Genomic DNA, 142,485 nt, shown 5'->3' on the forward strand with positions numbered 1-142,485 from the left:
AACAAACAAACAAACACGAACACAGACACACATATATCACACAAACAAAAAGAAAGGGGCAAGGGGATGTTCTTCTCAAATGGGAGTGAAGAAGAACAGCTAGATTTCTTGTGTGTGTGTGTATATATATATATATATATATGTATATATATATATATATATATACATACATATATATATATATAAAATCACAGAACGTTCTTACACCCTTACCGCCTTGGTAGCTGTGTGACTGTGAACAAGCTTGAAGGCATTTGACCTCTCTGAACTCGGGTTCTTCATCTGCAGAGTAAGAATGGTAACAGTGCTTATCACCGAGGACTTGGAGACCCACAAACCCTGGGTCTCCTGTTTTCTCTATCATCAGCACAGAAGAGACCCACAGACCCTGGGTCTCCTGTTTTCTCTATCAATCATCAGCACAGAAGAGACCCACAGACCCTGGGTCTCCTGTTTTCTCCAGCAGCACAGAAGCACACGTCAAACAACCTCTCCGTTCCGCGCAGACACCAGCTTGTCTTTTCATTTCTGCTTGGTGCTGACACCATCTACTTGGAGAGAGCTCAGTTCTAGGCCTAGGGACTCAGTCTCCACTTTACCCCCGCTTCTTGATTAGAGGTACCACAACCTCCTCCATGGATGTCTTTCATTCACTAGAGCAGCTCACGGAACTCTGGGAAACACATTTACTGACTTGTTATACAGGATATGACAAAGGACTAGAGACCCCCCCCCCCGCAGATGAATATTTGAGGTAAGGGGCCATGTTCTCCTCTAGGAACCTCTACTTTAACCAGAAACTTCTAGTCCTTCAGGCAACAAGACTCCATCCTGAAGCCACCTCAGAACTGCCAGCTGCCGGTCAACACAATGGTTTGTAAAAGGTACAGCCTTGATGAGCACAAAGATTGTAGGGATTGAGTGTCAGCAAATGCATGTTCGTAATATCATTACCAGAGTCCCTAGGTAACCAGGACAAATGTCAACAAATCAGGGTCTGACCACTGGCCCTAGAAATCAAATAGGAAAAGCAGTGGCTGAAGGTGGTAAAGGAATTGGAGCATCTGTGGGCCTGTCTTCTGGGGAAGAGTAAAAAAAAAAAAAAAAAAAAAAAAAAAAAAAGAGGTTTGAATACAAGAAGACCTGGCGCAGGGGGCAGGGGTCCTGCTGGTGGGGCACTGCTGTCGGATCGATGACGTCTCAGGCTTTGTCCTACCAGTTGGCCCCCAATGAGTCATTCTCGGCTTTGACGACTTGAGAGGACATTTGGTTCCTACTTAGGAGTAACCTCATTTCTTCTCATGAGGTGACCACTACCACTAAGGGGGGTGGGGGACAATCTCATCATGGGGTGATTGTCTGCTATTTCCAGAACCCAGCATGACTTTGGTTTAGGGCAATTAATGGAAACTTCTAGTCGCTTCTGTAGAGACTGGATACCGTCAAATCCCAATTCCTCAGTTATCCTTATCTTGATGCTTACAGCCCGGAAGGTAGATGAGAAAGGTCAGAAGAATTTAGGGCCAATCAACCCAACATGTCTCAGGTGGACTCACTGGTCGTCTGGGAAACTGTGCTACTGACTCACTGGCTGCCTCTCTTGGGCATGACTTTTCTCCAGTTTCCTCAGAGGTGGCTTCTTAAGTCCCTCCGACTTAACCATTTCCCTGCAGAGATAAATGCAGCCCTGCTCCAGATTCTGCCTCATTCTGTCTCTTCCTCTGGGGGTGACACTTTGTTTTCTTCTAGAGAGACCCACTATTTCCAAACTCTGTAGTTCCCTTTCAGCCTAGGTTTTTAAGAGAAAAAAAAAAAAAAAAAAAAAAAGGGAAGAGGGACCAGGCCAACGAGGAGGAGGAAGAGGAAAACAAGCCTGACAGTCAGTGCAGCAGACAAGAGCGTGTTCAGCTGTCCTGATCCTCACAGAACTAGCAGCTGGGACCCCTGTGCCCAACCAACCCTCCAACCTGCATCAGCCCACGCTGCCCCGAGGAGGAGACCATGGAGTTGGGGGCTCCGCTGGTCCTGCTGCTGGCCGCAGCTTGGCATGGTAAGAGCAGACACGGGGTGCTCATGGGGGGTATTACAGAGAGGGCCCACGAAAGGACTCCGAGCGTCACTGCCCCGCACTTGACGCCCCTACTTTCTGCTTCGTTTCTCTCGCGGGAGAGTGCGGATTTGTGTTTCTCTGGAGAGAAAAGGAGGGGAGAGCGGAGTGGAACTAGCCTGGCCAGCGCTGTGATGGAGCGAGCTAAGCTTAGCCTTTGGCTCACAGTGCGCTCTGCGCGTGGCTCTGGGGTTCTTGGGGCCACTATCCACACTGCTCATCGGCAGCTGGGAGAGTGGGAATGGCCGCAGCTCGAGGGCTACAGGCCTACAGGAAATCACTTGGGAATCTCCTCCAAGGCAGACAGACACTGAGAAGGCTTGGACAGGACTGAGATTTGCATATGTGAGATAACCTCGGCAGTCTGGGGCTGCTCAGGCTGCTTCTGCAGTTCTTCCTTGAGTGGTACCGCAGCCGGACAGCCAGGCAGGAGGCCATGGTTAGTTAGGCAGGACCGGGCTCAGAAAGGCCCTTTCTTGGAAGGCTTGAGGAAAGGGTCAGGGTGGACGATAAGAGTTTGGCCTTTCTGGCCCAGGGTTCGAGGGTGGGGAATTTGGAGGGGGTTTGGAAGTGAACACACATGAGCGAGAAAGTATGTGACTGAGCAGGCAAGCATGCTGGGGGGCGGGGGTAGAGAAGACCAGAGAGGGTCTCCCCAGCCATTGTCTTCCTAGACACTACTCCCCAACTTCTCGGGCACTGGCATCAATGGCCCACAGTGGCCCAACAAGCACATCCAGGCTCCACCTGACCTGGCACACAGATTTTCGACCATGCTACCTGCCTATTTAGAAGGAGGATGGAACTTGGTGGGGAAGGACCGTCTCACCCTGGTCCCTGGGGAATTGGTGGTACTGGCCCCTGATGATACGATAGTCCACTGAAGGCTCTTTCCTGGCTCAGCCAGTCTCACTGGCTTGTGTACTGGCACTTTCCTTAATAGGAAATGTAATTGATATACCTTAGAACACACACACATTCTTAAGAAGATGACTCTTTCTCTCACTCCAGAAAGTCCTGTGGATTTGAGTCACTGCTCATTCAGTCTTTATCTTGAGGATCGCTTGTGGGGCACTGTGTGTGTGTGTGTGTGTGTGTGTGTGTGTGTGTATGTGTCCGTGTCCCAGTTCAATGTCCAGCTCCAGAAGGAAGAGGAGGTGAGAGGCAGCAGTGGGAAGCCTAAGGTTTTAGCCCAACAGGTGAGTGGGCGGGGTGGGTGGGACCATGGGTGTTCCCGTGGCGGTAGGAATAGTGTTGAAGCATTTAGAGGCAGAGAGAGACTGGCCTCTTCTCTTTGACTGGTGGTCAGGAGGGCAGGAGGTTGGAGGGGGGTGACTCCTGGAGCTGATGGTGTGAGAGTCTAGTATGTAGGTACAAAAAGGAGGAGGTTTGGGTCAAGGGGAGAATTTGAGAGGGGACGTGTGAGATGAAGAATGGATAGGTATGGGGGGTATCAGTGGCCATCGAGTGCTCATCCAAGGGAAGGCAGGGATGTGTGGGCATCCCTTCCTGCCAACTGTGCCAGCAGGAAGTGAGAAAGCCGTGCGGTGAATGTGGAGCATGTCAGCCCTGTTCTGCGTAAACATCCAGGGCAACAGGCTAGGAAGAAATAAGGCAGGAGTCTCTCTCTCCCTGAGCCCATCTGGAGGTCAAGACAGGAGACCAAGATAAGCAGAGCAGAGTAGCTTCGGGGAGGGGAGGGGAGGGTGAAAGTGTCTGGGAGATAAGGCAGGAGCAGGGTCATAGAACCTAAGGTTGTATCCTGTGACTTTAAGGATTAAACTCCTTAGTTACCACTTGGCAGGTTCAAAAGGGACTTTGGTGATGTGGCATGGGAGCAGAAGGCCAGGGCAGGAGGCCTTTCATGCTCTGCTGCCCTCCAGGTGGACATTGGGATTGTTCCCACCAGACAGGAGAGATTCTGAAGCCCCGAGGGTCAACCCTCTCCCCATCTGGAAATGATTGTTGGGGTCCCTAGTCCTAGTCCGTGTGAGCCCAGGCCAGGGTAAAATAGCTTGTCCCTCTTCCTGGTAGTCACACTGCACAGGAAACCAAACCCACAACCCTACGTACTGTCTCCTCTATTTCACATCTGGCTGATCGGAAGCTCGGGCAGATGGGCGGCATGTTTCCAGTGGGTTTGAAATCAGAGCAGACATTAAACCAGGCTGAATTCATTTGGGAGAAATGACTTTCCATTTCTGGGCTTGAATTTGGGTGTGTGTATCGGAGGGGGGTATACCCACTGAGGAGTGGTTGTAGGAAACACTGGAGTACTCTGAGGGTCTGATGCCCTTGGGGTTGCCCTGGCTCCGTGTCTGTATCACCAGCTGGAGTAGGAAGGGTTGGCTTGTGGGGGTCAGCAGACAGGACCATGACACAGGCAGGCCTCTCTGCACAGAGTGTTCTGAGACCCAGCACGCTGTCCGCCTCTCCAGAAGTCCCTCACTGTGTGGAGAGGAGCGATGGCCGCCATCGGGAGGGCAGGGAAGCAGAAGTGAGAACGCCAGTCTAGAAAGGCCAGAGGCTGGGCGGAAACCAGGGCCAGCCGGGTGCCAGCAATGTGTTTCCGCCCACACAGGCCGAAGGTGCCTGCTGGCCCCTCAGAGGCTGTGAATCAGTTCTCACTTCCCTCCTTCACCCCTATTTCAGGCCTGGGAAAATTGCTGACGCTACAGACACAGCTAGCCTCCTTCCTTAAGACCTGACAAGGGTTTTAAGTTCTCCTTTTCTCCTTCAAGAAAATTTTCCTTAAAAGAGATTGGTTGCCAGGAAAGCCAGCAGGTCCGGAGAAGTGAGAGCAGAGTGGGTCCCTCAGCAGTCTCATTCGTAGACGTGACGTACTGAGACTTTACTTGGCCACAGGTGATGCTGCAAAGACTTCCCGGCATCTGGATAAGCTAACATGCCGGGAAGGGTGAACCCCGTCTGCATTTGTAGGCGAGGAGACAAAGTGAGAAGGAGGGATGGCCTCAGGTCATCCCGCAGTACGTGGACCCGACGTCCGGTGGTAGGAGTGGGCAGGAGCCACTTCGGGCCTCTCTCTCTACTGGGCTAAGAACTCGTGTCTTTTCTTCTTTGCCGAGTGAAGGAAGTCAGAACTTGGCCATCTGTTTCTCCATTTGCTTGTTTGAATGGGGCCCTGGGCTTGGTTCAAGCAGTCACAGCCTGCTTTGTATGTGGGATTGATGAGGTCCTCTCCCGGGGTGGGAAATGATGCAGAAGGCTGGGCCCCCAGTGGCTCTGTGGGAAAGCCTACACGTGAGGCTAAGGAGGCTCCCAGGCCGTCTCAGAGGAGAGTCCCCTGGGCAGATGTCAACAAATTTGGGAGGTGAGTGAAGGGCTGGGTGGTGCAGACTCATTCAAGTACCACAATTATTCCTGCCAGAGCGTGGTCCAGCTCAGTTGGGGGACAGCCGGGGTGCCCCCAGGCCTCACTTCTGTCTTCTGTCACCTCCTTCAGGTCAGGGGGCCCCTGTCATCGAGCCCGGGGGCCCAGACCTGGTTGTAGAGCCGGGTACAACGGTGACACTGAAATGTGTGGGCAATGGCAGTGTGGAATGGGACGGCCCCCTCTCCCCCCACTGGACCCTGGACCCTGAATCTCCCGGAAGCATCCTGACCATAAGAAATGCCACCTTCAAAAACACTGGGTCCTATCGTTGTACTGAGCTTGAAGATTCCCTGCGGGGCAGCGCCGCCATCTACTTGTATGTCAAAGGTGAGGACTCCGAATTCTCTGTAGTGGGCAGGAGGCCTAGCTTCCGGCATTAGCACGCATAGTAAGCCTGATCCAAGTCTGTGAGTTTGAGCGTTGGCCGTGAACAAGCACCTATACAGCGCTTACAATTTTTAGTGCAGGCCTCACAATAACCCTGTGAGGTAGCTGCTATGATTAACCCCATTTTCCAGGGGCTCGCAGGGGTTGGTTGAGTCATTTGTCTGAGGTCACACAGCAACAAGTGCCCTAGGGTACAGAAGCCAACCTGGAATGCTGTCTGAGTGGTCCTAGTACCGTATGACTTTGGGCAAATTCTCAGCCTTCTGAGCCTCCCCGTCACTAGTTACCACCTTGACTCCTCTTCTTCTCAGATCCACTCCGGCCCTGGAATTTGCTAGCAGAGAAGGTGACAGTGTTTGAGGGCCAGGAAGCTGTGCTGCCTTGCCTAATCACCGACCCCAAACTGGAGTCCGGTGTCTCACTAGTGCGTGCAGGGGGCAAGCCGGTCCAACGCGGTATGACCTACTCCTTCTCACCACAGCGAGGCTTCATTATCCACAAGGTTAAATTCATTCATAGCCATGACTACCAATGCAAAGCTGTGGTGGATGGTAGGGAATCCCTCTCCATCGGCATCCGGCTTAAAGTAGACAAAGGTATGTAGGATGGGAAAAACCTGTCCAGGCATGGAGGCAGGAAGGAGAGCTGGCAGCCATGGGTGTGGGGTGTGTGGGGGTGGGGGGGTGGGGGAGTCGGGGGGGGGGGGAGTGGAGGGGGCGGAGCAGAGCGGAGAAACAATTCTCTCTCTTCTTTCAACTACTCTTTTCTCTCCAGGACAAGTGGGGTGAGGTGAGCTGGGTGGGACTCTGACTGTGAGACTAGCTGCGATGAACTAACCAGGGTAGTTGACCCTGTGGTGCTGGGCACAGTGCCAGTGAGCCTAAGTGCTCATGGGTTGTATTTCTGGCCTCAGTCCTCCCAGGGCCCCCAAATGTGACACTGAAACCCACTGAGCTCGTGCGGATTCGTGGGGAGGCCGCCCAGATTGTGTGCTCTGCCACTAACGTGAACCCTGAATTCCATCTTTTCCTCAGACATGGAGACACCAAGGTCAGTTCCCAGGGGAAGGAGATGACATGGAGAGGTCTGTCATCTTCTCAGCACAGAGGCATCCTCACTTCAAACTAGCTTTCTGGGCTGGACACATGGCTGTGGCCCAGAGGACGGAGAAGGGGGGCCTGAGACCCCTTGCCAGCAGGAGCTGACTCTGGCGGCTAGGTCTTGGGGACAGGGGTGGGGATGGCAATCTAACCCCTTTCAGGGTTAGCCCTGTACCTTTGCTACAGTTTGTAGAGCACTCACTTCTTACAGCATGAGGATTCCTAGTCTCCCTTAGAAGCACAGGGCATGTTGGCTATTTCTTTTTTTTGTTTTGTTTTGTTTTTTTTTTTGTTTTTCGAGACAGGGTTTCTCTGTGTAGCTTTGCGCCGTTCCTGGATCTCGCTCTGTAGACCAGGCTGGCCTCGAACTCACAAAGATCCGCCTGCCTCTGCCTCCCGAGTGCTGGGATTAAAGGCATGCGCCACCACTGCCCGGCTTCATCCCATTTTATAAATGAAGCAGTTGAGACTCGGAGTTTAGTCCCTTGCCAAGCACAGGCAGATCATCATTTTAAAGGTAGCAGATTTGAATTCAGATCCTAAACAATTTTGATAGGTCATCTCTATTCCTTCTATCTACAGCTTGAAGTCCCTATATACAGCGACTTCCAAAATGACTGTTATAAAAAAGTCCGGACCCTCAACCTCCATGCCGTGGACTTCCAAGATGCTGGCAAATATTCCTGTGTGGCCAGTAATAGTTTCGGCACACACTGGGAGTCCATGAACTTCCAGGTGGTGGGTGAGCATGAGGTGGGCGTGGAGAGGCCTGTGGCTGTTGGGAGATAGGATGGCTTGGTCCTGCAGCCCCATCTTAGGAGACTTCCTAGACCTTCAACTTCCTCCAAGTCCTTGCAGAGCGTGGGTGGTGGTTTACGGTAACAAGTTCTGTTCTGTGTTGGGAAGGCCCAGTGGCTCACAACTGCAGTTCATGCTGGCTCACTCATTCCTGAGAGTGTAGGGTATTTGTGTCACGTGGTCACACAAACAGTGCTTCCCTGCTGTGATTGTGAAGAAAGCATCCATCAGTACCCCTAAATGCCAATGGTCCCTCTAACTGAGGCCTCCAAGCTGGGACAGGAGGTGTGAGGGTGGAGTTGTTGGGCCTCAGTGAGAAGGGAAGGGAACAGCACATCTAGAAGAGGGAACAGCATGTGTGAGCCCCAAGGGAAAGGAGCCCAAGCATCTTTGAGACACCAAAAGCAGCTGAACACATCAGCGATGTGGAGAGGTGTAAGTGATGATTGTGGGGGAGGGGAGACGAGGCAGGCGCCAGGTAGCAAAGGAGCCTTAACAGAGTGGGTGGAGAATTTGCATCCCACCTTTTTGAGAGGTCATGGAGTTTATAAAGGGGGGAACTGAGGTCTCCACATGGCTCAGCTTGTACAGAGGGGACTGGGAGTCAGGAGCACCCACTTCTGGGTGTCATTAAACCTGGCTCCGTCAAATATTATGTTGATCAACTTCTTTGTGCCTCAGTTCCTTTACCTGAAAGAAAATGAGGCTATCGATAGTAATTGACTGTATTTAGAAAACCTAGAAGCAGTCCTGGTAAGATCCATACTGCTAGAGCGTGTGAGCAAATACCACATTAGAAGACTCACCCTGGTAGTGGGTGGAGGGGAGCCAGGAGCAGCCACAGTAGTGGATGCAGGGCGAGCTGGAGAAGGGGGTCGGGGTGCCAACCATGGGGATGAAGAATGATGGCCGTAAGATGCCCTCCCATGGCCGGGCTGTCGAGAGGGAAGTAGTAGCACTCCACAGACTGAGAACCCCACAACAAAGCAGTTCTGCAGGGGGGGAAGGGGCTCTGAGTGTGGTCTATGAGTGTGGCCCACTAACGGGCCGGGCCGTGTGTTGAGAGTCAGAGGGGAGGAGAGGAGGGAAGCATGAATCACTGGCCTCGGAACACACACAGGGAACTTCTTAGAACTCCGCCAGGCAAAGGGAAGAGAGACAGACTCATCCCTCTGTTAGAGCTCTAGCCAATCTGCTTCCTAGTTCAGGCATTCAGTAGTCACTCAGTAAATGCACAAAATGCTTGCTCTTTTAACTTTTGGCCAGATGTGTGTTCAGGCTTGAAGTTGGCAGAGGGCAAGCTCAGACACTTTGGGCAGGAGAGCTCCAGTTTGTGGAGCAGCTGCTGTGCTGTTAAGATAGGTCTGTGTGCTGTATTCACGGAGTGAGTTTGCCCGTGGGGCTGGGGGGTCCGAGAGGTCAATTGGGCAGGTGGTGGGTCCAATGGTCCTGAGATCCCGTGTAAGGACCTAGGCCCTTTTTCTTGGAGAAGGTGAGAAACAGTCAGAGGGGTTGAGCAAAGCAACATCGTGGTCAGACTTGGGTGTGGCAGATTAGCAGGGCTTCCTGGTGCTCCATGGGGCACTGTCTAGAGGGAGAGAAAGAGGAGGAAGTAGTTAGGAGGTTATCCCAGTGGTCCAAACTCAAGTGGTCCAAGGTGATAACTCCAGACTGGAGTGGTCATGGAGGTTGTGGGAAGGGTTTGGACAGTTGAGTGGATAAATGAACAATGGTAGAATGATAGGTAACAGCTGGGGCTGGTGACTGTGAGCCTGAAACATGGATGTGCTCAGATCCTGGGTCAGGGGGTGGATGGTCCAGTGAACAGAAAGAGGCCATCTCCCCACTAACACCAGACCTCCCTGTGTTGATTTCCAGAAAGTGCCTACTTAAACTTGACCTCTGAGCAGAGCCTCTCGCCGGAGGTGAGTGTGGGTGAGAGCCTCACCCTCACAGTCAATGTAGACGCCTACCCTAGCCTACAGAGTTATAACTGGACCTACCTAGGGCCATGGTTTGAAGACCAGCACAAGCTTGACTTTAACATCCAAAGGACCACCACATACAGGTACTGCCTGTCAGCCCGAGGACAACGTGTGTGTGTGTGTGTGTGTGTGTGTGTGTGTGTGTGTGTGTGTGTGTGTGTGTGTGTTGGCGTGCGGGTCAGGGGGTGTATTCAGCCAGAAATGAAGATGCCTGGGCCCTGTCCCATCTGGGCTGTGTGTCTCTACCTTGGGTGGATCCCCTTCCTTTTCCTCATCTCACTTTCCCTGACTATGGAAGTGTTAGACCTCTGTGTCAAGCTGTCCTATCCCCCTGCTCTGTGTCTCCAGGGAGCCCAGTGCATCTTTCTACTGTTTCTGGGGGTGCATGTTCTCAAGATCCTTTGGACCCCTTAGCTTCATCTCCTGTCCTTTTTTTTAACATTTATTTATTTTATTATTTATTTTATTATTTATTATTTATTTATTTATTTATTTATTTATTTATTTATTTATTATGTATACAGTGTTCTGCCTGCATGTATACCTGAATAGGGCACCAGCTCTCATTGTTGATGGCTGTGAGCCACTATGCCGTTGCTGGGAATTGAACTCAGGACTTCTGGAAGAGCAGCCAGTGCTCCCAACCTCTGAACCATCTCTCCAGCCCATCTCCTATCCTTTTTATGTCCAATGCCAATGTAGGAAATGACTGTGACTTCCACCCCAAGATGGATTTGAGATAACAACCATGTTCATTACCTGAATAATACATTCATTAGCTGGACATGGGGGCAGATGACTATTATCTCAGCGAGTTGGGCAACAGAGGCAGAGGGATGAGGGGTTCAAGGCCAGCTCTAGAAGCTGTATCAGCAAGTTTGAGGCCATCCTGGGCTATAGCAGACCTTGTCTCAAACAACAACAACAAATACACTCGTAATGGACAAATTATCCATTAGAGACTAAGAAAATTACCTGGGATCAGCCAAAGGTGACTTTTTGCTCAGCGTTTATTTTTAGACTTTCCTTTTTTTTTTTTTTTTTTTTTGGTTTTTCGAGACAGGGTTTCTCTGTGTAGCTTTGCGCCTTTCCTGGGACTCACTTGGTAGCCCAGGCTGGCCTCGAACTCACAGAGATCCGCCTGGCTCTGCCTCCCGAGTGCTGAGATTAAAGGCGTGCGCCACCACCGCCCGGCTATTTTTAGACTTTTCTATCATAAAGAGCACCATTAAATTAAGTGCCTACAATGAGTCAGATTCTTGTCCAGCATTCTGAATGCTCATCCCTTCAACCCACAAGCCAATCCTGTGAATTAAACAAAACAAAACAAACAAACAAAAAAACCCCATCAGAATCACTCTGAGCCAAAGAAGACCACAGCAGTTGAATGTCTGTCTAAACTCACACAGCCAACAATGATAACATTGGAATTTGGCCTCTGGTTTCTGTAGCTACGCAGCTCAGAACCATTCCTGTCTCTTGTCCCTGTCGTCATCCCCCGGGACAGGATAGCACATTAGGGATTTTCAGTCAGGGTTATAGTACTTGTGAACGCTTAGTTCAGTGGTAGGAAGGAAGAAATTTGTGATGATATACCTCCCAGACCTTGCAGACATTATCTCTTATAAACCTTCGGGGAAACAAAGAATACTCTGAGAGGACAGTCAAGGACCTGGGGTAGGTGGTGTCTCCTGTCTCAACAGCACACTCCTGAGGACCTGGCTCAGACAAGGCCTCTGTGCCCTGAAACTTTAACAAAGGATGAGCCACTTTATTGAGCAAGATGCCGGCTCACCACAGTAGCATCTCTTGACTGTCTTGCAGGTACACATCGGAGCTCATCCTGAACCGTGTAAAGCCCCTGGAGGCTGGCCAGTACTCCTTCATGGCACAAAACAAGGCAGGCTGGAACAATGTGACCTTTGACCTCACCCTGCGATGTGAGTGACAGGGACAGGCTGCCCAGGGTTGGGTATACTGGGAAAGGTGAGGGTAGCAGGCTCAGGGCAGGTGGTCGGTCAAAAGACAAAGACCTCACCCCTAAGGCTGATCCTGCCCTCCTCCATCCTTCCTTTCCTCCTCAGATCTCCCAGAGGTCAGTGTTACATGGATGCCTGTGAATGGCTCTGATGTCCTGTTCTGTTATGTCTCTGGGTACCCTCAGCCCAATGTGACATGGATGCAGTGCAGGGGCCACACCAACAGGTCAGTGGGCTTGGCTTCCCTCCCTAGGCTGAGCATCTAGGCAGAGCACCCATGAGTGGGAGAGGCATGCTGATGTGGGAGACCCTGAAGCCCCGAGTCAAAATCTGTTCTTTCCAGGTGTGATGAAGCCCAGGCCTTGCAGGTTTGGAATGATGCCCACTTTGAAGTCCTGAGTCAGGAACCCTTCCACAAAGTGACCATTCAGAGCCAGCTGCCCATTGGGACCTTGAAGCACAACACAACTTACATTTGCAGGGCCCACAACGAAGTGGGGAACAGCTCCGAGGCCCACCAGGCTTTCTCTCTAGGTAATCCATGCTCCTCAGCCAGAATCGGCATCAGACAGGTGGAGACTACTCGCCCTCTCACCCCCGACCCAGGGATTCCTACTTGGAGAAGATCCCAGCCATGCTGAGTCCCACCACTGGGTCGCTCTGGCTAGTCCTAAGCTGCAGAGTTCCAGGGACAGCTACATGGAGAGGTCCAGAGTCCCTCCCTGGGCTGAAGAAGAAAGGGCAAGATCGGGAGTGAGGAAAAAGAATGAGGCAGAGACACCCAGACAGACACTGAGAGAGGACCGAGAGAGACTGAGAGACACAGAGAGAGACCAGCAAGCTGGTCCACTAGTCGGGTCCTTTGGCTCCTGCTTCCCCCTGCATCTAAACTCATGTGAGGGAGAGAGGAGTTGAATGAAGAAATGCGGCTCATCCCAAGTCCACATCTAGAGGGGATGCTTTCTCCATCCATCCTTCTCCAGCTCCCCTTGATCCCTGCCTTTGCCCGATCCCGAGACACAGTCCTTACTCGGGGCCACTGTGCAAGGGTTTGCCCAATGGTGATGTGAAGCCTGCGTCGGGTCCAGTCTCACTCAGAAGCCCACAGCCTCCCCAGGCCCTTAAACTGCTAGGATTTGGCAATTACTGTATCAGGGCCTGGGTGAAGCTCTCAATCCAGATTGAACAGGGCAGGCCCTTGGCTTCTGCTTGGCTCAAGGATCATGTCACTTAAGTCCTCCAGTCACTAACCTGGAGCAGCTGTTAGCAGACTGGTTGCCCCTGCTGTCCGAGAATGACCTGTCACTGCTGGTGGTGGCAGTTTTTTTTTTTTTTTTTTTTTTTTTAGGCCCACTGGGACAAATGCTGGCACTGTACCAGCCATCATCTCCATGACCGCTCACTCGCTAGCAGCAAAGCCTCTCCTTCCTTCATTTTGAAAGGATGATATACCTGAAATGTTTAGAGAAGTCCTAGTCTGGTGTCCCTCATCTACTCAGGGATCCAAGCTCCTAGCTGGGCATGGAAATGAATTGTGTCCTTCCTACCACATTAAGATAACTAGGATTAGAGGTCAGGAAGGGGAGACCGGGGCCCCTGAGCTGGTCTCGGACTCAGAAAGCTGCTGAGCTCTTAAGGTCACATGGAAGCTACAGGAAAGCTGAGGAGGATTTGGGTATAACCCCCACCCCCCCAGACCTTTCTGCCCACAGGTGTAAGAGGTAAAGTCCCACATCTGGGGTTTGCATACAAGCAGTGGCTGGGCACTGAGCCAGCCTGCTTCGGAGAATTTTCATGCACCGGCAAAGGGATGGGACTGAATACAGGTCCCCCCGCCTGCTCACTTCTCTGTCCCCCTCTTCCAGGATCCAGGCAGCTCCCTGATGAGTCCCTGTTCACTCCAGTGGTGGTGGCCTGTATGTCTGTCATGTCTCTACTGCTGCTACTGCTGCTGCTGCTCTTGTACAAGTACAAGCAGGTGAGCTGGGCAGTGGAGCTGGGCCAAACCCCTGAGGGAGTCAGATGTGGATGATCCCTGCTCAAGCTCGCTCATTCTGACATGCTGTCATGCAACTAGAGCTCTTCATTAGGCATCCAGTGTGTGTCAACAGGGGCTAGCACCAAGGAGCTCCTGGTGCAGTAATCCTAGGCTTTACCTTCAGGGGCAGAAGAAGGTGTAAAAGTGAGGATACGCCCAAAAGGTGCCTAGCTCTGCCTGGCTCTGCCGATGGGACCACAAGGCAGTGGGTATGCTGAAGCTCCTTTCTCTATCGGTAAAATGGGGTTCACGATGGCATGTTGTCACGAAGATTCTCCAACCTGTATGTATAGAGGAGGGGTAGGGTGTCGAAGAAAGAGAGCACTCCGTGGTGGAGCCTGTGCTTCCATGCAAGGAGGAAGTTGGCTGCAGATCCAGTTAGCTCTTGCATGTTGGGATGGGAGCGTGACTGAGGTTGGTATCTCCTTGACCACACACTGAAGTGGTTGCTGGGTGCTACTTGCCACCTAGACATGGCTTAGTCACTGTCATGGCTACCTAGTCCTTGGAGATACATAAATCCTTCCTTATTTGGAACTAAAAACTTTCTCTGGTATCCCATGAGCAGTATCGGGATCCCACAGGCCTTTCTGCCTTGGCTGACTGGCGTCACCTGATGGTGGTCTAGAGCCCCTCAGCTCTCTCTACAGTGCCATTTTTTGAATATATTACTCCAGGTACCTTCTCATTTTCCACCCAGGAAATTTAATTGCCTCTTAAGCAGTCTAAGGCCAGGAGACCCGCAGCCTCAGGCTGCCCTTTCCCCTACACCCTTTGATGTCTCTTGGCTGAGGTGCCCCCGAGGGAAAGTCTTGGAAGAGTCAGGGCAGACAGCAGTTCTCTTCTGGACAGCCTCTTCCCAGGTGACTTGGCCCCACCTGTCTCTATCACCCAGGTCTGGGTGAGAAGGGTCTGTCTCTGGAAGGGTTGTTTCTGTTCAGGGCTGAGTCATCGTCTTTTGTCCCCAAAAGAAACCGCAACAGCCAGGGAAGGCATAGGGGAAGAGGAAAGGGCAGGAGTCAGCTGGCCCTGGGGACAGGGACAAAGGAAAGGAGAATGATGGGTACAGAGGAGGGAAAGGCAGAGTCAGAAAGAGGCCACTGCAGAGATTCTGGGCCCAGGTCTAAATCGAGGCAGGAGGGTCTGTAGAGCTTCCAGTGGAAAGTGCTCAGGTCTCCACTGTCCCCAGGCTCAAGACTTATCCCACAGAGCCAGAGGCCTGATCGGGAGGGTGGCCAAGGCCTGATGTTTCCATGCTCTCTTCAATCCCTGTTAGGAACTCAAGGGAGGACCTGGACTTAGGGCTAGTGGGAGAAACCGGTGGCTTGATAGGCAGTGAGGATTTAGCCAGGCTTGGCTTCCAGGAAAGGCTCAGGAAGCCCCGGCAGCTGGCATTCCAATCACCACGCCTGATAGGAAGAAACCTTGAAGGCCACCCTACTTTGACAAGGATGGCCCCCCCACCCCAGTCACTGGGGATAGCAGGCATTCCTGAGGTTGGCAGGGGTTCTGCACTAGCATCGTGGATTCAGATATGTGTGTGTGTGCACCATGCACGCGAGCTTCCAGCCACACCTCCCTTCCCCCTCCCTTCTCCCTTCATCCCTTCCAGCATTTCCCTAGCAGAGGTGGGAGGGCTGACTCAGCCCAGCTGCAGAAAAACAGGGAAGCAGAAGTAACTCGGAGAAAAACAGTCCTAGCCACGGAGACTCCTAGAGATGCAAGATGGAAGGGACAGGAGGGGGTCATCCAGCCTGAGGCAGTCCTCCCCAAATCTCATTTCAGCCACTTTCCCCAAGCCATAGCACGAAGACGCTTTGTTGCTGTTGTTGCTGGTGATGTTTCGTGTTTGTTTGCTTGGTTTTTGTTTGTTTGTTTGTTTGGGGACTGGGTCTTTATAACTTCGAGGATGGCCTCAAACTCCTTTTGTAGCTAAGGCTGGCCTTGAACACCCCATCCTCCTGCTTCCATCTTCCAAGCGTTAGGATTACGGTGTGTGCCGTCATGACCAACTGGGTGTTCTTCCACATGTCTAACTATAGTCTTTTCTCTCAAATGTCCAGCTGCAAGTTCTTCCGTGTAGTTATGTAACATCTCTTCTGCTTGCAAGCTTTCAGTGACAGGCGACCTCCTCCCCGATTCTCACTCACGCATCCTTTAGCTCCTCTTGCTGAAGCACCCAAGGCCTAGTCCCTGTCCCCAAGGTCTGACTGGACATCGAGTTGGTCTGTTGGTCCAGTGTCCTCTACCACCCCAGCCCAGCTTCCACTTTCCCCTAAATGGGACCTCCCCTCAGCACTTCACAGGGCAGTTCCAGTTCATGGTGTCATGCAGCTGCCCCGGGGGCAAGAAAAGGTGAAGCAATCACCGTCTTCTATCCAGACACCGATATTAGGATCTTAGCTGTATCAGAGGGGCACAGAGAACCCGAGAGGGAACTGGAGCCGGTGAAAGGGTGTAACATACAGGCACCCCCTTTTGGCAGAGAGCTCTGCCTCAGCACCTCTTCCTTCTCCTTAGAGTTAGGAGATAGCCCACGTCGTACAGCCCTCCTGACCTTCCTGTGTAGAAGCTCCCCTCTCATTTCCTAAGCCGCATGGGTCACCTGCCTGAGTTTGTCAGAATCTTGCCCGGTTCAAGCTGCTCGGCACTTGTGTGCTCTATACCTGGGCAGTTCTTCTGGCTGGCCCCTCGTGGCCTCTCCTCGTTCATTTCACACCACTCTCTGTCCCGTCACCCTGCTTTGCTGGCTTCGTGATGTTTTTAAATATTTTAAAACATTTGTTAGTGTCTATTACTTATATCTATAATAATGGGTTTCAATATGACATTTTCAAGCATGTACATAATGTATCTTGATGTTATTAATCATATTCACCCTTCATTACCTTCTCTTGTTCCCCCCTCCCATAATTGCTGGTCCCCTTTTTTCTCCAAACTCTTTCATTTTAATGTGTGTGTGTGTGTGTGTGTGTGTGTGTGTGTGTGTGTATGTGTGTGTGTGTATGCGTGTGAATATGTATGTGTGTATATTTGTGAGTCTGTATGTATGTTCCAATATGCTTTGTTGAGGTTGCTTACAGGAGTGTAGGTGAGAAGTTACTTACAGAGATGGACTATATAACTGAGGAAAACGTCTCTCCCACCTGCATAATCAGTAACTGCCTAAAGTTCTTCAGGGAGGAGGCACTTGGGAGCCTCTCTGTCCTCTGCTGTTGACAGGCCCAATCTGTCCAGGTCTTACTCAGCCACTGTGAATTCAAGAATGCAATAGTCATGCCACACCTGGAAGACGGTATTCCGTAACTCTCCACCTCACCCCAGCTCTTAGGTTCTTTTCTACGGTGTCCTCTGAGCCTGGGAGGAACACAGATGTCCCGCTTATGGCTGAGCATTCAACAGTTACTCTCAGCATTTTGACTAGTCATGAGTCTCTGCAGTTACTGCTGACGGCAGCAAACAGCAGCTTCTCTGACCAAAGCTAAGAACAGCACTGGTCTTTGGGGATAAACAGAATTGTTTAGATGGCTCATTGACAGGCACGTCATCTCCGTTTAGCAAAACAGCAGCTGTCTAGTCCCCACTGGGGTTAACAACCTCCCTAACCAGGAACTTTTGACCAAGATGACAGTACCAGATGTGGATTTCTTCCTGTAGCCTCAATTCCAATCAGAAAGTGGCTGATCACCCCATAACAGACGTGACACTGTTTCCATCAATGGGCACATCTTTCACGGCATTATTTGATGGTTTCATATATATATATATATATATATATATATATATGATTTATTTATTTATGTATACAGTGTTCTGCCTGCATGTATGCCTGCAGGCCAGAAGAGGGTACCAGATCTCATTACAGATGGTTGTGAGCCACCATGTGGTTGCTGGGAATTGAACTCAGGACCTTTGGAAGAACAGCCAGTGCTCTTAACCTCTGAGCCATCTCTCCAGCCCCCCCATCTATATATTTAGGTTGAATGCCTCTCTTAGACACTCAAATGCTAGGCCCGTGGGGTCAAGAGTTTGTCTTGTTCAATAATGAATTGTTCATGCATGATAGAAATGAATGCTCTATAAAATGTATTATTTTACTGCATGGCTGTATTATTCAGCCTGGAAAAGAGTGAATTCTGACCTCAGCATAGATGAGATGATGATGTGATGCTCAGTGAAAGAAGGCAGTCACAAAAAATCCTGTATGAAATACCCAGAGCAGTAATATTATTAGGGAAAAGTAGAGTCACGTCTTCCAGTGGCTAGAAGCGGGGGAGGGGGAGGGAATTGCTATTCCCTGGGTACAGAGCTTGTTTTACAAGATCAAAGGAGTTCTGGAAACTGGTTTCTTACCAGGGTGAATGCACTTACTACTACTGAGGTGTACACTTGGAAATGTTTGGGATGATACCTTTTCTGTTCTGTATATTTGACTACAGTTAAAAATAAAAGTGGGTCTGGAGGATAGCTTAGTTGTACAGTATGTACATATGCACATATAAGGCCCTGGTCCAATCCCTAGCACGCAGAACAAAACCATCAACATAAATTATTTGGATGAGAGAATGGACAGGTTCGTGAATGAATGGATAGTTCTCGGCGTGTACCCTGTGCCTTGGCCCAGGAATTATCAAATTCAGAGGCATCAAGGCCTCCAGAAATGATCTTATCCTTTGAATGAACAGCTAAGGAAACTGAGGTTTGGAGAAGGGAAGGCCACATAGTAAGGCAGAATCGAGCACTGACTAGCTTTTGACGCTGTGCCCACAAGATGCCACGATCCCTCTCGGCTCACAGCAGGCTGAGAGCTTCTGCGTTGTCCTCTCATACTCTTGGGAGGTGAGATGCAAGTCTGTCTGCCAGCCCATCAGCCCCATGCCTCCCTCTCTTTCTGCAGAAACCTAAGTACCAGGTGCGCTGGAAGATCATTGAGAGCTATGAGGGCAACAACTACACCTTCATCGACCCCACCCAGTTGCCCTACAATGAGAAGTGGGAGTTCCCCCGGAACAACCTACAGTTTGGTGAGAGAGGGCCTCCCTCTCTGTGATCTCCCGTCATAGGGCTGATGGGGGCTGCAGGGACCTAGTGGGCCTCAGGGACCTAAGGAGCTCATGTGTGTGCGATAGGTAAGACTCTCGGCGCTGGTGCCTTTGGGAAGGTGGTGGAGGCCACAGCCTTTGGTCTGGGCAAAGAAGATGCCGTGCTGAAGGTGGCTGTGAAGATGCTGAAGTGTGAGTTGGAGGAGGTGCAGCGTGGGGGTGGGGACTGGGGAGTGGTGTCTGCTGCCAGCAGGCTGGCTCTGCTGTCACAAGAGGCGCTCTCCACACTTTAAACCTGTTGGGACCTGGGGGGGTTTAAGTTGGGAACTTGACTTCCCAAGTGAGCTCCAGGCTCCCTGTGACTCCTGGTTCTGAGGGTCTTTATCAACCTTTGAGGAGGCATGGGCCTTCTGACTGAGCCCAAGGGGAGTTAGGGTGAACAGAGCCCACCTCGGGGAACAACCCTGTCACAGCTCGGCTTCCTCCACCCCAGATGAGCTCAATAACAGGAGCATCTTTCCTCTCCTTCCCCTCTCTCCTCCTGTCTTTCTCCCTCCCTCCCACCTGCGTGTCTCCATTTCTCCTCCCTCTTTTGGATTCCCTCTGGGTCTCTGGGTACTCCATCTCCCAGCCACGGCTCACGCCGATGAGAAGGAGGCCCTAATGTCAGAACTGAAGATCATGAGTCACCTGGGACAGCACGAGAATATAGTCAACCTCTTGGGAGCCTGCACTCATGGAGGTGAGGACTGGGCGGGAGTGGGGACGCATGGTCCTGGGTAGCCAAGGGTCCCTGGACATCTGGCTCCAAGTTCTCCTCCTCGGCTGCTGTAAGGTCTGTAGGATCCCTGCCTCCAAATCTCTGATTTTTCTAGCCTGGACTCATAGACAAAGCAAGAGCTGTTTATGGGTGGGTGATGCAGAGAGCTATGTGCAGCTCCCTGAGCCCACTTACAGGGAATTTAACATGAGCCCCAAATCTACCTTTCTCCCCACCCCTCAAGATTTACCTTTTTTTTTTTTTTTTTTCTTGAGACACAGTTTTTCTGTGTAGCCCTGGCTGTCCTGGAACTTTGTAGAGCAGGCTGGCCTTGAACTCACAGAGATCCACCTGCCTCTGCCTCCAAGGTGCTAGAATTAAAGGTATGCACCATGCCTGGCTTAGATCTACCTTTTAAGAAGCTCCTACCCCAGATGTACATGCCCCAAGACTCCAAGTCACCTCTCTCCTTTTCATTATAGCAGCTTTGTCCTATACTGAACTGACATTCTCCTCTGTAGAATGAATTTTTGAGCTAATTTTTTTTTTTTCTTTTTTGAGGCAGTCTCATTGTAATCCAGTCTGGTTTAGAATTTCCTATGTAGCCCAGGTTAGCCTTAAACTCACAGTCTTACCTTAGCCTTCTGAGGGCTAGCATTATAAGCAAGCATCATCACACTAGGCTGGGCGAGACTCTTTTTTGAGAGTTTGGTTAAGTTTCCATTGGCTTTGCACAGATAGGGTTATTAAAGCGCCGAGAAGCCTGCTCCCAGAGGCAGGATTAGAACTCAGAGACCCCTGTTCACATGGGGAGTGGAGCCCTGGGGTGTGTCTCTCTCACTCCCACTTCTGGCTGCCTCAGGGCCGGTCCTGGTCATCACTGAATACTGCTGCTATGGGGACCTACTCAACTTCCTGCGAAGGAAAGCTGAAGCCATGCTGGGACCCAGCCTGAGTCCTGGTCAGGATCCCGAGGGGGACTCCAGCTACAAGAACATCCACCTGGAGAAGAAATACGTGCGCAGGTAGCTCCCTGGCAAACGACGGAACAGAAAGGAGGCCAGGATGGGGAGGAGGTCGCATACATCCTGCCTGTGTCGTGAGGAATACCTACCCCAGGCTTTAAAGCAACTCTGCTTTCTTACAACACATTCCCTCCATTCGACAAATACCTGAACACTTAGCATGTTCCAGAAATGTAGAAGGCGATGGGTCCATGAACCCATCACCTTCATGTGTGGAAAGATTCTCCCAGGCCCATACGTGGGGGCCTGACCAGAGATGGGAGGACTCGGGGGAAATGCATGTTCTTGTTTGTCACAGCTTGCCTGTGGGGGGCTACAGGACACAAAGTCCACTCAGGAGTGGCCAGCCTGCCTCCACATTCCCATGAGGAAGTGAGAACAGAGTTTATTAATTGTTGGATGGAGGTATCAAAATAGCTTGGCTTGTGGCATGGTTCCTGGTCCACTCAGGCCTTGGTTTCCCCGGGTGAGCCAATGGAGTGTTGAACCTCTCAGGGTCTCTTCTGCTGTTCTGTGATTCCTGGAAGCCACCAGAGGCTATGGACAGAGCCACATGGGGGAAGCAGAGAGAGGAAGAAACAAGTTTCATGTTGCCCATGAATGGGAAGAGGGGGGGAGCCTGGGCTAAGTCTGTTGTGTTTTAAGCTGGAGTCTCAGTTTTGGGTCATGGTGGGTTGGGCCTTAGAGCTAGACTACTGTGATCAGGCCATTCTCAGAAGCAGGGGAGTGTACTCCGTGCTTACAGTGAAGGCACTGGCCACTGCTGAGTCTGGGAGAGCCAGAGGAGAAGGAGGTCCCCTAGCTTCCTTCTTCAAGTGTACAGACAATCAAAACATCCCCAGTGTGGGACATTTCAGGAGCAGATGGCATCAGTCCTACCCGTGGGCCTAAGTTATGCTATTACAGAAGTGTGGTTTCCAGAACCAGGAGATGGTGGCTGTGCCATGCATGGATGGATCTTAACGGAGACTCTAGTTTCTCTTTCTGGGAGCCTGAGGGTATGGGCAAAATTGAGGTGCCGAGCGGCTTGCTGGCAAACCAGATCTGGCTGGCTGCTGAGCATCGGCAGTGGCGTTCAGGTAGGGCTGTGCTTCTACAGGTGGTTTATCACCCACAGCAAGAGTCTGGGTCTCCCTGGGTGATGCCTGTCCACCCAAACCTACAGAGACGCAATCTTCACTGAAAGAGACTTCCTGGGGTTCAACTGCCCTGAGCCAGTTTAAGCTCTGCTCTAGGCCTGGGCAAATTTAGTGCTATGCGTGGCTGCTTGGGGCATGAGGAATGTTACCACCTCTCCAAGCGATTGGTTTTAAAGTGTATGTATGAGTGTGTGTCTGTGTGTGTGTGAATACTATAGGTGTTTCTGGGGCCCACAGAGGCCAAGATGGTGTCAGATACCCTGGAACTGGGGTTACAGGGAGTTGTGAGCCACTGTGGCTCACAAACCAAATCCAGACCCTCCGAATGAGCAGCAAGGGCTCTTAACCACTGAGCTGTCTCTCCAGGCCCCTTCCTGTGTGGCTTTTAAAATTTTATTTTTACATTTATTTACTTGTAATGTGTATGTACAAGCTGGGTCTCTCTCCATCATATGGGTCCCAGGGATTGGGCTCAGAGAGTAAGTGCCTTTATCCCGAGCCATAGTGCCACCCTCCTGGAGTGTTTTTTAATGAGAAGCCAGCTGGTGAGAGGCTGCATGGAGAGATCAGGGAAGGGGCCCAGAATGTACTCACATTCCAGCAAGGCTGCCCGAGAGACAACGTCTTCCTGTCTTTGAGGATAGAGAAGGGAACCCCAGGGGCACATGGGTATTAGGGGCAACAAAGACCTTCAATAGGCAGAGCTGTCCAATGACAGAATGGGGCGTCTCCGGCATTGGGGATGGCTAAGCAGGGCACGATTGCTTAAGTAGAATGTGGCATGGGGCCTTCCTTATCAGAGGGACACTCAAGCTGACCTCTAGGTTCCTTCCCGTCCGCTGAGTGACTAAGGGAGTCCACGGGGCAGCTGGAGGACAGTGCCTGGGCCAGGCTACGCAGTGATGGGCATTGATCACTTCCCAATTCTCCTTCTTATGCAGGGACAGTGGCTTCTCCAGTCAGGGTGTAGACACCTATGTGGAGATGAGGCCTGTCTCTACTTCCTCAAATGAGTCCTTCTTTGAGCAAGGTGAGGGGGTACCAGGATGAGGGGAGAGAAGGGTGGATGGGCCCAGAGGGTCTGGGAACTGGGGCTGAGGAGGAGCAGGGTGTGACAGGGCTGCCTTGACGCCTTTTCCTAGATCTGGACAAAGAGGCCAGCCGGCCACTGGAGCTCTGGGACCTGCTCCACTTCTCCAGCCAAGTGGCTCAGGGCATGGCTTTCCTTGCTTCTAAAAATGTGAGTCTGGGTGAGAGGGGGGCTGAGTTCCTGCTGGCTGTGGGAATGGAGAAGGGGAGGGGCGGGGGCCCAGTGAGAAGCAACGGAGGAGTGGGAGTGGGAGAGGGTAAGTGGGCCATGTACAGAGGGCCTCAAGAGGCAGTGGGAGGGAACAGTGTTGAGGCAGGCTCCTCCCGGAGGCCTGGCCCCAGCCTTCGCATGCCTGTTTCCCTCTGTGGCCATGAACAACAGGCTTAACAACTACTGTCTTACTCAGGAGAGTGAGCAAGGCAACAGTTCTCTCTCCTCTCGGAGCACATAGTCTGACTGGCGGAGCTGTAAGGAAGCCAGAACGCCAGGGCCCAGACCACCGCCCCGAGAACAGACTTGAGGGGCGGAGGTTTGACTACCGGTTCTGCCCTTTGCCATGACAATTCAGATTCTGTAAGCCTCAAGACCTGTGCCTGCCAAAAAGGGTATTCTCACGAATTGTTTAGGGGTTATTATGTGTGCAAATGCTTGGAGAAGCACCTGGGATTGTGTGCTCGGAGGTGGCAGCTGCTGGTGTTAGGAGTGACATGGGCCAGAATGCTCCCAGCACAGGGACTCGCTGCTTCTGAGGTAGCAACAGCTCAGCTGTTACCGCTGCTCAGAGGGCGAGAGGACTGTGGGAGACAGGGCTGCGGGGCTTTATAGATGTTAAACTGGCCACATTAAATTCTCTCAGACCTCAGGCCTGCACAGGTTTGGACAGGTTTCGAGAGTAGACTACCAGAATCTGCATCTACTCCCTCATCAGGGACCCCAGACCTCATGCTCCCTGTCGTGGGCTTCGGAGAGATAAACAGTCTAATTTTGTATTTTCCTTAGTGCATCCACCGGGATGTAGCAGCTCGAAATGTGCTGTTGACCAGCGGACACGTGGCCAAGATTGGGGACTTTGGGCTGGCTAGGGACATCATGAATGACTCCAACTATGTTGTCAAGGGCAATGTGAGTGCTGAGAGGGAGCGTGGCTGGTTGGGCAGGCTGTGGAGAGCCACAGCACCAAGTGATATGGGGTTGTCTTGTCAGGCCCGCCTGCCTGTAAAGTGGATGGCCCCAGAGAGCATCTTCGAATGCGTCTACACAGTTCAGAGTGATGTGTGGTCCTACGGAATCCTCCTCTGGGAGATTTTCTCACTTGGTGAGCTGTTAAGCCTGCTTCCAGCACAGCCAGGGGCCAACCTGTCTTTGGCTACTCCACTGGTGTCTTGAACCTCATGGATGAAATCTACTCAAAAGATGCCTAGTGTCCAAGACAGAGCAAGGGCTGGCAAGCGCCCAGGGATGGAGAGGGCTCTTGAACCAGCACAGCAGCACCTGTGTGTGATTCAGACCCTCCAGACAATGCACATTTCCTGAGTCCTTCCTTTGCCTGCCTCTGCTCAGCAGTCGCTGTTACGTAGAATGTTACCTGTCAAGTGCCAGTGAAAATGTCACTAGTCACCTTCTAGCTCCCTTTTACTGGGGAGTAGGTACAGGGCCCTTGTGCTGAGTCCTTAACGGGACAACCAGGTTGATGATGAGGGGCTGAAGGTTGCTACTTACTGCCTAATGCCTTACCTAGGGAGTCCTGGTATGTGGGTAGTTTCTGCTCTAGGGTTACAGCTGGGATGGGACCTTAACACTCTGCCTGAGATGCACATGGGTGGGAAGGGGAAATCAAGTGTGGTTTCTTATGACCCCGGTCCTTGCAGGTCTGAATCCCTACCCAGGCATCCTGGTAAACAGCAAGTTCTACAAACTGGTGAAGGATGGATACCAAATGGCCCAGCCGGTATTTGCACCAAAGAACATGTACGCAAAGGCACCCAGGGAGGCACAAGGATCTCGAGGGTTCGGGTGGTGGTTAGATGAGCGTGTGGCCCTGGTCTTTGTCTAGAAGGCTCCAGGCTTCCATCTGCAGCGTGTTAAGGTTCTATACTAAACTTTGAACCAACGAGTCTCAAGCATGTTAACAGGTGCTGTACCACTGGGCCATACCTCTAGCTCCTGCCTTACTTTTGACTAGTTTTGGGGGCCCTTCACTAGGTAGATCTCCGTAAGTGATGTGCCCCGAGGAGCTTGACATGGGCAAACTTTGTTCTGTCTTCAGATACAGCATCATGCAGTCTTGCTGGGACCTGGAGCCTACCAAAAGACCTACCTTCCAGCAGATCTGCTTCCTCCTTCAGGAGCAGGCCCAACAGGACAGGAAAGAGCAGGTGAGAAGGATGGAATAGCTGCTTGGCTGGCTAGAGCAGGCTGGGCCAGGCCTGAAAGATCTCTGCTGACTGTGTGGCTTCTTCCCCACTCAGGACTACGCTAACCTGCCAAGCAGCAGCGGCAGTGACAGTGACGGTGGCAGCGGCGGTGGGGGCGGCGGCAGCAGCGAGCCAGAGGAGGAGAGCTCCAGTGAGCACCTGGCCTGCTGTGAGCCAGGGGATATCGCCCAGCCCCTGCTGCAGCCCAACAATTATCAGTTCTGCTAAAGCGGGACAGCGGAGGCTGTTGCTCCCCACTTCCCAGCTCCGCCTCCTCCATGGACGGCTGACACGGGGAAAAACATGTGAACTGTATCCTCAGCTTGGCCCAGCTCGGAAACTTCAGAACATGAGGGGTCTGGGGAGGTCAGAGGCCCCATTCCCAGAGCCTGGGCCATCACTGCCAATGGGGTTTGCACAGTGCTAGCCTGTATTTACTATGCCAATCTGTGCACCCTAGTTCACTTTCTTTACCCTGTTCCCACGTGAAGGAACCTCTGTTCCCAACTCTTGTGTTTCAATGGAAAGACTGACTTTGTGTCTCAGAAAGACAGGGCTCCCAAAGCTGGAAGGAAGCAGAGGGCTTGCCTCCCTGCCATGCTCACAGACTACAGGCTTCTTGGGGCAGGCTCCTTCCTGAGAAGCTCACAGGACTGGTCTCCACTCTTCACCTTCACCCCACAGTCCCATCTCATCCTGGATCTCGGACTGCTAGAATGAGCCAAATGGCAGCTAAAAGTGGGGGGTGTTCTACCTAGTGCCCTGTCATTCTAGGCTGGAAGGCATGGGACCTTGGTGCAAGGCCAGCCACACCAAGCAATACTGCATGCTCCTCACCAAGCAATTTGTCCTCATTAACAGTCAACATTAAACTAACAGCATTAACACAGCCAGCAGTGTCTGGTTCTTTGCACCACACGAGTGCCTACACGTTCCCTAGGACCCCCTTCCACCTCCCTCGAGGGCCTGCACGCCCCCTAGGACCCTCTTCCACCTCCCTCGAGGGCCTGCACGCCCCCTAGGACCCTCTTCCACCTCCCTCGAGGGCCTGCACGCCCCCTAGGACCCCCTCCACCTCCCTCGAGGGCCTGCACGCCCCCTAGGACCCCCTCCACCTCCCTTGAGGGCTTGCACGCCCCCTAGGACCCCCTCCACCTCCCTCGAGGGCCTGCACGCCCCCTAGGACCCCCTTCCACCTCCCTCCATGAGAAGTGATCAGCAAGCACCCACTTCCAGAGCCAAAGGACACAATGAGCAGTGAACTGGCTCTTGCTTCATTAAAACCAGATAATTTAATAAACTTTATTCTTGTCGGGGAAGAACGAGAGGGGAAGCCACCTATCCCACCCTCTCAATAAATTAACTAGCACTCGGCCAATCCCCGGGCCCCGAGCAAACCACGGCACGTGAGCCGGTGCGGCCGTCTGCTCCCGGCCGTCTGCTTCCCCTTCACAGAAGGGAGTTTTCCTACTGCTTGCCAGCTAGGTCACAACTGTGGGCCACATCCCCTCTGCGGTGAGGGTCCGAGGGCCCGGAGGATGTAGGGTACAGTAGCGGTGGCCAGAGAAAGGAGGAAGGATTCTCTTCCCCAAAACCCACGGCAGAGGACAGTCCTGGAGGGAGCTATGACTACGGTTCCTCCCTCCTCAGCTGCCCCAAGTTGTGGGAACAGGGAGAGCTGGAGACAGAAGAATGCACCCCTCCTTTAGGATGAGGAGCCCAAAGGGACCCCAAGAGTGAAGGAGCCGTTAAGGCCCCTTGTCAAAGGCAGCAGGCTAGGAAGCCCGAACAACTGGAGCCAGAGCTCGTCCCCCGGGACTGCTTAGCTTGGTGGTCTCCGCACCTGGTGCAGGGACCACAGTGGAGGTGGGCCTGGGCAACCAGCTCGCAGCCTTCCCCTTAGCCTCTGCTCCTTAAAACTAGCATGCCCCCCACACGCTCTCAGGTCCAGTAGAGGTTTCCCAGCACCTCTCCTGAGCCCCAGAGGTGGAGGGCCCCACTGTGCTCATGAAATGGAAGCTCTTTGGTCAGTTCCAGCAGTCAGAGGCCCTCCCTACAGGGGACTGGGGGTCCCCTCAATAGGTCTGCCTTGGGCAAGGACCACAGTATGGCTTGAGAGAGATGGTGCAGGCCCTGTACTAACAACCTGGCTTAGCCCACCACTGAGGCTACCTCCTCTTCCTCCCCATCCTCCTGGGTCTTGATCTGAGCAACCCCAAGGCGATAGAGGTTATCACGGATGACCACTTCACCAGGCTGGCAGCTCTGTACAACATCATGGATCTGCCGGTTGACAATTTCTCGGCTGGTGAGGAAGTCCATGAGGCGGTTGTAGAGGTAATAGTGGGTGGCATTGTCAAAGGCAATGGGCCGCTGGCGGACACTGTTGAGTTTGCAGTCCACGATGGAGGCATAGGGTGCCAACTCAGGACACAGTGACAAGGAACGGTGGCCAGCACTAGGGTCACTGGGATCGGGTTTCGGGTTCGCATTGACAATACGCCGCGTGGCAGTCTTGGTGACTGGATGCTGGACAGAGTTTTCAGCCTCTGGCACATCCACAAAATAATGCTGGTCCAAGAGTTCAGGGCAGGACACACTCTGGAAGAGAGAAGAGAAGGCCCTTTGTAAGAGGGAATGACTGAGAGAGAACCTTGTGGGAGAGAGCAGGAGCCGTGGAGTCAGACACCCTTATCTAAACGCTAGCGCCCTGGCACACTGTCTCTCTCCCGTGCCTCATCTCTTCTTGTAGGAAGGAGAATGGAACTGGTCATCCCGGCAGAGATGCCGCATTGCTTCAGGGGTGTAAGCAGTGCGCCTGGACCATTCAGGCACCAGAGCGATGGGAGGGAGCGGCTCTGAGGGACACTTCAGACAACTTTTGGGGTCTCGGAGAATGAGGAGAATAATGTCTGCTCCAAAGCGAGCCAGAAGCCTTCACCTCCCATAATGCAGCTCGGCAGAGGCACTCATTTCCTGTGACTCTTCTCTTCTTACCTAGTATCAGCTCTACTGCCTCTGCTAGCCTAGGCCAAAGGCAGGCCTTGCAGTGCATGAGTCTCAAAGGAACTATCTCCTGGTACCATGCACCAAGGTACAAACACAAGGACTCGGCCACGGATCTGCTGTATGACCCTGATCAAGTCCAACTCCCTCTCTGGGTCTTAGTTTCCTTTTCTAATCAAAGGACAGGGTTAGAGAAGATGGGTGCTGAGTGCTGAACCCAAGACCCCACCTCTCTTTTAAAAAAATAAAATAAAAAATACATTTAACTTATAGTTCTGGATGTAAAGTGAGTGTTTTCTGAGACCACTGTATCTGTATCTCAACAGGCGTGCCCTAGAGCACACTCATGGTCAAATCTAAGACTCAGGAATTAAATAGTGCCCTTCAGGGTGGTCAGTGTGTACAGTGACCACCCCTTCCACAAAGTGGCAATTTTTTTTAGCTTCTCTGGAAAGCAAATTCTTTTCACACAAGATGCCTGTGTTTGGAATACCCTAAGCACACCAAATAACACACTCTGGCCTCATGCTGCGGTCAGTCAGTAAAGGTCTGTTATAACTACTGGTTCGTCAGGATAAATATTGATGGAGAACAGGAATGCCAGAAAGAGTTTCCAGGCAGGCCCTCCTCATAACTGGGGTGGGGGAGTGGCCCTCCGCCATCCAGTCCCCAGGAAGGAACTCACCACAACTGGCTCTGCAGGGCTAGAGAAACAGCCCTGGTTCTTCCCCCACATCTGACTAGTCAGCTCTGGGTAGCAGAGGTCAGCACATAAGGCCACTGGTGTGGCCATGTCTACCACATAGACGGGTGGCCAGTGGCGGGAGGAGGCTAGCAGATCCACATGGTCACGGGCACTTTCACCTCGAACAAGATACTTGGAACCGCAGACCACCTGTGAGAGACGAAGGGTATCGTTCAGTGTTAAGGGACCAGCATGCAGGCGCTGGAGTAGGCCCTCACTCACTTCTTTTGAGGAAGAGCACCGTCATGACTGAAGCCAGGGACCCTGACATTAGGTCCCTCTCCAGCTCCTCTCTAAAAAAGGATTATTATTGTGTACACAGGCTTGTGCATGCCACAGCACACAGGGAGTCAGTGAATAACTCTTCAGGAGTTGGTTCTCTCCATCCACAGTGGATTCAGGGGTGAACCTAGGTGGTTGGATTTGCCTGGCAAGCACCTTTAGCTACCGAGTCACTGTGCTGGTCCTCCCCTCCCACTTCTATCCCTAAAGGAAGTCACCAGCACATCCTTGTCCTGAGAACAACTAGGACTTAGGACATCTCTAAACCCTACTCCATCCCTATCACCCTACCAACTGTCCTGGCAATGCAAACAGAAGGCTTAGGGCCTCTGGACTGAACCCAGGTTCCCATCAGACCTCTACAGGCTGCCCAGGCAACAGCTGCTGCTGTACTAGGAAGCACTTTACCAACACTCTCCAGTTCCTCCACTGCTGGACAGATCTGCGTATATGGAGAACTCTGCCTTCACACCCACCCAGCTGTCCCTTCTACATGAAATGCTCCCTAGTAGAGTCCCAAGACAGCACCTGAGTCCCTGTACTGTCCACCGCTTTTCAGAAGATGACGATGGGCACATCTGGACACACTCTCTGAGTAGGTGCTGATCTGCCCGAGAGTAAGCGTCAAAGGCCCCACCCCCAGCTTTGTTCCAGTGACTGGCTGCGTCACCCTCCTTTTATGGCCAGCTCAGCCTGACTCTCACATCACTGTGAACTGAATCTGTTGACAATGCCCACGCAGGACTGGGTTTTCCATTCTGGCATCTTCCTAGGCCAATTCTGCCTTACACGACCTAGCCTGGAGCTTTGTCTGTCTACCCTATCCATCCCTTCTACAGAACATCGGGGGTGATTTCACCACCCATTTCCCTTTGACCCCATCCTAAAGATCTCTGATCATCTTCAGAATGATGTCTCGGGAGCCACTTCTCTGGCTCTCCTCTGGGCTCTTCCTGTACCCCAGGTCTTGGCCTTCTCTGGCTGCCTGGAGATTGCAGGTCCAGCCCACTTTCTACCTCAGTTCTTTGGTTCCTCCAGAGCTAGCATCGCAAACTGCGGTAACTTCTTTTCTCCATGGCAATAGGAGGTCAACTAAAGAAGAACATTATCTCTGTCTTTACTACTGTACAACTGGGCAACACAGGCCAGTATGCAGTAGGGTGTTTAATACATATTACCGAATGACCCAAGTTCCCTCTACAGCCCCCCAAATGGCAAGGATTCCCGGCTGCACAGTGACACAAGTCCTAGTCCCAAAGGGACCAATCGGATTCTCTGTGGGCAGTTCAACATTAGCAAGCTCACCCCATGCTCCACCCACGCCACTTTCTTACCTGATGGGGGCACACTTTGTAGATTTTTCCCCCTGTGAAATGAGTTGGGGACGGTCTAGCTCTGGCTCCATTCTGTACAGACTCATAGAGGGCCAATAAGGAGAAGCAGAGCTGATCCTGGAGAGGAGAAGAAGATGAAATTCAGGTACAAATGCTAAGGTACTCAATATCACAGGTCTCTCCAAACCCAGAGAGGATCCTGCTGGCCTGGGGCCTCAGCAGCCCCTCCTCTAGTACAGGTAAACTTCAGGAAGCTCCACAGGAAGCTGCCAGCCTGGTGCCTTGTCAGAAAAACGTTCAAAAAGAGTGCCCATTTGAATCTGAATTTGAAGGAAGCCTGTTTTCAACAGCACAGAAAGCAAGTAAGGTATGGCTAAAATCCATGCACAGCATTGAGTCTATGCAGTCTTTTTTATGAGCCTAAAATCAGTCTCTGGGTGAAGTGTTCTTTACAAGAAAGAGCCTTGTGAAGTTTCAGTTGTTTTGATTTTGTAAATGAGGTTAATCCAATTTAAATTACCATACAGAGTAAGAAGAGTCAGGATGGAAAACCTGAGTCTAGGTCAGGGATCACATACACGCCACCATCTGGCTGCTGCTATTTCTTTGGTTTCCTGACAGGGTTTCGAGACAGGGTTTCTCTGTGTAGCTTTGTGCCTTTCCTGAAACTCGCTTTGGAGACCAGGCTGGCCTTGAACTCACAGAGATCTGTCCACCTCTGCCTCCCGAGTGCTGGGATTAAAGGCATGCGCCATCACCGCCTGGCAGTTTCCTTATTTCTAGAACCCTCTGTCAACACAAGTGCCCAATCATAGGGGGTTTATAACCTGCACAGGAAAGAGTGTAGCCTTCCTGCTCCCAAAGCCCCAGTCTTCACAGCTGTTCCCAACACTCACCCTGGAGTCTTCTGGGCCAAAGGGGATGTCGCACTGCTCCAGTAGGTACTGTAGCTCCTCCCCACCATAGGAGCTGAGTTCCTCAAGCCTGCAGGTGCCCTCCTGCAGCAGCCTCACCAAAGCACTGCCATTGCCTGCAACACAGAGTACAGCTGATGGGAGGTGCTGCTGACAGCCACCTCACCCCTAGCTCCTCATGCTTGAGAAGGAGAACCAGGGGGTGGGCATGCAGAGTAGCAGGCAAGCAGTGGAAGTCAACTCTACACACAGCACTCCCCAGGGTGCTGAGAGAGGTGGTGTAGGAGGCAGGCCTAGAGCTTTGCTGATGTCTCAAGTCTCTCAGAACTGGACCATGCCCTTGAAACACCTACATCTGATACAGAAACAGAGTCATTGCCAAGAACCCTAAAACAGGTCACTTTTTAACCCACAGATTCTGTTTTCAGAACCAAGAGCACAGATGCTTCAGACGCAACAAAAGGAACAGGGGCTATCATTTTCACTTTATCTGTGAGTGCATGCATGGACGTATGTGCGCCATGTACATGCCTGGTGCCTATGGAGGTCAGAAAAGGGCATCAGATCCCTTGGAACTGGAGTTACCAATGATTATGAGCCACCATGTGGGTGCTGGGAACTGAACCTGGTTTCCTCTCCAAGAGCAACAAGTGTTCTTAACCACTGAGCCCCAGGCAACAGCATCATTTAAAAAATGCTCTTTACACACTGTGCTCCTGACCTGGCTTAAAGGGGGCAGAGCTCAGAGACGAAGTGAGGGAGAGCCGCCTCACTATCTAACGCTAAGAAACAACGTTGGCAGCCAGCGTATCACACGGAGCACTGGCAGAATTAATACCTCATTTCCAGGCTTTTCAAAGTTAAAACCAAAATAAGGTGCTTATACTTGGTCCAGGAAAATGACTGTTCCGTGCACGTTTCTAACTCCAGAGTGTGGGTATTAAAGGTTTCACTACTATGCCCAGCCACCACTTTGTCTTTTTAGACGTAGTCCTTCAGCTGGGCCTGGCACTCTCTACCACGGCTCTGTCTTGACTTCTAACTGAGCCACTCTCTTAACACCAAACAGAAACCAAATGGTCTTACCAGGTACTGGCTGCACATCCAGGTTTTTGTCTTTCTCAGTGTTGACGACCACAGTTCCTCTCATGAGTGGCGGGAAGAAGGGAGCAATCACAGAGGCATCGAATTTGGTGATGGGGATGCTGGCAGGGAATGCAACCTGCTCAATCACTTCGGTCTCCATGGTAGTCCAAAAGTCCTCCACGTTCACCTCACTGGAGCCCAAGAACTCCGGCCAGGTAAACTACAATGTGGTCAAGATAGAGAAGGCAAAGAAAAAACAAAACAAAGATAAAAACAGGCCAAAGTGTATGGGCCACGGATTAGAAACAACACAGTGTGCACCCTTTATAATGCACCAGGAAAGCAGGGCTTTGGGGAGACCAAGAATCTGACAGCCAAGCACTGCCAGGATCCTCCTGCACTTGACAGGTCACTACGAAGCCACCCTTCCTTCCTCTCCCACTGTAGTACTCTCCCAGACCAGACAGAAATAAGCCTCCTTGCTTCTACAGCTCTGTTCATGTCATGTTCTGTGGTTAAAAGCACTTGTTGCTCTTCCAGAGGACACGAGTTTGGTTCCCAGCACCAACCTCAGGTGGCTCAGAACCACCTGCAACTCCAGTTCCGGGACTCCCATGCCTCAGGCCTCTATAGGCATGCGCACTCACTACACATATCTCCACAAATACACCTCCGCATAATTAGAGAAGAAAGAAAAGAGTGTTGACTTAGGTTTAGTTCTCAAACTGAAGCCTCAATTTCTTTATCTAGCTGGCAAGAATAACCCGAACTCTGCTTAGAATTCTATCCACTTTCCGAGGCCCTGTGAATCCTTTCTTCAGTCTCTCCAGGACCTCACAGGACTGTTATTGCCTCTCCCTCAGAGAGTAGACTTAAGTATTACAGGCATCCAGCATTTATGTTAACCAGCTTCCTTTTCTCTTTTTTCCAGTGGTGGAGATCAATTTCAAGGCCTCACACGGCAGGCAAGCATTCTACCAATGAGTTTCATTCCTGCACTACTTTTCTTACAAGCAGCTTATTACTTTTTTTGCTTACAAAATATGGAATGCTTCACAAATTGGCATGTCACTCTTGTGCAGGGTGCCACACTAATCTCTGTATCGTTCCAGTTTTAAAGTATGTGCTGCTGGATGAAGCAAGCACCTTACATGGTCCTTGAAGTGTGACTCTGACCTTACTACTCTGATTAGAGCCAGTGACTTACTCACTGGAGGCAGGGGAGGGGTGCTGCCTGGTAGTAAAGTACTTGCTCAGAACATACAAAGTCCTGGATTGGATCTCTAGCACTGACATGTACACACTAGGCCAGGTTCCCACCTGTATGAAACGTGCTCTCAAACCCTTCCTTCCTTAAGGTGCTGTTGTCACACATGGTTGAGGCAATGCGACAAGTAGTCCACACGCCACCCCTTGAACAGGATGAGCACGAGGTAAGAGTATGTGCAAGGTATGTATCCCCCCCCCCCTCAAGAAGGCTAAGATAGGACTATGAACAAACAGAACCAAACCAAACCCAAAGCTAATGTGCTTACTGTCCATTCCCAAACACACTACAGCTCTTCCCTAGAGCTGCTCCATCACTTCAAGAGCCAGTCTTCCAGTTACTACGGCAGCACCCTGAGGCAACTGCTCACACTACACCTGCAGTAAGGAAGCAGATGACCGCTGGGGCTCAGCTTCCCTTCCCCTTTCCAGTCAGTCCAAGACCTCAATCTAAGAACAGTGCACGGCCCAGCGAGGGTGGGTGTTTCTACCCCAATAAACCTACTCGGAAACCCCTTACAGATGTGCCCTAAGCTTTGTTTCCATGTGCTTCTAAACCCTATCAAGCAACCAGCACAAGTAGCATATCTGCTTGCCGTAATCAAGGGAAATGCCATCCCAGGGCCATTATTTTGGTTTTCTGAGACAGGGTCTCATGGAGCCAAAGTGAGACTTTAATTCTGGATCCTATCTCTACCTTCCAAGATAATGCGATTATAGGCATGTTCCAACCATTACCCAGCTGGGAAGATTCCTAAATATTTTCAGCTTGCAAAAGTTTTATCTCTAAGTATGTATTAAATCATAGTGAAAGCCTTTTATTTTCATAGCAAATAAAATATAATCCAATGATGCTTTAATGAATTAAAATTTTTATTTCATTTATTTAGTGTACACACACACACACACACACACACACACACACACACACACACACACACACGCGCGCGCGCGCGCATGTGGCCGTCAGAGGATCACTTATGGCCGCAGCTCTCTCCTCCCACCACGCCGGTACCATCCCAGGGATGAAGCTCAGGTCGTCCAGCTTGGCAGCGAGTGCTGTGTCCACTGAACCACCTCAGCAGCACCAACCAGTTCACTGATGGATTTTCATGTTTAAATGACCCTGCTTTCTGATAGCAAATTTGGCCATGGTATATATTACTTCATTTGTTGCTAGACATGATGCACTGTTATTTTATTCAAGACGTAGGCATCTATATTTACACGTATAATCAGCTCCAGTTTCTTGTGTTAAAATGTCTAATTTTAAAGAAAGAAGTATTCATTTTTGTGTGTGCACTTGTACGTGTGCAAGTGCCTCAGAGACCAGAAGGTACTGGAGCCTTGGAACTGGAGTCACAGTGGTTGTGAGCTGCCTGATGTGGGTGCTTGAAAATGAACCCAGCTCCTCTTAACTGTGGCGTCACTTCTCCAGCCCTGATTTCTTTTTGAAAGCAGGAGACAGCTATCTGCTTTTGCTGTTCTTCTCTTAAGACAGGGATCATACATATCTTGGACTTTTATCACAACCTACAAAACCATCTTAATTTAGTGGAATTTTGGTGAAAATTACAGTTCAGAACCAAAGTCATCTCATATTACTTATCTAGTGCCTTCAGTGGTTCTCCATTTCATTCTGTATACACCCTGAAAATGGTCATATGGCCTATGGAGGTGCAGCTCCACCCCCCGGCCACCTCCCAATCTCATACATTTTACCACCCCCTTCCTGGCTCCACATCCACCATGCCCAGCACGACTGTCTCAGGGCTTGTTCTCGGTGCTTCTTCTGCCTGGAATCTCTTCCCTAAAGCTACATGGTCTTCAGATCTCTACTCGAATGTCATTTCTCAGAGACCTTCCCTGACTACCCTCTATAAAGAAGAACCCTACCAAACACCAATCTCTTCCCTACCCATCTTTCCCAAAGCAGCAAATAAGTGCTCCATGAGGACAGAAGTTTGGGGGTTCATTTTTAAACTATTTTCTTAGAAGCCTAAAAAGTGCATGTAAAGGGCTAAGATTGTAGCTCAGCTACAGAGCACATGCTTATGTACATAGTTCTTGGTTCAATTCTTAGTAAAGGAAATAAACAAGAACTGGGGTATAATTTTCCTGGTAGCATGTTTTCCTAACATACACAGGCTCTGGATCCAATCTCCAACATCATCATTAAAAGAAGGGCGGGGGATAGAAAAGGAAAACAAACAATCCTGTTTCTTTCGGACCTTTCTCAAATGAAATACTGGCTGGAGGAGGAAAGAGCCACTGGCCTCGCCTACACAGGCTGGAGCCCTGTGTCCTTGGGAACAGCGTGCAGGAGGAGCTGCCCAAGACAGGACAGTCTTGAAAGTGGCTATGGTGGCTGAGAGGGACTTACCTCCACACTCTTCAGGGCCAGCACATTCTCTTCATTCCTCTGAGCCATTTCCACTTTGGGGGCCACACCGCAGATCCCACAGATCATGTCATTGTAGTCACGAACAGTGAGACACTCAAAAGCCCAATAGCCATTGCACAACAGCTCCTGTAGCTGGCTCAGCTCCTCTGAGGTCAGTGTCTTCTCTGGAAGGACAGCAAGAGGTCACAGAAAAAGACCCTAAAAGTACCAGGATGAGCCAGAAGACAGCAAGACAGCAATCCGCAAGTGTTCTGGTGCAACCCAGTGAGCAACTTCAATGAGAGGACAGCTGCCTTGAACTAACACCTCCTTGGCACTAGATGCTAGTCTGAGGGCTTTGAAGATACTACCTAGACTAATTCTTACACGACTGATGATTCTTTATGAACTAGAAGCTATTATTGTCTTCTTTTATAAATAGATCATCAGAACAAGTTGCTCAAAATCACACTGCAACTAGGTGGCAGAGCCAAGCCTCAAATACGAGCCTTCGTATTTGTGGAATATGGCTGTCCCACTGCAGCAGATAAGGCACAGAACTGGAGCTTGTAGAAATGGGTCAGGTGAAGAACTAGGTAGGAAAGACCCAGGTTCCTACACCTAGGTCTCCACATGAGCCTTGGAACGGTAGAAATCTAGGAGCTCTGTACTTAGAATGAGCCTAACTAATATACTACAAAGCCAAATCTATGTATGACCGAAGGATATTATTCTACAAGTCAGTTGTGAGTTCTTGCTAAAGGCCCCTGTATGCATGAAAACCTTTTCCAAAGTCTGTTTGGCATTTATAAAGTTCTGAAGGAAGATTATATTATTAGGAAGTCAGGATACCTCCTTCCCGAAATACCAGACTCTCACTCCCATGACTCAGCTAAAGCCTGTCTCTGGAAGTCAGCTCAGTACTCAGGACTAACTTGGAACAGAGGGAGGGCCTTACCTGTCTGTTCCTGCACAGACTTCAGCACAACACTAACACACATTCTGGGGTCCTCTCCCAGCTTAATCTGGTTCCGGATTGCAAAAAGTAAATCCAGGCTTACCAGCAACTTATTCCCCACATTAAAAAGACCTGCAGGTTAAAAAGAGGCAAAGGATCACTACAGCATTAACAGTGCAACAAACTGAACGTCTGCTCCAGGGGAGTAAGTTACAGTACAGTCCTAAGACAGAACGGCACATTTAAAAGAGGGAAGTAGCCCTAACTGTCTGAAGCTGTCCACAAGCCACCATTGAAAGAAATACTATTTATAGCAGGTTTTTGTTTTATCCTAACGAAAAAAGTAACATTGCTCTGTCTCTGGCTCAGTGTTCAGGTCTCACACAACTGCACCATGGATGTCAGGGGACTCCTTAGCACAAGGATGGGGTGGGCCTAACACAGGCTGGGGATAAAAAACCTCAGGTGAATTTAAGTGTAGTCAAGACCAGTCAAATGAGAATTTTATTTCATTTATGTACCACATAAGCACTGACATGACAAAAACAAATTCTAGAACGTGTACTCCTAGGCCTTTCTAGGCATGATAGCCAAGGCTAAAAACAGTATCAAAGCTCTGGCCATTCAAAAATTAAAAAGAGAAAACAAACAGATAAAACCCTTTGTGTCCCCCAAATCATCACACACAAACGTAAAAGACAATAAACAGAAAACCTGCAAAAAGCCAAGAAAAATGGAAACCCGAGGCAGAGAGATCTCTGTAAGTTCGAGGCCAACCTGTTCTACGTAGCAAATTCACAAATATAATTCACAATAGAGTAACACTCTCCTACTCTCCTAGGGTCGTGTAGAAGATCTCTATTCTCTTCATTAATCAAAGAAGTGAGACAATTAATAATGATATACCAGCTTTATCTGTCAATTAGCAAACTTTAAAAAAGCAGTCCCCAAAGTTCCCAGAGGCAACAACACTGAGTTTGGTGGCACTGAATACAGAGTCAACAGATAAACTCAAGTGTCTCTGCCAACAACAAACAGTTGGATTGAACTATTTGTTTAACACTGAAAATAAAACCAACAAATGTAGGTGTAAGTCTAACAAAATATATCTAGGACCTATATGCTAAAAACTACAAAATGGGCCGGGCGGTGGTGGCACACGCCTTTAATCCCAGCACTCGGGAGGCAGAGCCAGGCGGATCTCTGTGAGTTCGAGGCCAGCCTGGTCTACAGAGCGAGTTCCAGGAAAGGCGCAAAGCTACACAGAGAAACCCTGTCTCGAAAAACCAAAAAAACAAAACAAAACAAAACAAAAAAAACTACAAAATGCTGAAATTCTTAATGATAAAGTATTTAATAGCAAAAAAAAAAAAAAAAAGTCTCCAAACCACATTAAAAGGAAATGTTAAAAAAAAAAAAAAAAAAAAAAAAAAAAGAAATCTTGATGGGGGGCGGTATTTTGGGGCTAGAGAGAGAGGCCTGGTGCCAGGGAGGCTCCCAGGAGTCCACAAGGATGACCCCAGCTAAGATTTCAAACAATAGTGGAGAGGACTAGCCTTGTCCCGTAATCAGATTGGTGAAAACCCCAATTGTCATCAGAGAGCCTTCATCCAGTGACTGATAGAAGCAGAAGCACTGGGCCAGGTTCTGGGAGTACTGCTGAAGAGAGGGAGGAGGGACTGTACGAGCCAGGGGGTCAGGATCATGTGTGTGCCCTGGTGTACACGTGGCGGCCAGAGGACAGCCTTGGGTGTCACTTCTTACTCTCTGCCTTGTCTGAGACAGTTTCCTGTTGGCTGCTGCCTAGGACAGGCTGCTTAGCCCAGGAAGTCTATCTGCCTCCCATCTCGGAGTGCGGAGGGAGGGGAAACTGTGGCTGGTGTGTGGAAAGAATGAAAAAATTTAATAATAAAAAAAATGTAAAGACCATATTGGATTGGAGGACTCAATATTTTTAAACAACACCTTCAAATTGGTCTATAAATTCAACAAAATTTCCACGAAGTTTCTAGTGGGACTGTACATAATGATAAACAGACTACCCAAAACAACTCATGAAGAACAAGATTGGAGGACTCATGCTGCCTGATAGGACTTATTCTGTGGCTGCAGTGGTAAACACAGTGTACTGAGCCCCAGCATGGTAGTATGCGCCCTTAATCCAAGCAGAGACAGATAGATCTCTTTAAGTTTGAGGTCAACCTGCTCTACATAGCAAATTCCATGAAAGCTAGGGCTACAAAAATCCAAAAAGACAACACAACAGAAGGCAGTGTACACTGGCAAAGATAAACAATGGAACAATCTAATGTACAGTCTCATGTACAGAGGTCAAGTGATTTCCAGTGATGGGACAATAGACACCTATACCCCACAAATGAATTAAATCTGAACCTAACCCTTTATATAAAAGTTAAATAAGGGGGCTGGGGAGATGGTTCAGCAGTTAAGAGCATTTACTGCCCTTGCAAAGGACCTACCTAGGTTTAGCTCCCATGTTATCTATCTATATGTATGTATGTATGTATATATACATATGTGTGTGTATGTGTATCTCCTATGCTATAGCTCACAACCGCCTATAACTTCAGTTTCAGGGGCTCCAATGCTCTCTCTGGCCTCTCTCTGCTGACACCAGTACCCATAAGAAGCACATACATTCATGTAGGCACTCATATATACATACGACATAAAAATACATCTTTTTATAAAGTTAAACAGATATGGATCATATGGGCTGGGAAGACGGTTCAGTCAATACAGTGATTGTCTGTTTTGGGTTTAATCCTTAGAGCCCATATGTAGACTAACAAGAAATTGAGCATGGCGTTACACATTCATTATCTCACAACTGGTGAAGCAGAAACTGGCAGACCCCTGAGGTTTGCCAGCCAGTCACCCTAGCCCATGCAACGAACCCCAGGCTAGAAAGGCATTAAGGACTGGGAAAACGTCTCAGTGGGTAAAGTACATACTATGCAAGTGTGAGGACCTGAGTCTGGATCCCCAGAACCCAGGAAAAGGTGGCATGGCAGTGTATCCGTAGCCTTGGCACTCTGAGATGGGAGGCAGATAGACTTCCTGGGCTAAGCAGCCTGTCCTAGGTAGCAGCCAACAGGAAACTGTCTCAGACAAGGCAGAGAGTAAGAAGTGACACCCAAGGCTGTCCTCTGGCCGCCACGTGTGCACCAGGGCACACACATAGACGGAGAAAGACTCAAAATGGAGACTTCATCAAAAACCACACATCCACCATTGGTCATTACACAGACCAATTAGGATGGCTAAAAACACCACCGTGTGCTCGCATACAGCTCAGACAAAAATTCTCACACACTAATGGAAAGAATGCAAAACGATAAAGCCTCTTTGGAAAATGGTTTGGCAATTAATTATAAAACTAAACATACGCTTACCATTTGGATCTTATATTTACTTAGAAAAAAATGAAGATGTATGCTCATCCACAATCCTGTCAACAGATGTCTGTAGCAGCTCTATTTGTAATTGCCAAACACTGGCAGCAATTCAACCATCCTTCGGCAGGTAATGGATAGACTAGCACATCCACACAAGGGAAAATTAGTCAATCATAAAAAAGGCAGATACTAATGCACAGTAAGCGGGAAAGAGGTTGGAGGACTACATACTATTGCTGTATGTACACACCATTCTTTAGTAGAAGACGTCAAACGAAAGAGAATTAAACAGCTACCAAATGAGGTGAGTTCAACTACAAGGGGAGAAAAAAGAGGCTTGACTGTTTCCGGATTCAGTGTACGCGTCAGACAGAACTCACAGAATATACAACAAAGAAAATCTACTCTATGTAATTTCTCTCTTCTTCTTCTCTTTTTTTTTTTTCCAAGACAGGTTCTCTCTGTGCAGCTCTGGCTGTCCTGAACTCACTGTGTACGCCAGACCACATTGGCTTCAAATTCAGAGATCGGTCTGCTTTTGCCTCCCAAGTGCTGGGTACTCTATGTAAAGTTAAAGAATTTTAATCACAACATATATAATACAGAGCACTGACCTACATAGATTACAGTGGAGAAAAATGGGCACTTTAACTCTGAGTAGGAACACAAAATAACAAACACTAACTGGCAATACAAGATTTCACATGAATTCAAAAAATGGCAACATAAGGTTCAAGACAAAGAACAACTATGTCTTAATCCTCAGCACGAATTCTACGTGTCAATTCAGGATTCACACTCCTACAACTGGTACATGGGTTTTCTTGTTGTTTGGGTTTTTGAGGTTCAAAGACAATTTTATTTGTGTATTTAAAGAAAAACGCCAAGGCAGGAAGTTGTAAATCTCAGCAGCTGCCCACAAAAGAATGGAGAAGGGAAAAAGCCATGCCCTGAGTAAGCTGACATGGAGGTTGGCCAGCCACCAGGCAGACAAGCAACCGTATGTGGAGGAGAGCTTTAGGTAAAGAGTAAAGAAGGCCGAAGTACCAAAGAACGCAAGCTGGAAAATAGAAGAAGAAAGCTGTACACAGTTTAATAATGTTGAATAAAGGAGAGTAAAAATACAGCAATTCCACTTTTGAGAATCTGTCGAAAAGAAATAGACACAAATAATTATTTAATTATAAGCAAGACTACAAAATGGAGCCCCAAACTTCCTTATTAAAGGACTATTTCTCTACTTGTTGGCAGAGGAAGATGCTGATGATACAGTTCTAAATTAAAATAGCATGTTTTACATACCCAGCATGCTCCACCTTTGTGCAAAGAAAACCTAGAATGTTACTCACGCTTCTCTAGCTCCTGATGTTCTGCAGACAGTGAACATGACTGAGGATCAGAGAGGGAGTGGTGTCAAGTGTTTATCTCAAGGGGGATTACTGTCATCTTTTCTAACTTGTCTGTACTGACCAGTTTTTCTACAACTAAGATTTGGGTTTTGTTTGAGACAGGGTCTTACTATGTAGGCCTGGCTGGCCCCAAACTCACAGAGCTCCACCTGTCTGCCTCTTGAGTCCTGGGATTAAACCTATGTTGAGGGCTGGGCAGTGGTGGCGCACGCCTTTAATCCCAGCACTCAGGAGGCAGAGGCAGGCAGATCTCTGTGAGTTCGAAGCCAGCTTGGGCTGCAGGGTGAGATCCAGGAAAGGCGCAAAGCTATACAGAGAAATCCTGCTTTGAAAAACCAAAAAAAAAAAAAAAAAAAGTATGTTGAGTGCTGTTATTTGTAAACTAACTAAAGACTCTAGAGGAGGGTCATACCTGAGGAAACTGTCGCTGAGGCAGAGGCAGTCAGGACAAAGACCAATTCTTCAGAAGCTGCTAAGAACAGATGCAGTACCCAGAGGAGCAAAGCTATAACCAATATGGTAGTTCCCAGACCTGTTCTGGGTGCTGAGGGCACAGAAGGTCAGCACCTACCTGTGTAGATGTCCATGAAGCTGTGCAGGGCCAGACAATGCGGGTTCAGACACATCTTCACCTGGGCAGTTACCACCTGCAGCCGGGTAGCTGTCAGGAGCCAGCATTCCTGAGGCCCGGCCAGAGAGCTAGTATCCAGAACAAAAACCAGGAGGGAAGTCAGTCTCCTTCTGCAAGCTACAGGATCATAGCCAGAAGCAAAATTCTCCAGACTTTACTGCAACCAGCAAAAGAAGGTGCTGGAGCTGTGTTTCCAAGATTGTCTAGCTGAGAATGTCTCCATTTCCTTGAGATCTGGGCTAAGAAATTATAAGGTAATCAATCTGACTCTCAAGTTATTACATGACTTAAGCGGTCCCACTGACAACTCCAAGGTTATGCTGGGCAGGCCAGACATAATCTAAACCCTAGGCTGGAGATGGCAAGCTTCAGGCATCTCTAAAATTGATTGCTAATTCAAGAAACAAATGTAAAAGAGATGTATTTCTCTTCTGTGGTATGTTTTGCCTGCATGTATGTATGTGCACCACATGTGTGCTGTCTGGTGCCTATGGAGGTCAGAAAAGGGCATCAGATCTTTGGAACTGGAGTTACGGATAGCTGTGAGCTGCCATGTGGGTGCTGGGAATTGAACCCCGGCCCTTTACAAGAGCAAAAACTGCTCCTAACCTTTGAGCAAACTCTCCAGTCTAACTGCTAATTATTTTACCATTAGCAACTGAGAAGGTCAAGGAAAGCAAAGGAAAGCACACACTAGCATCTCTCCCGGTTAACTGCAGCTGTCTGAAGAAGGAAGCGACAGGAGCTAAGTGAGCTGGGGCAGCTAGGGCGGGGGAAAGTGGTGCTTACTTTTGTCCCCCCTTGAATAATGGGCTGCTACAGAGAAGGCACTGCGTGGATGGAGACTCATAATAATTCGACCAAGAGGTCTGCTCGATGGTGACTGTCTCCTCACTCACGTTGGACAGGATAAGTCGAGAGCTGTTTAGTTCATGAATCAAGGCGAAGACCTCAGCCAGCTCTGACTCGTTCTCAGGGATCTGCAGGACTTTACGCAGCAGCTGCAGCGTGGACTGACGCTGGATCTCCCTCTGGGTTGTGGTCAGGGGTTCTGTGGTACTTGGCATATCTCGGTGTGGTGAGCTCACCTCCTGAGAGAAGAGTGGATCAAATCATTAAGCTGTGGGTAGAGAGACAGCCTCAGGCCAAAGTCATCAGTCTGCAAAGCAGAGGGATGGGCCCATGCCTGGGGTGGGAAAAGAAGTTCCTATCAGTTAAGTTTAAATAATTCCCCGTGCCGCTAAAAGTTCTCTGGAGTTCAATTTTTCTATCAATAAAACACATCTCTTGGCAACAGATTTAACTGCTAGCTCCCACTCATGGGGAGGTAAGAGACCTGGTGTTCAGCTCTGGAGAGGACACTAGTGGCTGGACATGTGGGACCGACCACAAGGCAGTTTATTTGATTTCTCTGAGACTTAATATCTTTATCTGGGAAACAAAGGACAAAAACACAGGTAATCTTCAGAGACTTGAAAAGAGAGTGTAGAGATGAGGACAGTTCCCTAGAAGCTCTTGCCCCGACCCAAGTGTCTGAATTCTCTCCCTCTGCTCACTTCTGCCAGGCACAGAAAGGCATCACACTGCTGGCACTGCGGCGTGCAGGTAGCATTTACATAAGGGTCACTAGGACTGTAGACGGTTAGAATTGGATGGTGCCAAACACCCACCTTCCAGAGGAGCACGTAAGCCCAGAGAGATTAAGTGAGTTGAATGGGGAGTTCTGTTACCCTATCTCAATCTTAGGTACTGAGGCCACTTTCCCTACTGGAGTGAGGAAATTTCCACACCTCCTACAGGAATGTTCAAAGTAGGTTTTTGTTCACCATGCACTTTCTTGGTTGGGTCTTTTTTCTTTGTGCTATGGTCTCAATGTTTTATGTCCCTCCAAAATTCACGTCAAAATTCTACCACTTGGTGTGAGGTTAGGAGGTGATCAGAGCCCCAGGGATGGGGTTAGTGATACTCTAGAGGGCAAGGCAGGAGGACCACAAATTTAAGGCCAACCTGAGCTACACAGCAAGATCTTGTTTCTAAATCAATCAACAAAAGGTGTCAGAGAGGTCCCTTCTACTTTTCATTGTATGAACACAGCAAGAGGGTGCACACATGAGCTAGAAAGTGAGCCAGACAATGAATCTGCTAGCACCCTGGATGTTTCAGCTTTCACCACTCTAAAAACAAGTTTCTGTTATTTAAAGAAACACTTCCTCATAATCTTTCAGTACGGCTGTACAGACTAATTGAGATACTGCAAGTCAATCAATTAGCAAAGTGCCTGTGAGTCAGTGAGGACCATGGATGGTCCTGTTGATGCATAAACACGTAAGTCTTTGTCTTTAATTCTGTGTGGCTTCAGGATCCAAGGGAGTTTTTTTTTTTTTTTGGTTTTTCAAGACAGGGTTTCTCTGTGTAGCTTTGCGCCTCTCCTGGAACTCACTTGGTAGTCCAGGCTGGCCTCGAACTCACAGAGATCCGCCTGCCTCTGCCTCCCGAGTGCTGGGATTAAAGGCGTGCGCCACCACCGCCCGGATACACCGCTGGGACAAGGTTCTCAGGTGGATCTCTTCTGCCTCCTCTGTGCTCCCTGAGCACATCCCTTCACTGTTGATTTCAGTCAACATGACTGAATTTGGAACCATCTAGGAGATACACCTCTGGATGTGAGGTTGTTTCCACAGAAGTTCAACTGAGGAGAGAATATCCACTGAAAGTGTGCAGATCCCCTCGTTCCAACCCACAGGCTAGAGTGCTACACTGACCAGAGATGGCTCGGCAGATGAAGAGTCTCATGCCAGGAATCCACATGGTGGAAGGAGAGAATGGATCCCAGAGCTGTGAGGGGCCAGCCTGCTGAACACTAGCATTCCCCTTGTTACTCCTGATCTGCTGAGATCCCCACAGCACAGCCGTAGTCAGGCTACTCTGCCACCACACCTTTCCTGCCATGATGAACTATGCCCCTTAAACCAAACCTCGAGCAGAACAAAGTTCTCCTTCTTTTCTTCACTCTCCCCGCCCTGCCCCAGACAGGGTTTCTCTGTGTAGTCCTAGATAGCCTGGGCTCACTCTGCAGACCTGGCTGGCATCAAACTCCAGGGAGCCACCTTTAAGCTGTTTCTTGTGAGGTCACGGCAATGAGAGAAGTAACTGATGCAGTCACTGGACCCTCACTGGTGAGGACGGGCATCTGGTTGCCTGTTCATTCTTCAAACCAGCAAGAGACCTGTGTCACAGTCCTCTTTAGCTAACTGCAGAGTAACAAGAGTGTGTTTTCTTTACTAAGAACCCTGTCTCCCTGCCTGTAACCGTACGGTTACTTGTCTTTCTCCTGCACTAGACTCTAAGCTCCTCAGGGAAGGGGCCAGGTGATGGTCACTTCTGAACACCTGGCTCATGTGACATTAAACATCTGCTTGATGAATGAATGAATGGCTGCACAAGAATGAGTAACATCAGCACAGGCTGTCCTGGAAGGTTATGTATTCCCTGCTGTGGTGACACTGAACTACACCACCCCTTTGGAACCAGAGATGAGGACGGAAAGGACTAAAGGCCACTCCAGCCAAGAGATGGTGGTACAGCTTTAATTAAAGAGCTGCAAACCAAGCACAAAGAGAAGGAATGTGCTGCCACCAGGGCTCCAGAGGCCACACATATACATTCTAGATCCTGACATGGTTTACTTTTCTGAATACACATGCTCATTGAGACTCTCGAGTAAGATGTGAAGAAAACATCAATGCCATTAGATAGATTTGATGGCCAGAGAAGATATGCTCAAAAACTAGCATCTTAGGTTTGGGGGTTATTTTCTTTTTGTTACTGTTTTGTTTTTCTTATCAGGGTAGGAATCAAACCCAGAGCTTCCCAAAGGCCAAGCAGGAGCTGTTGACTAAGCTACAGCCCCAGCCAAATCAATCTAGAAGAGATTATGTTCTGCAGGGAGCTGAGGGAAGCAGGCAACCCAGGGTACACCCAGCACTCCAAGAAGAGGAGCACGATGCGTGCTCACAGAACCCTGGGTAGGAAAGCGCACTTCCAGTGGAGGGCACATGGTAGAGGAAGGCTGTGGATCTGCGTTCCCATGGCAGGGCTTCACAGTAGACTCCTTGAAGTTCCTCAAGGAGCCCTTCCCCTGGGCTCCTGTCTGCTGAGTAAAATGCTGATATTTAATTTAGCTCACCTCCCTCTTTTGTCTCACTGACAGGAAACCAAAGCTGGAAAGTTCAGTGTCCTACTCAGGATCACAGCTACCAGGCCTCTACGTTCCCAATCCTGATTGTCATCCCATCCCCAAATTAGTTCCACTTCCCTTTCTCACAAGGTCAGTGACCCTGAATACAACTCAGGCCAGAGACAGACTTGGCGACCAGAGAGCACAATTCATCACCATAAAGGCTCCCTCCACGTGCAGAGAACTGAGGGTCTGAAGCAGTTTCCCCATCTTTAGCCCTGTATGCTCTCAAATCTTGTTAATTTCGGGTTGTTTTTAAAAAGATTTATTTATTTTTACTTTACATGTTTAAATGCTTTGCCTTATGCATGTCTGTACATCACCTGCATGCAGCGCCTGCAGAGGCCAGAAAAGGGCATCTGGACTTGAACCTCGACTTACAGCCGCCATGTGGGTGCCAGGAATTGAACACAGGCCCTCTGCAAGAGCACTCAGTGCTCCTGACCTCTGCATCACCTCTCTGAGCCCCAAGTCTCCTTTTTCAAATAACCTCCCTCTAGGCCTCTCCCTGCTGGCAGACTTCGGTAGAACAGTTCCAATATGTTTTTCCTATCTGACTCCTGCCACCCTACAACTAGCCAATGGAAAACTCTTTACTTTCAACGCTAGCCATTGGCTGGGGCTGTAGCTTAGTCAACAGCTCCTGCTTGGCCTTTGGGAAGCTCTGGGTTTGATTCCTACCCTGATAAGAAAAACAAAACAGTAACAAAAAGAAAATAAAACCCCAAACCTAAGATGCTAGTTTTTGAGCATGCCTTCTCTGGCCATCAAAATTCTGTCCTTCTTTAGAGACCCAATTCAGATTTGGAGTGGCCGTATGTCATCTTTATTTCTTAACCTGTTCTAAGTGATATTCCCATTCCCCCTCACTTGTCTTGGAGCTGGCAGTAAATACAGAAGGAATAAATCAACTTTCAGGTCTGAGCTAGGCTTCTGTAGTAGTTGGAATAAGAATGACCCCTACAGACTCTCATATTTGAATGTTTGTTTGGCAGTTGGTGGAACTGTTTGGGAAGGATTAGGGGTGTGGCCTTGTTGGAGCAGGTGTGTCACTGGGGGTGGGCTTTGAGGTTTCCAAAGCCCACACCATTCTCAGTTAGCTCTCTGCCCTGTGGTTGCTCTCTTAACATGTAAGCTTTCAGCTGCTTGTCCAGTGCCATGCTATCATGCTCCCTGCCATGATGGTTATGGATTTGAAACTAGACGCAAGCCACCAATTAAATGCTTTCTTTTATAAGTTGCCTTGGTGATGGTGCTTTGTCATAGCAATAGAACCACACCTAAGACAATCTCTCATGCTTGTCTGTGTAAGGCCTTGCTGTGCCACTCTTTGCAGTGATTGAACTCTTGGTTTTCAGTGGTCAATGCTTAGCCCCAAAGTTCATATATTAATAGAATATATTAATCACATATTAATGCAACTCGAAAAGGTGTGGCTAAGTTACAAATGGATTACTCCATGAATGGATTAATGTGCCTTTGTTATGAAGCAAGCTCCCTCTGGCTCCTTGCTCTGTCTTAGAAGCCCTCTACCACATTATGATACAGAGAGAAGGTCCTCATCACATGCTAAGCAGATACCAACCAGCACCACATTCTTGACTTCTCAGCCTCCAAAACTGTAAAGTACACAACCTCCTTCTCTATTAAGTGACCCACCTAGCATACTTCGTTGCAGAAGTACTGTAAAGTAACAACCTCCTTCTCTATTAGTTATCCATCTAGGATACTTTGTTACAGAAGTACTGTAAAGTACACAACCTCCTTCTCTATTGTTTATTCATCTAGGATACTTTGTTACAGAAGTACTGTAAAGTACACAACCTCCTTCTCTATTAGTTATCCATCTAGGATACTTTGTTACAGAAGTACTGTAAAGTACACAACCTCCTTCTCTATTGTTTATCCATCTAGGATACTTTGTTACAGAAGTACTGTAAAGTACACAATCTCCTTCTCTATTGTTTATTCATCTAGGATACTTTGTTACAGAAGTACTGTAAAGTACACAATCTCCTTCTCTATTGTTTATTCATCTAGGATACTTTGTTACAGAAGTACTGTAAAGTACACAATCTCCTTCTCTATTGTTTATTCATCTAGGATACTTTGTTACAGAAGTACTGTAAAGTAACAACCTCCTTCTCTATTAGTTATCCATCTAGGATACTTTGTTACAGAAGTACTGTAAAGTACACAATCTCCTTCTCTATTGTTTATCCATCTAGGATACTTTGTTACAGAAGTACTGTAAAGTACACAACCTCCTTCTCTATTGTTTATTCATCTTGGATACTTTGTTACAGAAGTACTGTAAAGTACACAACCTCCTTCTCTATTGTTTATTCATCTTGGATACTTTGTTACAGAAGTACTGTAAAGTACACAACCTCCTTCTCTATTGGTTATCCATCTAGGATACTTTGTTACAGAAGTACTGTAAAGTACACAATCTCCTTCTCTATTCCGTTATCCATCTAGGATACTTTGTTACAGAAGTGGAAAATGGACTAGGACATGGACCATCTCACTTTGGTACTGAGGACAAGGCCCAGAGAGAAGGTATTTTGTCAAGTTCAGAACATATAACCTGGTCCCAATCTGACTCTAACCACTAATCATGTGCTAAAATCCAAAGCACAACTCAAGTCTAAGGCAAGCATTTGGGGAAGGAACTCACCGCCTTCGTGGTTTTCTCAGTCCTGTCTTTGGCAAGGTTAAAACCACAGCTGGGACAAATCCGAGGTTTGTGCCGGTTGGTGTAGACATAGCTACAAGAAGGATTTTTGCACTTTCCCCGTCCTCTCGATGTAGCCAGACCCAAATCCTAAAAAAGGAAGACCCATGTTTAAGTTCTCCAAAAATTAGGTTCAACTTGAACAGATCAAAAGCCAGGATTGCCAGGTATTAGTTCAAAGCAAGTGACTATTCAAATTAGATTTAGCCTAACTTCTGAAGATTCTTGAAGTAAGATCCCTTTTCTGTGGGTATCTTCTTTCACTTTTAATAAAGGATGCCAGGCTAGTCCTTCTCTAGCTGTAAAACAAGTGAGTTGACTCCCATGGTTCAGAAATTCAAGTGCCTGGGTATGTGATGCACAGCTGTAGTCCAGCACTTGGGAATGGAGGGGAGAAGAACAGGAGTCCTAGGCTGGCCTCAATGACTCCACAGATAGTTCAAGGCCAGCCCGAGCTACATAAGACTCTGCCTCAAAAAAAGGGAGGGGCAGATGGTTCATCAGGGAAAGCCACTTGCAAGCAAAATGACCAAAGTTCAGGACCCCAGCATCCAAATGGCCAAGTGAGCAGAGCAGCTCACCTGTAACCCCAGCAACGGAAGGCTAATCAGTGAAGTGAGCAGAGCAGCTCACCTGTAACCCCAGCAATGGAAGGCTAATCAGTGAAGTGAGCAGAGCAGCTCACCTGTAACCCCAGCAACGGAAGGCTAATCAGTGAAGTGAGTTAGCGGTGAAACAAGCCTGCTGGCCAGTGGACTCTGCAGCTGCCCAAAAACCTACCTCAAGAGGACACTCGCTCGCTCACTCACTCACGGCTGGCTAGGCTAGGACTACGGAGTGAGTTCAAGGTCAGGCTATAAAGTTTAGTGAGACCTTGTCTCAAAATCATTTAAAAAGTGCTGGGGATGTAGTTCAGTAGTGGAGTGCTTGCCTAGCACATGAGGCGACGGGTTCAGTTCCCAGTTCTGTAAACAGTACACAACTGGAAGGCAGGGAAACCCGTGTGGGGACGCTACACGAGCCAGATGAGCTGCTTTCCAAGCACACTTCTCAAATCCATGAAGATGGTTTGTGTTTTATGTTTGTGCCTTAGAGAAGAAAATGCATACTGCCTAAACTTATCTGTGGAACCCTTTCGTCCTTTCTTTTTGTAAATTTAATTTATTTAATTTATGTGTGCAGAATTCTGCCTGCATGTCTGTCTGTGCACCACCACATTGTGACTGGTAGCTGCGGAGGCCAGAAGGCGTCAGATTCCCTGGGACTGGAGTTCCTAACAGCTGTGATTCACCATGTGGGTGCTGGGAATTGAACCAGGATCCTCTGAAAGAGCAGCCAGGGCTCTTAACTGCTGAGCCACCTCTCCAGCTCCGGAACCCACTTTCTAGGCTAACATACCAACTCAAGACTAGACTTTGATCTCTAATTGGTCTTAATAAAAATGTGCTGGCCCATACTTTGTATCTACCTGAAACAAACAAACAAACAAAAAACCAATATAACTCATCGGATTTACCCAGCAACCATCATTTGTATCATTGATGGGGCATTTAGCATCAGTCTTTCATACTGGCCCTGCTCCTGCTGGGCTCACTCTCTGCTACTGCTCCTGGCTCCCCAGCCTCCTACAAACCTTCAACCACAAAAATCAACACAACTTCCCACCACCAGGGCGCACACTTACCAATGTGACAGTGCAGCTGTATTTATATGGAGGAAACACATCTGGCTTCACCTCCACAACCTTCACCTGAGATGTCCTGCTGCTCGAGCCATTTGACAGCTGTGGATCAGAACAAAGGCACACCGTAGGCAAAATCCTCAGGTCCTGGGTCCTAAAATCACCTGAGCTAATTCCCAGGGAAACTCTAGACCTACGCTCCAAATGCACCCTTGGGGGTGCTCCCTGGCAGTCACCAGCACAAAGACTCGAGGTCAGAGTCAAAAGTCCATGGGCTACCACACTTCCGATCAACTGGACAACTGCCTTAGGGAGACAACATTTAAGAGCTGTCCATACAAATACACAATTAAATCCTCTTAGCACAGAGGGAAGTCTGGAGTCTATCTGCTAAACTGTCATGGAATGTAAGGAAGATTATTGTTGTTTCCCCCCTTTACTGAGATCTATAAATATTCTATAAGAAATACGTAATTATTTATGTAACAAAAACATATAGCATTCTAAATTAAGATTTTGTTATAACTGAATTTAGGTTGTTAACTAGTTTAAGAGAAACAAAAGAGCTGTGACTTTTAAAACTGAACAATGTTGCTGAACAAAAGGAATTATTTACAAAGAAGACTGCAGATTTGAAAAGTGACAGAACGCATATGAAGAGACCGCAGGAGCTGGAATTGCACTGGACAGCGACTCCTTTCTACCCAAGAGCACATATACAGCCATAGCTTTACCACATCTGGGCAAAAAAAACTGAACAGCTGTTGAGTTAAAAGCCAGTTAAAATTGTCAGGGCAAATTCAGAGCAATCAAAGAGAAAGTTACCCAACAAAGAGCATAAAAGGAAGATGGCAGATGGATTTTCCTATGTCAACCTAGATCGTGACAGTTTTTAAGCTACAGAACACAGTCCATTGAGAGGTAAAAGGTAGAAGACACCACTTGGGACCAGAAATGGGAACTACCAAAGTGAGTGCACAGAAGTGCAAGCCTTCATTAACTGTTTCATGTGTGTACTAACTGGGCTATCATGTAAAAACACATTTGTTACTGAGGGCCATAGCAACATCTGAAAAATGTTGGCTTAGGGAATTTAAAAACCTACTCTAGATACATATGGGAAGAAAAGCTAGGCACCGTAGCACACGTCTGTATACCTGGGAGGTTGAGGCAGGAGGCTCACAAGTGTGAGGCCAGCCTGGGTTATACAGCAAAAATCCTATCTTAAAAAACAAACAAACAAACAAAACCCCCCAAAAAAACCAAGTACATGGAATTATGAAATAGGGGAAATCTTTATTATCACCAAACTGAATAAAAGTAAAAACCACAATTGAGATTTACAGAAACTGTATCAGGAACACACCTTATTGGAGAGAGCTCAGTGGTTAAGAGCACTGACTGCTCTTGCAGAGGACCTAGGTTCAGTTCCCAGCACTCACATGAAGGCTCACAACCACTGTAACTCCAGTCTCTTCTGGCTTCCACAGGCACTAGGCACCCATGTGGTGCTTAGACACAGGCAGGCAAAACATTCATACATATAAACAGTGTTTTTGTTTTTTATAAGGAAAAGACTTGAAGACTGAAATTCAGACTACCAGATTTTCAAGTTGGTTTGTTCTAGGGGGAGAGTTATGATGGAATTTATTTTCTTCTTTCTTTACCTAAAACTTTCTGTACTCCCTCCATTTTAAATTTATTCTTTCATAATTTCATAATAAATATCTTCACGTTCTTTCTTCTTCCTCTTTTTTTCTTTTTCCTTTGATACAGGGTCTTGATATATACCCAGACTGGCCTATAACTCTCTATGTAGTCCTGGATGGCCTTGAACTTTCAATCCTCCTAACTCAGGCTGCCAAGTACTAGGATTACTATGCCTCCATATCCAGCTGAATTTTCTATAAAAACCAGGCATTCATTTTTAAAGGAAACTAAACAGCCATAAAAAGCAAAGCAATGGCCTGACCCTAGATTTGATCCTATACGGAAGGAGAACATGCCTGGTTAAAACAGACAACATCGGAATATGAAGTCTAAAACAGAACACCAACATTCAGCAAAAGGATATCCCTATTCTTAAGAAATACACAAAGAAGCATTAAGGAATAAAGTCTGTGCACAGACAGAGCAAACTGGGCTCATCTATTTAAAATCGTTTTTAATTACATTTGGGGATGGGGACTGGATATATGGCTCAGTAATTCAAAAGGAAGTAAGGACAGCATATGCTATTCTTGGAGAGACCTACGTTAGGTTTCTAACATTCCTGCCTGTAGGCCTCTGACCTCCAAGGGCACCTGCACTCCCATGTACAAACCCATACACAGATACAGACATAGACATAAATAAAGTCTTTTCAAGATTACACTTGTGCACACACCTTGAGGCTGAAAACAACCTTCAGGGGTCGATACTCTCGAAGCTTCTTCTACCACGTGGGTCCTGGGGACTGAACTCAAGTTTTCAGATTTAACAGCAAGTGCCTTTACCTGCTGTGCCGGCTTGCTGGCCCTGAGTCACATGTTAACATGTGATTCTGGGTAAAGATTTTATGGGTGCTCATTATATTGCTTTTATTTTTGTATATTTTAAAACTGTATCTAAATAAACAGCTTTAAGCATGCACTTTATAAAAATGAAATTTCAATTATTATTAATATCCTCCTACAGGCCTAGCATTGTAGAAACTATGTCCTGTGACTCAAACATAAACACAGTGACCAGATTTCCATATGGTGCTCCTCTCGGGACTGGGTCTTACCTTTACTTCACCAGTGCTGGATGGCTGTTGGATGGACTGGCCCAGCTGTTTCAGCGTGCTTGGCTTCAGGCCACAAGTCCTCACAGAGGGAGTCTTATCTGAGAGAACCAGAAGCCAACATGGTGACTTAAAGCCATTCGGCTTCCCCAGCTCTCCCCTCCCATTCTCCACCACCACCCCTGGCTCCTCACCATCAGACCGCCCCTCTCCCTAGGTCTCAACTAGCTCTTACCTAGGGGAAAAGCCTGTCTGGCTCTGGGCAGTCCCATGCTGCTGCCCCGGCCAACACTTGTTGGGGCTGGCAGTATTGCTCTCATAGGTCTTGCTGCAGCCAGTAATGAGGGCTTGCCTCGTGCTCTGCCTTTAAGCTCTGGGGCTTTGGGTCCAGTGGTGAACAGGTCAACTCTGGAGAGAGGAAAAAAAAAAACAACACCACCCATGAAGAAAAGCCAGAAAATCTGGACAAAGGAAGGAAATCAAAGTTTAATATCCAAATAACACTTCTTTAAAGGCTGTTACAATGATTATTAAGCCAGTGGGCTTTAGACAACTTGAATTCAAATTTAGCCTTTATAAATCTGTAGGGCTCTAGGCAATTAATTTCACTTCTGTTAACCTAAAGTTTTTAAGCATAAAATGGGAAGTAAATATCTATATCAGTCATCACAAAGACACAAATTAAATGAGTACTGTGGTGTACCACAATAATCCTAGAAGGAAGATAAGGGATTCAAGTCATCCTCAGCTACATAGTGAGTACAAGGCTAACCTAGGCTACATGAAACTCTGTATCAAAAACCAAATAAATAAATAAATAAATAAATAAATAAATAAATAAATAATATAAACATATAGGGAAGTGTCTACAGTATGTAACAGCAACAGGCATTATAGCTACAACATCTAATTTGCCTCTAATTAGAACAGTGCTACTTGAAGTCTGTCAAGCTCCCACACGAGGGCAGCACAGGCATCTTGGCTAACAAACCTTGCCTGTTCTTAAGTTTTGCAGTGCCAATGTTGAGTGCAAGGGCGGAATCATGGAAGGCCTCAATAATCAGCTTCTAAAGTGATTCAAATACCAGTCTAAAGCCCACCGCTTCATGCTTTAGCATACTAAACTATCTCCAAAGTATACTGTTTTAAGGGGGAAGGGAGGTGGATTTAGAAGTATACCCATTATGCTAGAAGTTGTGTAAAAAAGTAGGACAGGGGCTGAAGTGATTCACTAGTTAGCATTTGCTGCTCTTGCAGAGGACCCAGGTTCAATCTCTAGCACCTATATGATGGCTCACTACTGTCAGTAACTCCAGTTCCAAAGACCTGACTCCCTCTTCTCATGTCTGTGGGCATCAGGCACACACATAGTTCACAGACATACATGCAGGCAAAACATCCACACACAAAAAATAAAAATAAAAATAAATCCTTTAAAAAAATGCAAGTAGGAAACACATGCACACATAAATGGGTTGTTGAAGATGAACTCTTGACACAGTAGAGAAGTGGAAATACTGCCTATCCCTGGGAAATAATGACTACATAATGGGACAGAAAGGAGATTTTTTAAATTGTTATTTCTTATACTTTTAAGAGCTATGTGAGCAAATTTTCATGTCATTCAAGCAAAATAATAGAAACCACATGTGAAACTACTGACATTTTGTAGAGGCCAATTCCCCATGGGCAGAGGCTGTCCTGTGTACTACGGGATGTTTAGTAGCCCTTCCTCACTTAGATACTAGCAGCAAACCTCTTCCCAGTTGTGACAACCAAAATACTTCCCAACACTGCCAAAACATCCCCCGTGGGCAAGCTGTTCCCAGCTGAGAACTACTGAGATAAGCAAGAAGTCTTCAGTTACAAGAACAGGACAGACTCTGGAGCAGAAGCCAGTTAAGGCTCTAAGAACAGAGAGGGGAGAAAAAGTCCAAACTTATGGACTTCCTGTTTGGAAGGTACCAGCTTGAATGCTTTAAAAGCAATCTTTCCTAATCTTTATAATCAGTCTGTGAGATACTGTTGTTGTTTTTTTTAATATTCAACTCAAGGTTTTTCAGAACTAGTCAAGAGACATCAGGTGACTACACCAAAGGTCAAACAGAAGCCAGAGACGGCCAGGACTCAGAGTCTGACCACTAGCCAAGGAATCCTCCCATAGGATACCGAAATAAATTCTCTTTCTAATCCTGTATTCTGGATTGGTAACACATGCTGGGTTGTTTTTTTGTTTTGTTTTGTTTTAAAACTCTGCTCACATCCTGTATCAAGCTCCTAACAACTGCTTTAGGAAGATTACAAGAAAAGATGTACAAGGAATGTAACAGCAACATACGGATGGCAGAGTGCAAGGGAAAGGGAAATGGCACCATGTCTCTAGGCCACGGTGCTGGGTCTCTCAGGGCTCTGGTGCCTCTCTCGGGACTGCTATAACGACAGTCACAAAGCAAACACGGGGCTCTTGCTTGGCTGCTGTTCTAAACACAGTCTCAATAATACAGAATCACACTGGCATACCCTGGAGACTTTTTCTGAGCTGAGAGTAAACTGGAGGTGCTGGTCCCCTCTGCTGACGGTGGTATGTCATTGTCAGTTGTCCCCAGAGTGACCTCAGCCTGTATGCCACTCTTGACAATTGGTGTCTTAGTTACCGCTGTACCATGATTCTCAGGAACTTCCTTGACCATGAGATGAGCATCGGAGATAATCACTTCCTCCCACTCATTCTCCTCACCCACTTCTCTTGGAGGAGCTACAGTTAAGAGCTGGCTTACAGCCTCTGAGTTCTCCAGAGTCAGTTTTGAGGCATTTTCCGTAGAGGGATTTTGCTCAGTGATGACAGGCTGCTGACCTCGTTTGATCACAGAGCCTTTGGAGGGGACACCTGGAGCCAGCTCCACTTTGACTTTGCCTGCCTTTTCCTGGAAAGAACAAGAAGAGCTTATAGGCACACAGCATCTTACAATGGCATTCCAAATGGTCTCTCGTTTGATTCCCTTAGAAAACGCATGAGTAATCACTGTGGAAACAAGTCTACAGAGAAGAGTTAGAATCCAAAGTATAAAACTGGCTTCATCTAGGGCTTCTGCTCACTAGAGTGCTGGACCCCTCAGGAGCTAATCTAAAAGTACTTTCCTGATATGCCTTTTTCATCAGGTATTGGCTCTGCCTGTTCCACGTCCATCTAGAAAGGAGCTGATATCTTGCAGTACTAAGTGGTTTACCTTGGTAGCCCTTCTGTGAGATTCAGTTCATCCCAATGTGCTCAGGTTCACAGTGTTTCCATTCTCTTGGAGAAAACCTTTAGTCCCAGACTCTTTCAGGTGAGTCATATATGAATGACTTACACATAAGCCACACACTTCAAAAAGTCAAATTAATCCACAGACATTAATTATGTTAGAAGTTAGGCACAGTCTCACTATATAGCCTGAGCCAGCCTAAAACATGCTGTACAGATCCATATACCAGGCTGGCCTCAAACTCTTAGAGGTCAGCCTGTCTCTGCCTTCAGAATGAGATTAGAGGCATTTGATATCATTCCTGCCTATCAGATCTACTTTTTTTTTTTTTTAAATGTTTCTGCCTGCCTTTTTTTTTTTTTTTTTTAAAGATTTGTTTATTTATTACACACACAGTGTTCTTTCTACATGCCAGAAGAGGGCACCAGATCTCATTATAGATGGTTGTGAACCACCCTGTGGTTGCTGGGGATTGAACTCAGGACCTCTGGAAGAACAGCCAGTGCTCTTAACCTCTGAGCCATCTCTCCAGCCCCAGATCTACTTTTTTTTTTTTTTTTTTTTTTGGTTTTTCGAGACAGGGTTTCTCTGTGTAGCTTTGCGCCTTTCCTGGAACTCGCTTTGGAGACCAGGCTGGCCTCGAACTCACAGAGATCCACCTGGCTCTGCCTCCTGAGTGCTGGGATTAAAGGCGTGCGCCACCACCGCCCGGCTCAGATCTACTTTTTAAAGTCCTTGGTGCCTTAGCTTTTATTTAGTAAGCACTGCTGTGGAAATAACAGCAATATACAAACAGGTACATTAATTTTTTTTTTAACCAGCGAATGTCTCTGGGTAGGGTTTCATGAAAGGTACTCAGAACTGAGGGAAAAACGAAAGCTGGGTTCCACTCCTAACTGTGTGTGATCTAGAGCATGCTTTATCTGCATACTTCCTCAGATAAATGACAGGACTGGGTCAGCCATAAAGTGGAGCTGGACTCCTGCAGGTGGGAAATGAGGGCAGGGTAAAACCCTGAGTTCCCAACCCCACATAGGATTAGAAAGAGGAACTGGGGCCCTATAGAAGTCCTTGGCTGGTGGTCAGGCTGAGGTTGAGTCCTGAACCTCTCAACTGTAAGCGAGTCACCCCAATTAAATGTTTTCTTTATGAGAGTTACCATGTTCATGGTGTCTCTTCACAGCAATAAAAACCCTGAGACAGTTACATAGCCAAAAACTCGGGAAACAGAGGTTTGAACTCTAGGAGTAAACTCTAGAACTACATTTTTGCTATTATTTGGATCTCAGGTTTCTCCCAAAGGTCCAAGGGAGGTCACTATTAGGTGGTGGAACATTACAAGGTAGGGCCTAGTGGGAAGTTTTAGGACACTAAAAGCATGCTGTTGAGGGAACTGTGGGATCCCAAATCACTCTTCTCCCTTGCTTCCTGGCCATGAGACAAAGGGTTCACAAGTTCTTTTTCTTTTTCTACCTACACAATGGCATTAATTCTTCTATAAAGACCTTTCCTGGGGGCTGGAGAGATGGCTCAGTGGTTAAGAACACCAGTTGTTCTTCCAGAGTTCCTGAGTTCAATTCCCAGCAAACACATGGTAGCTCACAGATATCTATGGTAGGATCTGATGCCCTCTTCTGGCATGCAGAAGTACATGAAGACAGAGCACTCATGTACATAAAATAAATGAGTAAATCTTAAACTAAACCAAAACAACAACAAGAAACCCAAAAAAATCATTTTCTGCCTTTCTAGTCCTTCTAAGTGTCTCTTCTCTCCAAACTGACCAAGATACAGCTGTCTACACCATTCATTTTGACTCTAAAAATTCATGTAAAAAACAGTGCAAGTACATGTTTTAGTCAGTCAGTGCTGACTGAACAATAAGTTACCCAGACACACAGCACTGAACTATGATGCTCATTCATCATGCACCTGCCTAGAAGTTCAGCCCCAGGGGATCAGATACCCTATTATGACCTCTAAGGGCACATACCCCCATACAAACACATACATATACACATAATTTAAAGACAATAAAAATGGGCTAGAGAGATGGCTCAGCAATTAAGAGCACTGGCTGCTCTTCCAGAGGACCAGGGTTTGATTCCTAGCACCCAGTGTTGGCTCACAACTGTCTATAAACTCCAGTTCCCTCTTCTGGCCTCCTTCAGCATGGCATAAATGTAGTGTACTTACATACATGCAGGCAAAACACTCATACAGATAAAATTTAAAAAAATAATAATCTCTTTTTTTAAACGGTGATACCAGTTGAATAAATGTGTTAAGGGCTTATAGAGACAGTCACTTGTTCCTCCCTTGGGAAACCAGCGTGCTTCATGAGAGACTAACATTTACAAGGAGCAATCACTCATCATTTTGCCTTCACTCTAAGCATACAAAACCCAGCTAGGTTTGGCTATAGACACAGACAGACAGACAGGAGGGAGTGACGGTGGGAAGAGTGTACACTGTAAAGTCAGAGTTTGACTACAGGAAATTCGGAGTGGTAGGTGCTGAGGATATAACTTAGTTGTCAGAGTGCTTGCCTGGCAAGTGCAAGGCCCTGGGTCTGATTCCCAGAACCACATAAACTGAGCATTATGGTGAACCTGTAATCTCAGCACTTGAGGCAGAGGCACAAAGTTTAAAAGTTGACCAGTTTGAGGCCAACCTGAGATACATTAGACTCTGTCTCAGAAAATGAAAAAGAAAAAAGAGGAAGAAGAAGAAAGTGGGGGCCAAGGTACAAGGAGGGAGGGAGAGTGCCCACACCCAGAATGAACTTTGAATATCAGGTTAAGAACATTCATTTTTAATAGCAGCTATTAAAAAAACATCTTGAGCCAGATGGTGGTGGCACATGTCTTTAATCCTAGCAATCAGGGAAGCAAAGGCAGGTGGATCTCTGAGTTTGAGGTCAGATTGGTCTACAGAGTGAATTCCAGGACAGTCAGGGGTACACAGAAAAACCCTGTCTCAGAAAACCAGCAGCTAGTTAAAATTCGACATTAATTGAAAGTGAATAAATTACATTGTATTCATTTGTGGGAAAATTTTACAGAAATTATGTAGTTCAGTTAGCCTTGAACTCACTATGTAGCCCAAAGTGGTTTTAAACTTCCAACCCTGCCTATCTTCCTAGTGCTGGGATTACAGGTGTGCATCACTATAAAGATAACAGTTTTTTTTTTTGGTTTTTCGAGACAGGGTTTCTCTGTGTAGTTTTGCGCCTTTCTTGGAATTCGCTTTGGAGACCAGGCTGGCCTTGAACTCACAGAGATCCACCTGCCTCTGCCTCCCAAGTGCTGGGATTAAAGGCGTGTGCCACCACCACCTGGCAATAGTTTTTTTTTTTTTTTTTAAAGATGTATTTATTTATTATGTATACAGTGTTCTGCCTACATATATGCTTGCAGGTCAGAAGAGGGCACCAGATCTCATTATGGATGGTTGTGAGCCACCATGTGAGTGCTGGGAATTGAACTCAGGACCTCTGGAAGAGCAGCCAGTGCTCTTAACCACTGAGCCATCTCTTTAGCCCCCAAAGATAATAGTTTTAAGAATAATTGATGGTGGGCCAAGAAGACTGCTTAGAAGGTTCCTTGTCCTTAAGCTTGATGAATTTGATCCACTGGATACATGTGGTAGAAGGAGAGAACCGTCTTCCAGAAGCTGCTCTCTTACCTCCATGCGTGGGCAGTGGCACAGGCCCATACACTTACACATAAGATAAATAAATAAATGTGATTAAAAAAAATAACAAAAAAAAACCTTAGTGGCATAAAATAAATGGAAAAAGGGCTACATAACTTAGACACAGGAAAATGACTAACAACAAAAACACATTAAAATATTAACAAAATGGCTTTTCTTTTGATGATACAAGATTGTGGTTAACTGTGGTGATATGTTATATACCTTAATAAACTTGCCTGAGGATCAGAGGACAAAGCCAGCCACTAGATTAGACATCGTGGTCAGGCAGTGGTGGCACACACTTTAATCCCAGCCCTTGAGATCTCATGCCTTTGCTGGGAAGCACACATGTCTTTAATCCCAGGAAGTAATATGGCAGGGCAGAGAAAGGTATATAAGACAGGAGGAAACAGAAACTCACTCTCTTTAGGTTGATGATTTCGTAGAGGTAAGAACTAGTGGCTGGCTGCTCTGCTTCTCTGATCTTTCAGCTTTCACCCTGATATCTGGCTCTGGGTTTTTGTTTGTTTGTTTGTTTGTTTGTTTTTTAATTAATAAGACCATTTAAGATTCAAACAACAGTTAACTTTTTAATTTTTTTTCATTGAAGAAACTACTGGTAATCAAAATGATTAATCTGCAATACTACAAAGGAAGACGGTGGCCGGGCGGTGGTGGCGCACACCTTTAATCCCAGCACTCGGGAGGCAGAGGCAGGCGGATCTTTGTGAGTTCAAGGCCAGCCTGGTCTACAGAGTGAGATCCAGGAAAAGCGCAAAGCTACACAGAGAAACCCTGTCTTGAAAAACCAAAAAAAAAAAGGAGGACAGTGGCCAGGGAGGTGGCCCCAGTGGGCAAGGCACTTGAGCACAAGTGTGAGGACCTGAGTTTGTAAGCCCAGTACCCTCGTAAGCCAGGGGTTAGTCACTCGCATCTACAATCTCAGGCTCCTATGGACAGATGAGAGGTGGAGACAAGGGAATTCCTAGAAGCTCAAGGAACAGCTTATCCTGACCTATCTATCAGCATGAACAATAAAAGAGATCCTGTCTCAAAGTGCAAAGCACTGACCAACACCCACGGCTGTCTTCTGACCTCCATATGTGTGACACAGCAGGTGTGCACTTGAACCGACTCAAACTAACAAGCACACATACACCCATACATACCACACACACTTTAAACACACTGAGTGGACCTTACCTTTGGTATCCACTTCCCTCCTAGGAAGTTACCACAAGTAGGGCACTTGGGAGGCTTGTGCCTTGTGACATAGGTAAAGGGACAACCTGGGCTCGTGCATGCCCCGTGGCCCCGGCGGGTGTATGTAGTAGTCTATAAAACAAACAACCAACAAACCAGAGTTAAGATCAAGAATCCAGCCCAAGACTCTGCTGACTATTATAACCACAATGTCCAGAGGACAACAGCTTAGACGCTCACAACCCCAGAGAAGATCAGTGAGAAAGATCCTTTAGTACAAACTCAGGGCTACACATGTAGCTGAGTTTGGCTGCTACTCAACACAGCAGCACACAGTGCTCAACACTGTAGCAGAAACTCATTGAATCCTCTTTGCAATGCTTGCTACTGTGGCTGATACTGCTGAAATGCTTTTGCCTCAAATCATATAGTGGGGCTGGAGTGATGGCTCAGTGTGGCTGCTCTACCACAGGAGCCACACGGTGGATATACAACTGTCTGCAACTCCAATTCCAGAGGATCTGACACCCTCTTCTGGCCTCCTTAGACACCAGGTACAGATGTGGTACACAGACAGACAAGCAGGAAAAACACACACACACACACACACACACACACACACACACACACGAAAACAAAAACAAAACAAAACAACAACAAAAAACATCAAGGAGATTTTAGTTGGGTGGAGCAGCACACACCTTTAAACCTTTACTTCCAGCACTTGTGGGGTAGAGGTAGGCAGATCTCTGAGTTTAAGGCCAGCCTGGTCTACATGGTGAAATGTTTATTAAACTGTTAATCCCCTTACTTCTCTAGCCTTGCCAAAAGCAATAATTCCCCTTGACTAAACATTAAACTGGCACTAGCCACCTCTGCCAGGAGGCATCAGGAAAAGCTGCCCATCATTGTGGCACCATGTCCAGAATGAATGCCAAGTGGAGTAGCACCAAGGAAAGACACCAAGCTTTAGGTTCCAAATTTGCCACTGACACACTGAATGACCTAGGTACCGTCACTTGGGTTTTCTCCTTGGAAAAATCGCATCCTCTTCCTGTCACAGAGGTATGCGCAAGAGCAAATGTCAAGAATGGAGAAACATGACTAGTAAACCGTAAAGGATTTTACAGTTCTGAGATTATCATACTCACAACAGAAAACCTCTCTCATCTCTTCCTAGACCACGACCCAATATACTCTTCATGCTGAATACCCCCAGAAGAATAAATATGTAAGGAAGTCAGTCCTAGAAAGGTATTGTGAACCTGGAAATACTCCTTAACAGCATCCTGAAGGAACAGTAACACTTGACAAAACTGCTGGTGCTTAAGGCTGTTTCAGTCTTAAAACACAGCCACTTCTAGGAAGATAAGATCTCCATCAAGTAAGCTGCAGTGGAATCCTATTTCAAGATGCTGTATGGGGCAATGGCCCAGTGGGTAGAGCGCTTGCTATACAAGCATTAGGACCTGAGTTTACACCCCTAGCACCAGTGCAAAAAGGTGTGTGCCTTAATCCCAGAGCTAGAGAGGTCAAAGGGCAGCCTGCCACTGAGCCTAGCAAATTAGCAAGCTCCAGATTCAGTGAGATAAACTCAGTATCAGCGGGTAAGGTGCAAAGAGATGGGAAGGCACGTGACGCCAACCTTTCATCTCCGTGCACACATGTGTAGTGTGTATGTGTGCACATACACACACTGCAGCCACTTTCTCATCCAAGGACATACTGTTTAGCTGAGCACAGTGGCACATACCTGTATTCCCAGCTGCTTGTAAAGCTGAGACAGGAGGATCATTTGAGTCCATGAGTTCCAGATCAGTCTGGGCAACATAGTTAAAACCTCATCTCAAAACAACCAATATCAAATGTACAGTGTATGTATAGCAAAGGTTGTTGGAAGTCAGACCGGGGTTAAGTTGAAAATGTATACTATTAGATCTTAAAAAGACCTACTGAAATAATCAAAACAAAGGTAATAACTGACAAACCATTAAATGGAGAGAAAAGTGAAGCCAAAGGATCACGAGTTTAAGGCTAATCTGGGCTACAAAGTAAAACAGAGATCTCAAAAAGGGGGAGAGAAGTGGAAGGTGAGTAAGGAGTTGGGGGAGGAGAAACATGGAATCATAGAAAGTCAATTAAAGTCAAAGAAAGCAGAATAGAACTGACAGAACAAAGACAACAACAGATTGTGATGGCTGGCGTGACCACCAATGTTACAGGACACAGAACCACCCACCTGGGAGATACATCTCCAGGTATTTCTGTGAAGGGTGGGGGACCCCACAGAGGACTAACTGAGGTGGGGTAACATTTACCCTAAAGTGGTAGGACCTTCCAAATGGCAGCTCAGATGTAAAGGGGTCTAGGGAAAAGCACTGCTTGTGTACTTGCCTTTGAGTGTCTACTGCTGCTGCAGCCATCCTCCACCAAAATCAAGACTTGAGTTTCTTTAGCCTGTCAGTGGAGGCCTAACAACGGCACTCTAGGCCTTCAGTGTCTAACTGGGACTGCTGTGCACCTCCAGCTCTTTGGACTGAACAACTACCAGGTTCTCTGCCTCTTCAGCATGAAGAGAGTCACTGTAGGACTATCCAGCCCTATCATGTAAGCCAATATAATAAATCCCTTTTTAGTGTGTGTGTGGGTGTGTGTGTGTGGGTGTGTGTGCGTGTGTGTGTGTGTGTGTGTGCGCGTGTGTGTGTGTGCGTGTGTGTGTGGGTGTGCGTGTGTGTGTGTGTGGGTGTGTGTGTGTGTGTGTGCGCGCGTGTGTGTGCGTGTGTGTGTGCGTGTGTGGGTGTGTGTGTGTGCGTGTGTGGGTGTGTGTGCGTGTGTGCGTGCGTGTGCGTGTGCGTGTGTGTGCGTGTGTGTGTGTGTGTTTTGATTCCATTGCTCTAGAGAACCCTAATACATATTTTGGTACCAGTGATGGAGCCATTTCTAGACTACATGATCATGTGGTTTATAGGCCTTTAGGCCTGGTTTATGCAAGAAATCAAGAAGTTTGAACCTATGGGGGACAAAAAAAACAAAAAACCCAAAACCAAAACCAAAAACCACCCTAGAATCTTGTGAGCAGAGATCACTGAGCAATCCTGGTGGAAACTCAGAAGAACAGTACGCCAACATAAATGCAGGCAGGGACAGCCTGGCTTATCAGGCTTCAGAGAAGACCAAGGACTATTGAGAACTGGGCTAGAGTCCCATTGCATTATATTCAGAAAATACATCTGCAGTCTGCTGTGTCCTGGTAACTTGAGTAAGGCTGAATCAAATGTAATGGGCCATTTCTTTAGCAGGGGAAATCTCAAGGGGCCACAGCACTGAGGCTGTAGCATAGCTTCTGTCACAGCTCTTATCTGGATCTATAGTGAGGGGGAACAAAGAAATGAATATACAAACAGAGAGGAAATGGGCAAGGCAGGTGTACAGAAAGTAGCTGTAACTGTTAAAGAGAAACCTTCCGCTTTAAACTGGGACACAGCCAAGATGGCCTGAAGGCAAGACCCCACCTCAAAGGCTTCAACTCTTGAAAATGCAAATTCAGGAGGTAGTCTGGGTTGGGGGAGATACTCAAAGAGTTCTCTACTCAAAAACAATCACCTGGAGAAATTTTCCCAGGTTCAGCTGCCAAGGCACACAGAGGCCACTAAAGCTTTGGCAGATGTAGGCAGGACGACATCTTGGGTGAGCAAGACAACGTAGCAGCACTGTCTACATGGTTTTATAGACAGGCAAAAATCAAAGAATTATGGGGTCATAGAGGCCTGCACCAAGGTTCCTGACACCTCTGAGGCCAGGTAATATGTAGCAAGACCAGAGTCCCTGCAAGAAGGCCCAGAAACTCCTGTGTGACGGTAAAGATGCAATGGAGACCCCAGAACGTTGGAGAGGCTAGGATTGTGGGATGTCTGCTAAGACTTCTGGCACAGACTGGCACTTGTCTAAGAGAAAGGCCTCATGTTCTGCAGGGAGCAGAACTGGAGAGTAGGCCTTCCTAAGCCTGCTGGAGCCATGATGATGCCAACACAAACCCCAGCTCCCAGACATGCAGCTACAGGGTACAGCGTTTGGCATGCTTGGTTTTCATCCTATCTGTCCTTGCTAGTCTGACACTCCTCCCTTTTGGAATGGGAATATTTACTCTGTGCCACTATATGCTGGAAATACCTAGCTTGGGCTTTGGTTTTGCAAGGGCCCAGAGTTAAGAGACTGCCCTGAGTTCTTAGAACAGACTCTGGACTCAGTGTTAGAATGGGAAGACTTTGGGACTCTCGGGAGGTAAACTAAATGCATTCTGCATTATTAGATGGCCATACGCCTTTTGAGGGCTGGGGTAGAATGTTATGATTTAAAAGTGATTCTAGGCCCAGCAGAGTGGCACACACCTTTAATCTCAGCACTTGGGGAGGCAGAGGCAGGTGGAACTCTCTGAGTTAAGAGGCCAGCCAGGTCTACAAAGAAAGACTCTGTCTCAAAAACAACAACAACAAATTTTTTTTTTAAGTGATTGTGAGCTGGATGGTGGCACAAACCTTTAATCTCAGAACTTGGGGAGGCAGAGGCAGGTGGAACTCTCTGAGTTAAGAGTCCAGCCTGATGGATAGAGCTAGTTCCAGGGCATCAGAGCTACACAGAGAAACCATGTCTTGAATAACCAACCAACCATGAAGAAATCAGTGACTATGTCTAGGTTTCACAACAGCAAGGGGTAGACTTGGGAATGTTAATTTTCACAGTCAACTTGGCTGGATTTATAATCAAACAGACACACTTCTGGGCATGTTGGGAACATTTCCAGAGAGATTGAACTGCCCAACTTGAATGTGGGCAGCATCATCCTAAGGACTGGAGTCCTGCTGAATACAAAGGGAAAAGAAGAAACTGAGCAGAGCATCGTCATTCATCTGTCTGCTTTCTGACCAGAGATGCCCCATGACCAGCAGCCTCACACTCTGTGGCCATGCTTTCCCACTATGATGGGGGCGGGGGGAGCATCACAAAAACAAACCATCCTTGAGTTACGTGTCAGGTACTTTATCACAGCAATGAGAAAAGTAATATACAGATCTAAACCTAACCATATCAAATAGAAATGCTTTTCACCAGGTATGTCTTTGTTTTATATCTAATTACATGCTGCCTACAAAACAAAACCTTAGATACAAAGCTATAAAATGGCTAAAAGCATGGAAACTAACTAGTTGTTAACAGCAACTAATAAAACCAAAACTAAACAACAGCAGAGTAGACTTCAGAGCAAAGGACATTACTAAAGGTCATTTTTTAGCAACCAAGGGGCCAATTTATACAGATGACATAACAATCCTAATATTTATGTAAATAACACAAAAACTAATAGGGCTTTAAGAAGAAATAGAAACATCCACAGGGACAGTTGGGTGCCTTCTCCCAATAGCTGACAGACAGATCAAAGGTCAGCATGGATACAAAAGTGTTGAACAATATTATCAATCACCCTGACCTAATCTGATATGAATGTAAATATTCTACTAAATAGAAGAATACACATTATTTTCAAATACACATTTATCAAGACAGACCATATTTTGGATAGTAAACTGTTTTACTGTAAAATTCAGGATCCTCCAACCTGGGTTTTGGGAATGGCACTCAGGTCCTCTGTGAGAATAGCAAGCCTGCTTAACCACTGAGCCATCTCTCTAGCTCCTTGGTACCTTGTGTACTTTACCTTTTTTTAGAGATAGGATTTCTCTGTGTAACAGCCCTGGTTGTCCTGGAACTCACTCTGTAGACCAGCTGGCCTCGAACTCACAAGATCTACCTGCCTCAGCTTCCACTGTGCTGGGATTAAAGGTGTGTACCACCACCACCCAGTTTTTACCATCATTTTTAAAAAGAGGGCAATAGGGCATTTTATAAACATCTCCAAGTTAATAAAATTGACAAACTGAAGCTAGACTTAGTAGCTCAGACTTAGAATCCCAGCAACTGGTAGACCAAGGTAGAATAGTGTTCAAGGCCAACCTGGGCTACACGGTGAGTTCTAGAACAGTCTAGGTTATAGAAAGAAATCTTTTCTGAATGAATGAATAAATACAATTAGCAACCTAAATAATCAGAATTTTTCAGAAAGATAAAACACCAAAAACGAATGGAAAAAAAAAAGTAATGCAACGTTGAGACACAGTGACCCACACCTATAATCTTAGCATATTCAAGGCTAAGGTAGAATTGCTGTTAATTTCAGGCTAGCCTGAGCTGCAAATGAGACCCTGTCTCAAAATACCCCAAATAAGCAAATAAGTAATCTACTTCTGTATATGTTTTAAAATTAAAAACCAGTCCACAAACAAAGTTCCTTCCTGACTTGACTGGTTATTCTATCAAATAATTCTGGAAGAAATAATATGTCTATAACTCCGACTCTCCTAGGAAATATTATACTTCCCACTCACCCGATGAGGCAAACATCACCTTAATAAGAACACAAGACAAACCAGACAAGAAAATTAGAGATCCATACCTGATGAAGTTAAGACACAAAAATTCTGGACAAAATTTTAACACATCAAAATCAAATATATAAAAGGGAAGACAGATCGCTACAATTGAGTTTACCCCAGAAATGCCAGGTTAGCACTAGCATGTAATAAACAATGGAATCTACCACTTCAGCCAGGTGTGGCAGCACAGGCCTTTAATCCCAGCACTCGGGGGAGGCAGAGGCAGGCAGATCTCTGTGAGTTCAAGGCCAGCCTGGTCTACAGAATGAGTTCCAGGACAGGTAGGGCTACACAGTGAGGCCTTGTCTCAAAACAAAACAAAATTGATTTCTAAAAAGTCCCCCTTTTTACTACATACTACCAGGGACTAAGCAGTTACTTTCAGAATACCATTTATAATCACATCAAAAACCATGAAGTATTTAGGACTACATCTCAGTCTAGAAGTTGCAGTGTGTGATGGGAAAATATCAACTGAGCCAAGAAGCCAGAACCCTGGTTTGTTTATGTCCTCAGGATTTCACATCTCTTTCTCTGGGCTGTTATATCATCTGTGCGGTGATAATGCTTAACTAGGTCAATGGCTCCACAGCATTCTGAAAACTGTCCCCAGGTGTTTCAAGAAGTCTATATACTCAGGGGAGTTCACAGGTACCGGGGAGCTGTACTTACAGGGCTCCTGACCATTAACACGTGACTCAGGGAATAAAAAGCCCACTGCTGGCTCCCATGTCAAAAGGCTTTAAGACCTTGGAAAACTATTTTGAACAGAAGAGAATACATGCAGCCTAATTCCTCACTACTGACCAGTTTGATGGAGGAAGGGTTCTCCACAATCGAGTAAGCAGGCAGAGGCAGCATGATGAACTGGGTGGTTGGAGCAGAGGAGTTATTCTCACTGGAGTCCTGTGCACATGGAGAGGATAGTTAAACAGTGTGCAGAACACCCACAGACACCACAATCCTGGAAGACTGCATCAAGAACAAAACTCAATGTGCTCACCCAGTACACTCCGCAAAATAAATGAACAGTTCTATCAAAATAAGAAGATTCCTTAGAAGCAAGAGAAAATGACTATCACAGAAGATGTGCTATGACCATTTCATGGGTGAGAAAACTAGAGCTGTAACGGCTTAGGAACCCCCAAGATCTCATAAGCACTTAGTAAGAAAGTCCAATTCTTCTGGCCCTATTAACATCCCCTACTAAGTGGTACTGGAGAGATGGCTCAGTGGTAAAGAGAACTGGCTGCTCTTCCAGAGGACCTGGATTTGTTCCGGCACCCACACAGCAGCTCACAATCGTTCTCAACTGCCTCCACCAGATCAGTGGCAACGATTTAGTCATAAAACAGCACCAAGGCAACCACACAACAAAAGAGACATACTGGGTCTAGCATAGAGCTCTACAGGCTACCTGTTTTTTTACCCAAGCATCAGGTATACTATAACACATTGGCCCTCTTACCCTGTCCAGGGAAAAAGGGGGACACTGTAACCAGGGCACTGTGGCAGGGTCCTCCAGAATCAATGACACTTCTGCTTTCACCTCCACCAAGAACCCCTTGGTACAGTGGAGAAGGACTTGCTTTTTTTTCTTTCTTTTTAATTATAAGCACCTTTACCCACCGAGCCACCTCACTGCCCCCAGATCTGTCTGTCTGTCTCAGGACTTGGTTCCATGACCCTGTCCTTAAAGAGAACTTGTCTTCCTAGTCCCACCTATTTCTTTTCAATTTTTTTATTTTTTTTTTAATTTTATAATTTAATTTAATTTTACATATTGGCCACGGAGTCCCCTGTCCTCCCTCCTCCCCCCCCAACCCACTCCCCATTCCCATCTCCTCCAGAGGGCAAGATTCAGTCGAGGCAGGTCCAGTCCCCTCCTCCCTTCACCCAGGCTGAGCAAAGTGTCCCTGCATATACCCAAAAGTGTCTTTCAGTAACTCTCATATATAGTTGTGTTTTTTGAAAGAGACTTCAGGATATAAAATCCTGATTGGTATGAATAGCATGAAGTTCTTGGCTTTAATTAAGCTCTCCTACTAATGTACCTCACATACTATCTTTTTTTTTTTTTTTGGTTTTTCGAGACAGGGTTTCTCTGTGTAGCTTTGCACCTTTCCTGGATCTCACTCTGTAGCCCAGGCTGGCCTCGAACTCACAGAGATCCGCCTGGCTCTGCCTCCCCAGTGCTGGATTAAAGGCGTGCGCCACCACCGCCCACACATACTATCTTATGTGAGGAAAACTCTCAGTGAGCCAGGCTGAGAGGTGGTAAGATGCCTGAGAAACAGAACTCTGGAGCAAGTTCAAGGCCTAGAAACAGTAAAGTATCATACCTATACTCTGCATTACCCTGGTCAAAAGCAAAAGGAACCTTATAAAGAATACCAGACAAAGCAAAGACATCAGTGTAAAGCCACTTACCCTCAGGACTGTTACCACCGACAAGCTCTCTCCAACTTGGGAGTGTGGCACAGCCATGCTTCCAGTGGGGACATCTGGTGAGTCATTCACTAAGGTCTCTTCAATGACCAGGCTTGTCTGGTAGGGTTGGTGGCTCTCTCCCACCTCCAAGGACGCCTCCTCCAGGAGCATGTCTTGGCTGAGGATCTCTGAAGTGGCAATCTCCTGCACAGCACCTGGCTGGGAAAGCGCGCCCACCTCCTCAGCCAGGGCCTCCACAGCGAGGCACTGCTCTGCCATGCCTGCATGGCTGGTTACTACATCCGGGGAAGCATTAGACACGAGTGTTGATCCTTTAGGGGACATCTGGTTCTGAGCCACACAGAGCTCTAGCTGAGGGCAGCTCCTGTCTTCCTGCAGGGTGCTCTTGGGAATGATGATGTAATCCGATCGGGGAAGGATCTTTCGGAAACCTGGGATGTCCGGAACCACAGCAGTCAGTGATGATGAGAGCTTAGAGTTCTGAGAATGAGGAAGCCAAGAGGGAAACAAGCAGAGATGAATGGATGAAGAGCTCATGAAGTTGTGTATAGTAGCTTTTTTTTTTCCCCCCCAAAAACTGCCTGACCTAACTCAGAAAAGATCAGCCTCTGTCAACAGCAATGTCACCTTCATTTGAATCAACATACTTTACGTGCTCAAGAAACTGTAGAACGGATTAGATTCTATTGTTAGGGGGATTGAACTGGGGGCTTGTGAATCCTGGGAAAATGCTCTACATCGGTGGCACTGAACTCGGGGTAGGGCATCAATCCTGGCTTCCAAAACTCTGAGCTTGAACACCAGGTCTGCATAGTCTTGAGCAAACTCTATTCCCTCTTGAAGCCTCAGCAACCCCACCTGTTGGTTTTTAGTGGTTTTTTTTTTTAGGAATCTGGCAATTTGTGAGTTCTTTTTAAACTTTGATACTTTTGAGTTATAAAGTAACAAATAATGTAAATACCTAAACAAGTACTACTAGATTATCAGACCGTTTAAATTAAGGCCCTGAATATGTTAGGGGGTGCAGAGAGGAAACCTAACATCTTAAAATTCAGAAATTTGTTGAAACCTGTGACTTAATTTTATCTCTAAAATAACACTATAATACATGGGGAAATCAAAGTCAAAATTCATGAGGCTAAAAGTCCAGGGCATAAAATTAGTAAGAAGTAAAAACCTGAACTCTAGTTTTTTTTTTTTTTTTTTTTTTTTTTTAAAGATTTATTTATTTATTATACATACAGTGTTCTGTCTGCATATGTCCCTGCAGGCCAGAAGAGGGCACCAGATCTCAATACAGGTGGGTGTGAGCCACCATGTGGTTGCTGGGAATTGAACTCAGGACCTCTGGAAGAGCAGTCAGTGCTCTTAACCACTGAGCCATCTCTCCAGCCCTGAACTCTAGTTTTTTAAAGATCAAGACTAGGTACTAGAGGCAGCCCTCATGGCAAATCAGTACCCAAAGGGGAATCTGTGTTTGATTTTTTTTTTTTTTTTTGGTTTTTCGAGACAGGGTTTCTCTGTGTAGCTTTGCGCCTTTCCTGGTACTCACTTGGTAGCCCAGGCTGGCCTCGAACTCACAGAGATCCTCCTGGCTCTGCCTCCCGAGTGCTGGGATTAAAGGCGTGCGCCACCACCGCCCGGCGATTTTTTTTTTTTTAACTTAAACTAAAAGTCATCCAGTAAGAGAAACAGAACAAAATGAATAGATAATAAAAATCCAGTTTAATGGAAAAAAAAAAAAAAAAAAAAAAAAAAAAAAACACGTCAAAGCACCTTTTAAAGGCACACTGAGCCGGGCGGTGGTGGCGCACGCCTTTAATCCCAGCACTTGGGAGGCAGAGGCAGGTGGATCTTTGTGAGTTCGAGGCCAGCCTGGTCTACAGAGCAAGATCCAGGAAAGGCGCAAAGCTACACAGAGAAACCCTGTCTCGAAAAACCAAAAAAAAGGGCACACTGAAATCAAATACAAGAGCATCTCTGGAGAACTCAAAAGGGAGAGTCAATGGGACTACTTAAGAAACAAAGGCAGCAAAGATAGCACTCAGGTGAAATGTGAAGGTAGACGGAACTGCAGAGGGCAAGGGGAACGGCATCTTCACAACCCCTCAGAAGACACATTAGGGCAATGAGATTAAATGGTGCAAATAAACAGAATTGTCTGGATTAAAACAGAGAAAAGGACTAGATGGCAGAAACTATACAGACTTGAAGGAATAACACAGGAGCCCCAGGTCCTGCATTGAGCAGGAAGGGCCACCAAGAAGAGACAGTCTGCCAAGGACTCTTGACAGTCCCTCAAGATGCAGTTTCATCCGCACACCAGGAGACCTAGAGGACAGCGCAGCACAGAAAGCTTCACCAAGTCTCAGTGCATTCCAGGGAACCACTAACTGGCACTTTTTCTTCTTACGTGGTACTGGATTTTTTTGTTTGTTTCTTTGTTTTGGTTTCTCTGTGTAGTCCTGGCTGTCCTGGAACTCACTCTGTAGACTAGACTGACCTCAAACTCAGAAATCCACCTGCCTCTGCCTCCTGAGTGCTGGGTTTAAAGATATGTGCCATAACAGCCTGGCTGGATTTTTTAAAAAAAATTTAGATTTAATTATTTTACATGCATGAGTGTTTTGCAGGTATGTACGTATGTGTACTGCATGTATGCCTGGTGTCCAAGAAGGTCATTAGATTCCCTGGAAATAGTTACAGATGGTTGTAAGTTGCCATGTTGGTGCTGGGAACCAAATGTGGATCCTCCACAGGAACAGCCAAGTGTTCTTAACTGCTGAGCCATCTCTCTACCTAGTACTGGATTTTTTTATCTACTGCAAAGTAACACTTATGGACTAGATCAAAATCTGCCAAGAACTTAGATATGTGATTTACATTATATATTTTAACTTCATTTGATCTTATGAGTGTTTTGCCTAGATGTTTATGCAGTACATGTGTGCCTAGTGTCCTCAGAGATTAAAAAAAAAAGGGCGGGAGGATTAATCCACTTGGAACTGAAGTTACAGATGCTGGAGCCACCATGTGGGTGCTGGGAACCAAACCCAGGTCTTCTGTAAGCATGAGTGCTCTGAACCACTGAGCCATCATCACTCCAGCCCTACATTATATATTCTAGATATTATGACTGCCTACAAGCTCCATTTTGCAGATGAGAAAACTTACCGCCTCAAAAATTTAAATGATTCTTCCAAAATCATTTATCTAGTATCTTGATGGTAGTAGTGGAAATGAGTGAATATGAACAAGCACATAAATAAGGAAAAAAAAAATCAATGCAGATGATGTAAAAAAAATTTAGTCTTGCTAAAAACCAAATCATTCCAGAGTTAGTTGAGATTATTAGACAAAAAGGTTGCTGCCTTTATTTGATGTTTTAAAAAAGGTTGGCTCTAAGGATGGATCTCATGGCAATTATGCTAAGCATATGCTCTGCCACTGAGTTATTCCCAACTCCTAAGACTGTGAATTTCAGAATATGGAAGCCATGTGGAACAGGTATACTTTTCTTATATTTTACCTCCTCAGCCTCACCTTTCCTGGGGTTATTTCCCAGACTTGTCATAACAAATCATCTAGTGGTAAAAATATAGACTAGCATCTTCTAGATGGTAGGTGATGCAAAGCTACCTGAGGAGGAAGAGGAATATCTCAACAGTAAGGACAAAATAATCTCATTGGCAGTGGCAGACAAACTCAGTTAAGAAAAAGCCCAGTTTTGCTATAGCATAGCTGGAATCTTTGCTCTTTACATTTCCAAAAAAAGAAGTTGGAAACAATTGTCTAAGTTTAAAAAAAAAAAAAAAGTTTGGGTTAAAAGGTTTTAGCCTGCAATCACAATAGAGTTTCTATGGGAATTTCAACATTAAAAAAACCAGCTTGGGGAGGCATATAGCTCAGTGGCAGGGAGCTTGTCTACTGTGAATGAAGCACCATCAAAACAAGTGTATTCTGTCACTGTGAACTAGAGATAACAAATGGCAGACAGACATTGGCCTAAATTCATCCTCACTAGTTCCTTAGTTCAAGGACTCAAAGCTCCAGTCACCACCATCAACTTTGGCTTTAACCTTGAATTTCTCTTCTGGTATAGTTCAAAAGTACATGGTATCACACAAAGCAGTTTTACTTCTTTCCATACAAACCTCATTCCTGATTGTTATGATACCAGTCAAAACAACAGATAGATTACACCACATTCAATTAGTAATATGAAAACATGGTGCAGAAGAAATGCCTAAATAAACCACCATATTAAGGAAAAAAGCATTACTATGAGGATAAGGAGCTTTGAGTTACAGTAATGATCAGAAAAGGAACCAAAGGCTCATTATAAAGAAATCAGAAAATGTCAGCTCTCTGTACTGTTGCAATCAAAAAGAATGCGGCGGCGTATCATGAAAACAGACACAATACCAGACTCAAAATAGATAATTTAAAAGCTTTTCAAGAGAACACGGGAGTTGATCTCCCAGGTCCTTACCCATTAAAGCAATGTAGGGGTAGGAGGGGTGGTATAGGAACAAAAAAAAATACTTACAGGATCCAAACCTTCTTTCTCTAGTTTGGCCTTCTCCAAGTAGTAACTTCTCTCCGCCACACTGAGGAGCCTCCAGCTCTCACTGATCTTCTTATTGATCTCGGACTGTGGGAGGTGGGGGAGCTCCTGCTGCACTTTCAAGTAGATGTCATAGTAGTAGAGAAGGTAAGCAGACCTGCAGAGGCAATAACTGCCCTTACTTCAACCAGCACTTGCTGGAATGTCAGGGGTGTTAGTCAAAGGCCAAGAAAACAAAGCCAAGCCAAACCTCTCAATTCAAAGCATTGTCTCTAAACAAGAACATCTGTAACACCCCAGTTATGTAACCAACTATAGTCAAAGATGCAAGGGTCTTGTCATTCCACTCTCAGGCCAAGGTTAACAGCAGAGGCTGACGACCCAGGCTTAGTGCACACACACATTACTCCTCTACTCTGCCTTTGGTCATCTAACTGGTCAAAACTATCTCATCAAGGATGGGTGGTGGTGGAGCACATCATTAATCCCAGCACTGGAGAGTCAGGGGCAGGCGGATCTCTGAGGCCAGCCTGGTCTACAAAGTAAGTTCCAGGACAGCCAGGGCTGTTAAACAGAGAAATCTTGTCTCAAAAAAAAAATCTCATCAAGGCTGAGAGAAGAAAGCAAGTAATTATCGAAGTGGTCCAGTGCTAGTAATATCAGCCAGAAGTTTTTAGTATTCAAGGTAAGAGGGAAACTAAAGTAGATAATATCGGTAGAAATCACTGGCATTGCTTATACCTGTATTGTTACTAAGCCTGTTTTAAATATTTAAATAATGACATAATAAAAAATAACATACAGAAAGAGTCCACAGATTCTAGCATTACACAGCACACATTCCTTTAACAGTCTGGAAACAGACAAAGTCTGCCCCTTTGCACCCCCAGTATCTCGCCCCCTACATCAATGCCCACTCAGACTGACAACTGTATTCTAAATGAATCTTTATCTTCTTCAGCACAGCCCCCCACAAACCATCAATAACTAAAATATTAAAGCTAACCTGGGTTTCTTGGCCTTTTCTCCTTGTATTTTATACTTTTTCTTCTTCTTGGGTGGCCCAGGAGAAGTGTAGTAAGCTTCCTCAATTTCCTCCATCACGACAGTTACCTCAGCACCATCATATGCTGTATCCATGGCTAGAGAAGAGGTAAGTCAACAGAAAGGTTTAAGTATCCCATGTAAAAGGAACAGCAGCCTCCAGGGCAAATAATGAACTCTGTCAGGATCTAAAGGTTTAGACATTTCCCAAATTCAAAAGATCTTAACAAGCACATGGTACTTGATTCTTACAGTTTCGAGGGCTCATTTCAGCCCTGAATGAGAATCTCTAGAGGGTAGGAATCAAATGCCCACAGTGAGTCTTTTATTCAGGCAAATCAGGGACCAGAGTTTGAGAGCCTTTTGTTTACATTCCCTCATGGGATGCAAGTAGTCCCATATGAGGATTTAAGAAACCAAACTTTTTTTTTTTTTTAAAGAATTCCTGGCCAAGAGTTAGAAATTCTGGTCCTACCCTTACAGTTTCATCACTTTAAGTAAGTTTCAATGATTTAACTAAATGTGTAATAAGGAATTTTATATGTAAGAGATTTACATATCTGTCAGCTTGTGTGATTTGAGGCAGGTCTGCCGACTACTTTAGATTCTGTTACTTCTTTCCTGTATGTTAAAAAAGTAGGTAGGGTGCTGGAAAGATGGCTCAGTGGTTAAGAGCACTTGTTTGATTCCCAGCATCCACGTGGTAGCTCACAACCATCCATAACTTCATTTCCAAGTGCTGTATGTCCTCTTCTGACCTCCATCACAGGCATTAGGCATGCATGTGGTGCACAGATATACATGTAGGCAAAACATTAATATAAATACAATAAATACATCTAACTAAAAAAATTTAAAAGCTCTCTCTCTTCCCACAGACTTGTGTATATGTGTTGGGGGGTTGTTACTGTGGGTACACATACACCTTAGTTAAGGTTCCTAACTAAGGAACTTATTGGTATAATAAAACATCAATACCAAAAGCAACTCGAGGAGGAAAGTTTATGCTAGCTTTCACTTCTGCATCACAGTCCATCGCTCCGGGAAGTCAGGGCAGGAGCTGAAGCAGAGGCCATGGAGGAGGACTGCTTACTGGTTTGCTCTTCACAGCTTGCTCAGTCTATTTTCTTCTTTAGCTTTCTCTTTTCTTTTCTTTCCTTTGTTTGTTTGTTTTTCAAGACAAGGTTTCATTGGTTGTCCTGGAATTTCCTACGTAAACCAGTCTGACCTTGAACTCACAGAGATTCACCTGCCTCTAAGTGCTGGGATTAAAGGCATGCGCCACCACTGCCCAGCTTCAGTCTGTTTTCTTTTTTTTTTCTTTTTTTTTTTTTTTTTTTTCGAGACAGGGTTTCTCTGTGTAGCTTTGCGCCTTTCCTGGAACTCACTTGGTAGTCCAGGCTGGCCTCGAACTCACAGAGATCCGCCTGGCTCTGCCTCCCGAGTGCTGGGATTAAAGGCGTGCACCACCACCGCCCGGCTTCAGTCTGTTTTCTTATAGCATCCAGGACCACCACTGGGCTGGTGGTCCTGCCCACAGTGAGCTGGGCCCTCCCACTCAATCATTAGTCAAGAAAATGCACCACAGGCTTGCCTGCAGAACGATCTGGTGGGGATATTTTCTCAACTGAGATTCCCCCTTCCAAAATAAAAGCTGACATAAAAACTAGCCAGCAGGCCATGCATGGGGACGGGTGCAAGTGTGTGCATGTGGAGCTCACCAAACTGTCTAGGCCTGCTAGCTCTCCACCTCAGGGGTTGCCTAGCACTGAGATTAGAGAGTGAGCCACTTTCTAAGACTCAGATGCCTATGTTTATCCACAGTAAGCATTTCACCAACTAGACCCATTCCCAGAGATCTACATGGTAGGACTCAAAGGATTTAAATCACATAACTGTTGGAGAACAGCCAAGCACTGTACTAATTAAAGAGTTCATTATTAAAGACTATCACCTGTAGTGAGATAGTTAGCAACCTGTCCATGGCCATGAAGCCCAAATATTGAAAATAGGTGTTTAATTAAAAAAAAAAAAATCCAGCCCTTGGTCCTTTTCTTCACAATGTTATGCTGCCACCCAACTTGACTGGCAGTTTTCTATATGAGGACAATTCAATAAACTCTGATGGAAATGTTCTCTATTAATGCTGTCCGATACAGTGGCCACTAGTCACAGATGGTTACTGGGCACTTGGAACAGGGCTAGCAGCCAAAAATGGACTAACTTCAGTATGATGACTGTAACTGTATGGCAGGTGGCTACAGTGTGGACAGCACAGATCTAAACAGTAACCTTGCTGGTGTGATGGAGCACACTTGTAATCCCAGCACTTGGCAAGCAGAGACAGGAGACTCAGGAGTTCAAGATCAGACCATGGTACGTAAATCCTGCCTCAAAAACCAAAGCCAAAAAATAAGAATAAACAGTAAACTGACAAACCAACATGGCTTTCTGGTGTTAGCCTAAAATGAAACAAACAAAAAATAAAACAAAACAGAATTAACAGGTTTTTTTGTCTAGGAAAAAGACAGGCATAAAAATCTAAATGAATAGTTCAAGAAGAGCTAATTTATTTGTGGCCAAGCACTAAGTTGGAATTTCACCAACTTAATCCTTAGAGGGAGAAAGATCCGAGAATCACTAGAATTTTAGAGAGGAAAACATAGTTGTTCTTGAAAATCCACCAAACAGGTATTAGGAAATGGAGCTGTGGTAGTACACACGAACAGGACTGAGAGGTGTGGCGAGACCTCACAAATGATAACCAGGAAGAATAAAGAGAAAGGGGAATCCAGGAGACTCGGATGCAAGTCAGAATTCTTACCACTGGACCAGAGAGACAAGTACATTCCATACCCTAAATGTCGGCTATTTCTCCTAGAAGATGAAGATGGATACACTGCCTAGGCTTGGGAGGTAAGAGCCCCGCCCTCTTCCCCTCCCTTTTTTGGTCTTTTTCTTATTTTTAACATGTATGGGGGGGGTGCGGTGTGCATGCATGTTCATGTGTGTGGGTGGAAGTATGCAACATGTGGTGACCCAAGGTTAATGTCCATTTTGGACATTACCAGAACACTCTTTTCTTCAAGGCAGGATCTCTCAACCAAATCCAGAGATGGACAACATGACTAAGGTCCTGTCTCCGCTTTCCAAGACCAGTATTATAGATAGGCCATCATACCTACCGACACACATGTGGTTCTGGGGATCCTAACTCCCACTCTCTTACAAGTACGTTAGCTGCTGAGCCATCGTCCTAGCAGACAAAAAATACTTCTGACCGATGTAAAAACTAAAACCCCTCCTCTACTACACCCAAACACACAACATTTCAGCCCTATTTAAAAAATTATTTATGTGTATGGGTGGTTTTGCCTGCACACATTTCTGTGCACTACATGAGTGCCTGGTGCCCCCAAAGGCCGAATTACTTCATCAGAATCCCCTGACACTGGGGTTACAGATAGTTGTGAACTGCCACGTGGGTGCTGGGAAATGAACCCAGGGCCTCTAGAACAGCCAGTACTCTTAACTGCTGAGCCATTTCTCCAGCCCCAATCTTAAAGATATACACTAGGTTAGGAACATATTACTTAGGCGTTTTATAGTTATGACTTCTCTTCTGCCATTCTTCCCTAAAACCTTAAGTGGGGAGTTTGGGGGGGGGGGGAGGCAGGGTTTGCTTCCTAACAGTCACTGAAACCTAATGAGTCAGTCCACAATGTGACTCTATAAGCAAAAGGCAAATTGGTTAAGGGCAGCTACGGTTCACATCAAGGACATATGGGGATCAAACTTTTTGCCCTATATATAATTGACTCCCTGGCCCTTAAAAGCCTTGTGAAGAAAGCAGTATTACTCCATGAGAGCGCCTGTAAAGAAGCATGTCTTAGTGGCCAGAACTAACCAGGTTAAGAGCCAGTTGTTACACCTTGGGACATGAAAGGACTATCTTGGGTTTCTGTTGGTATGACTACAGTGTCCTACACCTGGGTCCAAGTTTGTTTTCAGAGCCTAGGCCTCAGTGAAGAAAGGCAAAGAGATGTAGAAAAATATGGAGGTTAAAAACAACAGTTCCGACAGTTGGGTGTGGTGGTGAAGGCCTATAGTCCCAGGACTGAGGAGATGGAAGCCGGACAGGGTAGTAGTTGAAAGCTAATCTCATCTACATAGTGAGTCTGAGGCCAGCCTGGGATGCACCCTGTCTCAAACACCAAAACAGGAAAAGTAGGGGTGGGGGGTCTTTTGAGGACTTAAGATCTGAGTCCTAATAGCACTCCTGCAGATCCCTAAGACCTTAAGCATGCTGCTATTTTCCCTCTTTAAGCCTTAGTTATCTGTAGAACACAGGGGCAGCACTTGAAATGAGACACTTTCACTAGCCTACCAAACCTTCCGTGGAACGTCAGATGATGGCTTCTGGCGGCTCGGCCACGAGCCACCTTCTTTCCCTCCCCGGGCTGTCCCTAAGGTACAGACGAAAGGAAATAAATGGTTCACCGTGCAGCACTGGGCAACAGAAGCTGGAGCGGAAGCCGCAGGACCCGCACTCAGGTGGCGGGGCGGTGTGAGCCGAGTGGGCGGGACTTACCCGGAGGAGTTGGTGAGCCTCGCGGCTCACATTCCCGGGGGTGCCCGGCCACGGGGCTCGACAAGGGTGCTGGTCGGTGCACTCGCGCTCCCCGCTGTAGGCGAGAGGCGGCTCCAGTCGTGACAGCGGTAAAGAGAAAGTGGAGACGAGAGCTCGCGCACGCATCCCGGGGGCTGGAGGAGCCCCGGCCCCGCGGCCCCGCCCGGCGACACACGGCGCGGGAGTCGCCAAAGCCTCTTCTCGCTCTCCCTCCGAGTCGCGCTGCGGAGTCGTGAAAGGGGAGTGGAGGGCCGCAGGTTCGCGCACAGGCCCGGCCGACGCCTGCCGAGGGCCCCGGGGACGGGGGGGGGGTCAGGCCCCGGGAAGCCCGAGGAAGACAGCAAGGACACGAGCGTCTACGCGGCACCGGCGCGCTGCTGGCAGCGGCGACAGCACACCACGGATCGCCAGGGAGACCCGTCCCGGCGGCCCTCGCGGCGCACCGGAAGCGGCCGGCGCACGTGATTGCGTGCGACAACCCCCCCCCCCCTCCCCTCCTCCGCGCAAGCGCAACCGACTGGTCGTCTGTTGGAACCGATTGGAGGCTTGTCGGGGCTGGATGGTGGAAAGGGATCCACTAAAGCGGACGGACTGCTTCCGGCCAGACTTACCGGAGCCGGAAGCAGGGGCTGCGGTTGCGAAATGAGCAGGCCAACAGGTTCGGGACAGGGATTTGGGACAGTCAGGTAACAGGGGCGGAGCTCTACCGAGCTCGGCCTCACCTTTCATAACTTTCTCTTTCACGTTAAGGTTAATGCTGCTCCAGGCTTCCCTCCTCACTCCGGTGAGCAGTGACAAAAGTGACTTTCTGGAATGCAGAGCTCTGGGAGCGAAGAGCTGGATTGGATTTTTCACGTCATAGGTTGTGCCCAATTTAAACGAGTTCCTGCGAGACCACTTGCAAATGCAGTGCTAGACTTTTCCAATTTCCCACCTACCACTGTCACCCGCTTCCCAAGCTGCCATGTCTGCCTGACCTCATGCGGTTCTTACCTCCACTCTGATCTCTACAGTCATCACAGCAGATTGGTCCTTTTGCACGATTAACTCAGATCAGGTGTCTTGTCTTTGGACCTGGGATGTAGATCCGTGGTAGAGGGATTCCCTAGCGTGTACTTAGTCTTGAGTTCAATCCCCAAGGCAATTTTTTTTTTCCAACGTAATAGTTTGACCAAGACAAAAGATACCAGTTTGTCTCTTCATCTTCCCGTGTCTACTCTCAGTATCAGTAGTTTTCAAAAGCAAGTTAATGACATTTGTATAAACTGACAACATGACTGTTCCACAATATGATTAAGGGGGAGGTTTTAATTGTGGTTATGAGAGAGAGAACAGCCAGAGGAATCCAGAAGAGTCCACAGCAGAGAGAGAAAGAAGTAGACTGAACATGGCCAACAGACTGGACCTGGGTGAAAGACGTGTCCAGTCCAAAGGAAGCTCCATTCCCCCCAAGTTTCAAAAGGCAGAGAGACAAATGACTATCTGTGGTGTCTGTTAGCACACCAAAGCACATGCTAGCCCCCAGGTTCCCTCAGTATTACAAGTACCTATTAAACATTCCAAAGTCCATGCTAGCCTCCTCGCTCTTATCACCTCCTCCCTTACCCTAAACTCCCTCCAGCCCACAGGCATCCATCCCCCCAGTTACTCATTCACCTTATAACCCTGCTCGTTTTGAAATGCTTGCTCTCCCATCTCTCTGCCCCTCCTGCATCTGTCATGACAGGTCTAGTCTGCTGGCCATGTTCAGTCTACTTCTTTCTCTCTTGGTTCTGGACTCGTCCAGATGCCTCTGCTGTTCTCCCTCTCATATCTACAATTAAAACCTTCCCCTTAAACCATGCCACAGAGTGGTTACATCATCAGTTTATACAGGGAGGAGAGAGAGAGAGAGAGAGAGAGCGCTCTAAGAGAGAGATAGCAGGGTTATAAGGAGAATGAGTAGCTGAAGAAGAGGGAAGCCCAAGAGCTGGATGGAGTTTAGGGAGGGGAGGAGAGGAAAAGAATTAGGATGGATTTTGAAATGTGTAACAAGTACTATGATACTAAGGGAGCCTGGAGGCCAGCTTGAGCTTTAATATGCTAATAAGCACCACAGGAAGCCATTTGTCCCTTCTGCTAGTGATAAGAGAAATGACTTTTTGGTAGAGGGGAACTGGCTTTACAAGCTCCTGAAGAATGCTGGCTTTCATCTAACCACCAGAATATATTCATGTTGAACCCATTTCTGGGTATTTGGACTGCCTTTTGGAGTTTGGGGAACTGGAGTTTCCTTTGGACCTAACAATTTGGAACATTACATTTGTCCTGCTACAAGGAAGCTGTATTGATCATAGAAAGTGCTTCACATATATATCCTCATGATTGGTTCCCATCTGAGTAAGTTACATCAGCATCCACTGGACTGTTCAACACTCAAAACAGAAATCTGAGAGTTACCCTTTACTCCTTCGCTTCACACCCAGCCCACAGTAACAGCCCTACCTGAATACTTGTCACCATTTTCTCTAATCCAGCTTTCCATATCTGATCTGGACCAGCACCCATTTGGTGCTGGTGATTGAGCTCAGGACCTTGTACATGTACCCTGCTATGAAGCTACACTCCAAACTCTAGGATTCCTATGTTTTTCTCTGTCATCAAGTCTTTGCTGGTAGCTGCGGAGTTACAGTTGCTTAAGGGGCAGCCACTGAATTTAATGAAAAACAACAGTCTTATATATGCTCAAGCCACGCCCAGTGTGCCAGACCACTTCCTGTTGTCTGCTGATCAAGATGTAGCTCCTTCTCCAGCACCATGTGTGCCTGCATGCCACCATGTTCTGCCAAGATGATAATGTATTAAACCTCTGAAACTGTAAGCCACTCAACTAAATGTTTTCCTTTATAAGAGTTGCTATGGTCATGGTGTCTCTTCACAGCAATTGAAACCCTAAGACACCAATCAGGAGCTTTGAAGATTTAAAACAAATGCCTTTTCTGCTAAGTCTGGTCAGACAAAACACCATCCAGCAGGAAGAGTTTGGAGTTTGTTTATCAGGTATTTATTTTTGTTGTACTGGGAGTTGACCCTCTAAAATGTGGAGGCTAATATGAGTGCAGCAGGGAGTTTCTGAAAGGTTTTAAACAAGAAAAAAAAAATGACTGTTGTTCCACTTGGAGTCATGCATATCCTTCAGAACACTTCAAACTCTTTCCTGCTTTTGAGATTTGGCCGATGCTTTATCCTTGGCTGCACTGCCCCTCTCTGATGCTCTTCATGGAGATCTCAGCTTAAATGCCATTCTCTAACTTTGTAAATAGACCCCACCCCACCCTACAGCCTTTGCAGTAATGAGGATTAACCTTGGTCCTTGAGCACGCTAGGCAAGTACCCTACCACTGAGCTATATCCCCAGCCTTTAAAATGTTTATTTGAGATAGAGTCTCATTAACTTGCTGAGGCTGACCACCAACTGACTTTGCTCCCTCAACCTCCTCTGTAGCTGGATCACAAGACTCACAGCCCCATGCCAGACAGATCTCTTGCTTTTCTTCTCTACACTCTTTACTTTCTTCACAGTACTTACTGCATTCTGTAAGTGCCTTATTTATCAGTTTATTTACTGTTTCCCTCCATTTTTTATTTCTTGGGGGCATATAACTTGACTCTGTTGTTCATCACTGTGCCCTTACTGCTTGGAACCTGTAAATGTCCATTACGTGAATGTGTGACACCCGGAAACAGCTTCCTGTAGTGAAAATCTTTCTAAGACAGATGGAGAATTTGTAGTTCTCATTTTGGTGAACTTCTGAGCAGGGCAGTGGCATGCCAGATAAATCAGTGATCTAAGTTAAGAAATCTTCATGACCCTGGACCAGGCTCTTCCTCTGGCTTGTTTCTGTATCTACAAAACAAGGTGTCGAGCTCCTTGAATTTATAGTGTGTTGCTATTTGCAAGACTTTGCGACCTATTTCAGTCTGTTGTCATAGCAACCTAAGCAAACATTACTGTTCCCAGGCTTGGAAAGCTTAAGTAAATAGATTTTCTTAAGACCCTTTCTGTTTTAAATGTTCTGAGTCTCCCGATAGTCTAATACTGACACAGAGTCAGTGTCATGGATCCTGTCTTCTCACGATTTTTCCTACTAGAAATTTTAACACGCTAAGCCCTCACTCAGGTTTCTGTGAGGTCCTTCAGTTTATCTTCTTGTTTTCCCACACTTGTGGCAGAACAGGCTGGAAGGAGGAACAGACACAGCCCTCTTAGCTGTGGCCCAGCCCTCATCCCCTAGAAATGGTGCAGAATGAGAAGCAGAAACTTCAGCCGTGTCCCCCCCCTGGAGGAGAAAATGAAAGCTGTGGAAGCGTAGGCATCACTGCATGGTCATACCCAATACAGAGAAAGTGCAAGAGACATCTGTGGGGCCCCAGAGGGACAGGAGGAGGAATGCGCTCCGCAATGGCACCTAGGCTCTCTGCATGGGTTCAAGAACTTCGCGCCAAAACCATCCTCATCCCTGGTCTGTTAATCGGAAAAAGGCGTTAAACTTGGCCAACATGCTTGACTGTGACGATTTCAAGCACCTATGGGCTGACTGAACAGATTTATAGCTCTCCGTGGAAATGCTTTGAAAGCTGCAGACAGGCAGGTGACATAATGAACCCATACGGGTAATGAGTGACAGGATTGCTGACTGTAGTCCAGATGACATCTTTAATACTGAGGCAGGAGTTGGCTTTTTCCCTGTCCTTTCCCCTACCACACCCTTCTACGGAAGGGGACTGCACTGGTTGGTTTTCGTCAGCTTGACACAAACCTTGATATATCTGGGAAGAGGGAAGCCTAATTGAGAAAATGTCTCCATAATATTGGCCCTATAGGCAAGTCTGCAGGGTGATTTTCCTGATTAATAATTGATGTGGGAGGGCACAGCCCACGGTGGGTGATGCCAAGCCTGAGCAGGGGGTCCCGAGGTGTACAAGTCATGGAGAATAAGCCTATAAGCAGTGCTCCTTCATGGCCTCTTTAGTTCCTACCTGAGTTTCTGCCTTGACTGCTTGCCTTGACTTCTCTGGATGACAGACGAACTACAAGCTGTAGGATGAAATACACGTTTTCCTCTCCAAGTTGATTTTGGTAATGGTGTTTTATCACAGCAATAGAAACCCTAACTTAGACAGGGACCATCGTAAAGAGGGCAAGAAAGCAAAGTCGTGATTGATAGCTGCCTTTTGTTGCAATACTTCCGGGTCAGAAAACATGAAACCATTGATGGTAAAAGCCACAGCATCTCAAGAATGTCTATCCCACCAGTGATTGCTGAGCCAGCCACTGGCATGGATGGCACAGGACCTGATTAATGAGTGGTTAATGCAAACAGAGACCAGGATGAAGCAGGCAGAACACAGGATTCTGCTCATGGACAGCTGCTGTGCTCACAAGACACTTCCATACTTAAAGAAGTTAGGCATCTGCCCTCAAACTGTACTGCTGTCCTACAGCCACTGAACCCTAGCATAACTCCCACCCCAGACCCCAGAAATGGTGTACAGGAGCCACCTTCTATAACCAGTTCTCCTCCAGCTCAACAGCAGTGAAGAGCAAGAAGACATGAGCATCAAGCAAGCCGTTGGTATACTTGCTACCGTGGTGACTGAGGCAGTTCACAGTGGTGAAGTGTGGGCAGAGGGCAGGCCTCAGAGCCATGAAACTGAGAGATCTGACACAGCAGCAGAGATGCCTGGGGGATTAAGAGCATTGACTGCTTTTCCAGAGGACCCGGGTTCAGTTCCTGTATTAGTCCGAGTTCCCTGGAGTCACAGAACTTATGGAATGAATCTCTCTCTCTCTCTCTCTCTCTCTCTCTCTCTCTCTCTCTCTCTCTCTCTCTCTCTGTGTGTGTGTGTGTGTGTGTGTGTGTGTGTGTGTGTGTGACTGTCTCTTTCTATCTCATATATATATATATATATATATACATTATATATACACATATATATGGGGATTTATTGGAATGAATTACAGGTTGCAGTCTAAGAATGGCTAGGTGTGAATGGAAAGTCCAAGAATCTAGTGGCTGCCGAGTCCCATGAGGCTGGGTGTCTCAGCTGGTCTTCTGTAGATGCTGGCATCCTGAAGAAGGAGGCTCCAGTGCTAGTGAAGGAATGGATGCCAAGGCGAGGACAAGGAGGTGAAGAATGAACACTTCCTTCTTTCATTATCCTTGTATAGACACCTATCAGAAGACTAAAAGTGCCTTCCAGCCTCAAGATCCTGATCAAAGGCATGTTGTCTTCCTGCCTCAAGATCCAGCTCCCAGGTGTACCCTCCATTTCTGGACTTAGTTCATTCCAGATGCAGTCAAGGTGACAACCAGGAATAGCCATCCCAGTTCCTGTCACTCACACAATGGCTTACAACTGTCTATAACCCTAGTTCCAAGGCATCTGGGGCCCAAACACACAGCTGGTGCATAGACATGTAGGCAGAATACTCACATACATAACATTAAAAAATCGGTCTCAAAAATAAAAATAAAATCTTCTGGAAAAAAAAACCATTTTGGCATTTAGCAGCTGTGTCCCTTTGTCACCTGTGTGCCCAGTGAAATAAATTTCCAGGACTTTGTCACTGAAGATGACCTTATCATTCCCTGGAGCTGATGGTCCCAGAAATGACTCAGGGAATGGTGCATGCTGGGATGACCTTATTATTCCCTGGAGCTGATGGTCCCAGAGATGACCCCGGGAGTGGTGCATGCTGGTAAAGGTGGAAGAGAAGATGAGGTTTCCTTATCAGAACAGCCCAAACTCACCACAGAAGCCATCCCAAGTGGACACGCATGCATGCACGCACGCACATGCTTGATTTTGGTGTTCTGGGAATTTCCTTTGCCGGGCTCTTTCATCAGAGGGAAGAAAACCAAGATTTATTGCCCATTTATGTCTAGTACCGTTTAATTTGTTATCATTTAATCTTTCTAGAAAATCATTGCAAAAGTACAATTTCAAGTTACAGAGCTGAATGAGTAACTAGTGCTCCTGGGCTTACTTCTTTACAGTGTAGTTGCATATTCCAGCCACCAGAAGGAACAGGTGGGCTACATGTAAGGGAGAAAACTTGGCTATTGAAGAGACCTCAGGTGCATCCAGCTGTAGTTGCTCTGATGTGGTAGAGCTATCCAGAGAAGGTAAACAAAGAGGAGACACAGAGTGTGGGCCTCGTTCAAAGGACTAAAAATGGAACTAACTGTGCCGGAGACTATCTAACCTACTCCATTATCTATCTCATTAAAGATTTCTTTCAACCCATGGATATTATTGTCAATGTAATTGCCTTTTGATAGACAGGCATGTTCCAGAAATTATTGTTGAAGAAATAATTATCCACCAAACATATCCGTGCTTGCAATAATAATTTATTTTACCTTACAATATAGATACTGCTGGCCTTCTGTACATGGGTTACCAAGAAGCTAGTAGAAGTTGGGGAAATGAAGGGTAACCCTCATTTTGCTCACTATGCACAGACCACGTAAGAGTGCAGATGACGGAGCCCAAAGGACCCACTGATTGAGAGAAGAGGAAATTTATGGAACATATTGCTAAGAGCAAAGGACAGTAGTGACATGCAGGAAGGAGGAACAGGAAGCTAGCTGGCAGAAGAGGTTGGGAGGCAACTCAAGGTGGAACAGTTTAAAGGCCTGGGGTGTTTGCTGTTTCATTTGGGCACTCCTAAGGCGAGTGGTTGGCATGTTAGGCAAAGAATGTGTGGTAGAACAAAGGCTAGAGGTAATCAAGGGCAGAGCTGGGGTTCTTTTTTCCTCTCTAATGAGAAGGTTATTTTAGGTTTTGTTTTTGAGAAAGATTTTTGTCGTGCTATGTAGCCCAGGCTGGCCTGGAGTTAGCAATCCTACTTAGACATGCTAAATGCTGGGATGACAGGCATGCACCACCATCCCCAGTTAAGGCCAGAGTTTTTGTTTGTTTTTGGAGACAGAGTTTCTCTATGTAGCCCTGGCTGTCCTGGAACTCGCTCTGTAGACCAGGCTAGCCTCCAACTCAGATATCCACTTGCCTCTACCTCCCAAGTGCTGGGATTCAAGATGTATGCCACCACTGCACAGCTAAGGCTGGAGTTCTTAAGGTCTTGTCAGTGAGACATCTATTTTGAGCTTATCCTGAAAACACTGGAGAACAATGATAAGTTGTAATTTTTTAATTAAATAATTCATAGCAAGTTGGGAGTGTTGGCTTATACCTGTAAGCCTTAGGAGTTTAAAAAAAATGCAGTTACTGTTAAGGTTACACTGCAATCCTTTTTTAAAAAATTGTATAAGATTTATTTTTAATTATGTGTGTGTGTGTGTGTGTGTGTGTGTGTGTGTGTGTGTGTGTGTGTGTACATGAGTGCAGATGTCCAAGTCCAGAAGAAGACATTGGATGTTTTGGTGCTGGAGTCACAGACATTTGTAAACTGCCTGATGTGGGTGCTGAGAATCAAACTCAGGTTCTCTGCAAAAGCAGCAAATGCTCTTAAGCTGAGCCACCTTTCCCCTTTCATGAGAAATCTAATACACCATTTGCAAGGGCAGTAAGGTGGCTGGAGCTGTATGTGTCGATATGAACACCTGGAGAGAGCTTACAGTTTTCAAGAGGATTCATGAACCAACATTTGTTGGGATATGGTCTTGAACCCACCTTACTGTAATTGTGTTTATTACCTGTACATGTGAATATTTCTCCACGAGCCATAAGTTCACTTTGTACTGGACCTGGTAATAAAGGACTTAAGCAATGGTTCTAAATGAAGAGGGCAAGAACACAAAGCATTAGAGGACATATGGAGGAGCAGAGCCCTCCAAGGTGGCTGAATGAGACACCAAAGAATGAGTGAGTGCTCTCCATGGGGTCCAGGATGTGCTGTGTGCAGACACTCTGCACAGAATGGTTAGGATAGTTAACGCCTTCACTCTGCTCAGTGCGAATGAGGTTGGGGACAGAATATCCAGGTTGCTACAAAAGGGCTAGAAACTGATGGTGGTAGCCCCATTTGAGAAGGCTCCTGGGAGGGACTGCAGGGCAGATACAGAAAGTGGTAGTACCAAGTGCCTTGCAGCCAAACATGACTGTGCATGCCTGTAATCCTGGCACTGAGGAGGCTGAGGCAGGAGGATCAGCAGTGTGGACTACACAGCAAGGCCCTGTGTCAAACAACCAGCAAAATGTCTAAAACCAACCAGATTTGGGCTTTCTGATTCTGATGTTACAGGAGCCATGCATTGTGAGAGCTGAGGGGTCTTGAAACAATCTAAGCCTCCTGTTATGTTTACACTAATGGAGAAACTGAGTCCCCAAAGGAAAAGCATTGAGCTTTGTTGATGATTGGATACTTCTGTACCACTGGGGAAAACTGGCTCATTCTCCAAATATAATTTATTTATTGAAACAGCCTTGATCTTCCTATCTCTCTGCCCTTGCCTCTATTTCCTGAGTGCTGGGGAAGCAGGCCTGCACTACCATATCCACTAAAAGAGCACTTTCAAATTCGCTGATATCTGGGGTAGGAGAGATGGCTCACACTGGCTGTTCTTCCAGGGGACCAGGGTTCAATGCCCAGCACCCACATGGTGACTCACAACTGTTTTTAAGTCCAGCTCCAAGGTGTCTGATGCCCTCTTCTGGCCTCTGCATGTACATGGGGCACAGACATACAATGCAGGCAAAACACCCCAAAACATAAAAGTTAAAATATTTTTAATCAAACCCACCAATAGCTAAATGTTTTAGTCAGGACCCTGGCACTAAAATAATTTACACACAGTAATAGTAATATTTTATTACAGTAACAATTTATTAACAAAAGAAATGGATCTCAAACACAGAGGACCTTACAAAATAAGCAGCTCAAACACATTCTTCCAGAAGAAAATGATTAACGACCCCTCCCCTCAACAGGAAATACCTTATTTTGTTCTGAAGGATGGCTGAGCAATGATTTATGAGGAACAGCATCAAGGCACTTACTTGAATTAAAAAAGCCTACTATAAAATATGCCCCTAATGGCAAAGGATGGTGACAGCTAAACATTTTTTGGTAAAGACTGGGAGTTCAAGTTCATTTATCTGTCTCCATATTGTCTGCACATGTATGCAATGCTACAAAGTGAGGGAGCAGGCTGTGTAGGTATAGTCACACTCCTAAGACACAGAAGCCATGGCGACATCGGGACTCAGATCCCAGTTTCTCAAATGATTTGCACTGAGAAAGAAAGAAAGCTGTTTGATTCCGTGTTTCCTCCTAGGGATAAGGCACAGAGTGCAGGATCACCCTCAAAATACGTTTATTCAAGTTTCAAACGAAAACCCTTTGTAACCCAGCGGCTACGACAGACTTACAGTATCTCCAATAAAAGCTTTGATGCCCTCACTGCTCAGTCTGCAGCCTTCAATACATTCTTATTTTAAACTAAGCCAGAAGGTACAAAATACATACTAAAAAAACCTACTAGTATAATGTTTCTTTGACTTTCTAATTGTATTTAACAGGTTTATTTTTAAATTTCAGTTGCAAAATACTTTTAGTAAAAAAATAGTTCTTACCATGATAAAAATTACCTTATTAAAAATGCCCCCTTCTACATCAAAGCCTCCATTTCTAAGTTACTATTTAAAAAAAACTTATTTTTACTTTTAACTCCAAGTAACTCAGTTGTATTTTACTGTATGATAAAGTCTATAAGAAAGCCAGCTGGTGTACTGTTTTATCCTGTTTCATTATATTTTTCATGCTTAAACTTAGCACCCAAACTTATTATCATCCATGATTATCTAAAAAATTTTATGCAAAAAAGGGTTAGATAAATGAGTCTCCAATACTTAGCTAGTTTTCCTTTCTCTTCTTTTGGCAAGGTCTCACCAACTATCTCAGGCTGGCCTCAAAGACTCAATCCTCCTGCCTCAGCCTTCAAGTGCCTTGCAGGTTACCATGCCCACAGAGTCTAACAGCTTTGTAAGTAGCATTTCATTCTTTCTGCAATTTCATTTAAAGTCCAACTTCAAGTTAAAGTATCACTAGAATTAAGAAAAGATTCAAAGAGGGGAAGGACACACGGAACCAAGAGTGGGCAAACGTGTAAAGCTTGTCACCTGGAGAAGTCCACTTTTCTCCAGACTGTTTCCTGAACACACTGGGGTGGGGAGCGGGGGCACCGCCTCCACTCCAGCCGCAGCAGAATTTCCGCTCAAGCACTCTCCACAAAGCATTCTCTAAGTCCCCCCGGGATGCCTGCCTTCCAGATATTTGGGGATCTCTGAAGAAGCGTTTACTTCCTGCAGAGAGCCTTCAGCTAATCTCTGTCAGTACTCACAAGAAAAGCTTCAGTAAGGATGGATATTAACAGGAGCCACAGAGTCCATCAGTGTAAATGAAGAGACTCAACATTAGTCCCCAAACCTACTGCATTCCTCTTTGTACTTGCAGACTGCAGTTAACCCTGGCAATGTGTTCTTCAATGTCAAACTGCCAGGAACAGCCCTGTAAGAGGATTGCTGTTTGCGCTAGAATGTAGGTAGGAGCTTAGTCTGACGAACTCATCTCGCATCTCTGTGTAGTCTCCAAGTTCACCATTTGCTAGGCTGGAGACTTTTATATAAATTATATCTGTTCCATTGACCCAGCTTAAAATTAACTAGGCTCCTGCCAGCCTTACCCTAGCTGAGACACAGCACTACAGCTATTCAGCTCACAGGGAAGACAGTACTCCTGAGTAGGCCCACCCACACTCTGCTTACAACCTCAGAAAATGCTTCTTAGCTCTTTGGGGCTTTGGTGAGTCTGTGCCTCTCCCCTTCTAGAAACAGAACCTCTTTCTAACTTTGCTCTTTGAGGTGTGCTTCTGAATCGTGATCTTACTGTGAGGTTTCCCAGGACATGGACCCTGTCCAGCCAGGTCTCTTTATTTCTGGTCAGATACAGTTTTCAACGCTCTATCCTTTCACGCCCCTGAACTGTGTTCTTTGTGTAGCAGGTCTGCGTGTGCACTAGCATACCCCATCCCTATGCACCTGTCGCTCCAGCACTTGGAGGTGGAGGCCAAAAGCTCACAGGCACCCTCAGCTACTTGGCATGTTTGAGGTCAGCCTGTGCTACAGAAGGCCTTGTCATAACACACACACACACACACACACACACACACACACACACACACACACACAGTATTTCAATGAAATGATAGCCATTTAACAACATTCAGGGTTTTACATCTTTGTAAACAGAAAATATTTTACACACTAATGTTCTGAGTGAACAAGATAACTTTTATGAATATGTTTAAAGATTCAAAAAGCAAATGAAAATAGTTCTTATTGTTGCTGCTGGTGGTGGTAAATTAGGTTTTGGTTCTATATTTGATTCCTCCGATTATCAGCAATCAAATCAATTTTAATGTTTGATGTTAGGAAGATCTCAACCCAAAGAAGACGGCTGCAATAGATTCTGGTGCAATCATGTTTAACAAATGGCTATTAAAAGCAGAATCCGCTGGGTAGTGGTGGCGCATGCCTTTAATCCCAGCACTCGGGAGGCAGAGCCAGGCAGATCTCTGTGAATTCAAGGCCAGCCTGGGCTACAGAGTGAGCTCCAGGAAAGGCACAAAGCTACACAGAGAAACCCTGTCTCAAACCCCTTCTCCCCCCCCCCAAAAAAAAAAGCAGAATCCTGTTGGCTTTTGTGGGACAAACACAAACCTTAACATAACTCAAGAATTTGCTAATACATGTATAAAGCTCCAGAACCTATTAAAGCTGCACTATAAACTTGCATGTCAAGCAAAGGGCAGGTACTTTCCAAACACTGAACTAAAATTCTTCCATACTGGTGTTGAACAGATTATAGAGTTATCTTAAACATGTGCTTTAAAAAAATGTGTGTGTGTGTGTGTGTGTGTCCCACGGGGGTAAAGAGAGGGTTAGATCCCCTGGAGCTTGAGTTACAGGTGACTGTGAGCTGCCTAATGTGGGGTTCTGGGAATTGAACTTGGGTCCTCTGCAAGAGTAGCAAGTACTTTTAACTACTGAGCATCTCTCCAGCTGCCACTAACATGTACCTACTTGTCTCTCACTGAGTATTAAACATCTGTAACAGTCTTAATTCCAACCTGGCTTGAGGACAGGACAAGTGGAATTTAAAAAAAAATGACCAGGATACTGTGATCTTACAATTATTCATAAAGCTAGAAAGTCAAATAAAAGAACAAGCAAGCAGCAGTTAACATTTCTGAAATTCTCGGGCAGAGTTCACGAGGGATATCAAACTCATAGCAGTGTGGTCTTTATCAACATAACCACCCAGAAGACAGAAAACCAAATTTTCTACTCTGAAACTTCTACTGGGATCACAGAAGGGCATTTCTTACATAAGCAAATGGGACTGCAGCACCAATAGAAAAACAACAGGGGCGGGTTTTGGAGTGCGTGTGTGTGTGTGTGTGTGTGTGAGTGTGTGTGTGTGTGTGTGTGTGTGTGTGTGTGTGTGTGTGTGTGTGTGTGATGTTTACAAGCATTCTACCTCAGTAGGTTTGCTACATAGAGTTTGCTTCCCATAACTATTTGAAATTGTTTTGCATCTGTGAGTTCGAGGCCAACCTGGTCTACAGAGTGAGTTCCAGGGCAGCCGGGACTATACAGAGAAACCCTGTCTTGAAAAACAAAACAAACAACAACAACAACAACAAAAAGAACAGGCTAAAAGTGATTTTGTACTTTGGCAATCGTTACTTTAAGGACTTGGGTAAGGCTTTCAATCTCTCGCAGGTTAGTGCTCTATGCCTCACTTGGGTAAACTTCTTTTCTCACCTGTCAAAGGGCTTTTCTGAAGAAACTACTCAGTTCATAACCTAGAGCCAGCTACCAAGAATGACACACCAGTAAAACTAGGGTTCTGTGAAAGTTCCAAGTCCTCTTGCATACAAGTTAAAACTGGTTACTGACATCAGTATTTATCGTATACCAACAGGGCAGTAAACATCAACACTGTTTTCACAACACCTGCAAGGTAATTATGGACATAATTAGGACGCCCTCTTTCACTTCTATAGTCTTCTACAAGCAGCCGCTTCTATTTAATTAAGACTACTAATGCCCAGCGGATCCTTGCTAAAATGCCAGTGCTGGGCTGGTGGTGGTGGTGGCATTTCTTAAGAGGAACTGTCATTCATTCTTTTTTTTTTTTTTAATCTCTCCTTGAATATGCACCACAAGCCCATTTACAGTGCTACAAGAAGCTGCTGAGCCAATAAATATTCTGCTTTGTCTGACGAGACTGATTCAGAAAACCAACTGAAGGCAGATTCCAGGAGAAAGCAGCAGGCGAGTCAAAGGGAAGACAGAGCTCACCACAGCCAGTCTCAGAAACAAAGAGAGAGATGAAGAACAAAGACTCTCATGTCTTCCTGATTCCGAACTCTTTCCTTCCTTACCTGCTTATTCTAAATAAAAAAGGGATGACTAAAACATCAGATGTTTACAACAGGGGTTCTGTACAGTGTCAGGCTGGCTGTCAGGGCCAGATGCTCTTAGGAGACTACGCCACAGCTCCTGTGTGAAGGAGAGGAAAAACGGTATTTCCAACTACCAGCCAGAGATCTTACTGCTGTCTGGGAGCAAAACACAAACAGAGAACCGCCAGAGAGAACAGAACTCATCTAGTTAGGCCCTCATGCTTCACCAGCTCCGGCCCAGCAATGCTGCCCTTCTTCCCCTCTCCGCAGAGCCATGCAAAGGCTCCAGTGTGTGTACAGCAAACCCCAACTTCACCTCTCTGTCGCCTGGAGGACAGAGTTCTGATATACAGCCCCTAAAGTAAAGCAATCAAGTTTGGGGGCTGCTTTACAGTCCATTCCGTTTATATTGTACCCCAAGAGTGCTTATCTGCATGAAAGTCTGAAGCCACAGCATTTTCTTCTTTTTGATTCCACCCAACTATAAGCTCTAGTGCACGTGAGAATATCAAAAGGCTTTTCGCTTCAAAGGAGAACTATTCCAAGAGTGAACCACTTTCTCCTTTCACAGTAGAAAACGTTGCATGGTGAAATGGCAAGACACTCTTCTTATTTACTTTCTCAGTCACCAGAAAGACTCAGACCATTGAGAACACACACTCCTTTCTGCTTCTGAGAGGCCACTGCAAAAGCCACCGCTTCAGACAAACTATAGAAGAGAAGATTTTCTTCTTCCTTTCTGCAATATTCTCCTCTGGTCAAGGAATCCCTCACAGAAGGATTGCATTGAGCCAGTAAAACCTGGATACCAATGGCTTCATAATCCCTGCGAACTTCTTTCAGTGTGTGGATCCCTGCTGTATCTAAGAACTGTATTGCACTGCAGTCAATCACGATAGTATGCAGCTCCAAGGGTTCATGGGAAAGCTGCACTGAAACCTCATCTTGGATCCCAGTGAAAATCACTGTTTCCTCCCTGAGTTTCCTCTTTGCTGCCTTCTTCCAAGCTGCCTTTACCAAGACTGGGTTTAGAGTTTTCTTGTACAGAGCTGATTTAAAGCATTCTTTGTTTATGTAGTAGAGAGGGGCTATGAAGCGGAAAACCTTGATGCCTGGCTTAGTCTGAAGGTTCTTGTAGGCAGAAATGGATTCAAAGGTTTCAGACTCTTCTTCCAAACCAAGCAGTGAAACCTTTGGCTTCTGAGTACGGAGGATTACACAAAACATAGAAAAACAAACCCCAACAAGCAGGCCTATTTCAGTGCTTAGCAGAGCAGAGGCCAGCATAGTAACGAACCAGATGACTGTGTCCATTCTGTTAACCCTCCACATCTTCGGCAGGTCTCTAAATTTAAGAAGGGCACCCCGGAGGTTTACAATAGTGATCACGCCAAGGACACACTTTTGAAGGGAGTAGAATAAAGGAGCTATTACCAGAAGGACCAACAAAAGAACGAGGGCCGTCACGATAGCCGACAGCTGGGATTGGCAGCCTGTTGATTCTTTAACCAGTGTCTTCGCAAGAGCTGCACTGGTGGTTATGCAGTGGAAGAAGGAGGGTATGATGTTGCAAAAGCCAATGGCATACATCTCTTGATTTGCTTTGACCGTGTAGCCGTGTTTCTTGGCAAACATCTCAGAAAGTGACACGGTGATAGCAAAGCCAATGATAGAAATAGCTATGGCATCGACAGCCACATTAGGAATCAGGCTCCAGTCTGGGGCTTTGGGCGGCATAAACCCAGTGGGAATTTGTCCAGCAATACTGGAATTGTAGTTCTCGTTTAGTTTTCCAAAATGAGAAGCTAATGTGGCCGCCACCACAACAATGAGTTCGGTTGGAATTGGTGCCTTGAGCTTGGACTTGAAGCGCTCGTTAAGTTCTTTGGTTGGCAGAAGGACCAGGAGACACAACAGGCTGGTGATGAGATCACAGATATTGGTCTTGTGGATATTTCTGAAGATATGGATCCAGGTAGTGATGACTGAGCCGACACCGTTGCTCCGAGGAAGGCTCAGCCCGAGGAGGTACTTGGCCTGAGATGTGAGGATGGTGACCGAGGCACCGGTGACAAACCCACTCAGCAAGGCGTCTGAGAGGTAGACAGAGATGAAGCCCACTTGGAAGAAGCCCATGGCTACCTGGAAGGGAGCGCAGGCAAGTGTTAAACAGATGGGTGCCAGCTCCTCAGGCCATGCCACCCTGGCCTGCCTTGCACGGTGATAGACTATCAGTACCGAGAGTGTCAGAGCTAAAAGAAACGCAATGACACGTGACTTTTCATGTCACAAGGCAAAGCTTGCCTAAAGTCACACTCACTAGCCCGCCTATAATGAGGACTTGGAGGTTCCACCTTATACGATAATTTGAAACTGGGGCATAGTTCAGATTGCTTTCAAAGAGGATTTTCAAGGCTCCATACACATGTATACAGACTCAAATTGGAGAAATGCTTCTTCTACTTAAGAAAACATTTTCTCCAAATTAAAAATTATTACTGTAAAATGGAAGGTTACTAAATTTTATTTTTGGAGGTAAGGTCTCATGGTCCCAGGATAGTCTTGAACTTTGATGACCCCAAACTCCTGGTCATCCTGCCTCTATCTCCCAAATTACAGGCATGTACCACTATACAACTGAAAGTAAAATTTTAGCTGGTAGAAAAATTAGGTTCACATCAGAACTGAATCACACACTGTACTGCCTCTGAGTTAGCAATACTACTACCATATCCTTTTCTGTCCGAGTCCGCAGAATTCTATTACCCCTTCCTCACCTTGGTGAGATATACTAAGAAAGCCAACATGGACTCAAGGCAACACAACCCATCACCCCTTTCTGTCTCCCCACCTCATCCAAGTACCAAATAAAGCCAACTATTCTTCCTCTTTATTTCCTGGCTCCAAATGCCTACAAGAGAGTACAGGTTTAATGTTGGTATTGATTTCTGGATGCTAAAAGGCAGGGGCATAATCATAACAGCAGATTAGCAGGTTCCTTAGGAGACTCAAGAATTTTGAATTTGTAATCATTTATCTTGGCAGGTAAAAGATGGTCTTCAAGTTTTTCTCTCCCTCTTCATCAATCCAAGAGAACTACTAAATTTAGCAGAAGTCTCTCACTAGACTAGCTATTCCTAAGGAAGGTGGGATCTATCTGGCAGTAATTTGAACAATTCTGGCATCCCTTTTCCCACCCCCACCACTCCCCCATCGATCACCCTCGTGTTAATAATCAGCCACACGTGATCTTAAGTAAACCCAGTGTTTTCTACATAGAAAGTTAAGAATTATACTAGTTGGTCTGAGGACTGACCCTTTCTGGTCTAATTTTTTTTTTTTAACTATCTGATTGTTGGTCACTGCTTATGAGGCAGCCTAGAACAGGCAGGAAAGCCAGCCCTATTTTACCAGTGGAATGTGGAGTTTGGCTTTGGGTCCTACCATTCACAGCTTCAGCACCCAGTAAATGGTAGCTTTATTATAACCCCTAACAGCCCCCACAGTAGAGATTTTGAATATAGTGATTACTTTTGCCAGAAATAACCAGTTGTTAAGTCTCTCCCTCCCTTTTTGTCTTTCCTGGTGTCTCAGGGTCTCACCATGTAGTCCTGGAATTTGCTATGAAACCAGGCTGGCCTCAAATTCAGAGATCCTCCTGCCCCCGCCCCCTGCCCCCTAAGTGCTGGGCTACCACACCCGGTCTAACTGTTCACCATTCCTTACCTGATAAACTCCAGCCATGAAGGTCACAGTGCTGCCAATTTTAATTGCATAATAACTTTTGTTACAAAGTTCATCTAATGTATGGTTTACTAACAGGGATCCATTTGAAACCACTGCTAACGAAGAAGATGTAGCAGCCACGTCAGGGCAGGCTTTATGTAGTTCTCGGTCAACTACTTCACCGATCATAAGGCACAGTATTCCAAAAATGCCCACCGAGATGTGGCGAGAGGTACCAAACAGGCAATAAATGATGCTGGCAAAAAACGATGTATACAGACCATAGATTGGCTGCTGGCCAGCCAACAGCGAGTAAGCAATGGACTGGGGCACCAAGAGTATGCCCACAATCAGGCCAGACATCACATCACCCAAAATGTTCTTCTTCAGATCGTATTTTGGGAGCCACCGCAGGACAGGAAAGAAATCAAAAACCATACTTCTGACTTTGGCTGGGCTGCACTGGCAACTCTTCTGCAGCTTTCTGATGACGGCTCTTTGGATGTCAGTATCTGGTTTCTCCTGAGGTTCCAGGTGGATCCTACGATAAGGTCTGCATTGATCGTTGGTCTCCAACTGCTTGAAGTCAGTGCTTGCTCCCCTTTCAGCATCCAGGGGGACTTCAGCTGGAAGGCTGAAGGCTTCTTCAGGGAAGTCCGGCGGTGGAAGGTCATGCTGCTCTTTGTTTTCCGAAGACATTTCTGGAGATAGATAGTTTACTTCCTACCCCAGAGAAAATATATATGTTAGCTTATAAACTAGTTCTCAGTGCTCACATACATTAGCAGTCCTGCTTATCATTCGTGGGGTTAAAGAATTCCATTTGGGGTAGGCTTTTTCTTTTGAGGCAAGGATTCACTATATAGCGCTGGCTGACCTGGAACTTGTTATGCAGACCAAGCTAGCTTAAAGTTCACAGAGATCCACCGCCTCTGCCTCCTTCATACAGGAATTAAAAGCACGGGCTACCTACCATGCCCAGTCTGGGGATAGAAATCTCAAATATCTACTCCTTTATTGAGCCTCATCGGTCCTGGTCTGGGAGAGGTCAGGGAGAAAGGCCAGAAGAAGACTACGTACAGCAAGTCACTGGGTTGGTACAGAACTTCTCAAGAACACTAAAGACTCTCCTTTGTATCTCCCTGGATCCTCTGAAGATTTTCCTCAAAAAATATATCAGAGCAGCCTTTCTCCTTTCCATATGCTACCAATGGTCTTCACAGGCCGAGCAGAGAAGTAATGTTGCCCAGAACTTCCACTTGGAAGATACACAAGTGACCCTGCATCTCTGGGCCCTAAACTCCAGATCTAGTGCCAAAGGATCTATCACTAGGAACTAGAAGAAAACCAAACAAAAGAAAAAGATAAAAACAACAAAAAAGAAAAGACAACAAAAGGTTTACAACAACAGGAAAAGAACCAGGCTCCTAAAGGAGCAGAGTAAACTGTCAGTGAATTAGTTCCTCATAAACTCTGAGTTTTGCCTAGTGTGGGAGTTTGAATGTAATTGGCCCCCGTAGTCTTGTAGAGGGTAGCACTGTTAGGAGGTGTGGCTTTGTTGGAGTGGACTATAGCCTTGTTGGAGGAAGTGTGTCACTGTGGGGCTGGGCTTTGAGGATACAACCCAGTGTCTCAGTTGACTTCCTATTGCCTTCTGATCAAGATTTAACCAGTACCATGTCTGCCTACTCTGCCATGCTCCCTGCCTTGATGATAATGGACTGAACCTCTGAAACTATAAGTGAGTCACCCCAATTAAATGTTTTCCTTGTAAGAGTTGTCATGGTCATGGTGTCTCTTCATAGCAATAAAAACCCTAACTAAGACAGAAGTTGGTACCAGGGACTGGGGTATTGTTGTGATAGGCCTGACCATGTTTTTTGTTTGGAGGAATTTGGACTTTGGTACTTTGGGTTAGGAAAACAGTGAATGCTTTAAGCACTGCTTAATGGGCCATACTAGTAGGAGCATGGAAGACAGTGGTGCTGAGAATGATTTGATGAACTGTGGGAATCAAGAGGTTTCAGAGGAGAAGAATGTTAGTATGTGGCCTAGAGACTGGTCTTGTGACAAGTGGCTACCTTTGGCCCTTGTCCAAAGAGTCTGTCTGAGGCTAAAGTGAAAAGTTTTGGATTAATACCATTGGCAGAGGAAATCTCAAAACAGCCTAGTATAGACTCTGTTGTGTGGTTATTAGTGTTAACTCGAATGAAGATTTATAATGAAAAAAGAGCAAGCTGAAAAAGGAAAAATACAAAATGTAAAATTTGAGGAGAAAAAAAGCACCAGGAAGTGGAATGGAGCCATTTCCTGTATTCTAGGAGATAAACAGATTAAGAAATGGAATAAAGGGAGTGGTGACCTCAGGGCAAGATCCCACCCAACTAAGTTTCCAACTTGTGAAAAGGAATTAAAAAAAGCTTAGAGCCAGGTGTGGTGGTACACACCTTTAATTCCAGCACTTGGAAGGCAGAGGCTGGTGGATCTCTGAGTTTGAGACCAGCCTGGTCTACAGAGCAAGTTCCAGAACAGCCAACCTTAGGCAGGGAAGGAAACCATCAAAAACAGAAAGCTGGTGAAGAGATAATTAAACAAGGAGGCCTTGTTCCAGCCCCAGCAAGCAGCAGAACTTGGCAGCTTCGGCCATGTGGTTCTGGCTTTAGAGTTAAGGATAGAAGAAACGGGCTATGGAATTTGCCTCCATGCCTAAGGAAAACTGCTAAGGCCAAGCATGTGTCAGGGGCGTCCCTGAATGGAGGCCTGGTAGAGAGGCCATTGCTTGAAACTGTGAAGTTGAAGCCTGGATTGCCTTGGAGAACCCAAGATGTCAGAGATGCCAGAATAGTGGAATACCTGCTGAAGAGAGCTGCTAACAGGGAATGGAACCAGCCCAAGCTGAATGGAGTTGGAGATCCAAAGAACATTTTGACATTAGACATAAAGATGTAGAGTTTGGAGTTTGCCCAGATGGTTTTTGGTCTTGTTTTGGTCCAGCATTTCCTCACTATGCTCCCTTCCCTACATTTTGGAATAGTAATGTATATCCTGTGTCATTATATGTTGGAAGTATGTGATGCTTTTTGATTTTGATTTTACAGGGGATTACAGTTAAGAGATTGAAACAATCTCAAAAGAGACTTTGAACTTTTGAACATTGTTGAGACTGTTATAGACTATGGGGAATTTTGAAGTTGGACTAAATACATTTTGCATTATGATATTGTTACAAGCTTATGGGGGCTAGGGAGTGGAATGTGGTAGTTTGAATATAATTGGCCCCCATAATATCATAGGGAGTGGCACTATCAGATATGGCTTTGCTGGAGTGGGTATGGCCTTGTTGGAGGAAGTGTGGGGGCAGGCTTTGAGGTTTCCTATGCTCAGGATACTGCCCAGTGTCTCAGTTGACTTCCTGTTGTCTTCTGATCAAGATTTAACCAGCACCACATCTGCCTGCACTCTGCCATGCTCCCTGCCATGATGATAATGGACTGAACCTCTGAAACTGTAAGTGAGCCACCCCAATGAAATATTGTCCAAGAGTTGCTGTGGTCATGGTGTCTCTTCAAAGCAATAAAAACCCTAAGACACCTAGCACAGCCATCTCTCTGTCAAGACCGTAATCATTTTGTAAAATCCAGCTGAAATGCTACCATCACTAACAGCACCAGCCAATCCCCTTAGCTCAAATGGATCAGTTCTCCCTCGGTGTCCTGTGGCATTCTGTACCTCTTAATCAAGCAGGAGCCTCTGCAGCTCCTGCAGGAAAGGGCACGACCTTCTGTCCATCAATGTGGTCACTACCAAGTGTAACAGAGATGTTCAAATCAATCAAAGAACAAACACATAGTGACTATGCCCAAATAAAGGCAAAGTAGATGGAGGACTGGAAGTTTTGAGTTGACAGGGGGAGAAAAAAAAAAAAGGACCTTTATTAGGTTCTAAAGACCTATCATTACGAAGGTGTTACAATCTAAGAGCCCATATCCTATTCAAGAACACATAAAAATTACCCATGTTTCTTTAACTTAGGTTGAGCAAGAAAAAAGCAATAATTATTTTGATGGTCTTTAGGAAATCCAGAAGGGGAAGAGACCAGATCCAGAAGACTACTGACCCTGAGCAAGTCCAACAGTTAGTGGGCTGGTCCTCAATGCAGCACCCCGCCTTCTCACTTCCTGTTTTCCTGAGCCTGTTTGATTTTCTGTCTGGGGCAGTCTTTGGTCAAGAGGCTCTTCTAACCTAAGATAAGAAAAAGAAATGTTAAAACACTACTACTTCTACTAATAACCAGACCCAAATTTCACCTCTATGGCTGCTATAGAGAAGAAGGAAAATAAAAACAAATTCAAAACATGTCTAAGAAACATAAACTAAGAATCAAATAGTGCTAAAAATGAGAAAACCAATAGAAACAAATGTTGAATATAACAGAGTATCCAAGAGTGACATATCAAACTATTTAAACACAGAATTAAAATCCCCAAAGAGGAAGATAGAGAATGGGCAGAGTTTAATGGCCAAGAATTGTTAAACATTCAAGAAACACTGAAGAAGAGGTCTGAGAATCTGGAGAATAATCAGAAGGACAGACAGAAAAGCAAAACCCAGCACTTAACTATCACTGTTGCTCCGGGGACACTTCTGAAGACAGATACATGCCACTCATACAGTGACCGATCCCATGAGTACACACGCTCAGTCTCGAGAAGCATCTTCTTAAAACTCACCCTTTACATGGTCACTTGTTTCCCTCTCAAATACAACCGTTTTTTTACTTTTCCCCCTCAGAGTACAAAACCATGAAGTTCTGAGCTCTCCCATCGCACACTTGAGACATAATGCAGTTCAGGCATTACAGCAGTGTGCACACACGGATAATCAAATCCTGGATGATTCAGTAGCACACAAAGAGCCGGGACATAGGAAGAATGGAAGTGATGTCATTCTGTTAGACCTAAGACTCCTTTACATCTCCATGTTGATATGTTTATAAAAATAGTCCTGTATAAGCAAGTCTGCTGTTACTATTTCAAGTCAGGTTTAAAACCTCAAATCAGCCACCCAGACAAAACAGATAATCGGAAAGATTATCTTGTTAACCTCAAAAACTAGGTCGATTTTATGATGACTCAGAACACTGGAATTTGACAGCAAATGCTAGGTGCTTACTTAGAACTCTTTGGTGAGGCATATTTGGTAGAATTCAGGCATGGCCACAAGCCTCTGTCCTCCAAACACATTGCGAATTGCTGTATGAGGTGTGCTGACTGGTACATCAACCACCACACAATTCTTTACACACTTCAGCCTGCCCTCATTTTGTTGTTGATGTTGTTGTTAAATCTCTTTGCAAATGATGCCCAGTCTCTGAACACAGCAAGACTTGCAGAGAAGACAATATTCTTGGAGAATAGATGCCTAATGTCAATAGAGCAATTCTAAATTTCTTCATCCATGGCTTATGAGATATGTGGTATAAAGTCTGGATTAGCAAACTGTGGATGAGAAGATTTCAGGTCCCCAGAACGTCTCATAACCAATGTTGACGGAAAATTCTCTGAGATAACTGGGACTCCAGTATTCTGTATAATCTACTCTGACACATCTGTGTCACCGTTGTCAGGTTACTGAATCTGGGCAGACTTGACTAGTGCTCCTTTACATGGATTATTCTGGAAAGATTCCCATTTCTTAGTCTTTCAGCAGTTGCTGAATAAAACACATAGTATATAACTAGTATAATGATACACACCTATAACCCCCGTACTTGGGGGATCAACAGTTCAAGGTTATCCTCAGCCTATACAGCAAGTTTGAGGCCAGCATGATCTACATGAGACCCTGTCTCAAAACAAACCTAATTTTATATACATAAAATTATATATATGTATATAAAATTACATATGTAAAACACAGACACACACACACACACACACACACACACACACACACACACACACACACACACACCTCATTATTTCAATCGCCCAGTCCCTTCATCAAGTCCCCATATTCATCTAGTCCATGGCAGACTGGCTACTTTGTTTCACATATAGGTACACTGTATAAGAAATTTAGGTCTCAACGGAGCCTCTCATCTCCTCCTTTGAGTTCAATCCCTTCTGCTAACGCCTTACTAGCAGTAGGGGATGGGGTGACAAACTGTGGTTCTGTATTTCCTAGTTTTGTGCCATGTAGTGCCACAGGCTGCCACACAAGCAGGCTGCCATTCTCCCCATCATCTGCTGCCATCGCCACCACCTGCTCTGTGCTGGCTGGGGACAGGCATGGCCGTAGAAGACGGGAGAAATCCGTAGCCCGGCCACCCTCGGTCCCAAGCATGGGGCGTTGGGGCGCCCAAGCAGTGGCGAGAAAGCAGGAGGCTGGGTCAGCAGCTACCTCTTCCTCAACCCGAAGGCAGGCAGGTTCTCTGAGCACAAAGCATCCGCCAGACTGAAACCCTGCTCGACATACCAAAGAAATCAAGTTCGGGAAATGGAACAAGTTAGTTAAAAACAAACAAGCACTTAAGGGGCAGAGACAGGTGGATCCCTGTAAGTTCCAGGACAGCCAGAGAAACCCTGTCACAGGAAAAAAAAAAATAGCACAAAGAATGGGAAGGGAGTTAGAACCTTAAGGTCTTACCTTAGACGTGAAGCAGTGCATTGTTTGAAGAGAGGAGCCTTGACTACAGAGATTATATTATAAGCACAAGGGTAACCACTAAAATTTTAAGGCAAAAATACTAAATCATTAGCTGAGATAAAATTTAAAAAATCATAAAATTATATGTATATTTTTTGTTTGTTTGTTTGCTTGTTTTTCGAGACAGGGTTTTTTTTTCTCTGTGTTGCCCTGACTGTCTTAGAACTCACCCTGTAGACCAGGCTGACCTCGAACTCACAGAGATCCACCTGCCTCTGCCTCCTGGATGTTGAGATTAAAAGCGTGCACCACCTCATCCATCAGGAATCGTAATATTCTTAACCTAAGAGAAAGCAGGAAAAAAGAAAACTCTCAAAACTTTGAAACTGAAAAAGAGCTTTCAAGATGCAGTATTTAATTAAACATAAAACCACACTAAATATAAACATCTAAATATATATAGACTTATAAAATATAAAATCCAAACCCTTCCTGCCAACCTTTGAACATCATTGTTCATGAAAGAACAGCCATGGTGGAGACAACTGAACCATCCATCAATGCATGTACAGGTCAACAAAATGTGGTCCAGCCTTGTAGTGGATTATTATTCAGCTACTAACAATGCTTAAAGGTTTAGTATTTTCATTTCAACATGGATGAAGAATTTTTAAAGATATTTTAAAAGACAGGTGTGGGTGTGTGTGGGAGTGTGTGCCCTTGAGGACAGATGCCCCTAAGACTAAATCTATGACCCAGCTATGCCACTCCTTGGCAGACGCTTGAAGGACTCAACCCCCTATGACACAGATGCTTACTTGGAGGACCTGAGCAGGATCTAGCCTGGACAAGACTATTGGCTGCTTCCCTCCCTCGGCCTCCTGCACAGCACCTTCTGGTATTATGAAAGCTGGTCCTCAGGGAGCATTTATTTTTCCAGTTATGTTCATTCCTGCTCTATTCACAATAGCTAGGGGATGGAAATAACTTCATTGTCCTTCAACATTTGAATGGATGATGAAAATGTGGTACATATACACAATGGAATACTATTCAGCTGTAAAGAAAAATGAAATTATGACATTTTCAGGTAAATGGATGGAATCAGGAAGTATTACATTGAGGTAGGTAACCCAGGCCCACATGTTTTCCCTCATCTGTGGTTTCTAAGCCCAGATCTTCAGATGTGAGTATATATAACCTGGAGTAACCATGGAAACCTGAGAAGTCAAAAGAGATTCTAGGGGGAGGAGGTGGAGCCTCAGAAAGGGGAACAGGAGGACACAGGTTTTGAGTTGTTGGTCAGGGAGTCAAGACTCACCCAAGACAATAGAGGCTACTGCTGTGGCCCTTGCTTGCCTCCCAGGAATTGGGGGTTTAGTCACTATTGCTGCAGACACTGTGCACTTCAGACACAGGACCCAGAGGATCGGAGCTTGATCTGACCCGAAAGCCTCCCCCGAGGACTAGCTCCCATGGAACCATGCAAGCTTCCAAAAGAAGGAAAACACCAACAGTCCTACCCAGCTGTGATGCCTGTGAACCACAACAGTGATCAGCATAGCAAGATATCCCTAGGGCTGCAATAATGGCACTCCTATCCTGACGGTAACCAACAGCCATCTGATTGGAGGAATGTATGCCTGATACTGGAAACCTAGCCGACTAGTTAGGGCTAGTGAAGTCATGAATCTCAGAGGAGGGCCTACCATGGCCGTTTACTAATCAGCATAATTACTAACTTCACTCTAAATACGCATCCCTCTGTCCACAGGTAACTGTAGCCGTCACCCCTCATCAAAGAAGCTTCTCCTGCAGCAGATGGGTGCAATTACAGAAAACAACAGGTCAAAATTCAGAGAACAACTGATCAGGGAGTGTCCAGCCCCAATGTGCACACCTACAACCCAGCTTCCACACCTGAGGCTTGGGGAACACTGTGGAAGAAGGGGCAGAAAGCCTGGAAGAGCCAGAGGGCAGGAAAACTACCATGAGACTGTCTCAGAGAAACGATGGGGAAGCTTCACCCATGATACCTCGACAATATGGCTGCCTAAACAAGACCCGAACGAGGCCGACACTGTAGACATGTCAATGTGGAAGGAGGCAATCCCACTGGGACCTACCCCAGACAAAGAACTATAGACAACCAAGTAAGTAACTCTAAGTAAGAGTGGGTGAATTAGTCTTCCCCAGGGATGAGCTTCCAATACCAAATGGTCAGCTCTGAAATCATATACATACAAGTGACACTGAACAAACTCAGGACATTGTATTTATATGTTCATGCACTTATGGATCTATGTAACAATAACAGTTAAAAAGAAGGCAAATATTTGAGAGGAAGTGGGGGGGCATCGGGAGGTTTGAAGGGAGGAAATCAAAGGGAAGAAATGATATAGTTATATTTTAATTAGGAAATAAATTTATAGCCATGTGTATGTGTGCATATATATGTGCATGCTATAGTGTACATGCCTTTTTAATTAAAAATTATTGTATGTGTACATGTGTGGTCCTGTGTGCAGGATTATGAGTGTGAGGACTGGGGACAACTTTGTGGAATCAGTTCTCGCTTCTACCTTTACATGAGTTCTGGGGATTGAAGTCAGTAATGCAGCAACTGCCTTTGCCCACTAACCCATCCTGATGGCCCTCCACTTTATTTTCTGAAACAGGGTCTCTCACTGAACCCAGAGCTCACAGTGTTAGCTAGGCTGGCGGGCCAGTGGGCTCCTGAGATCCCACTGTTTCTGCCTCCCAAGACACTCAAGCAGTGGTCATGGCCAGCTGTTACGTGGGTGCTGGGGACTCGAACTCAGGTCCCCCTGCTTGATAGCTAGCACTCTTACCCACGGAGCCATCTCCCCAGCACTCCATTTATGCTTTCTATTATAAGCACACACCATTACAATTCTTTCATGTTCTACCAGGAGCAACAGTATAAAATGTATCTCTGTTATATAATCTGGTTACGATAACAGCGTCCCAGATGAGTTCAATCAACCATGCTCTGGCTTCTTCCACAGTTTTTTGTTTATTTTCTTCTAGCTGGAATGCCCTTCCCCAATTATATTCACAACTTGTTCTTTTTTATTTCTCTCAAAGTCACCTTACCGATCAGTTTCTTACTAAACACAGTATGTAAAATAGCACCCCTGCCATCTCCAGATCTACCTCTCTGGAGCCATCGCCTTCTCTTTGGCTTGACGTTCCCCCCCCATAGCCTTTTTTGCCACCTCATATTATACATTCACTCAAAAATGCATTCTAATGATGTGTATATGTACACACATGCATGCGTGCTTGTAACTGTGTGTGCCCTTGGAGTCCAGAAGAGAGTATCAGATCCTTATCAGTTACAGGTGGTTGTTAGGCATCCCCATCGCAGGTCCTGGGAACCTAACTCAGGTCCCCTGCAGGAGCAATACATTCTTAAGCACTGAGGCATCTTTCCAGCCCCTACGCTTATTTTAAACCGCAACCTCAAATTGCTTGCCTAACACCTATGAAGTGCTTCACAAGTATTTGTAAAATGGATGAACGACAGTTTAAGAGCTTTGCCGGAAGAAAAAGGAAATATTTCCTTTATTCTCATCTAACTCACTAAGTGTGTGCGTCTCTTTGCACGAGAAACTATAACCAAGACTGCATCAAAATCCTAGAGTTTGCTTAGCATCAACCTGGGTGTTTGCTTACTCGAAGTTTGTCCTATCTACTTTTCCAAACTTACCCTAGAATACAATGTGGAGATGTCCAAAGCCCTGAATATGTTCTTCTCTAGCTTTTCCCTAGGAGGCAGCACATCACAGTACTCTACAGTGATTTTCAGCTTAGAGGCTGATAAAAATGCAGATTCCTGGGCCCGCCCCTGCAAACCATAGGAAACAGAAGCCTCTGTATTCCAGGTGATGCGGAGCTAATGAGCTGGGACCAGAGCTGGCAAAGAAATAGGAGAGATCAGATATCCACTTGGATCCCGGCTACTGTTCAACAGCTTTATGGTGCTGGATGAAAACTACCTGGCATCAATTTTTGTCTTGTAAAATGGAAATTACCAGTATCTCACACAAGTGAAGATCTCAGAATAGTCCGGTACATGAGACAGAAGTATTTAAGCAATACCTAATAGCTATTAGCCTCTGTCTCCGGCAATCCTTAACATTTTTAAGTGACCCTCCATTTTTATGACTGATCTAATTTTCAAAAACAAGAATTTCTTCTATATCCAACACAGTCTATCCCATAAAGAATCGTGAGGTTAGAGCGATGAGCATAGCCCAGAAGCACACTTGGGGATGGCCTCAGGTTCAATCCCCAGCAACCCTACAAACAAAAAGAGCCGCGGGGCAGAGGAAAAATTGCACTAGTATAGTGCCAGAAAGAGAACTTCGACTCTGAATGCTTCTCAATCACTGGTCAACGCCAATCTGCGAGAGAAAAGGACGCAGCCTGACACTGCATTGGGGGAGAGGTGGGGTTCAATTACTAGCTCTGCCAGGGACTTGCTCTGTCAATTTAGGTGACTTCTTAGTTGTGCCCATTCACCGTAACCACTGGAAGAATCCCAACTCTAGCGAGGGTAAAAGGATTCCTGTACTGAGTTTTGTACCTAACCAGGAGTGGAAGGTGGAGATGGCTCCTCCGTCCAGCCCACTTTGCAGGTCGGCTGGGTACGAGGAGGGCAGCACCCGTCCCGTCCAGCCGGCGGCAGACGCCCTGCAGACCGCGGCGCTCCCCTCCCGCCCCCGGTCCTCACCTTAAGGCTCCGGGCCGCCATCCACGGGCTCCCGCGGCGCGTCCTCCCCTAACACTGGGCTGCGGGGACGACACCGCACGGGCACAGGCAGCCGGGCTGCGTGCGAGCCTCTCTTTAACCCCCGGGCCACCGTCCCCGCCCACGGCCCGGCCCCGAGGAGGCGGCCCGCCGCCGTCACCGGCGGAAAGGTGCGGAAGGAGCCCAGCCAGAGCCGCGCCGTGGCGCTCACGTGGGTCCGGCGGCGCGACCGCCGGCCAATCACCGGGACGGACCCGCGACCGCGCCGTCCCCCCCGGGCGCTCGCTTTCTCGTGATTGGCTGTTCTGGACCGCCTGCCACGTGTCCAAGGTCTGTGAGTCATCTGTGGATCCCGCCGTCTACTGCACGGGTTCCAGCCGGGCTCCAGCCAGCAGGCTGCAGAAGATCCCGGGGCTCGCGGGGGCTCGCGGGGGCGCGCGCGCCCAGCTCGCCCGTGAAGTCTTCGAATGGCCCCAGGACTCTTTCTCCACCCGAGAGCCCATAACCAGAGGGTGCTTTTAAAGGTGTAAATGGAAATGCAAAGATAGATAGGAAATTTCACCCCAACTCTGGTTTGATTACCTCCCTGGCTTTTCGTGATCGTTAGGGAAGAAAATCAAACGCCCTCTGTGCTGGGACCACCACAACTGTTCATTTCTGCTACACGGAGGAGAGATCCGTGTCTCTGCGTCCCAAGTTCTGGGATTAAAGGTGTGCACCCACACCCGGCCCAACACATTATTTTATTGTCCTCAGAGCTTGAGGAAATATTGTATTATGATTTTTCCCTTTTAAAATATTTAATGCTTCAAAAGTTTTTCTTTATTACATTTATTTGTGGGGGTGAGGTAGAGGGTACGTGTGTGGAGGTCTAATTGGGTCTCTCCTCCCTTCTACCAGGTGGCCATGTGGATCCTGGAATCAAACTCAGATGGTCAGGCTTGACAGCAAACACTTTTGCCTACTGAACCATCTTAAAGCCTGGTCTTTGGGGGTTTCTTTGGTTTTGTTTTGAAACAAGGTCTCTGCAGCTCAAACTGTTCTTGAATTCATAGTAATCCTGCTTCAGCTTTCCAAGTGCTGTGATTAAAGGCGTGAACCACCACACCTGGCTGTGTGATTCTCTTTGTATAGCGAGAAAATATGACTCAAACATTGGGTGAGTTGCTGCAGTACCACAGGTAATAAGTGACAGAACTTTTTTACCCCGACACATCTGAGTGCAAAGTCTCCTTCCTTCCTCCCTTTTCTTTTCTCTTCTCTTCTCTTCTCTTCTCTTCTCTTCTCTTCTCTTCTCTTCTCTTCTCTTCTCTCCTCTCCTCTCCTCTCCTCTCCTCTCCTCTCCTCTCCTCTCCTCTCCTCTCCTCTCCTCTCCTCCTCCTCCTCCTCCTCCTCCTCCTCCTCCTCCTCCTCTTCTTCTTCTTCTTTTTCCTCTCTCTCTCTTTTGGATTTCCAAGACAGAGTTTCTTTGTGTAGCCCTGGCTGCCCTGGAACTCACTCTCTAGACCAGGCTGACCTCGAACTCACAGAGATCTGCCTGCCTCTGCCTCCCGAGTGCTGAGATTAAAGGTGTGTGTCACCACCCCCTGGCAAAGCCCTCTTTCTTAAACCACATTAGTGAATAAGAACCTCCACCTCCTCTCATCCCTGAACAATTGTCTTTTTTTTCTGTCTGTATCAGTCTTTGTTACAGATGAAGAAATTGAGAGTCACGATATTCATCAAAGTATTGTTGTCATGATGATGCTACCAACAAGTAGTGGCGGAACAGAGATGAATTTTGAAGTGGAAGCTGTCAGATGCCCAAACCTAAGGACTCTCAGCTATGTCCAGTGCCAGGGAAGGTGCCAGAAAGAAGCCCTAGGGCAGCCACTGTGGCTTTCCCTCCCATTACAGCATTCACAGCTGCTCTTTCCTGTTGCATCTCCCCACTCACAATGTCCCACGGAACTGGACTTTGGTCTGAATGCCCATCTTCCCCTCACTGGTGCTCCAGTGATTCTGAGCAATCGAAGGGTTGGGAGAAGATAACCCGTTTCCTGGCTGCTGCTAAAGCTGCCTGATAATCAGCTTTAACAGTGGGTCAGCATCCTGGCCACTCCGCACCTAGATCTCTTTAACCTGCCTAAGCCTGAGCGTTTTCCCTTCTGGAGGTCTTCAGTTCATGGGAGTTGGAGCAGAAGCCACAAGTATTAGCCATCATTCTGGCCTACACTGCGGTAGAATATTGCTTTAAGATGTGTTGCATTTGTTTATGCATCTCTTATGCAGGTGGCTGTTGGTGCCCCAGGGAGGGGGAGGCTAAGGCTCCTGAGCTCCAGCTGAGAGAAGACTCAGTGCATTTGGGGACCATGCCATCTCGAATGAGAAGTGTGTGTATGGTAACAAAGTGGAGTAATAGCCAGAAGGCTCTTATGGGGTTGGGCAAGCAGACTTTCACATGATCAGAAGTTGGGCCATCGGTTATAACAATTGGGATTGAATGTCTTTCCAGCACTGTGGGGTGGGCCCTCGGAACATGTAAACTTTGACTTGGAGAAAGAAGAGAAATGTGATTCTCATACCCGGTGTGAAGGATCATACTCACAAGCCACAGTATCCAGATGGCTTTCAAGAACACAGGCTAAGACTGTAGAAAATGGACACTCAAATTGAAATGTGACCTTGGCATTAAAATATTGACTTTTGCATTATTTATTTAAACTCTGGTGGTTAGCCAAGACAATGTGTTAAAGGATTAGAAATGGACTTGTTCTCTTTCTGGTCAAGAGTTTGATCAAGAAAATAAGAAAGTGATCAAACAAATATACAGACATTTAACGATACAAGTATTCATTAAAAACAAGGGCTGGGGAGGTGGCTCAGTGGTAAAGAGTACCGGCTGCTCTTTTATAGGACCTGGATTCGGCTCCCAGCACCCACATGATGGCTTGTAACCATCTGTAACTCCAGGTCTAGGGGACTTGATGCTCTCTTCTGACCTCCAAGGGCACCAGTCACGCACATGGTGCACACACACTCAGGCAAAACACTCATACACATAAAAAAATCTATAAAAATCAACAAAAATAGGGTATGGTGGCACATTCCTGTAATCCCAGCACTTGAATGGTAGTAGAGACAGGAGGATAGTGAACTTGAGGTCAGCCTAAACTACACAGTAAAACCCTATGTAAGATAAATGTTGGGAGGCCTTGATGGTCAGAGGTGGCAGTCTATCATGGCCTGGCAGCTCTCTCCAAAGCTCAGCAACATGAGGGACTCTCTCCCCATCTCTTCCTGCTCTCTACCTGCCCTTATCTGGAGAATGTCTCTAGGCCTGACTTTGTCTGAAGGCTGTATCTAAGCCTGGATCTCTTTTTCAATCTCTAGTATGACCCTTGGCATAGTTTCATGCTAGAAGCTTGCCCTCTGCTGCACATATGGTAAGTAAGACTTGTAATAGGAGCTTTGCTATAGGACCCTGCTGCCACATGCGAAGCCTTATGATAGGAGCATGCCACTTAATGCAAATTAGGGTTTCTCCCCAGGCTCCCCAATCCTATACATTTCCTATATTCTGGAATAAAGTTGAGCTGATTCCCTGAAGTCATCTCCCAGAGGGCTATCTCCTTCGTGTTCATGGGCCATCCAAGGATCTCTGTCATTGCTTCTGCCCCTTTGGTCTCATGAACTGATGGCCACACAGACCACAAATATAAAGGGGACCCCAGAAATAAAGATACCGTGATGATTAGTTTTGATTATCAACTTCACATGAAGTAGAATCATCTAGTAGTCAGGGCTCTGGCCATGTCTGTGAAATATTGTCTTAATTAAGTTGAGGAGACCTGCCCATTGTGGGTGACACCATTCCCTAGGCAGAGAATTCTGGACTGTGTAAGTGAGCTGAGCGAGCATGCATGCATTAATTTATAACTCTTTGCTCTTGGTTGTAGATGTAATGTGACTAGCTGCTTCAAGGATTTTTTTCCCCTTCATCCCCATAATGATAGGCTGTAACCTGGAATTGTGAACCAAATAAACTCTTTCTCCTTTAAATCTCTTTTGTCAGGATTTCCATCATAGAAACAGGAAATGAAACTAAGACACTTACTAAACAAAACACACACAAAAAATGAAGCAGCCTAAATAACCATCGAAAATATGTTAAATGTATTATGATAAAGCCATGCAGTGAAAGTCAATAAGACTGTTAAAAATCAACTGGTAAAAAATATCTAATGGTGGAAGAATATATATAATAAAACATAAAAAAGATGTTTTATTTTTAAAATTACGTGTTTGGGAAAGAAAGATGGGGACTGGGGATGTAGCTCAGTTGGTAGAGTGCTTGCCTGGTATGCACAAAGTCCCGGGTTCAATCCCAGCACTGCATGGTGGCTCTTCCTGTAATCCCAGCACTGGATGCAGGAGAATCAAAGAATCCTCAGCTACATAGAGAGTTCGAAGTCAGCCTGGGGCAGATGGGACACTTTTAGAAAGAAAGAAAAGGGGGTGGGGGAGAAAGAGCCAGAAACGAAGGGAAGGAAGCTGTATCTCTGAATGGTAACTGCTATATGTCTTTTATTTGCCTGTATTTTTTTCAATTTCCTATATCATGAAAATGTACCTATATGTGTATTCATGTGTGTTATAAAGAGAGAAAATAATAAAAGTTTATTTAAATAAAAGGAGTCCAGCATGCTAGTGACCAGCTCTAGTACCAGAATTCAGGAGGCTGAGGCATGTGAGACCTTGTCTCCAAAAAAACCAAAGAGAGAAGGGACAAAGAGAACCAGGCCCAATGGCATTTGGAAGATGGATGAGAGATAGCCTGGGCTATATTATGGAGACTCTACCTTAAAAGAGAAAAAGAAAATACTAGAGTTTTTATTTAATTACTAATTATTAAAAACTAATGATAGAGTTTTTATTTTCCATTTGATACAACTTAGAATCAGCTGGGAAGAGGGAACCTGAAAGGAAGAACTGCCTTGGTCACACTGGCCTGTGGCTGTTCTGGGGGAGATTGTCTTGATTGATAATTGATAAGGAAGGGCCCAGCCCGCTGTGGGCAGGTGGGGCTGTGATGTTTAAGAAAACGAGCTGAGCAGGAGCCTGTAAGCCATGTTCTTTGTGATTTCTGGTTCAGTTCTTGCTTGGGTTCCTGCCCTGATTTCCCTCCGTGATGGACTGTGACCTGGTAGTGGAAACCAGATCAGCCTCTTCCTTCTCCTAAGTTGCTTTTGGACAGAGCTGTTGTATCACAGCAACAGAAAGCAAATGAACAGTGCCTCATCCTGGACCACGTTATCATTTTGAATAGCTGTGTTTCCTGAGACCCAGCTGTCAGTCATTCACTATATAAGCCTCACAACAATTCTATTAATAAATGTCATCATTATTGTTATGAATTATTGCACAGTGGGGGGAGGACCCCCTAAGGGTATCCCACGTGTGCAGGGGAACATGCTGGGCAGATGCAGCAGTGGGATGGACAGATGGATGCCATTCGGGCATGTCGGCAGCGGCCAGTAATTCACAACCCAGACACTGCATCCATGTGGAGAGTTTATTGTAATAGAGAGATAAAGAGGAAGATAGGAAAGAGAGAGGAGAGAGAAGGAGGAGGAGGAGGAGGAGGAGGAGGAGGAGGAGGAGGAGGAGGAGAAGGAGGAGGAGAAGTGTGCACCTCCTGGGAGGAAAAGGCAGAAGGGAGGGAGAGAGAGGGAGGGGAGGAGTTTTTCCTTGGGATGAGGCTTTTACGTCAGGATGGCTCAGGGCAGCGCCAAGGGGGTGAGATTTCAAGGGGCAGATCAGAATATTAACAATTATCAATAACTTTCAAATAAAGGAATTGACACAATAGTTTAAATAACTTCCCCTAAAGCAAAAATTTGTTCACTGAAGTAATAGGATTCGAACTCATCTCTCTCTGGCTCTGGTGCCTAAATATGTGAACTGGCCTGCAGCCTTTCTATGCTGTTGTCAAAGGTGTACTTAAGATCTGATTTGACTGGACCTTTCAGGAGGATCCCGATTTTCTATGAATGTGTTTCACGTGCTGGAACATCAGTCCTTAGTGTGGTGGGGCTGAGATTGTGGGACCTTGAAGGGGTGAGATTGGGGCACAGATAACTGGGACATTCCTCGTGAAAGGGGTAAACGTCACTTTTGAGGTACACAGAGGCAACAGATCATCTAAAACAAGTAAGCTAAGCTCCTGAAAGCTTCTGGCTTCCTGCCTTGTCATGTGATCTCTCCCACTCCCACTCCCACTCCCATCATGGCCAGGAACTACAACAGCCTCCACCACAGCCGCGTATTTGTGAATTTTAGAACTGTGGCCTAAATAAACCTCTGTTCTTTGTAAGTCCCCGACTCAAGTATTTTGCTGCAGTCCTAGAAAACAGACTATGACATACCCAAAGTTCCTAACTTAAAAAAAAAAAAAGATTATAGAACCCATTAAGAATTTGAGCCTAGCTGGAGAGATGGTTCAGTGGTTTAGAACATCGATTGCTCTCATAGAGGACTCAGGTTCAATTCCCAGCACCTGTACAGAGGCTTACAACCATCTCAAATTCCAGTTCCAGATGACCTGAAGCCCTCTTCTGAGTTTTGCTGAGCCGTAAGCACAAACACGCAGGCAAAACATTCATGCACATAAAATAAAATAAAATCTAAAAAAAAAAAATATTTGGGGGCAACAGCAGGATGTCCAAGAGGAGTTTCGGTGAGGGTCCAGTGATGATGGTGTGCCAGAGGCCAGAGGACTTGAACTCATCGCAATGAACATTTTGTAGGTGGGGCTGATTGGACAAAAGGGTCTAATGCATGATATGCTGCAGCTCCCAATGCCATGAGGATGAATGAAGAGGAGTTGGGAAGATGGAGGAGCGAGGTGAGAGATATGGAGGGCCTGGGAGGTGAGTGGAATTGGGGTGCATGATGTGAAATTCCCAAAGAATCAATAAAGAATTATGTTTAAAAAAATGAGCCTAAGGGGAAACAAACTGAAGCAAGGTGAAGATAAGGGTAAACCTGGACAAGGCTTACCCATGTTCCCAGGTTAAATCTCCAAGCTAAAAGAGAAAGGATTTTTCCAAACTCAACAGGAAATCCATCCAGCTGAATAAAATTAGTCAACAGGTGGCCAGACAGGCATTGACACCAACTCTGGGTCAAGGATAAGAAGAAATGAAAAATGAGAGTGAGCCAAGATGTGTGTAAAAATAGGGGTGGAGCCCTGCAAGGTTGTCCAGCAGTTCTAAAGGCAGCTGTGCCATCAGGGAAACTTGCCTCTGTGGCTTCCTGGATGAGGGGGAGTTTGGCAAGTCCAGGGAAGAAAGACCTTCCTTCCATCAAGAAAGCTACAGCAGCACTTAATGACAGTGAAATGTCCTGAACAGGGACTCTGGCTGATTCCTACAGAATCACAATGACATGGAGATGTAACTGAAAGTTTTCCTGTGCCCCACCTGGTCCGCAGCCACTCAGACCCAAGTAAACACAGAGGCTTATATTAATTAAAACTGCTCTGCCATTAGCTCAGGCTAACTACTGACTAGCTCTTACACTTAAACTCAGTCCATTTCTGTTAATCTATATGTGGCCACATATTCCGTGGCTTTACCTGTGTGCCATTGCATGCTGCTCCCTGGACAGCAGGCTGGTGTCTCCCTGACTCAGCCTTCCACTTCCCAAAATTCTCCTCATTTGCTTGCCTGCCTATACTTCCTGCCTGGGTACTGGCCAATCAGCATTTTATTTATCAAACAATCAGAGCAACACATTCACAGCATACAGAACTACATCCCACAACATGGAGATTACTCAGGCTTTCCCCACTGGTCCTCACACTGCCCTGTTCCCATCATCCAACGTGACTCACACACTTTCCTACTTACAACCGCCTCCTTACTGCTGCCCTAGCTCCAGAGTCAGCTTCCTGTATAAATGCTGATGCTTGCCATGTTTGAATGTCCCCCATAGGCTCATATATCTGAGTGATTAGTCACCAGGGAGTGGCACTCTGGATTAGAAGGATTAGGCGGTGTGGCTTTGTTGGAGGAAGTGTATCACTTGGGGGTGGGCTTTGAGGTTTCAGAAGCCCATGCTAGGCCCACTCTCTCTACTGATCAGGATATAGTTCTCAGCTACTACTCCAGTGTCTGCCTGTGTGCCGCCATGCCCCCTGACGTGATGATAATGGTCTGACCCCCTGAAACTGTAAGGTAGCCCCAGTTAAATGCTTGCTTTTGTAGGAGCTGTCCTGTCTATGATGTCTCTTCACAGCACTAGAACACTGACTAAAACAGAAGCTGGTACCAATGGTGTGGAGCTTACCACCTATGTGGTGAGCCAAGTACTTTACAGTTAAAATAATGAAAAATAACTGAATAACCACTATCAAATTGAACACATTTGTGTGTGGAAATAAAATTTCCATCAGTTTCATATCATTCAGGCTAATGTTCACACTCATGGTTTTGTATTCTTATAGACTATTATCCCATTTAACCCCCACCCCCCAAAGCCATGTAAAATGTTTCTAACTTTGTTGGTAGGCAAAGTGAGATTGGAAAAATTTAAAATAATTTGCACAGTACACGACCAAGGTTTACTTCTGTCTCCTGCCTCAGCTTCCCAGGTCCCAGGACAGCAGGCATGCAGCACCACACCTGGCAACCCTCTATCACGATCTGTTTTCTGTGTTTTTTTGAGACAGAGTCTTACTGTATAGATTGTAACTGGCCTCAAAGTTTCCTATGTAGCCCAGGCTGGTCCCAAATAGTAATCTTTTGTCTTTAGCCCCTTGAGTTCTGGAATTCCTGCCACGCATACCACATTCAATTTCCTCCTTTTGAGTATAATAATGTATCTTTGTCTTAGGAGATCACCCTGCTCTCAGGAACCTTCCTGAACAAGCTGACACTCTCCCAACAGATTTCCATTGATTCCTCTTGGTCAGTTAGACACACCCAACCTCTTCACTCTTGCCTGTGGAAAGCTCTACACTCTGCACTGCAATTTGTGGTGACCAGGAATACTCGGACCAGCCCATTTTTGTTCAATCAGACCATTGATTTCAGAGTCCAGTCTTTCCAAAATGGTATTCTCCCCCGCCACCCCTCCCCAACCCCCCATGGCAAACACCTCTCCCAGCCCCATGTGCTTCCTCGTTTGGTCCCTGTTCCTTCCTTTGGTTCCATCTTCTTTACCCTAAAACTTGAATCTTAAAACCACTTGCTATTCAGCAGGTCCACTCTGAATATGTTCGAGACGATTGAAAACAGGCTCATAAAAACACTGTGCACGACTGTCCGTAACAGCTGTGACGGGTAATCTCGACAGAGGACAGGATTTACACACCTCTGAATGTGTCTTTTTGAGGTCTCACTGAGCAAAGGGAAGATCCACCCCAAAGGTAGACAGCACCACACCCTGAGCCAAGGTTCTGGATTGAACCAAAAGGAAAAACCCAGCTAAACACCAGCATTTATGTTGGCTTTCCTGACTGGGAACACAATGCGACCAGCTGCCTCATGCTCCTGCTGCCATGCTTCCCCGCCCCCCACCCCCCACGGTAGACCCTTGAAGTCCCCAAAAGAAACCCTGTCCCCATGTAAGCTGTTCTTTGCGGGGTATTTGGTCACAGCAGTGAGAAAAACAAAATATATCCCCAAAGTGGAAACAACCGAAACATCCAGTCTGACGGATGAGTGGGCAAATTGTGGTGTAACCGTAGGTAAGAAACCAGGTGCTGATGTACACCTTGAATATATTATGCTAATGGAGAGAAATTATACTAGGTGTGGTCTGCACCCTATTATCCAACTACTTGGGAGGTGGAGGCAGGAGGATCAAGAGCTAAACTCTTCCTTTTCTACATAAATTTAGAGTGCTCAAGGACAGCTTGGGCCACGTGAGACTCTACCTCAAAAACAAACAAACAAACAAACAATAAATAAATAAATAAAAGGAGAGGAAGAAAAAAGTCAGACACAAAGGCTACACATTGCACAATTCATGTCCTAGGAAATGTCCAGGGGGTGAAAGAAAGTAGGTGTTTACTTGAGTGTAAGGAGGAAGGAGATCTGGGAGTGACTTCAGACACACAGGAGACTTAATGTGATTCTGCATTTGGTGACAATGGCTGCACAAGGTAGGGCTTATACCAGACAAACACCAGATGATGCATCATCATCATCACTATGATGATTATTGTTATGATTATGATTTGATTATGACTGAGACAGGTTCTCACCATGTAGCCCTGGATGGCCTGGAACTCACTTTGTAGACCAGGCTGCACTCTAACTCCTAGAGATCCCTCCTGCCTCTGCCTCCTGAGTGCTACAGATGGTATGTTTTAAATGGTGAGATTCATGTTACATACATCGTGTCTCATTTTAGAAATTAATCACCTGTGGTTTGAGTCAGCTAAGGTTTCCATTTTGGATTTTCTTACCTGGGAAGTCTGGATTGTGGAGTATGGGTTCATTCTAAATAAACGTCAGCAGTTATTATTTCAGGAGAATCCTTTAACAAGGCTGTGGGCTAGGAGGGATCAACTGTTCCTGGCCAGTTCTCCCTCAGTCCGAACTCACTTGGGACGTTGGGGCTGGCAGGTTAGAGATAAATCAACTCCTTCCTTTAATGACAAGGAAAGTGAAGGCTTGGCCGTGGTGGGACTCCTCAAAGTCACAGAATGAGTGAGTGTCATGCTGGGCCTACAACCTGGTTTTGCTCTTCCTGGGAGCACATGCTAACTTACACAAAAGACCTTCCTTCCGTTATCAGAAGTCCCTGTTTCCAATGGCAGAAGCACTGTATTTCCAGTGTTTTCCCTAATATCTGATACTAGGTTTATTTTAGAGATATCTTAAGAGGCAATCTATTGCAAACATCAGTTCATCTGAGTAACTGACTTTTTGTTTGTTTGTTTGTTATAAACAGGATTTCTCTAGGTAGCCTTGGCTGTCCTGTAACTGTCTTTGTAGACCAGGCTGGACCTCAAATTCATAGAGATCCCCCTGCCTCTGCCTCCCCAGTGCTGGGATTACAGGTGAGCACCACCACCACCTGGATTTTTTGGCTAATTTGTTAAGAGAAGAAGTTTAGAGCTGGGGAGATGGCTCAGCGGATAAGGTACTTGCCCTGAGTTCAGATCCTCACATTCAAAACCAAACAAAACCAAGAAAAGGGGCAGAGCAGCACATTACTTGTAACTCTAGCTCCGGGGGCGGGGTGGTCTGAGAAGAGGGGCAGGAACAGGAACATCTCAGAGGCTCAGTGGCTGTCCAGTCTAGCCAATCAGTGAGCTCCTGGTTCAGTGAGAGACCCCGGTCCACAAAAGAAGGTGGAGGGTCTGGAGAGAAAAGCTTAGTGGTTAAGAGCATTTGCTGCTCTTACAGAAGATCTGGAGACAGTTCCAAGCACCCACACCACACAGCTCACAACTGCTGTGACTCCAGCTCCATGGGATCTTCTGCCTTCTTTTGGTCTCTACAGGCACCTGTACACACGGTACACATTCATAAGTTTAGGCACATAAAAATACACATTAAATAAATAAACAAATAAGTCTTTTTTCTGGCCATGGTGTCATGCCTTTAACCTCAGTACTCAGAGCCAGAGGCAGGATCTCTGTAAGTTCAAGGCCAGCCTGGTCTACAAAGCAAGTCCCAGGCCAACCAGAGCTACATAGTGAGACTCTATCTCAAACAAACAAACAAAAAATAAAGTGGAAAGTGATAGAGAGCCAACATTAACTTTTGGCCTGCATAGGTGTAGGCATGGACATATACACTCATGCACACACATGCACATATCATACACACACCGCACACACAGGTTTATTGAGATCACATTCCTGGAGAGCTAAAACACTATGTTGGCATTTGCTTGGCTCACGTTAGGTAGTGTCTCATGGAGAACTGGAGGGAGTGGTTGGTGAGTGGTGTGAAAAGGACTTGAATGTCTTGCTTATAACACCCCATCTTCAGAGCAGCTGACTAGCCCCAGAAATGGATCCTTCTAGCAACAACACTATCTTTTCAGCAGGGTGGAGGCCCCATGACCTAAGTATCTCCTATAAGACCCTACCTCCTAAAGTATGAACCACCTCATGCTACCACTGAAGACCATGCTCTTCAACAGTCCTGCCTTCCTCATTCTGGCACATTGAAAAAGGCCGTAAAAGTGTATCATCTTATGAAACAAGGCTGATATTCATAATCAGAACTAAGCTTGGTGGGCACACTATAGATAAGTTCTTGGGATGACCTCTTTGGGACACTCTTTTAGACCTAGTCTGAAGTCAAAACACACATCTGTAGTTCCAGGTACTCAGGAAGCTAAGGATAGTCACTTGAGCTCAGGAGTTAAGAGACCAACCTGGCCGGGCGGTGGTGGCGCACGCCTTTAATCCCAGTACTCGGGAGGCAGAGCCAGGCGGATCTCTGTGAGTTCGAGGCCAGCCTGGACTACAGAGTGAGTTCCAGGAAAGGCGCAACACTACACAGAGAAACCCTGTCTCGAAAAACCAAAAAAAAAAAAAAAAAGAGACCAACCTGGACAAGACACCAAGATCATTTCAAAAAGAAAATAATCGCCAGGTTGATTGAGTAGAATTTTACTCCTGTGCTCAGGGAACTGAACTTTATGAAAGTGCAGATGTGCAGGCATGACACAAAGAAATCATTGTGTTTGGGGGTTCTAAACAGGAAAGTAATGTATTGGGACATCAAAGTGCAATCATGGAGGCAGCGGCACTTGGGCAGGTTTGGCGGGGAGCAGCAAGAATAAAATGCGAAGCCTCACATGGGTGAAAACCACTAGAGTGGATCTTAGAATATGTGCATGGAAATTGTGGAGAGCAAAGGAAGAAAGGCTACCAGGGGCCAGCAAGATGGCTCAGCAGGTAAAGGCACTTCCAGCCAAGACTGATGACCCGATTTCAATCCCCAGGACCCACATGGTGGAGGAAGAGAACTGATTGCTGCAAACTATCCTCTGACCTCCACACATGCACCATGGCATGCTCACATCCACTGTCCCACAAAATTAATAAATATAATAAAAGATTTTAGAATGAGTACTAGGGCCAGATTCTATAGAACTATTTATAGTAGGTAAATAGGCAACAGGCTGGTGTAGAGGGTGGGAAAGCCTCTTACTCGCTGGGCTATAGCCTTAGGAAAAAAGTCATTATTTATTCAAATCCTTAGATATCTACAATCTCTTGGGACTGGGATTTTACTTGCAGGTATCATTACTAAAAAATATAAGGCTATTGACTACAACATTTGTAATACTAGAAAAATCAGACACTGAACTCTAGTGGCTGGAGAGATGACTCAGTAGTTAAGAGTGCTTGCTGCTCATGTTGAGGACCAGAGTTCGATTCTCAGCACCCATATCAGGTGTTCACAACTGACCATGATCCAGCTCCATTGGATCCAACACCCTTTTCTGGCTTCTGTGGGCATGAGCACACACATGCGCAGACATGTATTCAGACACACACAATCAACAAAAATAAAAATAAATATATTTTTAAAAAACCCAAATATCTAACTATGGAGACTCATTTACCTCTCAGGGGGCCATGGGGGAAATGTCCACATTATTCTTAATTGTCACAATTATAGGGGGCTTCTCTGACATTCAGTGGGTGGAAACTGGGATAAGTATCTTCGGTGTATAGGACAACCTCCTACAATGAAGAATTACTGTACTCAAAATGTCACCGGGGCCAAGGTGAGAAGCCCTTGTTATGGAAGATGGTGCCACAACACAGAGGGATGCTCTGCGGTCATTAGAGTGAGTGAGAAGTACCATTGAAAGGCATTCAAGGCATCCGGCAAAGAAGGAAAGAGCATGCTACAGTCTGGTTTACAAAAGCATTCTAAAAAACTTTAAGTATGCAAAAAAATAAATTTTATTTTCTTTTTTGTCTTCCTATATTTTATAAAGTTCAGTAGTCAAGAACATGTAAAACTTATAAATTGAAACAAAAAATGCTGAACACCAAGGATGTGCCAGACAGCCCTGGAAGAAGACCTAAGGAGCAAATCCTGATAGGTCCCTGCTCTCACGAAGCTCCCAGTCCAGTGGGGGAAGGCAGGGAGAAGGACAAGGGAGAAAAGCCAAGACAATGTCTGGAAGGGATAAACACAATAAAGGAAATAGTATGGGATGACAGGCAGGGACCGGAAGACGGTGGTGTGGTGCTTCCTTGGGCTAAGATAACAAGAGCTGATGAGTGATACTAAAACTTTATAGTCTGCAGATTATGGAGAACTGGGCAAGAGTGAGCAGGCTGCTCAGGTGGATTATGGCATCTGCTTTAGAGAAGTTCAGGTGGTCACATGTACTGTCAGAGTAAGGACAGCCTTGTCTTCCTCCCCTTTAAATATATATATTTATATTTTATATATACACACACACAAACATTGTGACTGGTTTATCTCATCAAGAGAATGCTGAGGAGCAGTAAGAATGAATGAATTGCTGTCACACATGGTGATAGAGATAAAACTCACAAAGGTGCTGAACTGAGAATTTTGCCAAGCTAGCCTGTGCAGATGTCACGGCTTACCATTGGGTGGAGAGGGGTACCTTTGTACATAGTACTAAAAGGGTGCAATGCCCCCGAGAATTTATTACACTTTACAACGAAGGAAGTAATCCAGTTTGCGGTAAAGTCCCCTTACAAAGGTCAAAGGGCCAGGAACTGTTCATAACTGTGTATTCCAAAAGTATTTACAAGGCACTGTGCACAGCATGGGGCTGCCGTGGAACCTAAAATAAGGTTCGTCCACAGAGAGAGAGCTCTTTCCCACCTCCTTTTGTGCAGAGGAGGCACAACAAGGAGGATTCTGGTGTTTCTAGATTCTCTGGAGTTGATAGCCCACAGACTGCGGCATGCATTTCTGATGAACAACCCAAAGAAAAAGCACATCAAGGCACCAGGGGAAAGATCAAGTTGAAAGGAACTAGACTATAAAGGTCAGCCTCTCTGAAAGGACCAGATGTCAACCAGAGGATATCTCTGAGCAGTAGGATCATGTGTGCTTTTGACTGTCCTTTTGCATTATTTTCTGCAGAAAGCATGTATTATTTTTATAATAAAAGTATTATGGAAGGCGCGTTATTTCTTTTTTACAAGTGCCCTTAGCATACTAAAATTAGAACATCATTGGAATCCAAACCCAAGAAAACCTTGTGTGCAGAAATTATGAAATCAGGGCCAAGAGGTGGTTAGACCACAATATGCCTGTGTAGATGATACAAGCAGCCTGGTAACAACCATGGCAACCGAAGTCCCACATTTGGGAGGGTTATGGAAAGAGGGAGTGACTGTGGGGCGGTTAGCTTTAACTGTCAAATGTACACAACGTAGAACCACCTGGAAAGACTGTCTCAATGAGGGATTGTCTATACTGGATTGGCTGTGGGTCTGTCTTTTGAGGGTTGTCTTAATTAAGATAATTGATGTAGAAGACAGCCTACTTTGGGCAACACTATTCCCTAGGCAGGGGTTCTGAATTGTAGACGAATGGGCAAGTCAAGCCGAGTACAAGCAAGCAAGTGGTCATGCGTGCGTTTGTTCTCTCTCTGCCCTTGATTGTGGATGTGATGTGACCAGCTGTCTCAAGCTCCTGCTGCTATGACAACCGCCTCCCCCCCCCCCCCCGCCCCCACCACAAGGGATGGACTGTAACCTGAATCTGTGAACTTAAATACATCCTTCTCCCCCTAAGTTGCTCTTTGTTAGGGTATTTTGTCACAGCACAAAGGAGTGGAAGGTTTGGGTTGGAGGGATGGGCGGGGAGGCTTGCAGCGGCTGTATCAGAGCTCTAGCCCTTCCCGCATGGAGGACTGTAGATACACTTGTTACCTCTTCTGGTTGACCAAGAAGCCAAATTATCCTAGATAGTAATTGTCAGGCATTGATGTCACAGACCAACAAAGCCCTGAGGGCAGAGAGGACACATTTACAGGTAGGGAGCAGGCTGCTCCCGAGCTTGCCTGTGGCGTCCTCCACACGAGTGCTGTGCAATTCAGTGTCTTCTCTGAGCTCTTATCAAACCAGGGTGAAAAGAGTCACTCCCGTTCCCTCTCCCAGGGCCCAGTGGCATCTGGAACATGCTGATCCTCATAGCTCTTATTCTCAGGAAGTATTAATGACTTAATCCCTCAGCTTGCTCCTGCTCCTGTGTGTGGCCTTCTCAGTGAGATTTACAGACAAGATCCAGAGAAGTCCAGACTGCCGCAGGGCACATTGAATTCCATTTGCCTGGGAAACGGCCTGAGCCTGAACCCCTCCTTGGGAGCAGTTAGAGGGAGTCCCAGCCATGGGTGAGGTGACAGCCGAGGAGGTAGAGAAGTTCCTGGACTCAAACATTGGCTTTGCCAAACAATACTATAATTTTCACTACCGGGGGAGAGTCATCTCAGACCTCCTTGGGGCCAAGGAGGCAGCGGTGGACTTCAGCCACTACCACACTGTGAATAGCGTGGAGGAGAGTGAAATCATCTTTGACCTTCTGCGGGACTTTCAGGAGAATTTGCAGGCTGAGAAATGCACCTTCAACGTCATGAAGAAGCTCTGCTTCCTCCTGCGGGCTGACCGCATGAGTCTGTTCATGTACAGGACCCGCAACGGCATTGCAGAGCTAGCCACCAGGCTCTTCAACGTCCACAAGGATGCTGTCCTGGAGGACTGCTTGGTGATGCCTGACTCCGAGATCGTCTTCCCTCTGGACATGGGTGTCGTGGGCCATGTCGCCCACTCCAAAAAGATTGCCAATGTCCCCAACACAGAAGAGGTATGCTCTCCCTGCAAGAGAGACTGTGGGGATGCACTGATCCCTGGGGTTCAGGGGTCCAAGTGGGCTGGGTGGGTTGTTGCTGGCCACCAAGCCTGGGGTAGTCATGGCATGATACTGCTCTCTATTTATTGACAATACTTAGAAATTTTTATTTAGAAAAAAAAAGAATATCCAAAAGTAGCAGAAGTTTGAAATACTACAAAGGACTGTGTACCTTTCATTCATATTCACCAATTAATAACATCTTGTCACATCTGTGTCTCTCTTTTTCTGTGACCTACTAGAAGGAAGTTTCAGGCATGCCCTTTGGTCCATACAGCCTTCATTCTGTATTTCTAGAACAAGACATTTCTTCCTTATCCGTAGTACAATGGTGGAATTTGAGGAGCACAACACCCATATAACACAACCATCTAATCATTCATATTCAGTGTTTTCCAGGTGTCTCACGTACACTAATGTAACCCTGTCTCTTCAGTTCACTCCCCTCTGAGACCACTCCTCGGTTTGTCTTTGTTTTCTGGAAAGCTGGTGTATTTAAAGAAATATTTTTTGTCAAATCAGACAATCCCACAAATATTTTACAGAAATGTCCTTCCATTTTGGCTTATCTAATCTCCCATCCCTCCAACCCAAACCTTCCACTCTTTTGTGCTGTGACAAGGTAAGCTCTAGCATCAGGGACCTTATTTACTAGGTATTTATCCTGAGATCCTGCACAATGTCAGGCATAAAGCAAATGGTTAATAAACACAGCCTAAAGAATAGGAATTTTGCAGTAATTTCCCATCCTCTCCACAGAAAGCTAATCCCTAGATGCCATGGGCCTCATTTACTAGTACAGCAGCCATGCTAAGATATCAAGTTTAACCACTTCCAAGGTCCAGCCCCGGGACATTCTGTGCCATTTTTATTTGTTTGGTTGTTTTGAGGCAGGGTCTTACTGTGTAGCCCTGGCTGGCCTGGAACTTGATTCGTAGACCAAGACGGCCTTGAACTCACAGAGATTCTCTTGCCTCCATGTGCTGTATGCCTGGTCTCCTGGACATTTTGTGACTTTGTCTTCACCTTGCTTCTGTATTTATTTCAGATAAATAGTCTTAAGGTTAAAAAGGGAAGAGGAGAGGCTGCAAAGTAACCCAGTCAGCAAGGTGCTTGCTGGGCAACCATGAGAGAGAACTAAAGTTCAACTGCTAGAATTCACATTAAAAAATTTTTTTAAAAAAGCAACCACTCTGACATATACCTATAATCCCAGAGATGGGGAGATAAAGATGGGCAGAATCTGGGGTTTGATGACTAGCTAACCTAGTTAAATCAATGAACTCTAGGCCAATGAGAGACTCTGTCTCAAAATACAAGGTGGACAGCAATCTAAGGAATGGCACCCAAGGGGGACCTCTGCTCCTCACATGCAAATACACATAAGTGTAACACACACACACACACACACACACACACACACACACACACACACACACACACGCCTCATCCAACTGGATCCAGAGGTCTTGAGAGGGGGCTTGCCCAAGGTCACCAAAGCATTAAGCCCAATCTAGTACAAGAATCCAAAGGGGTCATCAAACAGTGACTACCTGGGTGTTTTCCTAAAAATCCAGCAGTTTCGAGAATCATTGAGAGTTCTAAGGTAGCATGAACTACAGAGTCACGTCTCAGGCCAGCCTGGGCTACAGAGACCAGCTCTGTGGGAAACACTAGGCAGACTGCCACGGGGTTAATGTCTCCCTGTGTGCCCACTTGGCATCAAGGAGTAGGGCTTTGGGGAGGAGTTTTGCTGGATGCAATTTGTCTCTTTTCACTTCCCCCCAAACTTTAGTACATTCTGTCAAAGACTGTGAAGACACAGTCTTGTGTAATAGTTCTCACTATCTTGTGCTTATAGCATGGAAACTCTTGCTCAGGGCCACACAGGGGTAAAGTACAGATGGAATTTAAACTTGGGTCCTCTGGCCTTAAACCCATGCTCTTAACCCTCTGCTGCCTCACACTTCTCATCTGTGAAGTAAGATCATGGGATGGAGTGTTATTCAAGAAAGATCATTTCCAATCATATTTCAGGAGTTATGACCTTATGCCTTGAGGTCAGAGCTGAATGCTAATCTTGTCACTTCCTAAGAACATAGCCTTAGCAAATCATTTAGCCAGTTCAGGCTCAGTTTTTAATTCATGTACCGTTGGTAGTACCCTGTCTCTGCCTCCTACATGCTGGGATTACAGGTAGGCTGTCACACCTATCCAGTTTTTACATGGATTCTGGGGCTCTGAATTCTGGACCCAGACTTGTAGGATAAGTATTTTACCCATTGAGCTATTTCCCCAGGCTCCTGGCACCAGGCCTACATGGGCAATTCTTGTTCCTTATTTCAACTCCATTACTGTTAGTAAAGATCTAAGTCACAGATCCATACCGCATCTATGTGGGCTCTGGAATATTCTAACCTTGCCTTTCTGGAGTTTTCCTTTTAGATTTTTTTAGTCTCTGGAAATGCCGAGCCCTTTGTAGGCCTTGGTGTTGTAGAATTGAGGATCTGAGAAGGTCCTCTGATTCCAGAGGATCCAGGCCTAGCAGTGTGATGAGCCTCAGCTCAGGGCTGATCTGTTATTTTCTGCTCAGCTCTGAAAGATCACCCTCACAGCCACACCCGTCCTTCCGTGGAAGCCTTTGAATCTGGGGCAGTGTCCCAGGCTGTGAGTGACTCAGTGAAGACCAGGAAGTCCTGAGTGCTCGCCATTTGCATGCTGTTTGCTGCTGTTCTCCTTGAGAAGTCTCACTCAGTTCCAGGCTCTGGCGCGGACATGATCTTACCAACAGTAACTAGAAGTTGAGTGGCCAGGGAGAAGAAAGATGGTGTGGACTGGGGTCCGAGCTGCCTCTAAACCTCTGTAAAGTTCGAGTTTGAGCCTTCATTGTCCTAAAGAGTCTGGGAATGGTGACAATCACTGTTTTGTTGGGACGTGAAACTACAAACTAAGCTTTCCGGGGCTCTCCCACGCTTCTGCACCCCTGGCAGCTCCCCGCTCACCCTCTGCTCTTATTCTTAAAAGCCTTGAGATCGGCATTGCCAAGGAAAATGGAAGGTGATCAGCTAAGTGTGGATTTTAAATAAACAAAGAGTAGTGTTTTAGAGTAAGTATGTCCCATGAAGTATTTAAGATATGCTGCAACTAAACATAATTACCATCTACTTGAAATTCGGATTTAACTTGGCATCCTGTTTCTGTTGTTGTTGATATCCAGCATTAATCTGTAGGGGTTGGGTAGGACGCAGAGGGTTTTTTCAATTTTCTTGTAACTGTTGAGACTTGCCTTGTGGCCCAGTATGTGGTCAGTTTTGGAGAAAGTTCCATAAGGTGCAGAGAAGCAGGCACGTTCTTTTGTGTTCGGGTGAAACATTCTGTAAATATCTGTTAGGTCCATTTGATTTATTATGTCCATTAGCTCTAGTATTTCTCTGTTTAGTTATTATCTGGATGACCTGTCTGTTGGTGAGAGTGGGGTATTGAAGTCTCCCAGCCTATGAGGTGTATGTCCCCATCTCTCTGCTTTACTGCTTGTCCCTGACACCTTGTGCCTGGGGTAGAGTGGAATACTCACTGAGTGAACGAATAAGGGGCAGCCCTTCTTTAGCACCAAGCAATTCCATTTCTGAAGGCTGAACCTGTGACTGCTGGGCCTGGAAGGACTGTCAGAGCTGAGAGAACTGTCCCCTGGAGCCTCTCAGTAGTCTGAGAGAACAGAGCCCCTGTAGTCTGCCTCTGTTCTCTCCTTTCTGGAGACTCAGAACTTGGCCCCCTAGGCAGGAGAAAAACCTCAGCCATCACTCTGATGTCACTGCAGGGGAAACCTAGGCAGTGTACTAAGTAGCCACTGAAGCCATTTACCGGCAAGCTTCTCCGTCATTGGGGCCCAGCCCATGGTCAGGTACAGACTCACAGTGTGGTTTGAACTGGATGTTTGTGTTTAACATGCTATCCCATCATGCTGTAAGCACCTCGTGTTACCGGTTGTCTTAGCTCCTTTTCCTGCTGCTGTGACAAGACACAAGAGCGACCTGAGGAGAGAGGGTTTGTGCTCTCTCACAGTTCAAGGGAGGTCAAGGCAGAAGGAGTTGGAAGCAGCTGGTCACAACACATTCACAGTCACGAAGCAAATGGGTAATGGGTGTTTGCTCGCTCTCTATTTACACAGTACGGGATCCCAGCCAGGGAAGAGTACCACCCACAGTGGACAGGTCTTCCCATCTTAATGAGCAATAAAGATAATTCCCCACAGGTCTTGACATATCCAGTGCCTGACACAGAGCCAAGGCTCAATAAATCCAAATGAATGAATGAATCAACCAATTCATCAGTTAATAAATCTACAACTAGTGAATGGGTCGATCAGCCGCGCTACTCACCAGCAAGGGACTTGTCGGTGAATGAGAAGGGACAGCTCTGTAGCAGCGCTGCTTGTCAGGGCTGATGTGAGTGAATTCGATAATATATGTAAGTCATCCGGCTCTGAGCCTAGCACATCCTTATTATTCAGTAAGTAACGGATCCCACCGTGTGTCCGACAGAATCAATACTGTGAGTGTTTGAAAAGAAGAAGTGAGGAACAGGGAATGAGAAGCAGAATTGCATTGCACTTTACATCTAGATGTGGTGGTGTATACCTGAAATCCCAGCACTCAGGAGGCTAAGATGGGAAGATGGTGGGTTTGAAGCTACATGGGGCTACGCAGTGAGTTATAAGCCAGCTGCAGGTATGTGGAAACTCCGCTGCACAATAAACAAATGAATAAATGCATACTGAGGCTCACCCCTCCCACTCTTCCCCTCCCCCTCGATGCTTCCGATGCACAGATCTTTCTTTTCTTCAAGTCTGCCAAACCCATTCCCACCTCCTGGACTTGGTAGTCACTGTGCCTCTCCTTGGAATGAGTGTGCTCCCTCTGCCTTGGGCTCCAAGCTCAGCGTTGTGTCTCCAGAAGAGGCTTCCAGACTCCCGTTCAAACCCAAGCAGCTTCACTCTGCCGTCCCTCCCCTCTCTGTTAAAGTATTTCTGGTTTATTTCCTTCAGAGCAGAACATCTCAGGCTGCAGGGAGAATGCCGAATCATTTTCTTATTTATTTATTTATTATTTTTCCGTCTCCTCCATTTAGCTGGATGTTTTCCCGGGACAGACGTCTCTTGTTCTCTGCCGTAGCCCCAGGGTTCACAGCAGTACCGCACACAGAAAGCATTCTGTCAATCCTGAGTAAACGGATGATGACGCTGGGCTTTCCTTGGCCATGTCTCTTGTGCCTGGGCTTTAAAGTCAATGGTTTGGGGCTGGGGAGATGGTTCAGTGGGTGAGAGAGCTTGCTGAACAAACCTGAAGCCTTGAGTTCAAATCCCCACTACACACACACACACACACACACACACACACACACACACACACACACACACACACACACACACCAGTCAGGTCTGGCTCTCTGTGCCTACAACCTCAGTACTGGGAGGACAGAGAGAGGCAGATCCCTAGCACTCAGTGGCCGGCCAGCCTCGCCAAACTGACCAGCTGCATGTTCTCATAGGGGACCTGTCTGAAGGGATCAAGGCAAATTCCTTCTCCGGCCTCTACCTCAATCCTATGCACACAACACACACACACACACACACACACACACACACACACACACACACACACACACACACACGCGCGCGCGAGCGCGTGCGCGCGCAAAAGAAAACATTAGACTAAATGGTTTGAGTAGAAATGCCTCCAACATCTTCTGCTTCTGGTCCACTGAGGTCCTATGATGTGATTGTTTGGGGGGTATTTATTATGGTATGGCTTCAGGGGTGGCAATGTTGGGGTAGACTCCAGTCGTTTGGGGGCTGGGGTGTTTGTGAGGAGTTCCTTGGCTGAGAACTCAGTGTGTGTGATGGTTAACAGGGTCAACTTGGATCTTGACCCACCTCAGAGACAGTCCTCTGGGCCTGTCGGTGAGGGAGTATTGTGGTCAGATTAATTGCGGTGGGAAGAGCAATCCTAACATTTCCCTGGGCTGAGGTTCCAGACAGTATAAAAGGGAGAAAGCAAACAGAATATCATCATCCTTTGCTCCTCACTGCTCGTTGCAATGTGATTGGTTGTCTCATGCTTCTGTCAACACACCTTCCTAGACAGGGTAGACTGTATCCCCTCAAACTGGGAGCCAAAATAAGCCCTTTCTCCCTAAAGTTGCATTTGTCAGGCATTTGAACACAGCACTGAGAAAAGGGCCTACTACACTGGAAAAGAGGGCGCTGGTAGATTTAGAGACGTCTGCCTCGGAGGCAGATGAGGCCCAAGTACTGGCTTCCCTGGATGAAGGTAAAAAGTGCAAAGCTGAACTAGCTGAAGTGAATCTGAGCATGCTTGGCCTTGGGCTGTGCTCAGGCACTCAGCCGTGCCCTCCGAGAATGACTCAGAACACCCTCCTTGGCTGCCACTGTCCTCCAGTTTTCTCTAATCCTCAACCGCTAATTCAAGTAGAGCGTGACTGGCTTATCCTAATTCCTTTACCCTTCACCTGGTTGAGCCCATGTCACTGACCTGACGCTGCTGCCTGTTTGTTTAATCTCACTCCCTCTGGAGAGAAATCCCGACATACAGAGCATCACACCAGGGACAGGAGCTGTCGGGGAAATTCTGCCGCCTCAGCGCTAGAGAAGTTCCGTGGATTGGCTGTGCGGATGAATCGCCCTTTTCAGAGCAGCATGCACAGTACATGTTTGTGCTGGCTCATGTCCCGTGGGACGTGGCAGTCAGGAAATTTACCACGGTGACAGAGAAAGAAAGGTGGATTCTCCTGACTCTAGACAATCCAGCCTCTGTCCCCTCTTCCTGGCCATGTAGCCTGTATCAATCAGTGCCTCTAAAGCCCTGCCAGGCTGCCTGTGGGGGTTGGGAGTCAGGGTGTGTGGACCTCTGCACCCTACAGTTTTCAGGCAAGCCCTTAGGGCCTGCGTTACTGTATTACCTTCTTCTGTCCTACCGAGACCAAATACCCCACAGAAGCAACAGAAGGAGGCCACTGGGATGGTTCAGTGGCAACTCGAGTTTGATCCCCAGAACCCATGTAAAGGTAGAAAGAGAAATTACTCCACAGAGCTCTTCTGATCACCACACAAGCACCAGCATGTGTCTCTCACTATAAACATCATGCCTCTCCCATGATAATAATAAATAATGTTTTTACTTGAAGGAAAGAAAGATTGCTTTGGCTCATGGTTTGGGGCTAGGAATCCATCATGGGGAAAGTGTAAAGGGACAGGGCAGTTCATATGGCGGCTGTTGAGCAGAGGAAGAGAATGTCCCAGATGGCTTTCCTCTGCTTACTCTAGCTGGTGCACCAGCCTATGGGATGATGCCACCACCTTTAGTGATCTTTAGTGATCCTCTCTGGAAGGGCCCTCCCAGATGCCCAGAGGTTTGCTTCACTAGTCTCCTAGGAACTTCTCAACCCAATCAAGATGATAGTCAAAATTACGGTTAGTGATTCATCTGTGAGGAGCTTGAGTCTTAGCTACTTGGTAAAGGGCTGACATGTAACAGAGCTTTCACAGAGATTTGTTGGATGGGGATGGTCATTGAAACAGCCATGTACTCTGTAACCAGCTTGTTATAAAAGGTGAAAATACATGCCTATGATTCCAGCACTTGTGGGGAGGCTGAAGCGGGAGGATTGAGTGTTCAAGGTTGGCACGGACTGTATAGTGAAACTGTGTCCAAGTAAATAAAAGAAAAGATGGGGCAGGGATGGGGGCTGAAAATAACGAAGCCTTTTGTTCAATGAGTGGACCCAAGAGTAACTTCACTGGGGCTTATGTGAGCAGGGCTGAGCTGAGGACAGGCTCCAAATGCCCCCAAGTCATGTTAACTTTGTGAGAAGGGCTGGTGGTCCCTCTCCCTTAGGCTGTTGGGAGGATGGAGATGAAAGGATGAGATGAAACGCCATGTGCAGTGCCCACTGGCGGTCATCATGGTCACGCCCCTAACTCCCTCACAGTTTCTGCTTAAGTTTCCACCTTGAGCTTTGCTGCCAGGAAGTGTTTGTCCTCCGTGGCCCTTGGGGGGCTACCTCTCAGGCCTTCTTCTCTTGATGGATGTTGGAGGTCTCCATGATCTCCTCGGGTCGTCCTGCCCTTGCCAGAGGGGAACCGATGAATGCCTCCACCCCCTTGTCAGCAGGGGCTCTGAGATGCTCTCCCATCCTTGTACTCATTTGCCTCCCTGTGCTGGCCCCTGCCTTCTTCCAGGATGAGCATTTCTGTGACTTTGTGGACGACCTCACCGAGTATCAGACCAAGAGCATCCTGGCTTCCCCCATCATGAATGGGAAGGATGTGGTAGCCATCATCATGGCTGTGAACAAAGTGGACGAACCCCACTTCACCAAGAGAGACGAAGAGGTAAGACTGCTTGAGATGCTGCTGAGGATACCATGCTAGTCCATCCCTCTTGCTCACAGAATCCCCCAACCTTGCCAATTGGCTTGGCGTTAGTTTCCCCATACATAAGGCAAAAGAACAAGCCAAGTATGGCAGCCCATGCCTGTAGTGCCAGTATTTGAGAAGCTGTGGCAGGAGTATTGTCACAAGTCTGGTGTAATTATAATTGTATAGCCTGGGCTGTATAATGAGTTCTAGGGCATTGTGTGCTATAGATCAAGTAGACCCCGTCTTGGAAACTAAAAGAGAGAGCAGGCTGGGTTCACCTACTAATCTCTGTGGGAGGCAGGGGAACATAACAATCCAAACATTGGATTTTGGAGTTAGGAATGAGAGGTGTTTATTCCGGATCTTTCAAAATCTTCTTGTTTTATTTGGATAAATCACTTATCTTCTCTGAATCTGTTTTTTTATTTGGAAAGTGGGGACGATTTCACAGTATCTCCCTCATAGTGACTTGTAATGACCAGGTAACACACAACAGTGACTTAACCCAGGGGCACCAAGTTCAATACACTTTTATGAATACACTCTCATGAATAAATCAACAAGCATGATGAGTTTCCATTCACGGAGCCGTGTATGGTTCATCTGTGCAAACTGCCTCCGTGTGAGTTCTGATGGTGGTCGGACATTTGCTTGCCGGTGGCAGAAGTAGCCCGAGGAAGGATTTCTCTGTTTCATCTGCCGTTTGAATTTGTAGATTCTTCTCAAGTACCTCAATTTTGTGAATCTGATCATGAAGGTATTCCATCTGAGTTACCTGCACAACTGTGAGACTCGGCGTGGCCAGGTGAGTGGCCTGAGCACGTCCTTAAGTGTTGATGTGGTCAGGGCAGCTGGTGTGAAGGTCCTGGGAACTACTGAGCTGCGTCTAGTGGGAGCTCCCTGTATCGGGGTGAAGAATGCGTGTGAAGTTGTATCCTAGCGTGGTTATGCTTGGATGGGAATGCTTGCTCACTAACGAGCTGCCAGACCTTAAACGAGTTGCTAAGCCTCTCTAATCATGTGGATATGTAAGATGGGCATGGTGGTGCAGTCTTGTTATCGCAGTGCTCAGGAGGTGGAGGCAGGAGGATGAGGAATTCAAGATTAGCCTCAGTGACATAGCTAATTGGAGGTGAGACTGGGCTGCACAAGACCCTGTGAAAACAAACAAAACATGGGGATAATTATATATGTATCATTCTCAAAAGAGTGTGTTATCAAAATAAATAAGATAACCTATGTAGGGTACTTATACTCAACTGCTTATTATTATTGTATGGTTTTTGCGGTGATGGGGATTGAACTCAAGACTTGTATTACTGACCTGCATCCTTAAACCCTGTGCTTAATATATTTTATTAATAACATATGAGATAAAATAAATGGAAAGAGTTAGACCTGATGCCTCAGTCTTTCCACCTGTAAAATGGGGCGAGTGAACCTGTTTCTCTAGGTTATTGTGAGAGTTAAATGGAATAAACTAGAAAACTTTGCAGAATTGTTATTTCCTATCTCAGAAACCTCTACTTTGTGCTTCAAAAACTCTGATTAGTGTTTCAAATGTCTTCAGATATTGCTGTGGTCTGGGAGCAAGGTCTTCGAAGAGCTCACGGACATAGAGAGACAGTTCCACAAAGCCCTGTACACGGTCCGAGCTTTCCTGAACTGTGACAGATACTCGGTGGGCCTCTTAGACATGACCAAACAGAAGGTAAGAAAACCACAAGGACCAGCCTTTCCAAGAGACACGCGGTGACGAAGCGCAGCCTAGTCAGGAATTCAGCGAGCACAGGACACACACAGCCTGGGGGATCCGGATGGCTGTGAAGGGTCTCCCATACGGGGTAGGGAGACAGCTCAGTCAGTAACGTGCTGTCCTCGAAACTATGAGGGCCGGAGTTTGACCCCCGGAACTGATGTAAAAGGCTCGTGCCGTACATAGCACAGGTGTAGAGGGCAGAGGACAACTTTTGGAAATCAGTTCTCTCCTTCCACCGAGGGTTCCGGGAAGGAACTCGGGTCACTGGGCTCTCGTGGCAGGCCCTTTTACCCTGGCGCCATCTTGCTGCCCTCGGGAGAGTTCTTTACAAGTGTGGACCCGGGTCCTCTGTCTCACAGCCATCTTCTCCCACTCGGTGCTTTCTTTCTCTTAAAAGCGTGTTCCGGTGAATATGAATCAGAGTCATAGTGTAGTGGAAGGAATCAGTTTTTCTTATGGCTATTGACTTCCGTGACCTGTTTAAGAAGGCACAAAGATCAGAAAGGTATTTACTTATGCCAATTCGTGTAAGTTTTACTTTTATGGATTCTACATGTAGCTCTACAGTGTACCAAAAGAATTTAATGTATACTATAATACATGATAAATATTACTGTTCCATGTGGACACCCAACCAGCCAATTATCTCATCTGGAAAAGCCCCACCCTTCCCCACTGCACCATAGAAAGTCCACCCTTCCCCACTGCACCATAGAAAGTCCACCCTTCCCCACTGCACTATAGAAAGTCCACCCTTCCCCACTGCACCATAGAAAGTCCACCCTTCCCCACTGCACCATAGAAAGTCCACCCTTCCCCACTGCACTATAGAAAGTCCACCCTTCCCCACTGCACTATAGAAAGTCCACCCTTCCCCACTGCACTATAGAAAGTCCACCCTTCCCCACTGCACCATAGAAAGTCCACCCTTCCCCACTGCACCATAGAAAGTCCTCTTCCCCACTGCACTATAGAAAGTCCACCCTTCCCCACTGCGCTATAGAAAGTCCACCCTTCCCCACTGCACCATAGAAAGTCCACCCTTCCCCACTGCACCATAGAAAGTCCACCCTTCCCCACTGCACTATTGAAAACTCCACCTTTTCTCACAGTCCCATGGAAAAGCTCATCTTTCCTTGGATTGGTTTCTGGAATCTCTATTTTGTTGCGCTGGTTTATTTCCCTATTATTCTACGTTACCTTAATTTCAGCATGTATACACAGTATCTTGATACTCCCCTGTGAAAAGATCTCTAGGGTTGGTGTTTTATGTTAGAGTTCTTCACTATGTCTTACATTTCTTGTCGTTTCTCTCTGTACTCTCCACCCTGTCATACTTAGGGACTTCAAAGTGAGTATTTATTTTCCTCTACCTGCTATTGCTTATCTTCTTCATGAAACATTAAGTTCTTCTAGGGCGGTGGTTCTCAACCTTCCTAATGCTGCAACCCTTTAATACAGTTCCTCATGTTGTGGTGAGCCCCCAACCATAAAATTATTTCTTCCTACTTCATAACTCTAATTTTGCTACTGCTATAAACCATAATGTAAATGTTTTTGGAGATAGAGGGCTGGCGATGGGGTCGCGACCCATAGGTTGAGAATCCCCATTCTAGGCCCTGTGCTGTGCCGTATGCATCATAAACAAGTGGCAAACATGACATGGGGCCCTGGTAGGTCCCCAGTTCACATGGTCACCCAGACCAGAGTTTCTTTCTTTTGTCAGAAATCTAGGAAAAGAGTCCAGCTGGAAAGCATGCCGAGGGCGTAGCATCTGAACTTCATGTGACCTCCCTTCTGTTTGTCCTCTGGGTGACATTAGCATGAGCAAACCACCAGGATTAAGTGTGCTCAAAGGAACAACGAGGCAGAGGGGGTGGCAGCTACACACAGCAATGCAGGGCTGACACGTCACTGTTTGTCCCCAAGTGTTAACAGCTCAGTGATCAGAGGGAGCTCTGGACCAGGAAGACCTTCTCTGCAGGCAGAGACTTTGACCTAACACAACCTTTGCCCCTCTGCAGGCAAAGAATAGTGGCAGAGAAGCCACAAGCCACAGGCGGAAACCTGGGTAGCCAGCCCTAGCGGCTTCTCCTCCTGGGAGAAGCCTTCTTTCTGGGTTCTTCCCCACCCCCCTTTCTTTCTTGTAACAATGTCTCGGGCTGGGCGGTGGTGCACAGCACTTGGGAGGTAGAGGCAGGCAGATCTCTGAGTTCGAGCCAGCCTGGGCTACAGAGTGAGTTCCAGGAAAGGTTCCAAAGCTACACAGAGAAACCCTGTCTCAACAACCGCCCACCCCCCCCAAAAAAAAAGAAAAGAAAAATAAGGTTTCTTGGGCTTGCTATGTAGTCAAGGATAGTTTTGAACTCCTGATCTTCCCATCTCTACCCCCTAAGTGTTGGGATTCCAGGCAAGTGCTTCCACACTCACTTTATGTAGTGCTGGGGTTGGAAGCCAGGGTTTTAGGCCTGCTAGGCAAGCAGTCTATCATCTGAGCTCCATCCCCAACCCTCTTTTATCTGTCTTTCTCTTGCATCTGGGACCATGGTCAAAGGAAAACTTAAGACAAAATAAGTTCAGTAACGGGTGATTCGTGAAGCACCCAGACAGGAAGCCACCAAGGGCGCTGCTTACAGCATGAGCAGTGAGCTCTTCTGGGTCGAACGGAGTAAAGAACAGGAACAACTTGATTGGCTGCAGTTACACGTTTGTCTGATCTAGGTGTGATCTGATCGGCTGTCTGTCTGTGATCGCCTAAAATTTAATGTCATAAAAACATGTCTCTTAGGTTATTACTCCAGAGCTGGGGATGGAGCCTAGGGCCTTGCCCATGCTGATCAAATGCTTTACTTCTGAGCTCCAGTACCAGCCTTTGTTTGTTATGAAGGGTCATGTATTGTAGTACAGGAGGCCAAATACAAAGTCAGGCTCAGGTGAGTGCCTGCTGATTGCACTTGATGGCTTTTAGGGTCTTTTGGATTTTTTTTCCCCACAACACTTTAACAGTTAAAAACAGTGTTTCTGGAGTTGACAGTGGCATTGTGTGATGTATTTTGAGACCTCATGGATAAGTTTTGAATCCCCAGTTGCTGGGCATCCGCTGCCCCTGCCAATGTAATAAATCAATCAAGCCGAATTAATAAATCCAGGTTTAATGAACAGAGCAAAGCAATCCTGGGTGACCCTTGGGAAGGCAGGGGAGAGTCACACGGCAAATATGACTACCAGGCCTTAAAAGTAACCTGTAGTCGTGGTCTTGAGCAGCTCCAGGGAGGGACTGGCTTTTGATGGGCTTCAAGGGGGCGGGGGTCTGGAATGGGAGGGCGGCTCTAGGGGAGAGGCTTCTGTTTGGTGGGCTTTGAGGGGGCAGGTTTGGGGAGAGAGAGGTGAGGGAGGGGAGTTGAGGTGGAGCATCCACCAGAACACTCACCACAGCTGTTGTCATGACGCCTTTCTGATTGGCAGAGACACAACCGCTACATGATTATACAGCTGTGGCCTCTTTGCTCTATTAACTCTATTCCAGATGCTTGGATTGTTTTCCATAGGGATCCCACTTTTTAAAAAAGTAGTGTGTGTGTGTGTGTGTGTGTGTGTGTGTGTGTGTGTGTGGTTTATGTACGTTTCCATGTGAGTGGGGTGTGCACATGCCACCACTCGTGGAGGCAGGGGACATCTTCAGGGGCCCGTCCTCTCCTGCCAGGTTGACTGAGACAGGGTCTCTTACTGTTTGCTGTTGCACGGGACGGGGTGGAGAGCTTCTGGGAATCCCCCTGCCTCCACCTTTCATGTTGCCCTCAGAGCATCGACAGTATACAGAATGTGCTACGGACCTGGGTAGCTAAGGATTCGAACTCAAGTCCCCACACTTGCAGGGCAAACGCTTTTACCTCCTGAGCTATTGATTTCCTCAGCCCCAAGACCTCATTTCCCTGACTAGCATCTACAACACTGGGGACACCCCATCTCATTATCCGCATTTTGACTGATTAGACAGATCCTGTTCATCAATATTTAACAAATATGACTGTTCTCTGACTTTGTCCTTCCAGCCAAGCTCAAGTTTCAGTGATCTTTCTGCCTTCAAACTTCAGTGGTAGACAACTCATATAGGTTGGACTTCGCTTTAAAAACATGTAATTATTATTATTATTATTATTATTATTATTATTATTTATTCCTAGGAATTTTTTGATGTGTGGCCAGTTCTGATGGGCGAGGCTCCAGCCTACTCAGGTCCGAGGACTCCAGATGGAAGGGTAAGTTGCTTTGTGATTTTTTTTTCCCATATGTAAGGCTTGGCAGAGTCTGCTGAAGGATACTTATTTATCATTTGTATTTATCTTCAGATATTAG

At 46.4% G+C, this 142,485-nt stretch overlaps 4 protein-coding genes and 1 non-coding gene across 6 annotated transcripts in view; 2 read left to right on the plus strand and 3 right to left on the minus strand.

The window, feature by feature from the left end:
* The first annotated feature begins 1,869 nt into the window (after positions 1-1,869).
* On the plus strand, positions 1,870-26,147 carry Csf1r (colony stimulating factor 1 receptor). Its single transcript, XM_052742263.1, has 21 exons — positions 1,870-2,050; positions 5,571-5,828; positions 6,200-6,484; positions 6,802-6,938; positions 7,571-7,730; positions 9,665-9,854; positions 11,596-11,711; positions 11,856-11,976; positions 12,094-12,284; positions 13,616-13,728; positions 18,686-18,812; positions 18,918-19,022; positions 19,462-19,572; positions 20,453-20,615; positions 22,696-22,784; positions 22,897-22,994; positions 23,844-23,966; positions 24,048-24,159; positions 24,713-24,812; positions 25,111-25,219; positions 25,313-26,147. Exons 1-21 carry the CDS (start codon positions 2,002-2,004, stop codon positions 25,484-25,486), a joined length of 2,931 nt encoding a protein of 976 aa, XP_052598223.1. The 5' UTR covers positions 1,870-2,001; the 3' UTR covers positions 25,487-26,147.
* A 384-nt stretch (positions 26,148-26,531) lies between these two features.
* On the minus strand, positions 26,532-81,848 carry Hmgxb3 (HMG-box containing 3). The gene is made up of 20 exons (XM_052742262.1): positions 81,399-81,848; positions 76,770-76,905; positions 75,746-75,920; positions 71,176-71,676; positions 69,553-69,651; positions 62,258-62,389; positions 56,631-57,034; positions 54,346-54,518; positions 54,114-54,211; positions 51,350-51,448; positions 49,609-49,755; positions 43,481-43,782; positions 42,632-42,759; positions 37,233-37,364; positions 36,275-36,459; positions 32,626-32,845; positions 31,522-31,655; positions 30,626-30,742; positions 28,950-29,159; positions 26,532-27,859 (listed from the first exon to the last, which is right to left on the minus strand). The coding sequence occupies exons 2-20, from the start codon at positions 76,901-76,903 to the stop codon at positions 27,410-27,412; spliced, it is 3,840 nt and encodes a 1,279-aa protein (XP_052598222.1). The 5' UTR covers positions 76,904-76,905; positions 81,399-81,848; the 3' UTR covers positions 26,532-27,409.
* On the minus strand, positions 33,663-33,771 carry LOC128113146 (U6 spliceosomal RNA). The gene has a single exon (XR_008219364.1). It is a non-coding gene; the product is annotated as a U6 spliceosomal RNA (small nuclear RNA).
* Positions 81,849-88,816: 6,968 nt separating the features above from the next.
* On the minus strand, positions 88,817-111,178 carry Slc26a2 (solute carrier family 26 member 2). Of its 2 annotated transcripts, XM_052742265.1 has the most exons (6): positions 111,048-111,132; positions 110,022-110,227; positions 106,519-106,631; positions 103,758-103,882; positions 99,641-100,363; positions 88,817-98,056 (listed from the first exon to the last, which is right to left on the minus strand). In XM_052742265.1, the coding sequence occupies exons 5-6, from the start codon at positions 100,337-100,339 to the stop codon at positions 96,536-96,538; spliced, it is 2,220 nt and encodes a 739-aa protein (XP_052598225.1). In that variant the 5' UTR covers positions 100,340-100,363; positions 103,758-103,882; positions 106,519-106,631; positions 110,022-110,227; positions 111,048-111,132; the 3' UTR covers positions 88,817-96,535. The 2 variants fall into 2 exon arrangements, with proteins under 2 accessions (XP_052598225.1, XP_052598224.1); XM_052742264.1 differs by lacking the exon at positions 110,022-110,227 and having other exon boundaries at positions 111,048-111,178.
* A 16,236-nt stretch (positions 111,179-127,414) lies between these two features.
* Positions 127,415-142,485, plus strand: part of Pde6a (phosphodiesterase 6A) — a 51,154-nt gene continuing 36,083 nt past the window's right edge. The window contains exons 1-5 of the mRNA XM_052742764.1: positions 127,415-127,888; positions 136,191-136,343; positions 137,086-137,175; positions 137,941-138,081; positions 142,314-142,388. Of these exons, the coding sequence (XP_052598724.1) occupies positions 127,415-127,888; positions 136,191-136,343; positions 137,086-137,175; positions 137,941-138,081; positions 142,314-142,388 (933 nt within the window). The remainder of the gene's footprint in view (positions 127,889-136,190; positions 136,344-137,085; positions 137,176-137,940; positions 138,082-142,313; positions 142,389-142,485) is intronic.

Source organism: Peromyscus californicus, unplaced genomic scaffold, assembly GCF_007827085.1.
Source record: "Peromyscus californicus insignis strain IS unplaced genomic scaffold, ASM782708v3 Scaffold_17__1_contigs__length_78620276, whole genome shotgun sequence".
In the NCBI taxonomy this organism is placed as follows: Eukaryota; Metazoa; Chordata; class Mammalia; order Rodentia; family Cricetidae; genus Peromyscus; species Peromyscus californicus.

What these genes read in the sequence shown, in the direction of transcription:
- Csf1r (XM_052742263.1), top strand. Translation starts at nt 2,002, where the DNA reads ATGGAGTTGGGGGCTCCGCTGGTCCTGCTGCTGGCCGCAGCTTGGCAT. An exon ending in CTGGGAGATTTTCTCACTTG is followed by an intron (nt 24,160 to 24,712) that starts GTGAGCTGTTAA and finishes CGGTCCTTGCAG; the next exon opens with GTCTGAATCCCTACCCAGGC. An exon ending in GTATTTGCACCAAAGAACAT is followed by an intron (nt 24,813 to 25,110) that starts GTACGCAAAGGC and finishes TTCTGTCTTCAG; the next exon opens with ATACAGCATCATGCAGTCTT.
- Hmgxb3 (XM_052742262.1), bottom strand. Translation starts at nt 76,903, where the DNA reads ATGGATACAGCATATGATGGTGCTGAGGTAACTGTCGTGATGGAGGAA. An exon ending in GAGGGAAGTGGATACCAAAG is followed by an intron (nt 57,035 to 62,257) that starts GTAAGGTCCACT and finishes TGTTCTTTCCAG; the next exon opens with GAAAAGGCAGGCAAAGTCAA. An exon ending in TTGGCCCAGAAGACTCCAGG is followed by an intron (nt 30,743 to 31,521) that starts GTGAGTGTTGGG and finishes TCTCCTCTCCAG; the next exon opens with GATCAGCTCTGCTTCTCCTT.
- Slc26a2 (XM_052742264.1), bottom strand. Translation starts at nt 100,339, where the DNA reads ATGTCTTCGGAAAACAAAGAGCAGCATGACCTTCCACCGCCGGACTTC. An exon ending in TCATGGCTGGAGTTTATCAG is followed by an intron (nt 98,057 to 99,640) that starts GTAAGGAATGGT and finishes GCTCCCTTCCAG; the next exon opens with GTAGCCATGGGCTTCTTCCA.